This window comes from Vanessa tameamea, chromosome 23 (genome assembly GCF_037043105.1).
Source record: "Vanessa tameamea isolate UH-Manoa-2023 chromosome 23, ilVanTame1 primary haplotype, whole genome shotgun sequence".
Taxonomy (NCBI): domain Eukaryota; kingdom Metazoa; phylum Arthropoda; class Insecta; order Lepidoptera; family Nymphalidae; genus Vanessa; species Vanessa tameamea.
Window position 1 is genome coordinate 3,888,910 of NC_087331.1, and position 121,727 is coordinate 4,010,636.

Here is a 121,727-nt window from a genome sequence, read left to right on the forward strand (position 1 = left end):
CTAAGTCGTTGTTAATTTATTTTATTGCGTCTGCTAATTAATAAATAATATACAGCTTAAGGTCTCCTACGATACCTTCCGTTTTTTGCTTAAGCTTTTACAAATAAATATAAATCGTGTCTTCTTCATCTTAGAGATGTTGGTAAAACTGCCCCGTTGAATACATAACTTTATTAGCCCGACCCAGGATTCAAAGCTAGAACCTCGCTGTCTGCGGTCTAACAAGATAAGATAGAAGACGTTAATACATTCCTTTCCATCCATTAGTAGCTTTAAAGTATATCAGGATAAAATTATTACAGATGTTTTAAAATAAAAATTCAATATACTTGAAAAATAATAATAAAAAAAGTTTCATAATTACTTAGCAGAACTAGTATTACCGTTGTAGCTTATTACAAATTCAACTTGAAAATGTTAATAAAGTAGAAATACTTTAAAATTTAATATTCCATTTATACATCGAAAATATTTATTAAATATCTTAAGGGAAATATTTAAAGATCAATTGAATTTTCTACAGTATCTATTGTGTTTTATTTTATTTCGTAAAAAAATATGGTCACTTTTTATTATATATGTAAGCGGATGAACAAATGGGGCACCTTATGTTAAGTGGTGACCACCGCCCTCAGAGAATGGTGCTATAAGAAATATTAACCATTTCTTACATCGTCAATGCACCAAACTTGGAAACTAAGATGTTATGTACCTTGTTCTCACTCATCCTTCAAAACGGAACTCAACAATACTGACTACAACTGTTTGGCGGTAGAATTGCAGATGAGTACCTACCCGGATCATCAAACTCTATCAACAAGTAAAATATAATGAATTGTTACAATATAAACTAGCTGCAAAAATAAACCCCTCCGAAACTCACACAGCTTTAAATTATCATTAAAAGTTAATTGGACGAATTCAATTATAAATCAAATATAAAATCCGCTTTGAGAACTTCGGACTTGCATTTTATCAATAACAGCTGCGTGGCTGACAATCAATTAGTGTTGTTTATTGAAACTGCAAGAGGGAGGAACGTCGGCAAAGCTTTTATTAAAATTTCGTTCCACGAGGACGTCTCTTGACGCGAAAAATTGTAAAATAATTTCATCTGTTTCTCCCCTTTATTAAAATTTCAGATCTTAACGTGATCAACTCAATAATGACACTCAATTTAGATTTTAATATTTACAGTTAATCGTTAATTTTGTTAAACACAGTATCAAAACATCTTTGTTTTCTTTATAATTGGAAAAGTTGAAATTTTGTCACGGAAGAGATCTGAATTCATTGTTACAAATACAAAATTTACACATTCTTAATAATTTTCATATGAATATGTCACTTTTACCAAAAAAACCTTTTAAACTCCGACAAAAGTTGAAATCTCAGAATGCGAGACCAACTTCCTCCCGGGTACAAAGGGCTCTCCCATAATATATGCCAGATCGGCGATAAGCAACAATGCCTATTTTTCTCCCATTTACCCTAAAGCGCCGTCCATCTTACAAAGATATTTATTACTCCCTTTCTGAGTCTGATTTAGAACTTTCCTCTGCTATCTTAATTTCTGAAAATCGTTTTCAACGCCCTTTTCAGATAATTTGGCCTGGTTTTTGTAATTTTGCCTCAAGGAAAACCAGAGACATGTAAATAATTTTCAGTATTATTGTGTGAATATTCAGATCATTAATTTTGTGATCGCAATAAATCGATGACGTTTTAGTGTTTTTAGATGCACTACTAATTGTAGTGAAAGAGTTTGTCAGGTAGACAAGTGTCTTACAATAATGATTCAATATCAAACAAAGTTTGAATTGATATTAAGCTGAATATTGAAAAGATATTATTATTATAAAATAGAAAGGGAGGGAGTCGTACAGCCTCCAATTATTAGTAAGATTATATTTTATATTAAAAGGAATACAGATACGATTAATAAATAAAAGTGGAAAAACGGAAGAATGAGTTCTAACATTTTATTCATCCTAGTACAAAAGGTTCTGCAGTACTCATCATACGGACACTTTGTTATGTAATTTGTACGCATCTATTTATTTACGTCCTTTATATCTATAGCTGTTATAGGAATTTTAACGCCTACACGCACTCCTAAAATCAACACTATATTCCTTGATCGGTATAAAGATTAATATAATTGACTATATTAATAATAATTGACTATAAATAGCAGGGTTACATTTAATATAACTTGTTTAATATTTGATTCAATTTAATCGAATTACTATTTTAAGTGCTTATGATCACTACCGTCACTAGACATTGGTGCCTTAAGAAAAATTCACCATTCCTTCATATTACCAAATCACAACCAATTTTGGAAATCGTTTTCAATATCGCTGCTTGGCGGTAGAATATATGATGAATGGGTAGTACCTACCCAAAGGGTTCCGTAGCAGCAAGTAACAAGGTATATGTTTATGAAATTAAATGACGTTGATTGAATGAAAGGTAAATTGCGGTTTTCCATTTATGACGTATAAAACAAAACTAGATCTCGTTCAAACCAATTTTGGGTGGAAGTTTGCATGGTAATGTATATCATATATATTTTTTTAATTTTATCATTGTCTTACTTTAGAAGTTGGGAGGGCATACATTTTATCACTTTGGAAGTGTCTCTAGTGCAAACTATTCAGTTTAGAAAAAAATGATATTAGAAACCTCATTATCATTGTTGAAGACCTATCCATAGATCCAACAAGTAAAGGTTCGATGAAAAAATTTTTCTTGTGTTTTTGTTCTAAGTATGGGGAACCCCAAAATTTATTGTAAATATTTTCTTTTTTTTGTTTGAAAATCTTAATGCAGTTAACAAAATACATCTACTTACCAAGTTTCAAGAGTATAGTTCTATATAGTTTCGGAAAAAAGTGGATGTGACGTACGGACGGACAGACAGACAGACAGACGTGACGAATCTATAAGGGTTCCGTTTTTTGCCATTTGGCTACGGAACCCTAATAAAAATGAGTTTAGATTTCGATTTATAATGTTGTATTTTCTCCTGCTCGGAATTCTAAGGTTATTAAATAAATAGACATTTGTATGTTCAAATTTTATATTTTGCATGATACTATTTACTAATTCACTTTTACAATAGGTTTAGTACAAATCTTAGAACTAACTTAACTAAGTAATATCACATATCACCAGCGACGTCAAACATATTTATAGTAATACAAAAAGAACACTTTCGAAAAGTGTTCTAAGTTTTGGCAAGGTTACAATGAATAAACCTACATATTATAATCACATTACTATAAAACTACGTAATAATCTCTACGTCAATAAATAACTTTAAGAAATCAAGTAAAATGTTTAAGCAATGGTAACAATATTATTATTATATTAGTTAAACATTATCGAATTTAATTTGACGATGAATAAAACAAATAGACAAATATAAGTACTGTCCAATAAATAAATTAAAAAAAAACTGAGTGAAATAATAAATACACGTAAAATCTTAAAAATAAATTAATAAAACACATTAAATGATAAGTACAAATTCGTATTTGAATACTTGGTATTAAAAATCTTCAATAATTTAAAAATAAAAAAATCTCGTTATAAAATTATTTATAGCAAACTAAAAGATTTTCAGTACTTACTAATTCATTGAAATTAAATTAAGCGTTACCTACATTACATTACGTTCCAATTACAAAATTAATCAAACAAACAAGCCATAGAACAAAGAAAGCAGGTGATTTTATTACAACTGCTGAAGATGTTGTGTTATTAACATAGACTACGGGCCACCAATGACTAATTGATATAAACTGGCCTTCAGTGGGATTCGGTTTAGGTGTCGTTTCACGTTCTATCATATTATCTGGCATGTAATTACCACAGGTGGGAAAATCGCTTGGAACTGGAGGCATATCCCTATCTTCACCGACCTTAAACACCAAAGCCATACCAATTTCTACGTGAAATTCTATATGACAATGGAACAACCAGTAACCTGGATTATCAGCTTTGAATCTTATAACTGTGTAACCGCCATCGGGTACGGTAACTGTATCTTTGAGTGGAGCATTTTTCAGATTTCTTTTAAGTAGACCTGCTTCATCGAATGCTTTGACTTGATCTATTGTTGTATCGTTAGCTAATCGTCTCATACCAACTACTCTGAAATTATGACCATGTAGATGGAACGGATGGTTTGCGTCAAATGTTACGCCTTCATCGACTATAATAACTTCAACTACAGAATTCTTTCTTACAGATAATACATGAGAACATTCGCAGTAGCCATCTTTGCAGGATTCGTCTATACTGGATGCGTTACAAAAGTTATCTGCCGAGGGACGAGCTATGAGAAGAGGACTTGAAGGCATTTTCATACTGATGTGGTTTAATTGTGGCGTGTAAAGACGGTTGTCTGCATGCGGAACTGTAACAAAGTTAAAACATTTAAAATACAATTTTTAGATTTTTGACGTTAAAATTCGTCATAATTAGGGTTGTTTCTCAAATGTCTCATACTAATTGACCTCAAAAAAAAACAACATTTCATATTTTATGTGAGTTACAATCATCTCAGACTATATCGAAGCCTTTTAAGGCAATAAAATATTTTTAAAAACAGAAAACTGATAGGAGACATCTTGACAAATGTTTAAATCTTTGTTACTTTTGGTCAGGGTATACACTTATAATACACTGGTAATAAATGATAATTATGAGAAACCTACTAACCTTGGTAATACCCGTAATAGGGAGACCGATGGAAATGTGAATTGTTCTTTGCGTAGAAATCGTAAGCCACGTAAAACTGATAGTCGGCTATTTCTTTCAAACTGTCGTCGTATCCCTGGAGAGACTTCATTTCAGCGACGCTTATTGTCTCGTCTTCTTCTTCGCCTTTATTCAATGCGTTTAATTGCTGAAAATTAATATAAACATAATCAGCCTGTAAATTTCCCACTGCTGGGCTAAGGCCTCCTCTCCCGTTGAGGAGAAGGTATGGAGCATATTCCACCACGCTGCTCCAATGCGGGTTGGTGGAATACACATGTGGCAGAATTTCGTTGAAATTAGACACATGCAGGTATCCTCACGATGTTTTCCTTCACCGCCGAGCAAGAGATGAATTATAAACAAATTAAGCACATGTAAATTCAGTGGTGCCTGCCTGGGTTTGAACCCGAAATCATCGGTTAAGATGCACGCGTTCTAACCACTGGGCCATCTCGGATCAATTGGCAAAATTAATATATATTTTAAAATAAGTTAGATTGTTTGATTTTACCTATTTTACTTAAGTAGGCACTTACAAACTTTTATTTTATTTTGGATATACAATGCTGTACGTATATTATGATGTACCTTAAGTATTCCTACTTTATTCGGAGGTCGGACTTTGTACCACCCACTCACCATGTATTCCGCCAAGTAGCAATACTTAGCTTTGTGTTCCAGTTTGAAAGATCACTGTCTCACTGCCAGTATAACTACAGGCACAAGGGATTTAATAACTAGGTTCCAAAGATTTGTGATGCATTGGAGATGTAAGGACTGACAAAAAATTCTGACGTAGCCAATGAATCAATAGATATTTCATAAAAAAAGACCGATATTTTTTTATGTAACACTTGTAGCGTTACTCTAAAATAGAAGACATAACTATGAAAATATACTAATCTAGAAATATCAACATTAGCTACTTCTCTAACTTTTCTAACCACGTATGCAGCGAATCAAAGCTTCCTGTTTCGGACGATAAAATTTCTTTGGAATTTTCTATTATTTAGTATACATTATTAAATAAGTTTTCCTATAAAGACAGATAGTAATCTGATGTTATAGCTGTCTCATTCTAAAGATAAAGGCATGTCTCACGGGATCTATTTTGTCTGTCGTGTCTCCAGTTCCTGTTATAAAGGGAAATCATTTTCAGATCGAACACATCAATACAAAGCATTGTTATTTTTTGATAGAAGCCGAAGGTGCTGCGTGTACTTTAACCGTACCTTGCATCAACAATGCGCTATTAACCTTCGTATCTAAGATGTTATTTGCCTGTAGTTAGACTAGCGCAGAGACTGAAGAAATTCAGAACACAAAAATACTAAGTAGGTATTTAGTCCTATCAGTGATCATATTATATATCCTGTATTATAAAAAAAAATGTCGTTAATTTACATCGTTTGACCAGATACATCATTACTAATAATGTCTATACTTATATTATAAGTACGCAAGGGACTCTGTCTGTTACCTCTTGACACTTAAACCGCTGAACCAATTTAGATGAAATTTGGTATAGAGATAGTTTGCCACTTTTTTTAATTCACCCCTCGAAACGGTAAAATGGGGGTTTTTGTACTATACGTAAAGTTTAACGAATAAGCTAGTAATATATAATATAACATGTATATAAAATCAATATAAGGTTTATATAAGACTTGGTCTACGAGAACTAACATTCCAATTTTATGATACGCTATTTATACGAAATCAAAGTTGAACATTTGTAAATATTTATGACAATTTAAGTCAATTTCAATTTACGACATATTTATGTCACCGATAAAATGGCGGTTCTGAATAACGTAGCAATAAATAAGTTTTATATTTTAAAGTTTTATTAGATTCTTGTCTATGTAATAAAAGAAAATCTTTGAGATTCAATTGCTGTCTGTTTTATATTAATCAGAAATATTTAACTTACTTACTTCGTCTTATTTCATTTATATATCTGCAGACACTGGTCTACATAATATTGCACCTTAACAGACTCATGAATTCGTTTAATGACTTGTCAGCTAACGACGATATTAACATCTTTCATAATAATAAAACTAATTTTGTTAAACATTCCAAAGATGTTATTGTTCGATCTCATACCTTTTAAGTAATATATTTAAGTTTCTTTTTTAAATTTTCTAATTTGTTTTTATATTCCTCAGTACAGTAATTTATCTTTGTTGTCTTAATTTTAATTATTATTTAGTTAGTAAAATTTGATTTTGTATTTTATATAGGTTAGTTTGATTTATAGAAAATATATCAAAAATATTTTTGAAGGTCAATGTTGTTTACACCTTTAAAGATATATCAGTTAGAATGTTACTCACATCAGATATTAATTTTAAGTGCTTAGTGATATGTTGATGGTGTAACTTTTTCAATAAATAAATAAATAAAATATCTTAACTCCCAGATTAGTGGCATTGGTGTGATTTAAGGAATGGTCACTATGTCTTACAGCGTCAATGTCTATGGGCGATGCACTTATTATCAGGTGGCACATTTGCCCATCGGACCACCTATTACGTAAAAAAATATATAGATTCGATGAAAAAAATATATTGTAATTCGTTTTTAAAACAGGCATGTATATGTAGAGCTAATATCACAATTGTATTCGTAATTATTTAATATAGAATAATATTAATATTATCAAATAATTACAAACTATAAATCGAATTAACATAAAATTCAATGAGTAGATTAATTGCAATATATTATACATAAATTAAAGATTAAATATTATAAGTTTTAATTAAATTTTACTTCAGTACTTTTATGTGATTGAAAAATGTATTAGCAATTATACACAGCAGGTAATTAAGTCTAAGAAAACCAATACGAATGCAAACTCATCTTTGCTCTAGAGCGAGTCAAATTTATAGTGGTCGTAACTTGTCTAGACCAGGTTATAAAATATAACTTTTTTATTTCACGTAGATATAAAGAGCAACAGATGCAAAACATATAAAATGTTGATATTGTGTACAATAGTAAAAATTACTTTAAAGATATTTTCTAATGAAAATTGTAAAATACTACTAAACAGAAGTAGGTATTAAGCATTTGGTTTTTATTAACTAGTTGGCTGTTTGTTGGTTTGTTGTCAGGTGTTAGTTTTTAGAAAACCTTCCTTATGAGCCAAGCTTGCTTCGGTTCAGTGGTTTGTCCGTGAATGAGCAACACACAGACAAACGGAGTTACTTTCAAATTTATAATATTAGTAAAGATGATGTATATCAGATTTTTTCCGATAAGTGTTTTGAAACATACTGAAATATATCCGAAAGTACAACTCGTTTTTGAGAAGTGTAAACAGTAAACTTTATTTACAGAAAATATTTAAAGTGCACATTTATTTATTTTTAGGTATTCCTGCCATCTTTTCACGCAGTAGATTTTTTTTAATGTATAATCAAGGCCTTAATGTTAATCACTGTTGTTAAAAAAAAAATTAATTAAATGGAATTAATGTAATTCATACATTGTTTCAAATTATATAGCTTTCTATAGAAGTGAGCGAACTTTGTAAAATCGTACATACCTATACAAATAATTTAAAAATTTCACTGCATTATTTTTTACGAATAACTAATACTTTAGACAATATAAGCATCTTTCTTTTCTTTTCTCATCCTACGAACATTCATTATTTCTGTGTTTTTCACAGAGATGTTCTTCCATGGTTTGATTTTTATATTTTTGCTCCGAATATAAAATTCACAAAACTAAATCAGCTCTTATTACGAACTCGCGTACATCGGCGACTGTTACAATTATTTTAGTATAGTGATGGTGATGGTATCGGCCTATCTCAAAGGTGACCAGCCAACTACGCAGGTCATATAGTAGTGCATAGGTGTGTGCATAAGCTATTTCCTCACTCTTATCCGATGAGAAGGCAAATCCGACATCATCTACAAAATTCGACGTAGGACCAATGGTTTTACATACTTTCCGAGGCACGGAATTATACACACTTCAAACTTCCCAGAGTCCAGTCTGTTATTGAGAATTTTTCTTTAGTATAGTATGTATAATGTTGTGGGGAAGGTCTTGAGCATGGACGTGGATGGATATAGAGGTAGGGAACGACCAAAGAAACGACGGATGGATTGTGTGAAAGACGAGTAATAATGTTACTTGTGAAATTATGTCAGATAGAGAAGTATATAAGAATGCTGCGCCGACCCTAAATAAAATTGGGATAAGGGCAGGAGGATGATGATGAGTATAGTACATATAATACATAATGACATTACTCCTAGATAATACGGATAATCAGAGTAGAAATCCTTCCCAGATTAATTTATAAAACTCTCCTACATCACGCCCTAATACAATGTTAATAGCGAAACAAAACCACTGAACGTTGGCAAAAATAGCCTTTTTTGTTTGGCAAATTTGTGATAACGCTGTTTTCATTTCCTTTCATAGTCCTCGTGAATGGATTTTCAAGCTACATTGCAATTATCTCTTCAACCAAATAATGGCATTAGGCATTTTACATTCAGAGGAAACAGCGAATAATGATCACGCTGTATTTGTATATAATTTTAAAGTTACTTTTCGTTACTAATGTTGAACAATAATTAATAATTTTATAAATCTAATAATATATTGTAGTTAGAGTTTTTTTTTCATTTGATTTAGTTTAAAAAATATGTGTGTCTTTTTTTAATTTACCCTATAATCCTACATGAATTTTTTTTATGCGAAACTATTTATGACAGATTATAGAACAAATATTAGCTGATATTTGTTACAATACAGATATTATTATTATTTTGGTATTTAAAATAATGATCGTTTAATATTTAAAATAACATTAAAAAGTGTAAAGAAAACCGCTCGTATATTTCCGCTGCCGGTATTTCTGTATTCTATCCTTAAACACATAGTCTGGCGGTACGCCAATCTCTACCATCGGATTAGTTTCAAGAAATTATAACAGTATGCTGTTTGAAACTAACATTCTAATTATATATTTGAATACAGATTCTAACTACATAAAATTCATTAATTGAAAATTAATACATTAATTACTTTTATCAATAATAGCAAGGGTTCATTGTTCTTAATAACAATATAATATAAAGAATACATTGGGAGGCTTGAATTGATCGAGACGTTTGCATAGAAAATCGTAGAACAATGAAATGTATTGACGTAATTGTGTTAGTGCAACCACGGAACATACGTGTGTTCGTTTTAAAAACTATATCTGCACACCAAATTGCACATTGAAAAGATCTTATGAAAAATCATATTTCAATAATGTTTTAATTGGTATTGAAGTTAATAATAAGATGTTTGTTTTAGCTTTACTTACCTTACTTACTCTTATGCTATGAACTCACTTCACAAGCAGTAGTAGTAGTTTTAGTAACGTAATGAAAGCAATAAAATATTTTGTTGTCCTCTCTTTAAATAACACAAGATGTATTGATTATATGCAGTAAGTTTTGTAATAAAATTGTAATTGTTCTAAGTTTATTTACATATTTCAAAAACTGTATCAATTTAAATTATTGTGATTGGTACAAGAGGCGAATGAAAAGCCTTAACACATTTTCTACCAGTTAACATTTAGGTAAATCAGACACACAACAGCATCAATACAATCCGCGTCAGTGAATTCGCGTTGTGTAATGCAGTATTTTATATTCTAGAATCTTCTCATAGTTATATAAAATAGCGAAGGAAAAATAATAAACATAAACGCAGATTAAAAAAATATGCGAGAGCATATTTTCTTGGTGCTGGGGCTTTTTGCAAGACCGGCTAGATATGTATGTTTATCGATAGAATATCGGATGATCAGCAGATATTCTACCGATAAACAGCAATGCTCAGTACTGTTATGTTCCAGTTTGAAGGGTGAGTGAGCCAAGGTAACTACAGGCACAAGGGACATAACATCTTAGTTCCCGATGTTGGTGGCGCATTGGCGATGTAAGGAATAATATAAAACAGAGTAAAAAACCTTTAAAATTTTGAAGTCCATGAATAAGGTTGTTAATGTATTTTCTCTACTTACAAGTCCTTCATTGTGTAACTCTTCCCACGTAGGGTCACCAGTCGGTTCAGACTCCATGGCGCCTTCGTAATGCAAAACAGCAACTTGTTTCGCTTTTGTGAATCTAAAGGATAAAAAAATAATATAGATAAATTCATTAAAGTCTTAATATAATATACAAAAATATAAAGAACATAAATTATGGAAGGAATATATAAAAAACAAAAACCTGAGAATAAAATGGAACTAAAATATAAAATGAAAACTTAAAAAATTTCTTATGAAACATTGGAAAATTTTGTCGCAGAAGATATTCAAGAGAGATCTTGCTAAAGTATTTCTGATATTATTTTGGGACCTGTTGCAAAACAGTACGAACAGTAATTTAATCAGTTAAAAGGAGGAGCAAACCATTTTACTGAGCCTACTATTGTGATTGTCACACAATAAGACTTTTTACATTAATATCGTTTTTAAGAGAAATATCGAATAAAAACCAATCAAAATGTAATTTGGTCTGACCGTGAGCAATAAACTTAATTTTTCATTATGATTACACTAAAAAGATTATTAACTAAGCTATAACGTCAAAAACTATTTTTAAGTTGCCAAAGTATCCACTCTTTCGTGTAATAAAATTCAGTAAAAAAACGCCCGACACAAGTGATAGCTTAAACGAATCTAAGTTGAACATGCGTAAGAGACAGGGACGCCAGGCAGATTGGCGCCGTAACGCGTTACGTAACGAAGCGGTTTACCCTCCAATAAGAAGTAATTACTTCAAAAACGCGTCGAAACTTAATTACAGAAAAACATAAAACTTTGTCACCATCCTTAACGGATGTCTTGGAACAAAAGCTCTAAACGACACAATGACAAAAAAAGTATTCTAACCAGCGCCATCTCGACTAGAATATTGCTAAGCAAATAAAAGTACCTTTCATCGCAGTCCATGAGTCCTCTAAAGCGAATCCAATAGTTGTCTATTTCATTATTTGCTTCCAATATAAAGTCGTAGCGCTCACCGGCGTACGTCACAAGGGATGTGGCTGAAACAAAGAGGTATAATTATCATAGAAGCCATTCACATAAGGCAACTGTAAAGACTTTACATTGACAAACAGTTTAATTAACGTTTTCTCTGTAAAGAAAATATTTATCTATGTTCATTTTATTTTCTATTTTATTAATTGTCGTAGTATTTATATTTGTTTCGTTTTAAGAAAATTAATTTTATGTATATAAGTTAGTTTGGTATATTTTAAGTATAATATTGTTTGCACTTTCAAAGACGTCTCGGATAAAATCAATTCGTATGTTACCTATACGTACCTACCTTTTGTTAATTTTAAATGTTCAGTGATAAGATGATGGTGCAACTGTTTCAATAAATGAATTATTCATCATAAAACTAATCAGAAAACGTATGTTCATAACGTGATGTTCATAATCTCATATTTTTTTAGAATTATATGTTATACCAATACAGCCATGTTATGATTTATTTATTTTTTATGATAAAGATAGGCGGACGCGCTAATGGGAAGTGGTCACCCCCGCATGGACAATGACATTGTTAGAAATATTAACCATTCCTCACGTCGTCAATGCGCCACCAACCTTGGGAAATAATATGTTATGTCCCTTGTGCCTGTAGTTACACCGAATCAATCACTCTTTAAACCAGAACACTGGTTGGCTGACTGGAATTACACTGGCTCTTATGGCAATACTGAGTACTGCTGTTTGGCGGTAGAATATTTGATAAGTGGATGGTACCTACCCAGACTTGCAAAAATTACTACCGCCAAGTATGATTTAAATCAAAACTTATATACTCGTGCCTTATGGCCCTTATTAACTTATTGTCAATATTAAATTTCAAATACAATAAATTTAATTTTAATTATTCATAGGAGATTTTTGTGGGTTCAGTCTAATTTTAAATTTTGAAGTTACGAGGTTTCCGCCAAACGGCTTTGTTGATAACGGTTGGACTGAACTCCGGGTAAAGTAAATTGAAATTTATTAAATTGTGGTGGTGACTACTTAATTCATAGTTCTATACATAATTCACTTGACAATTTATACAATATAATTTTCAAACAATTTATTTAATGCTTGTGTTACGATAGAACCTAAAAAAAACTGTATATCTGCGCCCATAGTTTTTCAAATCTCTAGTGTTTTTCAATTGTATTTTATAAAACGTAATGTTAACGGAATAAAATAATTGTAGCCGGTTTAGCTTTAGAATCGTTTTTCGTAGAATAGATCATATTTCATATGTTTTTTATCAAACATTATGGAACCATCTACCGTATGCATATGTACATAGTTAGGCTTTGACATAGACATCTTCGACCCAGATTCAATATATATCTTAGTTTCGGTTCATGTTGTTTATAACTAGTAATTAGATACTCTGTATACATGTATATCCTTTTAGATAAAAATCACAATTCAATTATTGTAAAGAAATAGGACTCCTTCTCGATCTTTGAATTTTCAAAGGGAAACCTCATTCCGATATCGAAAGGCCAAATGAAAGAGTTTTTGTGATTGCTGATTCGTTTCTGTGGATTTCATTTGTAAAGCCTGTCAACGTTTGGATAAGTATAGCAATATAGCGCTATATATCTCATTATATACGTAATACGTTATAATAGATCAAAAATCCAATTTGAGAGAAAAATTGTGGTTGAAATGCAATGTTCTACAAAAATTTCGGAGCGAGCTACATTTTTTAGGAAAAACGAGCGTCTAGTGTGTTGTTAGAATTTTATAAAGTGGTTCAGATAAGATATTTCAGTTCGTGTTGTAGTTCGTTGAAATTCGGCTCGGTTCGTTGTGTTTAAACTGACAAGAAATTTATGAAATGCAGAACACAGAACTACAAAATATTTCTATTTCTAAGAACAATAGCCAATGAGTTGATGACTTCCACGCATTAATATGTATAACCAAGTGTAATTTTATTTAATTTGTTTATAATGTAGTTTGAGTAGTTGCGGGTTGGAAAGGTACCATCCAGTTATTCTACCGCCAACAATCAATACTCAGTACTGTTGTTTTGTGGTTTCCAAAGTAAGTGATCCGGTGTATCTGCAGCGACATAGTTTATAACACCTTATTTGCCAAACTTATCGGCTCATTGGCAATATTAGGTTAGTATTTCATACAGTATAATTTGGCGGTCATAACCGCTAAGCATTAGATGACAAATCTGTACCTACCTACTAATTATAATAAAAAGGCTTATTGTACAAGATACGTAAAGAAAAAATATGTGCCATAGCAGTTATAAAATGAAGGTGATTATTAAATAAAAAAATTAGGTGATACTCATACGTTTTGCTTATATTAATGTAATAGACGATTTAATTGTTCTTTTGTTTATAATCCCGGCTCTAAAAAATGGGCAACAATACGCCACGCGCCATTGAACCACGCTTTTGTTAATTATTAAAATGTAATATGTGACATTGTTTATGATATTTAATTATTTATTTACTAATTGCTTTAATTTTCATCACGAAGATAAACTTAAAAAAATTGTTCACTTGTTTACTTGGTGGTAGGGTTTTGTGCAAGCCCGTCTGGGTAGGTACCACCCTCTCATCATACCGCCGAGCAGCAATACTTAGTATTGTTGCCATCCGATTTGAAGGGTGAGTGAGCTAGTGTAACTACAGGCACGAAGGACATAACATCTTAGCTCCCAAGGTTGATGGCACATTTGAGATGTAGGTAGGTACGAATTCATACAGAAGAACTTATATGCTAAAGAGAGTTAAGAAAAAATATTACATAAGAGGATATTAAATTAAATTCTATGCGGTTTGATGAATATTGGTCTGTACGTATTTGTATGTCATACTGCACCTGCTCGGTTTTTATTTCATAGTCTCCCTTTTTATTTGGTTTTCTGATGAATTATTTAATTAGCCATAAGTCTTACTATAAGTACCACACATTCATTCGTTCTAAGCATTTTTCTGTACTATTTTATTGTAGTATACAAGTTTAAATAAATATAAAATATTGATACAGTTATACATATACAATTATTAAATTAATTCAATTATTTACATATTTAGTCCATTGAAATGTTACAATTTTAGGGCCAAACTGAACATTTCCTAGATAACGCGATTTTATTTGTGGGACATGTAGGGAGGGTCAATACAACCTTAACCCCAAGTTTGTGGGGTTGGCGCCCTTGTCCCCCGCCCGCCATCTTGAAAAAAGAGGTGGAAACATATTTTTAACTATATCTCCGAAACTATTCATTTTACGGAAAATTTGTGAAAACATAATTTGTAGCAAATTATTGTGGCTACAATTATGTTTATATGATTTTTTACCATAAACTTAAAATTTAAAAAGTTATAAGCAAAAAAGTGAGAAAATTTCCTCAAAAAATTTCTATTTTGCTTTTTCTTTTTAATTTAGGACAAAATTAGATCAAAACTAATTTATAGAGCATGTCTTTTTGAAAATTTTGCTCTATAAATCTTTTCATTTTGGTCAATTTTAAACGCTGTTACAGCGCTCCAAAGTCGACCAGGTTCATCAAAGCTCGTGATAACTCAGCCAAAACATCTTGTTTGTAATTGAATATATTTTTAAAATATGTGAACGTAAATTGTAAATTTATACCAATCTTAAACAATGCCGCATAAAATAATCTTAATTAAAGTATAACAAATTATTAAACAATTAATTACAACAATTATTTTATTAATAATGATGTAAATTAAATAGTTTCGGTTCTAATAATTATATGTACACGTAACACCGTGTTGAAGGCGAAGGTTACTCGCTAACAATAGTTTGAAGTATTAAATAGTAACGCTTGTGATGGAAATTCGTCCTAAGTGAGGCCTTATTCGCTTACTCGACATTTGACTGGCGGAAAAGTGATTGTCTTTTCGATAATACCTGCAAAGCTATGTTCGATTATGTATACATTTTCCTTTCATTAAGTAGATATATACTAGACTTAACCCGCAACGTTTGTTATCCATTTAGGACAGATCTGTCAATGTTATGTTTTACATTTAATTCAACTTTGAAATAAACATCAATAAAATAACTCGATTGAATAATCATTGCGAAAACTTCAAATTAGCTCGACTCATTCGAATTATAACGGTTGACAGATGAAAATTATTTACAATGAAAACTTAAATGTGTATTCACAAATAACGATTGAAAATATCTAGTGTGCAGATCATGACAGCGTGGAAATCCGAGACAATAAGTCGTGATGTTATTATGTTTATGGAAATGTATATAATTCACTGTTACTGTTTGGATTTTTAAAATAAAGAAATAAATTTACTTTATTACTTTTGATTTACGTACATCTTCACGCCTGTTTGTAAGTAGCCGTGAAACATTAAATCTTTGTTACGAGTACGTTTTGTGTCTGACTGATAGAGAAGTTAAATATATTTTACCATTTAGTTTTGTCGTTCAATGAAGTATATATGAAATAAATATTATAATGGAATCTGTATCGTGGCAAGAAATCTCGCCGTCCGCAATCGAGGCTAATGTTCAAGCATTTCACAGTACGCTCACGTCTTTCCTTCCTTATAGCCGTGTCCATCCTGAAACTACTAACGATCATAATTTGAAAGTTTCATATCCAACTGGTTAGAATTTATTTCGTGAATATAGTAAAAAAATTTTTTTTTTTTTCAATATTATGCCATTCAATTAAAAATATCTTATTGAACGAAGGCTTTAATCTTTAGGCCTTAGTCAATCAACTTCGCGATACGAAGCGTATATGAATTGAATAATAATATTAATAAACTTTATTGCTACATATATTACAAGAGCTTAATATCAATAAAAATAATATACACAAAGTGATAATGTAACAATTAAAATACATATTTAACATTACTATAGAATGCTTAGAAAGGTTAGCCTTGCGGAACGTACACAGCACAGACTTTCATACAATACTACTGGGTTAGCGCCGAGTTACACATTGAATGACTTGACTTGAGATCAACAAATAATTTAAATTAATATCCTTTCTTCTGTCTCCCTAAAAAAGTTTCACGTTAAACAATGACAGCTTTAAATATTTTCGTAAGCTAGTCGTTATATGAGATAATAATACCGAAACATTAAGATTATGAAACAAATTAGAGCACAACAAATCGACTACCATTATTCCCAAAACGTGAACACCAAGCAAATGTTTGCACAAATAATATCTCCGTCGGTACGACATAATTATGCGATCATGTTTGTTAATAATCAAAATTCGAAGAGGAAAATCAGAGGCGATAAACGAAAATCAACATACACACTAACTATTAAGTTGTTTTTGTCGAGTAAACTTAACTTCAATGGCCAGACCATTAAAACCTTTTTTTAAATAAGGAATGTCACAAAACTTGCATTTAAGACACATTAACACTATTGCGGTAGCGATAGAAAAAGTTTAATTCCAAAGAGGTTTTAAGTATTTTAAAATTGGAACACCTCTAACTATATTAATACTGTAAAAAGACAAATATGTTTGATTACTTCAGCGTATATTTTTTACTTTTTAATTTAATATAGCAAGACAAAGGACATTTGGGATTATAACTTATAGTCATAAAAAAATTTCATGGCTTACTGTTACTTGTTGAGCAAAAGTCTGCAGGATGAAAAATTCCGACGTTAATCTTCATAAGTGCACTTATTACAGTATAAAGTCAGGCAAGAAATCTTATATATACTAAATAAACTATTATTGTTCAAAATATATATTTTTTATTTCTATTTATGTATACGACCTAGATAATGGGCCACCTGTAAAGTCGTCTCCACCGTCCGGACACCTTGGCGCTATAATAAATATTAATCATTCCTTACATCATTAATGTGCCACCAACCCTAGAACTAAGAAGGTAAGTGACTTGTGTGCGTAATTATACTGGTACACTTACCCTCAAATTGGAAAACAACAAGACTTAGTAGTGTTATTTAGAAGTAGAATAAGAGACGAATGAATTGTACCCACTCAGACAGATCAGATCAGAATCAGAAGAAAAAAATAGATTTTAATTGATACTTTTTTTTAAATAAATTTTTGAAGTTGCATTTTTGACTTATTTTGAAAAAATCTAAAAAACGTGATAACTCAAAAATGGTTAACTTTTGCATGATACATATGGGGGTTAAAATTATCGCAAATAGTCACCCCTATCACCTCCTAACGGGAATACGTCGAATTACCAATAACCCTGTATAAATAAACATTCGTAATGATTAATATTTAATTTATCTTATTTTAATTCTTATTAATTGTCAATAAAAAAATATATAACGCTTAGTATTTATTTAAAAAAAGAACGGTATACCAGCCCGGAAGGACTGGAAATTATTACATGAAATCTAATAAAACTGTCGAGTTCACAAATGGAAACTTTTAAAACTTCCAACTCAAGGCGAGCTTTATCGAATAATTTTCCAATCATTACGAATAAATGGCAGAGGTAACTCAATTATAACGCGGCTTTATTAATGATGTAAGACCACAGCGACACGATCTGCTTACAACTTTTGATCGGGTTCAGATTAATGATTTCCAAACAATAACGCTTCTTAAGAAAATGATGTTTTTTTTTTTTTAATTTCGACATTAATTTTCTTTTGGGATGGATTGATTTGAAAACTGTAAGCTAAGTGGATTTAAGCCCTTATGTGTTATTCATTGATGTTTCGGTGTTGCAAGGAATATATTCTTTTCGTCTTTAATGCATCACAAATCTTAGAATTTATGACATTATCACACTCATCCTTCCGACAGGAAACATTTAGTTTTGATGTTAAGAGATTTTATTTTTAAGTGGGTGCCCCCGGACCTAGGACGTCACGTAATCGAGTAAGACTTGTGAAAAACCTTTAGATCTTACAATCTGTTTTGCATAAAGTCAGTCTTTGATGTATGCTCTTTTACAACTGGATGTTAGCAAGCACAAACAAAATGATTCTGATAAAATATTCAACAAAGAACGGTTTCGTATTACATGTTATATAATTAAAATGTATTTAACAAGAGTATTATGATAAGGTTACTTTATGCGAGATGTAACGTATCGTGGCAATAAAGTCGCCATTTTTTGTTTTAAATACAAAACTAAAGATGGCGATTAGGTAAGCGTGAGCACGTGAGCTACCTGTTAGAAATATTAACTATTCCGTACATAGTCAATGCACGATCAACCGTGGGAGCTAAGATGCTCCCTGTGCCTGTAGTAACACTGGCCCAATCTCTTCAAACCGGAACACAACAATACTAATAATACTAAGCATTGCTGTTTGGCTGTAGAATATGTGATGACTGGGTGGTATCTACTTAGACACGCTCGCACAAGGCCCTATCACCACCTAATCTCTCGTTAAAGTAGATATACATACATTAACAGCCCGTAAATTTTCCACTGCTGCGCTAAGACCTCGTCTCCCTTTGAGGAGACGGTTTGGAACACATTCCATCAAGCTGCTCCAATGCGGGTTGGTGGATACTCATATGGCAGAATTTAGTTGAAATTAGACACATGCAGGTTTCCTTACGACGTTTTCCTTCACCGCCGAGGACGAGATGAATTATAAACACAAATTAAGCACATGAAAATTCAATATTACATATCACAATTTCACTTTCAGTCATTTCATGATCGTGTTCTCGGTTTATTTTACTTAGAACCAACTATAAGTATTGGACACCATCACATACATTACTCTGATCCCAATGTAAATAACTAAAGCGCTTTTTTTATGGAAATCAGATGCAACGACGGTACCACAAACACGCAGACCCAAGACAACATAGAAAACTAATGAACTTTTTTCAACATCGACTCGGCCGGGAATCGAACCCGGGACCTCGGAGTGGTGTACCCATGAAAACCGGTGCACATACTACTCGACCACGGAGGTCGTCACCACGACCACAACCACGAGATTTATGAAACGAAAACAATATTATATACAGTTCGTTATCATGATTTAATTTAATATTGAACAAGCGTTAAAGCCGTTGTCTTAAAAATAAATTACAACGCTTTGTTTCCAAAAATAATCTTACCCTTCGAACTTTAATGTATTTGATTGAATATTTATTATTAGAATATGTATGTCGGATATTCGATCAAAAATTTATCAAAGCCTTTATTAAAGTCTTCGGACGACATAGTGTGGGCGTGGGTTTACATACTGAGATAGCGTCAAATACTAAAAATCACAATATATTATGCTGCTAACGACTAGCGAACAAATGTGTTCCTACAGTCATATATAATTCGCCTAGTTCTTAGTACGTTTTTCCTACTGTATTCCTGTTATACTAATTCTTATGTTTTGTTCCGCTTGATTGCGGTAAGGGGATACCGCCTATTGGCGCTGTAAGAAATAATAACCATTCCTTCATCACACCATTGCTCCATCAACCTTGGGAGCTAAGATGTTATGTCCCTTGTGCCTGTAGTTACACAGACTCTCTCTCCCTTCAAACCGGAAAACAAAAATAGCGGTAGAATATCTGATGAGTAGGTGATACCTACACAGAGGAGCTTGCACGAAGCCTGCCAAGTCAATATGTATTTCTTGTATATATTAGAAACAAGCTAAGTTGTTTATTATAATAGGTTTAGTTTAAATAAATTAACTAAATAATTAATAATCACTAAACACTAAGTAGTTCCTTACCAGATAGTTAGGCGAACGTTCATTAAACAAGTGAACTGATGGTGATTCGATTCTTCACTTATCCCCCTTTTTTGAGGTATGGTGACAGCAGTTCCTAGCGCCATGCCCTACTTAATGATCGCCGTCCGTTACAACGGATGGGTTGTTAGGGTTGGTTGAATAAGCGCAACGGATAAGACCCCGTGTCTAAGTAAACTGAGACCCACCCAGACTCTGCAAAACGCCACGTGGTTGCGCATACGCTTCCGGTTATAAAATATAAAGGACGCCTTACAATGTCCGTATTAATAACAAATTGATATATAAAAAAAAATAGTACATAAAACAAATTTAACTTTACATGTTCTTTCAAGTGTATTAGTGTTAACCCATGGCCGAATACCATCCAGACCGGCCGAGGAATCCGAAATCCCAAGACAAATAACGCTCTTCGAAGTCACTTTCCGAAACAATGAAGATGTCATTTGGAATCTACGACTTCTTAGCAGACAGACATTTATATTGCATATGAATATGAAATATCGTTAAAAAGATAAGCCATCTATTGATGTAAAAGATAGCAGATGGATCCTGACGCTTTGGGCTATTGTCGTCCCCAATCCTAGCACAAATAACAAATACTGATATTCCTATTTACCCCTCCAATTTCTTCCCCTCACTCCTTCAAATGCGACATCTATATATCTTTTTTTAAATATAGGTCTTTGGTGAGCTTATTAGTCCAGTCAAATTAGGTAACAATTCGGAACAACCACGGAATGAAAGAGAATATTGTTCTATAGAATGATGAGACAACAAAATCAAAATAAACCTCATTCGAGTAGGCTTTTACAAGCACTTTTGAATCAAAATTTTACATAATTGTTTCAAACGTAAAGCTACCACCGGTTCGGGATGGAGATTCAAGCAGCAAGAAACTTTGAAGTTTCTCTCGGTCAAATCAATTGCAAAGTTAAAGTTCACGACTGAGATACAAAGATACGTCGTGATCTCTTATAAGAAACCAGAACAGATTATGAATGGTATTATGAAATGTAATTCAAATAACCAAGTAACTAGATGGGAGCTCGCTTTAAAACAACATTTCAAAATCAGGAACGCGGCGTTTAGTTAGACAGCTCTAACTCCTACGAATTTACATATTCAAATGCAGGATCAAAGACCGAGTATCCGATGCAGATGTTTGCTGGAAGCTTCCATATAAAAATTACGTAACGATGATTTTTGAATTTAGAATTTAAATTAGGCAGCATTATGGATAGTCAATTTATTTCAATACTAAAATTTAAAATGTTTTCTATTAGTGATTGTATACTCTTTGCTTTCTACGTCATTGTATTTTTAATAAATATTATTTTAACATTTAATCGAAGTCGAAATTTAACCATAATCATTCGTGAAAAATAAAACGTTTGATATTTTACTTCTACTCTCATTTCCATTTTTAATTTTATTGATACCATAAACTTCGTATATATAAAACCTACCAAACCAAATTCTACCAAAGCTACCAAATAAAAAAAAATGTTTACAAACAGGATAGAACGGAGGATTATTATGAATTTGCGAATTTATATATTGGTAATCGTGATCATCCCCTTTTTAGTTAGTCGTTTCTTCAGTCGACCATCAGTTTGAAGCTCGCCTGACGAAATAATAAAAATTAATAAAAGTGTATAACCAACTCTATTATATTCCTAACAAAACAATAATAATAATGGATAATCAAGTGTCAATATTCCAAAGGCTTACGGGCCATCTAGGGATGTAAAAAATAGCAGATGGATCCCGACGCTTTGGGCTATTGTCGCATATAACGAGGTAATGAGAAAGGTACGTAAGTAAGGAAAGGGTACTGAGACTCGAATATCTTACTAACATTATAAATGCGTGAATTTAGATAGATAGATGTTTGTTACTCAATCACGCAACGGATAAACGGATCTGGACGAAATTTGATACAAAGATTATTGGAATAGAAATAGGTTCCTTTTTAATTCGAATAAATGTACCTAACACCTTTACTCTCCTCCTCACCTCAACGCGAGCAAAATCCTGGGCGGGAACTAGTAATATAAAACAAATGCGAGTCTGAATCGCGCACGAAGGGTTCCGTACTGTTATCTGTAAAAACATCAAAAAAATCATGTCCGTTGTATGGTTGCCCCCTTAAATATTTATTTTATTCTGTCTTTTGTGCAAATTTAAAATGCCTAACTATCACGGTTCCAAGATGCAGTCTGGTGACAGACGGACAGACGTACGGACGGACAACGGAGTCTTAGTAATATCGTCCCCGTTACAGGTCCCGTTTTACCCTTAGGGTACGGAACCCTAATAAAACTGGTGATGAATTAATATAGTGTCATGTTTTATTGGTAGAAAACTGCGAATGATTCAAAGCTAGCTTTTTTTCATAACTTATAATTATATTCTAAAATGAAATTAACATTATGTACTCTATATAATTAGGTTTTGTTAATGTTTCATCGTTTATAGCGATTCCGATACTTGTAATCGGTGCCGAGGGAAATTATTAAATTGAATAATTATTTTTCCCGAAGATATTCTGAAATAATACAATTTCACAGGAGCGTGCAAGCCCTCCGAGCTAGGTGCCGCTCATTCATCAAATATTCTACCGTCAAACAGTAATACTTAGTATTCCAGTTTAAAGGATGAGGGGGCCAGTAGAACTATAGGCACAAGGGACGTAACGTTTTAGTTAATTATAAAACTTTCAAAAAAAGACCCGCTGAGTTTCTTTCGCCGGTTCATTTCAGGTCAGGGTATTTTCTTTTCTGAACCGGTGGTAGTGTTTTATTTGACTGTCAATGAGTAAATGGAATGCTTCTATATTTAATAAAGGAATTTGAGTTTGAATTCACAAGATTGGTGGGACCTATTTACATATAATACAACAAAAATATGTCAACCAGATTAACGGTTCAATTATGTCAACCAAATTAACAGTAGCCTTCACAAAATAAAGCTAATATTTACAACCTTCAACAAAGTACGCTTACGAAATCTTGATATCTGCTGTTCCGAGAACACAACCATCTCATAATTTCCATAATTAAAGTCCGCATTGTGAGTACACGCGAAACTCCCAAACCGTAACAAGCACACTGCTGCAATTTGTAATTTTATGAAAATTGTTTCACTAAATTCTCTACCGCGCTAGGCACGCTATCCACAGAAATTTGTAAAGTAATATAATTTTATTTTAATATGAATTTAAACGTAGTACAAAACAACAAAGGAAATTTTATTTATTTTTATTTTACAGAAATATTTTTTTAAGACTAAATGAAATTTGCAATAATAAAGAAAAATATCACACAGACTTGATGTACGTCTTTATGAAAACGATATTTTAACACAGTATGTTGAATATATTATACCCATTAAAAATAACCTATTCGAGGTTGGCTTGTGATACTATAAACCTTTTCTGTTAGATTTTTGATCGATTGATTAAGGATGTAACGCTGTTGACGGTCGAGGCAAATATCAAAGAGCGTCGGTCGGTTGAAATTTGATTAAGAATCGGCTGGCGTTTAATCAAGTATGTTTCATTTAAAATCGGACTATCGATGTTGTTTACTCGGAGTTTATTTATACGTCACCGTGAAATTGTTAGGATCTTTAGTTTATATTAAAATTAGACAACTTGTAAACTGTCGACGAACTGTGAACGGAGCATTGAATTTACACAAAAATATATGTGTTTATCTTTTACGAGTAAATTATAGTAGCCCTTATATTAAATCAAATATATGAAAATCTGCTCGTTATATCTTTACAAATGTGGATTGTCGGTCTTAATACAAATGCATCCGCGTTGCCTACGGTCAGTACTCATCTCTGTTTATTTAAAATGATTACGAAAAAATCTTTCTACATTGATATACATTTCAAATAACAAAATCCCGATCAAATAAATCTCAAACAAACCTTTAAAAATGAGGCTCTCGTTTCTTTATCTTATTTTATAAATAACTATATACAAATTTCCTTATATTATAAATGCAAAACTAACTATGTCTGTCTGTTTGTATTTTAAACCCCCAAGGAAGGACATAGGCTACATTTTATGCCTAATACCTGACCTAAAGCTGCGTGTGATAACCAGTTTTACAAATATATGTGTGTCCTTTAATTATATATAATTATATAATGGTTGTAAAAGATTATTTATAACATAGTAACAAGAGGCATCAATAGAAATCAATTAGTTCTGGTTTATATTTCATTAAATATATGTACTTTGTCATTTAACGAATTAATAATAATATACTGAATGATTACGACCATGACGATAAATATTTTATTTATTTAAATTATTTAAAGGGGTGGTAATACCGATTTAAATTTAATACATTTTTTATAACTCAGAACTACTTACCTGTTAAGGTTATGCATCACAAAATGAGAAATTACTTATAATTAACACTTTACCATGAAATCTCTATGACTGGGTGAAAATAATAAAAAATACTGAAATTGCAAAAAAAACTCAAGAGTCTAGTGCAGGAGATTTTAAAGAGCAAAAATGTGTGTGCAAATGAGTACTAATCTGTCACTCTCATATTTTTTTTATGTTGTAGGTTGGGTTACGAGCAAATGGACCACCTGATGGTAAGTGGCCACCATTGCCTTTAGTCAATGGCGCTGTAAGAAATATTAACCATTCCTTACATTGCCAATGCACCACCAACCTTGGGAACTAATATATTACGTCCCTTGTGCCTGTATTTACACTGACTCACTCACCCTTCAAATCGGAACATAACAATACTGAGTACAGCGGTTTTGCGGTAGAATATCTGATGAGTGTGTGGTACCTACCCAGAAGGGCACAAAGCCCTACCACCAAGGAAGGCTATAATAAGGCTATAAGGCTAGGAATAACTTCTCAAGGGAGACTAGTGCAGGAGATATCAAAGTACCCAAAGCGTAGGTGCGCAAACGAGTATTAATCTCTCATAAGTAGCTGGATCATTAACCCAATAATCAAAGTTACATGCAATCAGAAGCAGAAGATTGTAAAAATAATGAATTAACATAATATTAAATCGCTCCAATTATATATAGGTATTTGCTAAATAATTACCAAATTTTACATTTAAAATCCGTCATGCAAAAATCCTTAACGATATCCTGGAAATTTTAAATTATTCCTTCCGTTATATTCTTAAAAATACAATATAAAACGTTGCGAACTCTTTAAACAGAGAACAACGTACAATTTTTACAGTTGTGAATATATGATAAAAATTTCATACGTTGCAACGCGAACATGACGAAGTGATGTTTACTATACGTGGAAAATAAATCTACTTTGCATTTTATAACGAAACAACAAGGGATTCAATTAATACTGTGCGGTTTTTTTTTCGCATCGCTGTCATATTCGCTGTTTTCCGAAGTAAATTGAAATTATTTAAGACCAAGCCAGAATGGAAGGAAAACATTGCGCCACCGTTTTCCGAGTATTTCAGAAAACTTCTTCCATGTAATTATTTAGGATTCCGTATATGAAATTTTAAATTTCTATGAAAATAAGCCTCATAGTAAATAAAAACGAGATACTTTTTCAAGTTACTTTTATGTAAATGATTAAAGATGATTTTAAATATTGTAAGTATGTATAAGCGTATTTATTCATCAGCTATCCTGGTATTTTTTTTAATCTTGATCTTAAATATCCCAATATCCCGTTTAAGTCTGCTTACCATAAGCATCGAACAAATAGATTACCCCAGCTTGTAAAAGTTATATTTTACCTTAGTCCATGCAACTTAACTCTTGCAACTAAGTTCATACATTTAAACTTGAAATATTGCATTTTTGAACATGATTTGTATCGAAGACATTTGTTTACTAATATCTCCGCCTTGCAGTAAAACCATGTAATAAAACTATTCCTGTGGTCCTCTGCCAAATTTAAAGTAATAATTTTTCGGTAGATAAATTCAGTTACGACAGACGGACGCCAGCTGAGTCGCTAAATAACATTTTCTCTTTTTGGTGCAGAAATTACAACGGGAAAATATAACTAAAATGAAGCATCGTACAAACGGAGCCAGATTTTGTATTCAAGAGGAAATGAAAACAACGAACCGCTCACTTAAGGCTTATCCAGAATTTGTTATAACAATATTAAATTTGGAGTCGCTTTTAAAAATTGCCCATTCTTTAATTTCACAGGAAATCATATTTCGAGAGGTAATATACGTGTATTATTTCGTTTTAAAGTGCCATTATCTTGTTTTCTTTGTGAATTGAATATTCAACTCTGTGGCAAATTTGTGTCTTTTGTGTTATTTTATTTTTCGAACCTTTATGAGGTTTGACAAATGAATTATGATTTAATTTATAGCGTATGGTATTAAATACAAAAAATATTGTTCACAATTCCAGAATAATGTTACTTTTTGGTACATTGTTTGGGATAATTTTCATATAATTTTCAGTTTTACTTCTACTTTTAAAGTTGGAAGTCGGTAGATAGTAGACATTTCGTACATTTCATTAACAATGATCTGATGAAACACCAAAGCTAATTTATTATGTCTTCAAATGGCTTAAATTATGCTAACTCACCTTCAAGCCGAAATACAGAGCAACAAATCTTGTAGAGCATTCATTAATACAGTTTGTTTGATGAAATATTATTCAACAATGACTCTACTTTAAATAAGTTATACCCAAAATCTAAAATTATTTTTAAAACTACTACATAATATGTATATTGTGGTATCAGTATACACTAAGAAAATAATATAATAATTTACTAAAAAAAACTTAAAGTCTTTATCTTAAATTTTCTGTGAATATTTAAATAATGAACACAATCTATTTAGCGATTTTTCTTCAACTTGATACATACGAAAAGCTTGATTTCTTAAAAGTATATTTGAACGGTACAATTTTGAACTGGACTTACCAGTAATAGCTTCCAGTTCGTAGCCATCTGAAGCGATTACAGTGATGTTATGTCCGTCCACTGACATCTCAATAGGGCAGTTAAGGAACTCAGCGTTGATCACCCGGAAACGGTACTTGTAGCCCTGGGAATAAATTCGAATATCCCGTAAAATATTACCAAGAACTTAATAGTAGTTCGAAATGTTCAAGAATTTACTCCAGATAGTCTTTTCAGCTTAGCTGCGGTTTTTCAATTACTATTTGCCTAATCTCTCCTGAACGAGATTTTTTTTTATTTTTATCTTCTATTTCATGTTACGTCATTACTTGAATAACTATTATATTGAAATGGTCAATAATCTATAATAATATTAAAAATGCAAAAGCAGCTCTGTCTGTCTGTTTGTCTAGTACGCTTTAACAGCTGCACCACTGAACCAAATTCGATGTAATTTGGTTTGAAGTAAAGAATAAAGAGACATAATACGATCAGACCTTTTATTAAGTCGCTTTAAGTAAATTTCTAATAAAGGCTATAACTATAAAATTAACGTTAAATATTCTGTATAACTCAGAAATTTAAATTTATGATTTTCGGAAAGATAGCCAGATAATTCTATAAATATTCTGTACCTTCAGCTTATTTTAATCAAACTTTGTTTAATGCTGCACTGCAGCTTTAATAACATCAATTTTAAACAATATGTGGCTTGATAAATTCCCAGCGGTAATTCGAGGCAATTGTAGCTTGTCAAATATACCACGTTATGCAAATTTCGGTATTAGATGTGCATTTGGATACACATAATTGTATAATTTGACACCAAGTTTATACGTTTTCATCTGACTAAAAATTAATATTCAGCCATGCTACATCACAAACACCACATTCACTGGATAGAATAAACTAATTAAATTCTGATATTGCTGAATTAGTTAATATTTCGTGTATTAGTTTTTATATAGGAGAATTAGGTGTATTACACGATAATATGTGAAATTTTATTTAAAATTCAGAGACACTAATAAATTTATAAATCAATTACACAATTACATACATTGATTAATTTACGAAATAATGGTTCAATATTTCTTGTACAAGAAATATTGAACGATTATCCCAAGCAAATGAAAGATTAATGATCTATTACAGTATTAATACCCCTAAGCTGGATATATATGGATCAAAATATAAATATTTTTGCGGCTTTACCCATGTCGAATTATCCCTAACTCACTCCTAATATTATTATGATGTTATAATGAAATAGATTCTCATTATTATTAAACATCTCTGATCTCGTCAAAGTTTGACTGTCTATCTCCTTATCTTTAAACTAATCGAATCCTAATCCTGTTTTAACGCCTCCTCTCCTCTTGGTTATAACATTTGGAGTTTATTCAACCACGCAGCTTTAATGGTAGGTGAACACTGAACATGAGGCTGGTTTTCTTCAACATCGAGCAAGAGTTAAATCATAAAACATTTTAAATAAATTAAATCACAATAGTGCTTGTCCGCGTTTGAACTCATATTTTTTGTAAGAATTTATGTGATGCCATCTCGGTTCGGGTAAACTAAATATATTGTGTTCGTAAATTCTACCAATACAAAATGCTTATCTTTTTGAAATTTGTTTCCAGAAGATCGATGTAACAGATAAAATAGAAAGCCATGTTCGAGAAACTACAAACCTTCTCGTTTTCTTTTTTTCAATAATATTTTATGAAGACAATTGATATAGATCACACTTATCACAGCCTTTTTTTATGGAATATTTTGGTGGGTGAGCATATGGGCCACCTGATGGTAAGTGGTCACCACCGCCCATTGACAATGGCGCTGTAAAAAATATAAACCATTCCTTATATTGCCAATGCGCCAATAACCTTGGGAACTATGATGTCCCTTGTACCTGTATTTACACTGGCTCATTCACCCTTCAAACCGGAACACAACAATACTGAGTACTGTTGTTTGGCGGTAGAATGTCTGATGGAGTGAGTGGTACCTACCCAGACGGGCTTGCACAAAGCCCTACCACCAAGTAAACGTTAATGTAAAAGATTAATCTAAATATAAATTATTATTTGCTATACAGAAGATCATAGTAACTGAATATTTCCAATTTATTAGGGATAATCTCCATAATTTTACCGTTGCCGTTTCTAATGGACTTTTGGCGGTTTTAATTGAAACTTAATTTTAACATACGACCTTTTGGGTAAATTTCGTATTATAATATCATACCTGTTCAACGTTAAACCTTGCAGCTTGCATATACATGGGCTTGACTGTTTCGTTGAAGATCTTGAAGCGACCGACCCCATTGATGAGGAGAGTGGGTGGTTTATTATCACCTTTTGAATGGTGGTGGTCGGTAAACATTCCCACGGAGAGTTCATGGATCCAGTCCGTTACTATCATTACATGTTCTGATCTGAAAATATGAATATATTAATAAACTAACCTTTCCTAGGTTAAGAACATTATTTTTTTTAACTCCATATTATAAGCTTCGCTTAAAGCGTAGATTTTAAAACTGTAATTGTTAATTGTTACACCATTCGAATATTGGGCTATATCCTACATATATTAACTTTAAGGGACATAGCATCATAATAACCGAGGTTAGTGGCACATTAACGATATAAGGAAAAGTTAATATTTCTTACAACGGGTCCACATCTACGGGTGGTGGTGACCAATCACCGTCAAACGGCCCAATTTCCAGTCTGCCTACCAATACCATAAAAAAATGTTTATCTTATGAGGAATATGAAATCAAAACGACATTTGGATGTATTCTGTGATGTCATTCTATCATATTAGCAGAAAAGAGCTATCCGAACTATTTACAATATTAGCTCTAGGAAATAATTACGCTAAAAATTTAAAGAAATAGGTGTATTAACGGCTGCTTCACAGTATATTTATGATAATATCATGTTTATATACTATTAATACTATAGACACTATTAATATAAGAAATAAGAATAAACTTGCAACCCCTACTTTCCGTTTGCATACGGTACAGAGAACGTTTTTGGGCAATGGTATACGTATATATAATAAGATACCGGGAAATGTAACCAATTTACCATTTACGAAATTTAAAAAGTTTATTAAGACTAAATTAATAAATAAGTCTTATTATTCATTAAATGAGTATTTTTTAGAAAAAACGCCTGGATTTAGGGTCCGGTTCCATCAAAAGACACTAATTATTGTAAAAAAACAGCATTGTAAATATGTTTATTTGAAAAGAGCAACTATGCGAGTTTCTTGCAGTTTCTTCTCGCTGGAGGCTGCTTTCCGAAACGGTGGTAGTTTTTTAATATCGACGATTCAAAAACGCATCGTTGCGAAGTTTACTTGAATAAAATTGATTTGATTTATTTGTTAGTATTCTTTGAATATTAATTTATATTTTATTACTACTAAATCAAATGATTCAGATTTTTTATAAACTTTGCAGATTTTACTGATGACAAAATAACAGTTTCAGAAAAATCCGTTTTTAATTATCATCGCCATAAAATGAATAAAGCTAACGAAATTACAAAGAATGTGTGGGTAATGATTAATGAAGAACGTATTTATAAATTTAAAAAAAAACCCGAATATTCGAAAATTCCATATTTGTATAATATCATTGGTATAACGGGATATTTGATTCCTAAGTCGTACGTTGTACGCTATCGAGGCCGACTAATTTGACTTTGATTTAGGTACAACAAAAGCAAATGTATTATGTATATTAGTCTTCAGAGGCAAATCTATTCAAAATTGGTACTATCCGTGTTAATAACGCTCTAGTGAGTAAAAAATATATCTCCTGTCTTCTAATTCTACATTCAGAGATGCTTCTTACCTGTCATAGTCATACATATCTCCATATGGATCCTGAGATTTTGGTTTCCTTATGATAAGAGCACCAGCGGCGCCGTCAGCTCGTTGCATACCAGAATGCGAGTGCCAGAAATGGGTGCCAGAGTGTGTGGCATTAAATTGATACCTATAACAATGAACATTAAATAAATACATCGATTATTATTATCGGCTTTTAGGTTAAGAGTGACGTCATCACTGTTGTCTTTCTTTCAAGTCACTCCTCCCTTTGATGCCATTGGTATGGACATTGGACATGGTAGAGAAAATATCTAAAACATTATTGCTATCGACTTTGCAATAAAATACTTTGAAGAAGTTATTTGGCACACTGCACTACCGCAAGAAGTTGTAGTCGGAAGGAATAAAATCAATCAATCAGCTTTTATTGCTATGATAGAGTATTTAGTAAATTCAAAATGAACTCTCCTTAGCTACGTAATTTTAATTATATTTGGCATTAATTGTTTAAACAGCTATGCAAATAAAATTTCCAAAAAAAAAATAAGGCTGTGCAGGTTGCTTTTAATAAAATTTGGTTACATTTATTTTACTTATATATTTTGACATCAGTTGGTACAAAATAATTTCACTGCGATTCTGATTCTAGAGAAAAATTTTAATATATATGATCTGTATATTACTGTATAAAGAGTAAATTTGTTTGTTTTATGATTAAATCAAATTCCTTTATTAAATATAGAATCATTACACTTACTTATTGCTTGTCAAATTATAAACTGCTACTGGTTTGGAAAAGAAAATAGCCTGACCTAAAAAAATTACGACAAAAACTCAGCGGGTTTGTTGGATTGGATTTATCTGGTTCGTATCTCATGATAAATGCTTTACAATTAACTAATGATAGTAGCAAGCAAGGAGATACGCTATATACCTAAACATTTTAAACTTGGATATATTTTCAAAGTATTTGCTATTTATATTCTTAGTATAGTAGAAAAAGACAAAATCGATCTAAGTGATATTTTGACGTTAGAAAAACCTAAGATATATTAAATCGATACGTTACATTGCTGCAAGCTAAGCTTTCGGTTTCCTATCCTGTTAGGTCTAAAAAACACAACATAATCCGGTACGCCTTGCGTATTGGAAATATTCAGATTATCTCATAATATTTTCTCACCACGTGGAGTATAAAATCATAATGTACAAACTGTCTTGTAAGATTAGAATGTTAATAACCTAATTATCGAACACATTCGGCACCACATCTAATGAAGTGTGTATTATAATCCTATTAGCATTAGGTCTCTTTTGCTTTGAAAAACAATACAACAATACGATAATTCCATTAATTTAAATTATACGTTATAAAAATAATTACCTGAAAGTAGATTCCGGCAAAATTGGGCACTGAGTGACGTATGGCGTACCATCCATATAAGGCGTTCCGCGCTGATGTTGTCCGTGCCAATGAACAGTTGTTCCCTCCGTCATTAGATCATTTTCGACATCAACTATTATTCTATCGTGTTGGCATACCTAAAATGTATTCAAAATATATATAATTGTTGTATGTTTTTTTTTCATAAAGTAGATATTTTGACGATGAAAATTATATTTGCATATAATCAATAATTTTGAATAAGATTCATCGTATTATTTTTTGTCGGTGCTTAACAGGATTTTCCTCGTACAGCATACAAAGTGTAATTGAGAGTGATGATACACACCCTAGTGAGGTTGGAGTACCTGTTTAATTATGCAATACTTCAGTTATGTCTACCTGTATTATACAAGGGCTCCGTTCAATAGCTTATAAGTGGTTTTATGCTGACTTTGCGCGATTTCTATAATATGAGATATTGTCAGTCAATAATATGATAATCTGTCACTTATAAAACAACATATAATAAAGGTAAAAATATTAGTAGCATCAATACTGTCAAGTAAAAGATTTTAACAGTTATTTAATTACTCAAAAGAAGGTTAATGGTCCTGAAAATGATAAAATTTCGGACTCAAACTACTCACGATATTTTCCGCTCTAGTATAAGATGGATCATAACGTTTTTTAAACCGGAAATATTGCAACCCATTTATTCTAACATCATAAAAGCATTGAAAGTATCAAAACAAAACATTGAAATATACTTATTGTATACAAAGCGTTGTGTTCGAAAAAATAACTTATCAAAACGTTAAATAAAGATGACTCAACGATCAATTTAGATACAGTACATACGTTTTTGTGGTGATTAAAAAGCTCTGAGAAAAAAAGTTTAATTTTCCTTAAGATATAAATTAGATGTAATAAAAAAATAATGATTGGAATATTTTATAGCATAAATAAAAATAGATACACCATTAAAAATATCATCAAGAAACGATAAACGAATTACTAACAGTATTTAAAACGGTATATTTACCATGTTTTTTATTTTTATTTGGTGTCTTGTTTTGGTGTTTTTTTTTGCGCAAGACGGCTGGCAGGAGCTGGATGCGAGTTGCCGAAGAAAGACCACAGTGGCGTGCATTTGGAGAGGCCTATGTCCAGCAGTGGACGAATGCGGGCTGATGTGTGTGTGTGTGTGTGTGTGTGTGTGTCTTGTTCACGAGACTGACGTTTGCGGGTAGACTATATCGGACTACCTCCTTTCTCACACTTATATATGGACACTTCTAATGCCGTCAACATCTACCCGCAAACGTCAGTCTCGTGAACAAGCATTCGTAGATAATGTCGAAATATCGAGCTCCACCAAATAAAAATAAAAAACATGGTAAATATCCCGTTTTAAATACTGTTAGTAATAAAAATAACCATGTTAATTTAAAATCTGATAAACGCATTGTTTTGAATAAATCGTAATTGTAATTATTTTCATTAAATGTTTTTGTACACTTATCGGTAAATTTTTAAAAAGACAAACAACTCTTACCTCAATAGCTGGCCCAGGCATTTTTCTGTTAATAACATTCAATGGTCTATTGATACCATCAGCTGGTATGCAATCCAACCTCTTGCAGTCAGTTGCATTATACGGACAATCGTAGCACGCTTTACTCATAGTTTGATACCATTCTAAATTGAAATGATAGTAACAAATCATTGGCTCTTCTCCTTCCATACACTCACGATGACACGGATGATCTCCTCCAACCAATTCGCCTGTCACTTCATCGTATTGCACATGAGCTCGTATATCATTCTTCTTTTGAATTCTCTGATCCAAAAGTTTCATTTTTTCAATATTGTCAACGGTTGTTTCTTTTTCAATTCGTTCCTGTCTTGTTTTCGTTTGATATTTATAATTATTGTTTGAAATATTTAATACTGATGGCAGCATTACTTTAGACGCACTTTCAGGTTTCTTAACTTGTTCAGTATTATCGATAAATTTGACGTTTGATGATTCTGTGCTATCATTGAATCTGTCACCTTTTAATTCTATTGCTGTATCATTATTACGAATTTTCTCATCATTGTAAAGCAAATCATCTGCTTGTATTTGTTCTGTTGTCACTGGTTCTATTTCAAACTGTGTCGTAGTTTCAAATTCTGCTTGAACATTGATTCCCTTAGCATCTGTAACAAACAAATTGATGCATTAAGGAATGTACGATTATATTGCTTAAATAAAATTAGCCATAAGAGGTTTGTATGTAAAAGATCACAATATCGAAACAGATCGTTTTAATATCATAATTCGTGTGTTTGTAAAAAATAACCTTGAGTTATTTGATTTGTTAATTTAAAATAATGAAATGACATCACGCGATTTTTCAAAACGAATTAAAATTCTCATAAAACTATTTATACGACTCCAATATTTATTAAGACTCGTTAATATTATCGTGAATCTGAATAAATTGTACTTATAAATAATTATTTTGTAAATGTTAAGTCGCTTTAAGAACGAAAGAAAATAAAATCGTCAAAAATTAACGCATTTTGCGACATTTTCTCTTCACGAAGCAAATGGATTTTACGTGTTTTTTTAAAAGTTTCTACAAAAAAGTAATACAAATCAGCAGTACATAATAAAGCTAATTTAGAATTAAGGAAAGTATATAATTTTCTACAGAAACAATTATACAATAAAAACCTACATGTCATTGACCTATGACATTTGATAACCTGATGCCCAAGCGATATAAGAATTGAACATAATATTTCATTAAAAAAAAATTATGTCATGGAAAATTTTCTATACCTTTAAGTTAACCTCCAGTATTTTAGATAACGTTTTCTAAGCATCCATTATTAGTATCATCATAAGGACTTGTTTTTTCTGTCAAGAAAGTTAATGAGGAAATAGAGTAAACTTCGTTTTCTCGCACACTTTTGCACTTTTATATGTGCAGTTACTAAGTTGCCTTAAAATTGGCAGTCGCTGCCCAAATCGGTCAGGAGGGCATCATTATATCAGGATGAAAACAATGATAGTTGTTACATCATTCATATAAATATAAAAGAAAAAAATCCTTAAACATAATTGTAAGAAATATGTAGAAAATCTTTACGCTTTAGAAATTAAAATGTTAATAAAGGAAATAACATAAATGAGAATGATTAAAGTAACAATTCTCGCTTCCAGTTTATACCAAACAACTTAATTAATAGTCTATAGCAACAATGGAGTTCACGTTAGTGTTAAGTAAATAGGAGAAGCTATATTTTCATTCCACATTTAGTACAGGAACCCAAAACCGTGATTTATTTGGATAAATAATGTTCTGTACATTTCCGTCCTTACTTTACTGTTATAGAGTAGACGTCATAAATATCAAGAAACTATTTAAAGCAGTATGTTCCATAGACATTAATGTCGCCTATGACTTTATTTACGAAGCCACTTGCCCAAAGAAATCATATTTGTAACCTTTAAGAAGTTCAGAGGGCCAATATACTCGGTATGATATATAACTTCCATTATAAATGGGACGGTTAATACAACTGCCGACCGTCCCAATTTAGTATGCTTATTTGGATGATAGATATTAAAACTTTCCTAGGAAAGTTTATGTTTTCTGTGTTTTCATCATAACATCACACACACATATGTCTTTAATGTATGACTTCGGAATAAATTTTAACGATGTTGACTAAACAAAATGAAACGAATTAAGCAAAAATACTTGATTAGAGTTAGCTGACCAAATCACAGGATCTTATAAGGTTTAAGCTGCTGACGCTTATGTTTATGAATGTGGACTAGATATTCAATACTATCTTGGATTATTCATATAGAATGATGGCAAAATCGACCAAGATGTGAAGAACAGAATTAGCTCAGTGTAGAAGTAATGATGAAAGGTCACACGAATAATAATTTATAAGACTCAAGTTCACTTTTTTTAATGTTTCGTATTAGTATAATTTTTGTTATACAACGTAGACACCTTTATTAACCTTAGAATTATTGTATAAAGAATATTAATAAATTTGTCTTCGTCTTAGATCGATTTGTTAAGCCAGTAAGCTCAAAGATGAAAGACTAACATTTAACTAACACACATAAATATGTATAGATGACTGAAATCTCGTCTAACATAACCTATATCAAACCCAACTCGCTCATATGATGATTTTATATCACTAGAAATGTAAAGATTCCCATGGGAAAAGCGATAGAAATCCACGCGAACAAATTCACAGTTCGATGTATGTAAAAAAATTATAGAAGTTATTTATCATATTGTTTTACATTTGAAAATGAAAATATATTCGACGAATGTAACCGAAAAGAGATTCAGCTTCGTCACACGATTCCATTTTAATTGGCAGCTGTACAAAAGCTAGCTGTTTCATATACATTTCCCTTTAGAATTATCGAAGCTTTGCGGTTAACGTTGGACAGTTAAAGGCCCTGCGGCTATGGATATAAAGGCGAAAATTCTTTAAAATTTTGTAACAATCGCTCTTGTCGGGACAACATAGACCATAAGAGTGCTTTAAAAATGTTATCTGCGTGTTAAGTTTAAAATTGATCTACATTTAGATATACTTCATTTAATCATTTTATGGACTTAAATTTTTAATATAATGTGTTAGCGATTTAGGTCACAAGATCTGCAATCTACTTTCGTTAAATAAATTTAAATTTAATTAAAAAAGTAATTGTCATTTTCGTTTAGTTTATTTAAGCCTGTATTTGTTTAGACTACCTAACTTTATACATTTAATATTGATATCTAGGTTTATTGTTATACCAACAAAACACAAGCTTGTAACTTAATAAGGTCAATATACAATAGTATTAAGAATTACCAAATATTACGAAATACTTAATAAAACATTACAAGTAACTAAATATTAAATAACATTCTAGTTGATCACGTAATAACTAGCAATTTTATCTTTATAAGTAAAACGAAGTAACTGCCTTTTAATTTCTCATTACTGAGCAAATCAGAAAAAAAAACAAAAGATAAAATAACTCTTTATTGAATAAACACCAAACTTTTGAGAAAAAGGTTTGGTGCTCGTTCAATCACACTGCACCGATGCGGATTGGCAAATGATATGTGGCAGATTTCCATCTGGCCCTTGCAGGTATCGTCGTGTTTTCAATTAATTAAACATATTAAAATCTGTAGTGGTTTTTGGTCCAAATCAGTGATTGGCTTAGACACCATCTCGACTCTTATTTTTTTTCTATGGTCTCTTCCATTCCCCTCTGTTCAATGTCATGCCATCGTACGAGTCGCGCTATCGTTTGATTGTCGCCGCAGTCACGTACCACCAATCAAGGTTGTACCGACTTGCTCAACCTAATCGCACCATTCATCTTGCACTTGCTGTTGTGCGAACGAGACTTTCTGATATTTGACAACTTATTTTTTTTATATTAAAATAGTAAGCCGTAGTATTTTTATCGTTATGATTAAACTGTTAGCCAGCTAACTAGACAAATATCTTAGTAGCCATACTTGACACCTAATAAGTCAAGCAGACTGGAAAGGCAAGAATTTTACAGACATTTACCTACCACCTGTTGGTAAATGTTTACCATTTCGCGGCAGATTACCTATTATGTCTATTTTACCTGAAAATACACCAGCTTACTCACTATTCAAATCAGAACAAAGGAATACAAAAGACGTAGGGCCGTTATTTAGTTGTCTTCGCATCTTCACATCTTGCATCGATAATTGTATTAGTTATAATTGCAGTCGTCCGATCAGATTTTACATTTATTTCGTGATATGAATTTCGATGATTGTAAATTTTGAAATTAAATATATTTTATAAAAAAAAATTAAAAAAAAAAACTATAACTATAACAAAAAAGGGATATATAAAAACGTGAATACATTGTCTTAATGTTTCATTATAATGTATAAATATATTTTCTAGTATTCAAATAAAATAAATCAACGTTTCTATAATATTGCATAAATAACTTCAAATTACCACGGAACTATTCTTAAAGAAATTCCTTTGAAAATCTCAATAATTACAAGCTTTCTATCAACTATCAACCCTCTTGCCCTCAAATACTGTAGTGTTTTGTCAATTAATGAAATTTGTTAAGTAAGATGGTACGTTCCGGAGTATTTAGTTGAAATTGGTCCAAGAAACTTTGTCGCGCCTTAACTTCGACCAAGTTAAATAAATTTCGTTCCACGCTGCGCGTCTCGTGGTCGCAAAAGTATTTAAAGTAGGTCGGAATGTGGACAGGAGAATTTTATTCCGGGGTCCTTTTATTGTAAATGTAATATAAGTGAATTGCATTTATTATGTACATTTAACGTTTGGGCTGGAATGCGAGTTAGCACCATTTTGTTTTTGGTAGTAAAGACAAAATTCGTATGAAGGAAATTCTATACTATAACGTTTATCTGCTCGCAGTTTAACAGTGTCTGATAAGTTCCAAAAATATACTTGGGAATAGACTATTGGCCAATGTTGAGATTATCGTATATCTTATTAAGAAAAAAATGTTTTCATAAAAACTCAAATATCAAAACATCATGATCCTTTTACAAGTTTCACAATTCATCGCTCGGTAGACGTACCCTGAAATCCGTAGGAAACCGTGTAGTATTAGTTCGATTGTCTATTATTGTTTCGGATTTATGTGTCTTTGTAACAGTTTAATTAATAGCACCTCACTTATTTACTAAAGGCAGGTACTGGAAGGTGCATTTAAACTGAAACTGACGTTCGATGACGTAATCATTTGGCATTAGAATAAGTTAAATTTTTACATCATACTAGCAACTTCGTCCGCGTGCATTTTTTTTTTTAAATAATTTAATTAAAGGGAATCCTATTTTTACTCACGAAATTACTCGATACCAAATTCCACAAAACTGTTAAGGAATGAAGTTGTGTGTTAAACTATATTATATATTATAAAACTTATGACTTCCTAGATGATAGCGCACCTTGGATCCAATAAAACGATCGTGTCCAGGCAGTTTCTAACAGATTTATGAATAATTTTACTCTAAATAATATTTTTGAAAAAAAAAAGTATAAATAAAAAAGAATAAAATCAACTGAACCCGCTGAGTTTCTTTTTTTCTTAGATCCGAGATGTTTAAAATAAACTTGTTCATCAGAAACAAATGCCCGCTATCCGGAATCCGATATGTCCGGATTTTTTTCTTTAAATATTTTATAAGGCAACCGTAAGTTAAGCCTATTGAACAATAAAAAAACATCAGCTGAGAAACAACAAAGATTCAGTAAGTAACATTTTGAATTTTTAAATCGTCTAACAAAGGAAAACTATTATTATACTATATAATATATATATAAGGCAAAATATACTTTAAAATATAAATTCGTGAAAGCTAAGCTGTGGGCTTAACCACCACACCATACAATTGTCGGGTCGGGTCGAACCCATTTAAAATATTTTATTACGCTTGGGACCAGGATGATGATGCAGCCTTTTGAGCTAGTCACTAGACCAACAACAGTGACTATTGTTGTGTTCCGGGTTGAGGATGAGCCAGTTTAACTACAGGCACAAGGGACATAATAACTTAGTTTCCAGGGTTGGTCGCACATTAGAGATTTAAGGAATTATTTAAATTTTTCACGCCACATATGTCTTTTAAAGTGGTGACCACTTATCATTAGGTGGCCCATTAGTCTGACCGTATAAGTATTTCATATAATAAAATAAATTCGAAACGCGTGCATTTCTCTTTGTTTAAACGAAACGTCTCTAAAAATACATGCTTAGAAATTCTAATATTTTTAAAACAATTTGTTTTTTTAAATAATATAATAACTCATACCAGGTTATACCTACGGGTCATTAGCTTAAAAACAGTAGCAGCCTCGGCACGTTGCAACCCATTTCTAAAAGCGACATGTTCAAACATCTTATGCAACCCATTTGCCAAGCGAAATGAGCAAACTTGCATGATCGATAAGCGAAATTTGAATTTGTGAACGCAAGCGAAGCGAAAGGGAAGCGTTGAACGTTTTTAAACGTTAAAATTTTAAGTTTTACACCATTATACAATATTGTTTTCGTTTTAATTTCATAGAATATTACTTTTTTATAGACAATTCAATATACAAAACATACGATTTTAAATATAAATATCCTATTTTGGAAATAGTTATTTTCAGTAATAGTTTTTCAGCTGCAAAATGACCCAACAAATAAACATTTTATTTATAATATTTCCAACAATAATAACAAATGGTGTAAACAAACATAGTCGCTACAAATTATATTTATGAAGAGTAATTTGAGAACAATTTAAACTAATATTGTGGAAATATTTCACAGCTCGCTTCTTCTCTTAATGAGAAGGATTCTGAGCTTATTCCAAAACACATACACAATATGACAAAATTCCTGCAGAAACTTTGACTTGCATTACTACAAAATGTACGTAAAAAGGAAGTTCCAATTTCAAACTGCAAATATTTACATGTTGCTGTATTATTAATTCTTTTTTGCACTAATTTTATAATGTTGCCAACATTCTCTTACAATTTAATGTATTTACACTAAACTTATTATGATGAGAATCGAGAGAGTTCTACTATCGAACTCACAGACACCAAAATTTCATGACTTATTTTGCATTAGCAACATAAAAATAGTGTTTCAAAATACATTAATTAAAATTGAGTGCAATATTAAATTTAAAAAGAAGAAATGATATGGGGTTATAATAATGAAAGAGGTTTGATATTCCCTTTGTCATCGTTAGCCCACTCTAACTCCAGCGCCACACATTCGACAAAGATCAACAAAGATAATGGAACAGCGCATGAGGCAGGAAACTCCTCGCGAAAGTTTAAATTGTATGCATTTCTTGTCTGTAGATAAAGAGCAAAGATTTATCAATGTCAGCGACTATGCAACTCCAGCTTTATAAATAAGCATAGTTATAAGATTTAAGCATACATTTTTGTATATTTACTCAATGTTAGTATATAATTCTTGTTGACTGATACGATTATCGTGACAGTCTTTTGTGTTTGTAAAAAAAAAGAGCCGACATGGCTCAGTAGGTAGAATACATATATTAACATACTCGCTATACATAACCGTAGCTAAAAAATTGATTCCGATGTGCTTAATTTATGTTTAAAAATCATCCCGTATGGATGTTATTGCCGGGTGAAAGCCTGCCACTTATGGTCTTTACGTACTAGATATTTATACACAATACACAATAATCTATCTTTATAGTATAAAATTTGTTTACACAATTATGGAATGTTAAAATTAACTGATTCACATTTTACTACGTATATTAACAATATAATTCAAGCTTCAATAGCGCAATGGTTTACAGGACGCCTAGCGATGTAAAAAGTCGCAGGATCGATCCTGACCCCTTATACTATTGTCGTACCCACTCCTTACACAAGTGACGAGCTTAAAACAAGGGGGAAATGCACCGCGGAATACAATTATGAAGTAGAAAGTGATAATGTAAATATTTTCAATAATTCTGAGTGAGTTACGAAGTGATTTTTCAACCCAAAACCCGGAAACCCGTGGAACATCGCACTGCCTGTGTCTAAATCATTATATCATTGCGTTCGATTGAACGATATAGAAGTTCATCTTAAGTAGGTTATCTTATTATCTACTGTTATCAGTTTGAGAATTAATTAATCTTAAATATATCTAAAATTATTCATTAATCGTTTATTGTGCTAAGCTATTGGAATCGTAAAAGTAAATAAATAAAATTATAACTATGGAAAATTCACAATGAAGTAATTACATTAAATGAATCAGGTGTTAAGACGGAGGCGTTGACAATCACCTCAGTTTACTGCCCCGTCAGATAATCCTATCATTGTTTTAAAGTTCCACATCCAGTAGATTGGCTAAGCTATTAATATTAATGTTCTCAGTTTTTATTTTTATTTTTGTAATAAACTATTGAACTAACATTTCAAGAGTTTTGTTTTTCAGTCCAGTTCTTGCGTTATTTTTTTATTCATATAGTATGCAGCAGATTGTTTTTTGACGTCAATCGAAAATATAAAGGTAGGCTAGGTTTTTAATACATTGATAATGGTACACTACACATGGTTCAATCCGCGATGACGCACCCCACTATTTTTCACCACCCCAATCGCTACAGTACAAGTGTGCACTGTAAGCTGTTACAGTGTCAAATCTATTGCTACGGTCTGATTATCTATATGGATACACAAACCCTAAGTTAAATGACAGAAAAGATTCATAGTCAACTGGAAATATGCTCTACCAAAATACCCAATTTCAAATCGCTATGATATTTATTTAATGTGAAATACTCTGTATTTTTATTTTCTACTAATATTTATTTTAAATTAAAGTATGAAAACACGCCACGCCAATTCTGTATTAGTAATTTCCTGGGTTTGGTATTTTTTCCGAACCAGAGTAATGGTTAGCTGCATTATTGAAAACTGCATCTTTCGGTCAATTTGGTATAAATTTATCATTTAACCACTCAATGTAAATCACAAAAGATATAGAACATGAATAATATTTAGATCAACTTTCCCGATGTCTCAACACGGCAACACTGCATGCCGTGGACGACTTTAGACTAAAGCTTGAGTTCTACACCCCGCACTTTCCCCTCGTAGAAAATAGAGGGGCGTGTCTTCATGGATTAAAAATAACACGTACAGTATCAATAATAACTATAGTATTAGTATTAATAATTTTATTTCTCCACGATGTATGTGGTGTAACACATTTGTATAAAGATACCTATGAGAACCATAAAATAAACGCTTAAAGCTTTTTAAAAACTCTTTAAATAATACGCGTGCTATAAATTTCTATAGCTTCGTTCTATCACTGTGAATCTTTGTTTAAATCTCAAATTCAAGTTCGTTGAATATTAAATGTACTGCGATTATCAATTCAGGGAGAGACGGATACTGAGGTGTAAACCTTAATTAATATGTTAATTGAGCTGTGGTACTGGGCAAGTTCGAAATCTGTGTAAACGTAAAAGGACACCTGGATTTGGTCTTACTACTTCTAATCTAAATATGAAATGAATTTTGCTACTTTGTCATAGTTTGACCGATTTATATGAAAGTTTACATATTTTTTGGAACGAAGCCCTTTGACGCGGCTTACAGTAGAGTAAACTGCCAGGCGAGCTTTCCCTCTCATTCTATTTATCTCTGTCTCTTTCTTTCATATACGTTTTTATTTATACTATTTTTTTTCATTGCGTCTATTATTTAATATATGTGTAAATATAAAACGAAAGCAACTTCGCTCCAATCAGATGTCCTATGACACTTCTCGTTTTCATTTTCATATCATAGAAAGTTTTATACAGTTCAACTGATTGTGAATGCGTATTCCAATCGAATAAGGAGTAAAGACATTTATATATGGTCTCTGTTATATTATGCACCAAAAATAATTCTTAATTAATATACCATTAATATATGCAGCGCTATCCGTTGAACTAATTAACTAATGCTTTGTTTTTACTACCGAAGTTCCGATAACTAACGAACATTCGAAACGACATTGTTTCGCAAACTCATAATTAATATCACAGATTTATTTAAGCTCTCGACCAATGATGTCGCGTTTATTCGAAGTCTTATGATGTTTATTTACCATTAAACCTCCTCTAACATAAATATCATTCGTTCGTCAATTCTTCTCCAAATCATAATTCATACGAGTAGGCTCTTAGAAGCACTTCTGAATAGTAATTTCACGAGATTTAATTGAAAGCTAACACGATAGTAAGTAGATTCTAACGAGACGAACCGGCGTGAAACTCAGTAGTGTTTTAATTAATTACATTAATATCATTAATTTATATCTTCTGTGTTAAAATGATGTTCATGAATTGTAACCTTTTTTTTATTATATTGTATAAATTAATATGATTTGTGAAAATTTCTCCATACACACATTGGCAAAGTTCCATCTTTAAAACTCAGATTGACGACCAAGTCATGACGGCACTCTTTCTCACCGCTCGTCGTTCCCAATAAAGCTCGTTGTTCTGGTCAAAAATTTCATGAATCAAATTATCTGGGTAGTTTTATTGCGATGGAATAAGAGCTGAGCTCGAATTCACGTAAAGCACAGTTCTTATAAAGTTTGAAAGCTACGAAAATCGACTCAAGTCGAGACTCAGGCGTCGATCAGAGACTTCAAATATCGCTTACATTCGTTCCAGTAAAATTGATGCTAAACTTAACTTTTAAAAGCACATACAGTGCCACGCAGACAGAGACACTTTTATCATATGACGCAGATAATCTTTACATTACATTACATTACATTTTACATTAGCAGCCTGTAAATTTCCCACTGCTGGGCTAAGGCCTCCTCTCCCTTTGAGGAGAAGGCTTGGAGCATATTCCACCACGCTGCTCCAATGCGGGTTGGTGGACTACACAAGTAGCAGAATTTCGTTGAAATTAGACACATGCAGGTTTCCTCACGATGTTTTCCTTGACCGCCGAGCACGAGATGAATTATAAACACAAATTAAGCACATGAAAATTCAGTGGTGCCTGCCTGGGTTTGAACCCGAAATCATCGGTTAAGATGAACGCGGTCTAACCACTGGGCCATCTCGGCTCTCTTTTCTTCTTATATATCTATATCTGTACATGTCTTATAATTATTACTGAGAACTGAGGCTGTTGGAAAAATGTCGAAATAATAACCTTTGGATCATTAACTTGATAAGCTAGACACTTATCCAACAACATCTTACAACTAGAACCCTAAACTCTAAAATAATAAAATAATATCAATGTATGTGCGGACATCATGAGTTATTACTTCTTGAGAAACGAGGTATCGTGACTTGTTCAATTAGCGACGTCATTATAAATACGGCTTAGTTTAAGGAAAACAGTAATTTTTCAATTAAATATTACACAAATTATTTGTCAGTCCCGACTTTGTACAGATGTAATAAAAATCTTAGAATTTGATGATTCGAACTCAAACATGCATATCTACAGAACACTTTTATATTAGTTAAACTATCTCTCTTAACCTTAAATAAAAATATAAAAAAAATAAGAATTTCTGTTTAGCGGTAGAATTTTAATTCGATAGGTACCTATCCAGACAGGCTTGCAAAAGCCACAGAGTAAAATCATATATAACACTTTTTATGAACCTTCTATAAAGATAGCCTACTAACATTTTGTACATAGTTTTTTAACCTTTAATTATAAAGCTCAACATTAAACAAAAAGAAAAAATGCTATGGCTTGATACAGAAATTTTCACGCAACTTTACTTAAGTGAAGGTTTATTGTAGTACCAAAACGAAGATGGATAAAATGTCTCATTTTTGTACAGAACCTAATCCATAATGTTCATGGCTCACGATCGCCGTTATTTATTTAAAGAACGAATTCAAATATCGAATCAAATTATGAATATGTATTTAATAATATCTTTCCTACTAAAACCTACATGGTTAACTGCTATTAAGACTTCCCACTGGCGGGAATTCCCTTGCTCTTATAGGATGAGAGCTTAAGATATTTGCCATGTACGAACAGGTTTTACACATATGGTGATCTATAACTGCGTGACTAACATATTCGGAATGGAAGTTTTAAATTTAAAAATAGCAACATACCTTTTGAAATATTCGTACCTTCTACAAACTTGTTTTCTTAAAAAACGTAGGTATGTGAATATTTGTTGTTTTATGAAATTGTAAGCAAGAAAAATAACACGAAGATAAACATATATATATATATATATATATATATATATATATATATATATATATATGTGTGTGTGTGTATATAATTGCAATTTAAAATTAAATGCATATAACTTTAATATAATAATTGCGCCTGTAAATTTATTATGAGCAATATTGAATATTTACTAATTATTTTATACGGTAATTATTAAAATGAAAACATTATTTCTTTTCAATATTTTTGGAATCATTTGTTAATTATGTATACGATCAAAAATACAGATTTCAGATCTCATTTAAAAGAAGTGTGGGTGAACCCTTATTTATTCAGCACAAAGACGGAAAGGATAGCTCGTTATAATGATACAGATCACCAATAACATTATAATAATTTACCAATACTTTAAAAAAATCTAAAATTTGAAAATAGAATATTCTTTTTAATTACTCATTTTTAAATTTTCTGTATTCTGATCTCCTAAAAAATGCCAAATAGTTTGCTGAACAAACTGTTACATTATTATTCTTCCTCGCTATAAATTCTCATGTTAATGTCAAAATGAGAGTAAAGTTCTTTCAACCGAATAATATAAATTAAATTAATACGATCTTAGTTATAATTTTCACTTATTACAGAAGATTTCCCAATCGTTCTCTTCAAAAAACATGTACTTAAAACTACCAAGACTTAAATAGCAAAGTTACGCTACGCTAAATAAACTTCGTGAAATTAAATCGTTATGTAACTAAATATTTATACTTACAAGCTGTAATAGCCAAAGCCAGGAGCCAGACGATGTTGTAAACGCTCTTTTGATGCATTGTGCTGAATTCTGAAATAACACAAATTATATTAGAAAAAATGATCATTTATAGCAACGATATATATTTTACAAATAGAATATGAAATTCTAATGACTAAGATGCGTTTCTTCCAGACAGCGCTACAGGTTTAAGAAAGGCAATATATTGTGATAATTATCGCCTGCGGCTTTGTTCGCGTTTTAAGTGTTAGTCACCAGGTGTTAAGCAAAAGCCTATGTCCTTTGAGCTCAAACTTATTTAAAAAATTCATGAAACTCGGTTTAGTGGTTTAATACACATCGAGTAAAGGCGGTGCAAGACTTATTTAATCATATTTTTTTTTATAAATAACTTGCCATCTAAAATTATTCGCCAAGGAAATCATGTTGCAATAAAAAACCTAAACAAACCGCTGTCACAGTTTAATGTGACGTATTATTTTCCGTTGAATGACCCCAGTACTTATTCTGGAGAACGTTTAATATTAAATATTATTATGCAATATTTTAAAAAATCTTAAAAATTTGAATATTTTATATGATATCGGTAGGCGGACTGGTAAGTGGACCACCTGATGATATGTAGTAACCACTGCCCATAGATATTGGCGCTGTAAGAAATATTAACCATTCCTTACATCGCCAATGCGCCACCAACCTTGTGAACTAAATTTTATGTCCCTTATGCCTATAGTTAAACTAGCTCACTCGCCCTTCAAACCGGAATACAGCAATACTGAGAACTGCTGTTTGACAGTCGAATATCTGATAAGTGAGTGGTGCCTACCCAGGCGGGCTTTGTTTATTTAGTAAAACTACATATATCCTAATATAAATTAAATGATATATATATTTGCTCTTTCTAATATATAATCTTTCAAACATCGTTCGATTTTAAATATCATTTATACGTACATTATATTTTTTACGTTAATATAAGATAAATTTTAATAAAAGTTTAAAAAAAAAAAATATTCATGTAATACTTTATGCAAAAATTATAGTTTTTCTTAATCTGAATCGTTTTTATAACAGCATAGCTAATTGAACAAGTCACGCATAGCTTGTTGCTCGAGAATTAATAACTCATGGTGTCCACAGATGCAATACAACCCGGACGTTTAAAACAATGCACTAGACATTTATTATCACAACACAATAAAATAAATGCAATCGTATCAATTTCCATAAATTACCGTCAAAATAATATAAAAAGGCAATCAATTTGCTATAATAAAATCATAACATAAACCGATTACGACATTTAAAAAGCCTTAAATGGTAATGCAGTGATTATAATTTTAAGACATAAAAACATATATTTTTTTGAAAGTTTTAAAATCGTTCTAACTCGTTCGTAAATACATCGTAAATATTTTACAGAATAAGACTGTATCGCGTATTACGTCAAAGCGTATGTGTGTCAATGACGCTCGCCGACATTACCGTTTTGAACTATGCGATCAGCTGATTTACTGCACGTCTAACTTATCTTTTACTAACATTATTGAAGAATGTAAAAATGTATAATTAGTTCTCTGTGCACGACGTTTCATTTTCAAACCTTTTAATATACAGAAAAACGGTTTTGACCGTTGTAGGTGGGGCAGGTGTTAGGTAGCCCATGACCTTTTATACCCCTGATATTGTTTCTGCAAGTAGTCAAGACAACAAAACGTAACACACAAACAAATAAACGAACTAACTTTCGCATTTATAATATCAGTCAAGATAGACCATATAGCTGCGACTTAAAACAAAATAAATATGTTCAAAGCAATTCCTCTTCTCCATAAAAAAATAAATATCTATGCCACTTTCATTGTGATCAGTCAAACTGTGTCAAATTTTAGTAATGTTTAATAAACATCCATATTATGAATTCTTGATATTTAACTCAGTACAAGCAACTTATTAGATATCCTACCAGCAAACAACACTGCTCAGTATTGCTGTGTTCTGGTTTGAAGGTTCAGTGAGCCCATGTAACTACAGACACAAGGGAAATATCGTGTTAGGTCCCGAGGTTCATAACGCATTGGTGAAATAAGGATTGGTTAGCATTTATCACAACGCTAATGTCTATGAGCGTTAGTGACCACTCGATGGTAAGTAGTGGTGTGGCCCATTTGACCATCCCACCTATATAAATTATGAAATTAAATTGTATGTAAGATAATTTATTGATGTACGTTTATTATTGTGTGGTGGGTTTTTGTATGTAATCAAATGTAATCATGGAATTTTACATTTAAAAAAAACTTGTATGTCAAGGTCAATTTGAACAAATATCCTAATGAACTTTAAAAATTTAAACGATTTTGCGTCATAATATACAACATATGATACACATAGCTATATTTTATGTATGAAGGTATCCGGTCCAAATGATTTAAATAGTAAGTACCATAAAAATTATGTATATCCCTTCACCATGGAGCTCGTTATAAAAGACTATGCTTTTAAATTTGTTCGTTTAACATTTGGTAGCTTCCATACCGTAAAAAAACTATACATAGATCCACCGTCTGATCCCATCATAATTGACTTCATGCCAATCTATCTGGGTAGGTATTACGAACTCATAATTAATTTTACTGCCAACAGCAACATTATGTACGATTTTGTTCTGATTTAAAAGTTGAGTACAATGTATACCATCTTAGATCCCTTGGTTGGAGTAAAGAATGCTTAGCATTATTTTCTTACATGCCCAATGTTTACAGGTGATGTTGGGCATTTACTAAAAGATGCCCATTTGTCCGACAACCTGTCACCGACTGGCTTCACGGGACATCGATAGTTCCTCGAAACGGATACTTGAAAAACGTTTTATTAGGAGCTGTTTTGTGAAACATAGAATCCTCTCTTTCTATTATCATTGATTTTATATCCTATAGAAAAAGACAGCAACATTTGACTCATCGACCCCTAAACCACAATTGGTAAAGCTGGTTAATATTTTAAAAATAGTTTGCATTTTAGATTCTTACGTAGAGATTGATATAAAACAATGAATGAACGAATACATATTATAAAGACCATCCGGCCAATGTTTGGCCATGACGTCTAATCTCAAGGACTAATCAACTACGCTGGAGATAACATATACGCACTATAATTATTATTGTGCGGATAAAACACGATCGATGATAAATCTGCCGTATGATTACGAGTGCTTCTATTGTTTCGATAACTTCCTAATTCTTACTGAACTTTCTTTTTTTAAAAAGCCCTATATGGGGTTTCTTCCCTAGCACACAGAAGCAGACCAACTAAAATCATCTAAGCAGGCAATAGTATGTAATATTTACAATGCAGAAATTAAATATTCAAAGTAAGTATTGATATTTCAAGTCCGTGACTGAAATGTTGAAAGAGCACTTGAAGATTATTTATTGAGGAAGATAATTATGTAGCAAAGACGATGATGACATATTATTTAAATTTATATAAATATATATATCAAGCTTATTTATTTAAATGAATTAAAATATTCTCTTTTACGAGTGGGTGCTTGTAGGTGCTATAAAGTAGACGTATCGGGCTAGGGCTTTCTATTTATCAAGAAGCTTTGGAGTTTTTGCGCTGTTCCATGCCGTTTGGTGATACTTGTGGTACATTTCTATCCAATACAAACATACTGCCATACGACTACGTCTTTCACCATTGAACAAGAAATCAATTATACATTTCTGACTAAACAGATGAAAATTGATGCTTGACCGGAGTCTTAATCATAGTTTTTGTTAAGATTCACATTGTTGTGTGTTATGTATTTAAAACTGGATTTTAAAATAATATAAATGACGGCTATATTATTACAGTCAATGTCAAAAGCCGAAATCAAATTAATGGAATAGAAATATATTTAAGATTTAGTGATTCAGTTCTCACACATGCCCCTTCCGTATATTCTCTGCTCTAATGACAGTCGGCTATACTTATCCTTATAAAGGATGAGACATACCAATTAAAGTTGCACAACAAGTTGATTGATTGAGAAACAAGGGTTCAAGCGGATCAGAGGTCATCTTCGTTTACCGTTGCCATGCATAGACATGATTGTGCTAAAAACTATTATGGATTTATTTTTATCGCTAACTGATCCGCGCGATTTTTCCAACATTAAGAGGTCCCTGTTCAGGCTCCGTCTTGTTTAAGTGCTCCTGCTCCGCCCCTGTGAGCTGTAGCATTTAAATAACCTAAAACCTTCGTCAAGACGATAATATATAATAAACATGAATTTAAATAGTTACTAGATAGAACAGTACTAATATTCTTGATTTCCATTGAATAAATTTGTATTGGGATTTTTTTTAGAGAATAAAAACAAATCACAATGATGTATGTGCTATAAAACAAAAAACAGAGAGCTTAAAAAGAAAATTGACAGTTTAATATAAGCTAGATTAAGACTTGTTTGCCAAGTTTCAAAACCTGGGACGTTAGCGGGACGAAGTAAGCATCTTTTTTTTAAACGCTCTTGTTTGAGTGTTGCTTTTTGTAGTAACTTAGTTTAACGTAGGACATGTCGATGTGCAATAAAATAAAATTTACTTTTACTTCAGAGCCAAACTAAAATTGACCAATCAGATTTACATTGCTAATAGACATGCCAATTTATCCGTGAAATTGGAAACAATCAAACACTCTATTCCTCCATTCAACATCGGAGTTTCCGCATCAATTATAGAAAGGCCTTCGTAATTTTAACCTTGAATAAAATTATGACGACTTATGATGGATTTCTATTTGGGATGATTGCCAAGGCGATTTTATACAGAGGAAGGAAAAAATTACGTACGCTCCACCACCCGCAGACAATCAACGAACAGCATACATACATGCTTTGAAGTTGTAGTTGGGTTGCCTAGCAAATTTGCAACATCAAAATTGATGATTTTTAAATAATGATTTTTTGTATAACAAAAAATATAAATATTTTTTTGTTGCGTTAATACCATTTTTTAATAAATGCACCAAGCACACACATGGGGGTACAGAGTGACCGTTGGAAGGAAGGTGCCGTTTGCCGTCACGGTATAGGTATAATGACGGTTATACACCTCAAAAAAACATTTGGGATGAGATGGCTAATAAAATCAAACACACCATACAATTAACACTCGTTGACTTTAACTATACCTTGCAGTATATAAATTTTGTTTTTAACTGACATAACTTTGTATTTAAAATTTGGGAAAAGTGTATCTATTGAGTTTCTATCATGTGGTAGCTTTACGTTTACAATTTTGTAAGATGACGATTTAAGTGCTTACTTTAATAAAGTATATTTTTATTTTATTATATTAAAAAGGCATTGGCACTATTGCACATAGCAACAATTTTTTCTGTTATCCAAAAATCGATTAAAACTATTTCCAGTGACGTCACTTCTTCAAACAATACAAATCCATACAACAAATATACGAATTGGTGAGTCCCACGACAATATTTGTTCAAATTAATTCCTACATTTCAACACTACATAGTAACATTCCTACAAATAGAACATTACATTACATTTCATTAGCAGCCTGTAAATTTCCCACTGCTGGGCTAAGGCCTCCTCTCCCTTTGAGGAGAAGGTTTGGAGCATATTCCACTACGCTGCTCCAATGCCGGTTGGTGGAATACACATGTGGCAGAATTTCGTTGAAATTAGACACATGCAGCTTTCCTCACGGTGTTTTCCTTCACCACCGAGCACGAGATGAATTATAAAACACATTAAGCACATGAAAATTCAGTGATGCCTGCCTGGGTTTGAACCCGAAATCATCGGTTAAGATGCACGCGTTCTAACCACTGGGCCATCTCGGCTCTTATATAATGCTTTATCGGACAAATCTAGTATACGCTAATTTATAAACGTTTAAAATAATGAGCGATTATTAACAAATTAAGAAGAACAAATCTTTAAATTACCATCATTAGATATAATATTATGGATACATTACATATACAACAAGTCACCCCGACTTTTTTTCGAACTCTAGAACTACCAACTGGGTTTTCATACCGTTTTAGTTAATGGACGCAATAATTATGAGCCTTACTAATCTTTATTTAAAATATTTATGAAGACTAAATTAATATATATAAATCTTATTATACATTAAAATAATACTTTTTAGAAAAAAAAAAGTGAAACGATAGAATCGCACATCATGTGTCTCCAAAATTGTAAATAATATATTCTGCCCAGTAGACTAATCTCTGATGAGAGTAGCCTGCCCGTGCCTGTACTCGTGGCGGATTATAGTAAGGTGAATATAGTCAGATATTATAATATATTGTATAATAGATACCTATTCTATATATTAACACTAAGCATTCATCAGAATAACACAGGCTATAATTCATAAAGATATTGCGTGAATAATACCTGACAACCAACTCCTAAAACGCGAGCGAAGTCGAAGGCGAAAACTAGTAACATTATTATGCAACAAAAGCGAATACAGGGACGAAAGCGATTGCTCGTTCCCTGTAATTGGAAAAGAAGCGTCTTTTTTAAATATGTTAAAAGTGTTGTCGTTTTAACGATTAATTACTGAAGTATTAATAAATTCTTAATGACTATACACACTACTTTCTTATAAGATTCTTAAAAAGAAGATCTGCAGGACAACTTTGCCTGTTCTTTATTTAAATCTATTTTATCTGAAGTGACGATCGAAAAGTACAATTTTGATTTTGTTGCTACACAGAAAAAAAATCATCTTGGAAAAATGTAGCGTTAGTGTTGCCAATGGTAAAAAATCAATGTGTGATCATAATAAAGTGTCTGCACTAATTGTAATATTTTGCAGAGTTAATTGTCTATGACCAATTAAAGATACAATTCGTGTAGGTTATACGGTAACTCCATAACTGTATCGAAGTCAGTGATTTGATGCATAATAATTTGCAAGAAATATCAATAAATTTTTCACTCTGTCGACGAGTAACGGCAAATCAGTCAACGGTCGGTCGATACGCTCACAAACTGGATTTGTATTAATATTATGTGCGTGACATCACTTCCGTGGACGTACATAAAATATTTGTTTTAGTTTTGACTTCCTAGAAAAATATCATTGTTTTTATTTATTTAAAAAAGGAATGCAAATGGGCAGACGGTTATACGTGGTCAATATTACTGTAGAAATATCAACAGGACCTTTCGTCGTTATTGCCTCGCCGACTATAACATTTGAAATGTTGCCGTCCTGACAAAAAAAACAAGAAGATCGACGAAAATTTAACTAAACATAAACGCTCCCGTTCCCCTCCCGCGTTCCCACACTGCTTTAAATTAAAGTAAATGAAGTACATGAAAACTCATTAGTGCTTGCCCAGATCAAACCTGGGCAACCCGCAATACCCAATTAAAATTCACGCGCCTATCCACTAAGCAATCCCAGCTCACTTTAAAATGAAATGTAAATAAACACGAATGTCAAATTTTAATCCGATTCCAATTGGATGAATATATTTTGAAACATTAATTGATTCGAGTAGAATAATAAATATACTGTGTGACGTACCCCTTTAAACTCCTAGCATCAATATTTGAAACGCGACTATTCGATTGATGAAAATAAGATAACATAACTGGCTGGATTTGCAGGTTTTGTAATTTTTTCGTTCTCTTGACCAAGTGTATGTGTAAACATATGAGAACTATCTATTGTCTCACTCTGATAAACCGATGGGATCCAACATGACTGATTGGAATTCAGACGCACGACCAAATCGGTAAATCTTCTCTCCAAGGCCTAATAAACCTTCAGAGGCAGTTACTGAGTATATGTCGACTGATAAACTCAATCTTCAAACTTTAAAGTTTCTATCGGCCTAACCTGGACTTTGGACCCGAGAAGAAACTCAAGACCAATGACCTTATATCTAGCCACGAGATCAATGAGGCAGTCACTATCACTGACCAAGTAAAAACCTGTAAATGTTCTAAAGGTGGCCTAAGGCCTACTTTCTGTTTTAGGAGAAATTTTGGAGCTTGTTCCACCAACCTGCTTCAATGAGTTCTGTTAGATTGCCGGTTTCCTCACGGTTTCATCGAACACTAGACGAATTGTAAACATTAATTAAGCACAATTTTTCCAGTGGTCTTGGCTTGTCTGGGCTTGGAACTGCGGTCATCAATCACGTGTTCTAACCTAGCCACCCTCCTCCACTGGCCTCTAACTAACAGCTACATACTATCTTACTTGTATTTAGACCTTAATGGTCTTCATTTCATCATCAATCCAGCGGTAATACTTGGTATTGTTGTGTTCCTGTGAATAGTGAGGCAGTGTATAGGCACAAGGGATATAAAATCTCAATGCCAATGCCTTTAAAAGGTGGTGATCGCTTACCATCAGGTGGTCCATGTGCACATCCAACTACATATATCATAAAAAAAATCACAATAGAATACTTCAATACACTTTCACTTTATCTAAAACAATAAAACTGTCGCCATTTAAACGCATAAAAACCGCACGAAATTGAATTTTTCATTTAAAAACTTATGAAAACAAAACTGGCACTACTCTAAAAGTTAATTATTAAATTTTTATTAAAAACCGCCAACTTATATGGCTTTACTCGACTAGATATAAAAAGGACGATAGTTTAACTATATCGTTGTTTCGAAACCGATTAAATGATGACGTGGACTTAATTATTTGCAAATTATGATAATTAAAAGAATATTCATGAGTTTAAATAAGTAATTTGTCGAATCGATCAAGTTTTTTAATACTTCGTATCCAAAACACATTATATACGAGTATATACGATTTTACTTATTTATAAGATGTCTAAATCTATATTATAATGCAAAGCAATTTGAAAACCTACGAATCGAAAATCAAAATACCCTTTTTTCTAGAAGGTTCTTACAAGCACTTTTGCGTCGTCATTTTACAGGATTATGTTAAATACTATCTACTCGGCCGAGCTTGACACGGATAAAAAATTATATATTATATAAATATAATATATATATATAAAATTCCGCGGACATTTTTAACTTTGCCGTTTCATAAATTCAAATCATTTGTAAAAGATACATTGGTAAAGAAGGTTTATTATTCAATACAAGATTATATAGATGATAAAAAGCGTGGAGTTATTACTTGTTGACTTCCAGGCAGGATATATAACATACATATGTATATAATTGTATTTAACTAACATGACTGTATTTTTAGATGTTGAAAAAGAGTAAACTGCTCAGTAGTTAACTACTGAGTTACTTGTCGGTAGAATCTACATTCCGAACCGGTGGTAGCTTTACTTAATATATGTTAAATGTCGATTCAAAAGTACTTGTAAAAGCCTACTTGAATAAAGTATATTTTGATTTGATTTGATTGAAGAACAAACATACAACGAAAAATTGTTGTTTTTTACAGCAAGGAAATTCTCAAACAATCCTCGCCTTTTCTCTACTATAATATACATATATGGTACATGATACATATAAACACTCTATTTATTGATGAAAACCGCATTAAAATCCGTTGCGTGGTTAAAACCCAGGCAGGCACCACTGAATTTTCATGTGCTTAATTTGTGTTCATAATTAATCTCGCGCTCGGCGGTGAAGGAAACATCGCGAGGAAACCTGCATGTGTCTAATTTCAACGAAATTCTGCCACACGTGTATTCCACCAACCTGCATTGGAGTAGCGTAGTGGTATATGCTCAAAACCTGCTCCTCAAAACCTTTGAGGAGCAGGTTTTGAGGCCTGCTGGGCTAAGGCCTCTTCTAGGGAGAAGAGGTGGGAAATTTACAGGCTGTTAATGTAATTTAATGTAATGTAACTAATAGATTACACTACTCCAAGTACAGATACATATTTATGTACAAATACATAAATATGTCTATTTTAATAAACGAATTATGAAAATCGAAGTGTGTGTAAGAGATTTATTTTATTTAGAAAGTAAAATCTAATTAATAGGTCTTACATACAAACTATTAAAAAAAAATGGTATACAGACACGATCTATTTTAAATGATACATTATATAGATTATAAAGTAATTATGGCAACATTAGAATATTAATTAAGTTAATATAGGTAACATTGTTAAATGAAACAGGTCGTAAATTTTCTTATCAAAAAATTTTACATATTGTATGCAATAGTAACAATTACCTTCACAATTCGCCTCGGGGTTTTGCCGCGTTTGAGGATCACTTTCTTTAATATTCTGTTTCTGTTTTCATTCATTTTTATATTCCCATTTAGATACTTGAGAATTGAATATAAATAATTCCCTCCTTGTCATGAGAATTCCATTTATGAAGTATTTTTGTAGTATTTTGTAACCAATTCTATTTTTTTTTTTTTTGATAATTATATTTTTGTCATCTGTCGTAAACTCTTAACCTATGTTCATACGCTGTATAACTTTATCGCTGTTAAGTGATTCTGTTAGCTACGCACGGTGAGTTCTTGATGTTTTTATAAATATTTTTTTCAAATTCAACCTGGAGTTTGAAAGTAGGTTAACGTTCGACTATTAGATTACGTACCATAAGTAGATTTTATTTCTCTAGAAAAAAGCAAAGACATACCTTTTCTATTCTGTTTTTCAAACGACTTTTTTGTTTGGTAGCAATTTTTATATCTTAGTGTACCTAATGTGCCAGAATAACTATCGCAATTTTTGGGTTTCATATCAGTGTCACTTCGTGTTACCAATAAATGAACGTTGGAAATACAAGTAGAAAAAATGTTCCAAGCATACAAATTCAAATGTTATATTTGCTCAAATTTTCAACAATAAATAAATATTGGACATCATCACATACATTACTCTGGTCCCAATTTAAGTAGCTAAAGCACTTGTGTTATGGAAAATCAGAAGTAACGACGGTACCACAAACACCCAGACCCAAGTCAACATAGAAAACTAGTGAACTTTTCCTAGATCGACTCGGCTGGGAATCTAACCAGGGACCTCACAGTGGCGTACCAATGAAAACCGGTGTACTACTCGACCACGTAGGTCGTCTAAATGATTGTATTTAAACCACATGGCGAATATTTTCGTTTAGATAACGAAAAAACATATTCCTAATACGCTTACAAAATGATCATACATTTACAATGTATTATATATTTCACGATCTGTGATGAACGATTCTTAGAACAATTTGTAAGATCTCCATTCAACGGAATAGTACGTTCAGAATGGCTGTTAACTCACACGAATTTATCATTAACTATATCTCATAAAATATATAAAACAAGAATAAATCTAATACGCCTATTTACTACGGGGGAATAAAATAGACGTGAAAGTCAAGACGACAATCGAATTAGAGGGTTATACAAACAATAAGGAAAGACGAGAAACGACATTTTCCTTCCGTCATACGTGTATGATATAATCGAGATTTTTATTTATTAATAACAAGTCGTAAATAACCAACCAATGGACAAAAGCGTCTTCGGTTAAGAGTAAGGCTTTGAGGTGAAATAAATGATGTGATTACTTTGTTTTATTAAATTTAAATTGACATTGAAATATTAAATTGACAATATTAAATCATAAAGACGAGAACTCTCCTTCCTTTAAATGACTAAGGCTGGTACATTTTTCGGCCAGAGAATTAGATTCAGGCTAAAAGAGGTGCTTGGATTCTTAGACCATTCCACGCGTTTTTTTGTACAGCCATTTGTAACTTCAGATTTATACGAACGTAATTCATCAATGTAAATCAACTCTTATGACAGAATACATAAATTAATTTAAAAAAATAAGCGTTTACTAAGTAGTAACGTGGATTTGCACCACGATGTTTGGGAAGTTCCACGTTCTACTTACAAGAGACTATGGCTTTTGTTGTTACAATGATCTCATTACTGTATTTTGTTTTAAAACACATAAAATAACGAAATCCATAAAAACAGATCGTGCATTACGTATACAGCCATTAAGTCAGTTTTGGCCCTTAGCTTAATCACGTAGTGTTAGGAAATATCGACTCAAGGCTAACAACTACATAATATCGGCGTGCGTTACCAAATATAATCTAATTTGTACATTTTTTTTGCTATCTTTATTCTTACATTCGTCATTTGTATATATATACTTATGAGGATACATTTATTATATAAATAACTGAAAAAACTCCCAAGCTAATATATGTATGTAAAACTTGTACCAGATGCAACGCGTTTCGGAGAATGAGTTAGTATTTAATACTATTATATAAGTAACCTGCACTTCGTAGTTTGCTTTATTTGACGTGACGATGGTATTTTTGTAGGCGAAGGCTAACCTGGGTAACCTATTGGTAAGTGCACTGCCTATAGATTGGACTCACCACTGGGTCAATTAGACTCTGACCCATTGGGTCAAAACACAGTGACACGGTAGCTGCTAGCTACCGTTCAGGACAAGCCCGGGCAAGAAGGTATACCTCGAGGCCCGTACCCGGCTTACCTATTGCCAAGTAAGAAGAACTCCAATCAATGCCCTTAGAAATTGATGTCGTCAAAATAATAACTATTCCTTACATCGCCTATGTGCTGCAAACCTTAGGAATTAAGATATCATACCACTTGTGCCTGTAGTTACACTGGCTCAGCCTTCAAATCGGAACACAACAATACTAGGTATACCTACCACCAAGTAAATATTAATTATTTATCTTTAGCTCGCACTATAATTTGAGAACGACTTTACCGATTTGAATCATCTTTTTTTTATTTTTATAATACTTGATAAATTTCTAGAGAAAAATGTGCAGAAAATTAGACATTTTCAGAAAACTTTGCATTAATAACGTGTTAGCAGTTTACGGGGTTCGAATTGGATGTTCATAGCAAAGACGGACGTCTGGCGGGTCAAATAGTAGGTGTTAATATAGATTATATCTAAACTAAAAAATTAAGTCAACTGTCGGCTGCACTGACTGCACCAATCTGTAGATCGAATGACGCATTGTATACATGAAACCTTTTTGTTTTCTATTACACAATATTAGGGAATATAATTAACGCGGTATGCTTGTAACTGGACTAACGATTTCACTAAATGTTGACCAACGTGGAGTTAAATGTTGCATAATGCGAAATCTGTTAAGCATACAATCACATGTGTGCAATCGTGTCCTGTACAAGTGATTGCACGTAGCATTTGAACACAAACATAATTAAATACATTTTATTTACTTTTACTATTTATAAGTAATTTACTTGGTAGTTGAGGACTTCAGTGAGTTAGCTAGTGTACAAGAGATAATATCTTAGTTCCAAAGGTTGGTGACGGGTTGGTTATATGAGTAATGATTAATATTCCTTACCAATGTTATCAAATTAACCAAATTAAATCCTTACCTCACCCATATAGGGTGATAGGCGATACCAACAGTCGGCCCATTTTCCAGAGTGCCTACTTACTTCTTCATAAAGAAATACTACTTTATATATATAAACTAACTTAAGTAACGTAACGAGTAAGAATTTTAGAACTAAAATATCAAATTTAAAATTTAAAAATGTTTCTGAAATATATGCAATACCTGATCAGCTACTTTTGGATACAGTGTTCATATTTAAATAGATTTATCTTATCTAGCTTTGGCTTGATTAGTTTTGTTAAAATCTATTTTACTTTTTGCCTTGAAGTAAAAGTGTCAGGTATAGTTTTTATATTAAACATAAGTTATTTAAACTGAGGGTTGGAGTACGGATGGAGTTTCACAGGTGTTCGTCCTGCGTGTCAGCGCAGAGAATTCACCGCGCACGTACCTAATACTCCAAATGTTTGAACCTGTTCGGATTGCGAACGGGCGCGCACGTGATCAATCGCATTATGCTGGCGGATCTGCGTGCACAGCGCGGTGCCCCATCTCGGGACGAGTACTAAGGGCGGTAAGATCCCTATTCTTGATATTTATTTAAAAATTTGTTTAACAATCCTTATTAGCAAAAACTGTCATTGGTCAACAATATCAAATCTAAATTCAAGGCTTGTGTGGTTACGGCTATTATAAATAAACATTATGTCCTCCTGAGCGATTTCGGTCGCGGCAATCTCAAAGGAGACTACCTAATTACGCAGAACATCTTATAGTGTATAATGTTTATTCCATCACCCTCAAAATACAATGGGACGGCAAATCTGACGAAAGAAAAAAGTTGAGGCGCAGGACCAACGGCTTTACTTGCTTTCTGAGTCAAAAATGTCGGTTCACTTCCAAGTTCCATACTCCGGGCTGCTTTTGAGATTTTTTTGTCAGAGAAGCCCAATAAATTCAGCCCGATCTGAGGTTTGAACTCAGGACTTCGAGAATTGCGGCCGTATATAACCGTGCAGCCACCAAACCAACTAGGCATAGAAAGATATCATTAACAATATCATATTCACAAAACTTTTATCAAGTATAAGAAAGTTAAAAACCCCAGGCTCTAGTTATGAAGTATTCCAACTAGTTCTGGAGTTATATAGTCTATGGTAATTACTATTTCATTGCCCTAATATTCTTGACTTACACGATGGCTAATTGTTTATTGTATGAACACCAGTTGAATTTAAACTACTTGAAGTTATGTATAGCACAAATTTTATTACCGGAGTTAAGCTTACTTCGAAACTTCGAACTGAGTGAAATGTTTATTATGAAATATGATTTTATAATATATACGCCTTCAAGGAAGATAACTGGCACTTAACAACAGAATAAAGAAGTAAAAAAACATTACCACAGATAAAATATTAATCCTGAACTATCGATTGTTGTGCTGCCTAGAAATAAAAACATGCAAACATCATCACATCAAATTACAAAACTCAATCAAAAAAAATAAAAATACGCTATAACATAAACCATAACATCTGTGAAGATTTGGCTGTATCATTTATAATCTAAATTATTTTCTAAAGGTCGTAAAACATTATATTATGTCTTCTTGACTGATATCGGTCATAGCGGCAAATCTAAAGAGAGACTAGCCAACATATTTCAGAAGACATATTTCAGAGGTGCTTTTTATTACTCGCCTCATACTCTGATAGGAATAGATAAATCCGACACGACCACAATGAGTTCAAGCGGAGGACCAACGGCTTTACGTGTTTTTCGAGGCACGGTAGTGTACTTCCAATTTCCAGTCTACGACCTGTCATTGAGAATTATTAGACAGAAAAACCCAATATCCCTTCATCGGCCCGATCTGGGTTTTGAACTCAGAACCTCAAAATCCGTGGGCTTATATCTAGCCACTAGATCAAGGAGGCATTTTGTTATGTATGTATATCTTAACTGAAAGCAAGCCCAGGCAGCTTTGCTGAGTTCTAAAATGCCTATGGACTTATTTATAGTGTCATCTCAAGGTCGAAAGTAAAGATTGAAATCTTGTCACATGTGTAAACCACTACCATTTAATAGACGACTGAGCAGCGCATCGTATCCACCAATAACGATTAAAGAGGCTCTCAACGATAAGTTACCGAAAATTTTTAATGTCACATTGCTCTTCGTCAACCAGGTTACCTGGTGAAATTGGTTGTGTTGAGCAAAGTGGAGCTAAAAGACGCCGTGGCCGAACACCTTACCGCTGGTATAACCAGGTAATCACTCTTACTGGCCTCACAATAACCACTGCGGTAAAGAAATATCATAACTAATGCAAAGCAGAATTTTCAAAGACACATTCAGTTCTAAAGAGAACAACCATGAACAAGATTTGTATCAAATTTTCAGTATCAAATCTGATAGTGATTGTAACCACGATAATTTTTTATACATGCATGCAACACGAGCATGTCCTTTGATGCCCTTTCATATTAACCAGTAAATGTCCCACTGCTGAACAAGAACATTATTTCTCATTACGGAGATTGCTTGGATCCTATAACACTAAGTTGTGTACGGAGAATTGTTTGTTAATATTACCAAATAAAAACGATTATTTAATAAAAAACTTTGTAAATGTTTATAGAACCTTGCCGATTTTATTGTCTTTGATGTATGATAATTATTGTGAGCAAACTTAAAGAACATTTTTAAATAAATATTATGAAATTTAATAAGGTATTGTTAACACAGATGTTAAATTAACGTCTAACGAATTCGCGTGTAAAACAAATTTAAACCAAATAACACTATTTACGCGTATTACTATGATCATTACAGTCTATACATTTGTCTTATTTGTCTGTTTGTATGTACAAGGTTTATATTTTCGACGACATTAAAAGCTCTCCGTAATATATGTCCGCTTTGTTCCAAACAAAACCTAAAAAAAATCTTTGTGTTCCAAATTTAAAAGATAAATTTTTAAATGAAATAATTTGGACCTCCAACTTGGACAATCCATGAGTGTCGAGACCGCCAAACAGTCAGTTAATTTCCAGGTAAGTACGTGTGTAAAAAATAATTAGAACAATACCTCTTTTTACACTTAGTTGAAAATTATATTTTAATGTCAAAGTTCAAGGATAAAGCATCGGGCAAACGTTGCATAATCTACTTCAAACGAAACACGTGATTAGAAAGGTAACCAGTAGAATTTATACTACAACTAGTTATTAGCTACGATGCTCCTATGCCCTTTCTAGCGTATACTATTAAGATCTCGGGCATTGTAGTGTACCGGCATGAAGGGTGAGTGAGCTAGTGTAACTACAGGCCCATGTGACATAACATATTAGTTCTCAAGGTAGGTGGCGCATTAACTTCGTTCCAACAAACGGCAAGTGCAATCTTAAAACAAGAGATCTATAATGCTAAGTATATTGACATGACAGGTACATACATACGTAAAGATTGATCATCATTTTAAAGGTTAAATATATATTTTTTATATATATTAATACAATTAAATTATTTTTTTGTTAATGGCTATTGAATAGAACAATAGTTCAAAGTAACATACTATGGTGTAAAGATTTAAGTTTAATTCTTAGACTTCTGAACACACAAGCAAATGTTAAAACTTACGTATTTATCTACTTAATAATAGTACATCGTAACTACGGACATGAGCCTCTGACAGCATTTGAATTTTACGCCCGAATAATATTAATTAGAGTTACGTATTAATACACGTGCATATATCTTAAAGCAAGCCGGTAAATACTCCTGCAAACCCACCGGTGTTGCACATGTCCATGGTCTGTGATAGTCACTTTCCATCGGGTGTGCTTCCTGATCGTTTCCCATTACACAATAATACTAATTATATAAATATATTATATAACACTATTTGTAATCTGTGGCGCCTGTTATGATCGAAGACAATTTTGTGTAAGTTTCTGTGTGTCTGCAAAGACCCCCCCCCCCCTGTCAAGTGCATGACGCTATGACGCTGCGTGAGCTATAGACATACTGCTTATACAGAGGGGTGAGTGCAAAACACTTCCAAAACGAATTGTTTCCACTTGTGGCAGAAGGTATCGTTAATTCATGAGGTTTTCGATTTTAAGGATTGAAATGTTGTTATGTAATATTTTATATATTTATTTAAGTCTCCAATGTAACTAATTATTAACTTAATTGTATGACTTTTGTAATTTGTACTGTAATATTTCTTCAAAGTAAATAACGAATCCTATGTATAATTACTATATTTTATAAAATTATATGAAATTCACGCTTGTCACATAAAGTATCACAATAGTCTTGATTTAAATAAGTCGAAACCGTGAATCGAATATTAAAACAATAATTAAATTATTACAACATTAAAATTCATTGCACAGTATAACAAAAACAAAAAAAAAATGTAATATTCATTAGAAGTATACTATGACACAAATTTCATTATTACATATATAACAATAAAAATAATTATCATTATAATTTATGATATTATGTAATGCCTTTATATATATTATTATTTTATCTAAAGGATCAAGATTAGTTATGCGATCAATACAGTTGACATGCAGTAGTGTGCGTGAACGACGTACACAACACGTACCGCGTTGAATAAACCGAAACTTGATGTAGTAAAGTTTAAGTAAGGCCTATTAAACTATACCAATACAAGAACATGGAATTCAGGCTTGTCGCGTCAATAGTCTAAAGTGACCATTAGTTAAACTGCGAAGTACTGCTACTTATACATACATATGACAATTTTTTACACTAAAACATTGTCCGTAACGCACTGTATCTCCTGGTCTATAATTAATATGTATATTCGTTTACTATATATTTCAGTTAGGCATATCTATACATATAATAAAATTGGAGTGTTTATTTGTAATATTAAAATAACCGCTTTTTACTAAATGTATGTACACGGTACGTATACCAAAATCACTTTGTCTGTATGCTTGTCTGTTTGTTCCAGCTAATCTCTGGAACGGCTGGACCGATTTGGACACGACTTTCACTCGCATATATCTGATATAATAAGGAGTAACTTTTGTCTGTATGTCTGTTTGTTCCAGCTAATCTCTGGAACGGCTGGACCGATTTGGACACGGCTTTCACTGGCATATATCTGATACGATAAGGAGTAACTTAGGCTAAAACAATAACTTTTTTGTTAAATTCAAACGCGCACGAAGTCGCGTGCACGTCTAGTTACAAATAAAACGTCTCCTTATTATTTGATATACGAGTATACTTACTATAAAACCTACATTTATAAAAATAATATATTTCTATATGTATTGTATACATATTACAAACGGGGAAATAAATTGAAAATGCATATACGGTTAATTGGCTCACGTGTGAATTAAGGAAACTGTAATTAAATAACTACACTGCACTACACTGTTCTCTAAGAATTCACTCCGTAGGTATAACATTTATGAAATGTTGAAAGTCGGATTACGGTGCTATGCAATTTCGATACTTATATACTTTGAATGCTTTAATCATTATTACCGATATCGCTTGACACAGTTATTAATAATAATCCAAAGACCCGGCTTTTTAAATGACACAAAGATGTAACTCGTAAAATATGTGATATAGTTGTAACTAAGTCGAATTAATCAAATTTTTATTTATATAAAAAATACTCACAAGTCGATTTCCTTTGGTATTATTTACAAACTTTTTAGAAAATATAATTATGTAATATACGTTTAATTATATAATAAAATAACATAATACTTACATACCTACTATAATACAAAAACATAAATTATAAATTTAATTAGAATGTACCAATTACTTAAACTGCTATAATATTCCGCATATACAACTCTTAATAAAAAGCGGCCAAGTGCCAATGCCAATGTATAATATTCTTTAGAAGAATCTGTATAAAAAATTACAATACAAGAAAAAATATATTTTAATTCTGTTATTCGTTTAGTCGTTTATTCGTTTACAGCTTGTAAAGCGACAACTATTTAGTTCGTAATAACTAATAGTCTCCCCCAGTCGAAATTGATCCATAGATAAAGTATTTTTTGAAATATTGAAGAATATATCTTTGGAAAACAATTTTTTTCCAACTTTTTGAATATTTATTTCATGCGGAATATTTATTTTTCGATGTTTTTTTCTTCTCTTTTTTCAAATTATTTCATATTTGATAACACTAAAACAAGTCGGACGGCAAAAAAAATCATGTCTGTTGTATGGGAGCTCCACTTATAAATATTTATTTTATCATGTTTCATTGGTTCATGAGCTACATGATTGCCTGGTGACAGACGGACAGACGGACGGATTGCGGAGTCTTAGTAATAGGGTTCCGTTTCACCCTTTGGGTATGAAACCCTAATAAGGCAATTGGTTGACAAACAGAGGAAAAAAAGGTAAAAACAAAACTGAATAGTTTTATTTTAAACTATTATCAATACATATAATCAAAATAATATTGAAATAACCGGTTTTTACTTAATTTATACTCAGTACATATACCAAAATAACATGTTTTCCAATTTTTGTCTGTCTGCCTATCTGTTTGCTGCGGCTAATCTCTTGAACGGCCGGACCGATTTTGACGGGACTTTCACTGGCAGATAGCTCATGTAATAAGAAGTAACTTAAGCTACTTTTATTTTAGAATCACAATCAGTCACGATGCAATGTTCAAATATTGTCCAGTACTGCGCACAGCACTCACGCATGCCACTACTCCAACGTCACTTCGGGTGCTCCCTACCAACGATTTAATATCACAAAAACTGCCTACAGAATTAATAAGAGAACTGTAACTAAGTTAACGTGCACGAAGTCGCGGGCACAGCTAGTTTTATATAAGTATATATATGAATTGATTATGAACGAGAATTGGAACCTAAAAACTATGAATGAAGTATTGAAACTTATTATAAACAAGTATCAAATTGTACATTATCACATTTAATATATTTACATTACATAAGAAATTGTGTTACCAATTTTTTGATCTATAATAATAATTATCCACGACCTTTCCGACTATTAAATACATTGAATCACATAGCTAATCAAGTTTTGGTTTTTATTTAGCAATCATAACAAGATAATAGACAAAAATCTTCCATCATAAGCGTGACGTCATAGTCTATGGTCAAGCCGCGTCCTTGAAATGCCCAAAATATTAAGAAACGTTGCCCTAAGAGTATAGCTTATGTAACGTGAGCTTCAAATAATTTACACATATCCTTTTTTTTGGAAATATAAATATCTCTTCAACCCTATATATGTTAGTTGGTGTTTTAAAATCGCCTTAAAGGTACGAAATAATCTTAATGATAACTTATTTAGTTTTAAGTAACATTATATAAACTGTTTTACAGATAAACTGTGATATATAAATGATATACTTTTTCTAATTCCAATATATTTTTAATACTTTTTTTTACGCTAAATGTGAAATGGAAAGTGACTACCACCGCCCATGGACATCTGCAACTGCAGGTGCGTGCCTTTAAGAAATGAGTACAATCTTTTCTTGAAAGTTCCCAAGTCGCATCGGTTCGGAAAAACCGCCGGCGAAAGCTGGTTCAAGTGATTGGTTGTGCGAGGCAGAAAATGACTTAAAAATCGTGTTGATGTTGGATTTATTCAAATAAAATTCGAAAATATTAAAGAATATTATGAACGTAGGAAACAATTAGCGCAATAATAATAATATTATGAATAATATTTAATCGCGACTTCAATTTATAAGTCTTGTAACAAAAATATCTTCGCTAGTCTTCAATATATTTTAAGAAAAAATTATTATAGGCTTACTTTCGCTGAATTATCACACAATATAATAATATGCAATATTCAGTCAGCCAAAAGTTCACAATCGGTGTCCGTAAGCCTCCCACGTCCAATGAGTCACAGGGGAAAACCCTCAGTTCAAGTAGACAATAATAAAATACATCACGTACCGATAAAAACATTACATTTATTTGATAATTTAATTAAACCCGGTTTGTATCTCTATGCGGATACGAATTCAGCGAAAAAAAACACATACAAAAAAATTGTTTCATACGCACATGAAGAAATTACGAGTCTTATATTTCGATGTATTACTATTATTTCCCTTAAATTAATTATTGTAATGTTTATGAACTTAGTCATAATTGTAAGCGTAAGGGAAACCAATTAACGCAACCACGGATCAATCATTTAAACAAATAAACAACTTTGATATTGAATTGAAATAATTGGTCGAGATCATGAATCCATATTCGTGAAAAATACCGTTTTTTTTTTATTTTTTAGTATATGTTGGTGGGCAAATGGTTCATATGCCTAGACGCCACTCATAGAATAAGAAATACAGACATTCTTTACATAGCTAGTGCGGCACCAACCTTGGGAACTAAGATATTATGGCCTATGTTCTCATATTTTATCTCTTGTGCTTTTAGTTACACTAGCTCACTAACCCGACCGGAACACAACAAAAATACTCTTTGGCGGTAGAATATAAAATGAGTATGTGGTACCCAGATAGACTTACATATCTTCGTGTAAAACAAGTCCTACAACTTACAACTCAGTGTATACTTTCAATACAATAATTTCAACGACTTAAAGATGAACAAATAATACGATTGCCAGCCAGACTTTTTGTTATACAGCATAATACTATTCTTAATATATATTTTTCATAACATTATTCTTTAACCTTTAACGTTGAGCTAATTGGTTTTAATACAGTAATTACCACTTGACCTCCACAAACCATTACAGACGAACTCTACGACGCTTTATAATTAAGCTTACAATATCATTAAATAGAATTTATTGTTTCTATTACTTTTTATTCATGCCTTTAAGAACGTTAAGGACGAACACACTTGTAAGAACAAGCAACTCGAAAGCGTTAGGACATTCCCATTGACGTCACAATAAGAACTAAAATATTTTGAACACGATCGATTTTTACTTCGGTCAAGACATATTTGTGTAACATTTATGAAAATCTTGTCTGCAATGAATATATATGTATGTATACTATAAATGTGAATGTTGGTATTGACGGGAGTTTGTTATTAAATGAAGCCTGAATGGATCTGGAGGAAATTTGGCACAGAGATAAATTATAGTCTGGAATAACATCAAAATTTAAGAACTTCCAAACTATGATACTCAATTTCAAGTTCTTAGGTGATGAATTTTCAAAAAAGTCTTTAGTAACTTTCCTTAATATTACCCATTTCCACATTTCTAACACACGAATACGAATTTCCATACGCACTTTTATTTCAAATTATTATTTTAAGTTGTTTTGTGCAAATTGACGTCCCTAATAAACAAGTTCGCCCCTCGCCTCTGTCATCGTTTAATATCATAATGTAATCATAAATACTTAATTGTAATTATTAAAGTATATTATGTGTGGCTATAAATTAGCGCCAAAATGTGCTCTCATTAAACCGATATCAAAACACTTAAATAAATCAAAAGCTAATCATTTTACTACAATTTGAATTTGCATAAATTTCTGTAACTCATTATTAAATGATATATTCCCACGACCACAGACTGCACAACCTTGGATTTAGAACGTATTCACGTCAATCCATCTCCTATATAATGACAGGTTTTTTTTTTAATTAATAAATATATTAAGTGAGGTAGCCCAGTGGAAAGAATACGATTGGGGATATTGCGCAAATCTATACCTTTGTGTTTTCATATAGCTTAATTTGTTTTTATAATTACCGAAAAGAAACCTGCATTTATTGGATGGAATTTTGCAAGAAGCACTTAAAATATTTATTTACCAAGCATGCATATAGAATATAGAATTCGCTCAAATACACATGTGTGACCGTTTTAAGTGGTAGTGCCACACTGCATACCTTCGGGTTGCAGCCGAATGGGCCGGCACGCCCGGGGAAGTACCACTCTCTCACTTAAAACCGGCGTAAAGTAGTAGCTATGCTACCGCGTTTCGTCTGGTATGTGAGAGTCCCGGAGGCCCGATGCCCCCCCCCCTAACATAATGGTTTGTGCAGGGTACCATCAGCGACTGCGGTGGAGAATCCCTCTCTGGGCATCCATGCTCAGGACGTACACCATCTGAGCAGGGATGCCCAGGCTGCCCTCCGAATTCTGGGGGGGGGCAATTTTGCACTCGCCACTGTTCGGGGCAAGCGGAGCAGGCATTATAAGGCAACCCCTATCACCCTCACTGTGGACTTCTGCAACATAAGGGGACTCAAATCCAACTTGAACGCCGTTCACTTTCACCTTGAGACGACGAAGCCGGCCTTGCTGTTTCTTACCGAGACCCAAATATCCTCTCCTGCCGATACGACTTTTCTTTCCTACCCCTGGTATAAATTGGAACATTTCCTTTATACCACGAGCTGGGGTGTGCGTTTACGTCAGAGATGATATCTGCTCTCGACGCCTCGGCAGCCTTGAAGGGCAGGACCTATCGATTATCGAGCTGCGTGTACATTGCGACGACCATCCGCGAGCACGTCCAAATAGCTACTGATTCCGTGCTGCAGCAGATCCCATCCGCAGAGATCGTAATTCTTGGCGATTTTAATGCCCACCATGCCGAATAGCTTAGATCACGCACTACCGATCATACGGGTAGATCTGTTCTCGACTTCGCTTTGGCATATGATTTGACACAACTGGTCACCTCGCCAACGCGAATACCAGACGTGGAGGATCATACACCTTCCCTGTTGGACCTTCTGCTGACTTCCCATCCGGATAGCGATCAGATTATCGTCGATCCCCCTTTGGGCTCGTCGGACCACTGTCTCATTCGGAGTACAGTGCCGGCCGCGCGGTACTCACGACCTCATTTCGTGGGCTGCCGCAGCGTGTGGCACTACAAGTCAGCAGATTGGGATGGGATGCGGTCCTTCTTTGCATCCTACCCATGGGGGCAGGTTTGTTTCTCGCCGGATGATCCGAGCGTTATTGCTGACTCTGTTGCCGATGTGGTGCTTCAGGGTATGGAACTGTTCATTCCATATTCTGCTGTGCCCATTGGTGGCAAGTCCCAGCCCTGGTTTGGTCGTTTCTGCAAAACGGCCTCACGCCGAAAATGGAAACGTTACCATGACTAGGCCAACGCATCGGCGTCTCGTGATGTAAAGACCAGCGCATTCAGAAAGGAATAGAACTCTGCCTCTAGGTCCTTCAAAAACGTGATTGCTAAGGCGAAGACTCCACATTGGCAGAATTGGCGAGAGACTGGTGCGTTTCCTTTCAGGAACACGTGCGTTTTGATCTCTCGCTAAAGCTGTCTTAGGGAACTTCTGTCAGCCTTCCTTTCCATCTCTGCACATGGACGGTGAGTCATTGGCCCATACCGCGAAGGAGAAAGCTGATCTATTAGGCTCTCTCTTCGCGGCGAACTCGACTCTGGATGTCCGAGGAAAGTCACCACCAACAATCCCGCGGTGTGATACCACAATACCGGAGGTTAAATTCCGGCAAAGCGCAGTTCGTAAAGCACTTCTTTCCTTGGATATTCATAAGTCGAGTGGACCCGATGGCATCCCTCCAATCGTGCTACGGACTTGTGCTCCCGAGTTGGCGCCGGTCTTAACGCGTCTTCTCCGGCAATCCTATGCATTCGGCGTCGTCCCGAACTCCTGGAAGACTGCTTTGGTGCATCCGATCCCTAAAAAGGGCAACCATTCAGACCCGTCCAACTATAGGCCTATAGCCATCACCTCCTTGTTCTCCAAGGTAATGGAGTCCATTATAAACTGCCAGCTCCTGCGGTACCTAGAGGAGTACCAGCTGATTAGCGACCACCAGTACGGTTTCCGTCGGGGTCGCTCAGCCGGTGATCTTCTAGTTTACCTTACTCATAGATGGGTGGAAGCAGTTGAGAGCAAGGGGGAGGCATTAGCAGCCAGCTTGGACATAGCGAAGGTCTTCGATCGTGTGTGGCACAAAGCACTTCTTTCGAAGCTTCCTTCCTATGAGCTTCCCGGGAAATTATGCAATTGGATTATCAACTTTTTGGCAGATCGGAGCATCAAGGTCATTGTCGACGGTGCATGCTCCGACCAAAAATTCGTCAATGTTGGTGTTCCACAAGGCTGCGTTCTATCACCCACTCTGTTTCTTCTGCATATCAATGACTTTTTGCAAATCAGTAACATTCACTGCTATGCAGACGACAGTACCGTCGACACCTCATACACCGGCCGTGCTAATATTTCTCGGGAAAACGTCGAAGAAAACCGGAACGAACTTGTGTCTGATATCGAGTCTTCGTTAAACAAAGTCTCGAATTGGGGCCGGCTTAATAGTCTACTTCAACTCCAAAAAGACGCAAGTTTGCGCGTTACCGCCAAAAAAATACCATTCGTCGTATCTCGTCGTCGTAGATGTCCGAAAATCCACAACAGTGCGATTTTTAAGACATTTTCTGCCTCGCACAACCACTCTGTGGAACCAGCTTTGGCCGACAAAGAGCGTACTCCTTCCTAAAAGGCCGGCAACGCACCTGGCACCCCCCTGGTGTTGCAGATGTCCATGGGCGGTGGTAATCACTTTCCATCAGGTGACCCTCCTGGTCGTTTGCCCCTATATAACATAAAAAAAAAGCTTTGTCGTGGTTCGATCCCTGAGCACGCATTACAAAGCATAAGTAGGTACTTGAAGCACTCAATTTGAATTCGAGAAACCATAAATACTTGAAAATAATTTATATTAAAGATAATATTTTTAAATAAATTACGATAGTAAATTTAATAATTAAATTCCGATTTATTTTTATTTATCTTGTTTATGATATGGACATTTTATTTTTTTATGCAACTTAACTGTGGACGTGGACTTGGACAAAATTTCGTTATTTTTTTATTGTTTCAAACAGTATTATTAGAGATTAGATCGTAGAAGAAGTTTAAGTTTTTATTTCATTTTTTTTTTTAATTTATAAACTTTCAAATTTGGATAATATTAAAATGATCATACTATGTTTTAACTTTACCTAGATTAGGTAGATAAATTTGCAAGAACATAATTTTGTTAAATTGATTTTATTTTTACTGTTAATTTTTAAGTCGGTGTTAGCCAGAGCAATGTTCATGTAAATCTATTTAAATATGAGCAGCGACTGCAGAAGTGATTAATTAAGTATTGAAAACATTTAAATAACAATAGTGGTGCAATAAGAATTTTATGCTTTTTTCGCAGTGCTCACACAAACACATAAAATAAAATCATGATATCCTGTATATTAATTCAGTGTCACCCATGTACATTAAAAATAAAAACTTTCCTCGATCTAAATAAGTATTAAATCAAAATCAAAATATTCTTTATTCAAGTAAGGATCATAAAAGCACTTTTGACATATTATAGTGTTGAATTAAACCTAAGCCGCCGCTTTTTAAAATAGATTTTACCAAGAAGAACTCAGTTGTTACTCTTTACCACGAATTTAATTAAATTTTATTATAGTTTTTAATTTAAGTGTACATAAAGACAAGTTGAACAAGAATCTTTGTTAAAGATTTCGTTTTTTAAGTTTCTTGTTAACACTTTATATAATATCATCAATCATCCCGATGACATGATTTACTTTCACGGTTTTGTGAAATATATTCTATGTATCAAATTAAAAATAATTAAAAGCCTCAATAGCTTAAACCGAAATTAGACCAGACCTTTTAGTCTATTACAGTACCAACTCCTAGCGATTGATTAGAAGGGAAAATGGAATATAAGTAATTTCTGTTAAAAAATCAAACAAATTAAACAATCAAAAAATATATATTATCAAACAATCAACATATACTTTATACATGTATTAAGCTTTAGCAAGTGATTTTGATTCGTAATTTTACAGAATCGTATAAGTATTGTAAGGCTACTTTTTAAAAAATATATCGGTTAATATTTATAACAGAAAAAAATGTCTACAATTATTTTTATTAAACCTAAAATTTCGTTTCTATTGCAAACCCCAAAAAGAGTTTTTTGCTTTTTACAAATACATAAAATATAAATTATTTTTACTATAAAAAATAAAGCGTGGAAAGAATCTCAAAAACTTATTTACAAAATAAACGTTTTTTTTACACCTTAAGGGTATATTAATAATATTATTGCTTTATAGATTAGTTGAAAAAAAAGATAAACAAAATAAAGATTCGAGCAAATACTATGAACGCAATAATATTAGATATGCGCCAAGCGGTCTGTTATTATGTATGTGCGTCTTGTTCTACGTAACATAGTTATAATATATGAATAGCAATCAAAATGTAAATTAATCACATTCGTAAAAAGTGAGAGTAGATTTTGTTTATACCGGTTTCGTAGGTAATAGAATTCAAAGCAATCCATCATTCACTCCGTAATAATAATAAAATTATTTATTATTAATACATGCTTGAAAATTGATAACATGAAAAACCGCTAAAATCGTAAAATATTTTAAAATAAAATAAAAAAATACTCACATGTCAATTGCAAAAAAAAAACTAAATATCCTTTGAATAATCCAATTTTTTCATTTCAATAAACACAACCACAAACAATAGTAATAATTAAAAAATCACGAATCAACATTAAAAAAATATTAATTTAAATTTCGAACGCCGGCGTTCGAAACACGTTCGCCCGCGAACGGTGTATATGGTTGGTGGACGGTAAATGACCATAGCACTATATATCACCTGTTGAACGCATCTTAGCGTACAGTGTTCAAACAAAAAACTCTTTCGAACCTTGCACGGGAAAATAAACTCAATATTATTTCATTAAAGTTTCTTTTTCCGTGAACAAATTGTATCGGTTGGTAATTCTAAGTCACAGTCATAGATAATACAGTAACATTAAGGTCATGTCAAACTAGCATTTTGACACACAGTCCTAATACGTTAATAGGATAATTTTGCTAAAATAATGTTGATAAGGAGTGCTAGTAGTGTCAAGTACTACTCGATACTATCATTAATTTTTTTTACGTAATACATAATTAATCTGTTAAAAATATTCCTTGGAATATTTTGTTTTTTTATAGAATTGTAGATTAGAATTGTCTTCGTTATATTTCGTTACGAATAAAAATTATTTTTAATAGATAATAAATAAAATATAATTATAAATCTCTACTAATATTATAAATGTGAAAGTAAAACTGTCTGTTATTCGTTCACGACGAAACCACTGAACCGAATTTGGTAAATTTTGGGATCAAGCAAGCTTGGACCCCAAGGAAGGACATATCTAAGCTACTCTTATACCTAAAATCAGCGACCCCCTGACCAACACGCGGTCGAAGCTGCGACCGAAAACTAATATTATATAAATTTAATTTAAATAATTAATTCGCTAGCCTAAATAAATTAATAGTAGAAATAAAGCGTCAATCTAAAATATTATTGAATGTATTTACGACAAATATAGTTTTATTATTATTTTTTTTTTTAATCTTTATTAAGTTGGTGTAACACTGGTGTGTTAGCTGGAGTACATGAATTTAAAAATAGAACGCCTACTCGCCAAAAGACTCAATATTACAGATGCTCAAAAATTATTATCCGTAGATAAACGTATGAATTTATTTAATCAAATTATATTTTCACATCTGAAGATTATTAACCTCACTTCATATTCTAAAGTTGAATGGAAGATCTTTCTTTTGGGATTATTTTACCTTTGTACTATTAACTAAAAATAGCATTAAGACCCTCTTTGCGCGTTCGTTTTTCATCTCTTATATGTAAGTACAATAAAGAGATTAAATTAGCTTATGTCTTATACATAATAAATACTTTATAAAGCGGGTAGGGAAATTGGCAAATCTTAAGCATTATTTACATCGTCAATGCGCCACCAACCGGAACTAAGTTGCTTTGATTGCAAATTATTGCTTTTTGGCGGTAGTATAATACGTAACGAGTGGGTAGTATCTACCCAGACGGTCTGACGCTAAGCAAAGTGTGATTATATTTTTTAAGTGAGTGAATATAATTGCATACATTATATATGTAAAGTCTTCTGAATCGTTTCCGGCGAAATAAGATTCCACTTCTGTCACGTGATTAAGTCAAAGAGGAGAGGCTGTGTCACAGTCTCCTCTTAAGGAGATAATGGAGCTTAATACCTACATCAGGCTGACCCGCTGATTGGTGGATTGGTGACAAAATCGTTCAACACTTGCAAAGAGCACGAGATTAAGCCTAACCGCAATAAGACATGAAGTTCAAACTCAGTTGCATAAAGTATAAATTCAAATCATTTGTATAAATACATTAATAAGAAAACCGTATTAATTAATACAAGATTATATAGATGATTAAAAAAAATGTGGAGCTAATACTTGTTGACTTCCAGGCAGAATATATTATATACATTTGTAATTGTCTTTAACGTTGGTAACTGCTGAATATCTTGCCAGTTCTTCTCGGTAGAATCTACATTCCGAACCGGTGGTAGCTTCACTTAATATTGTTTGTTAAATTATGATTCAAAAGTGCTTGTAAAAGCCTACTTGAATAAAGTAGATTTTGATTTTTGAGTGGTATTGGCCTGGATTTGAACCAGCTACTAGGTCAGTTGCTATCCACTAAGTTGGGAGTGTTAAATTTACGTTTTGTTTATTACTCGTGGTGAAGTGCTAGAAATCCCGTATAGCAACTATCTTTATTGCAAATACAAAATAAGGAAAGATCAAAGGGCGGTCAAATCGTTGTAACAGTGATAATACGATCTCTTTGCTGTTAATATGTATACTGGCTACTCGTCCCGGCTTCACATGGCCAGAATGTCGGTACATAAAACTCTATTGTCTAATATGCACGCCAATAAAGTCGGCATGATTTTTTCCGACATCTTCAAGAATCATCGTCATTTTTACTCAAAACATTTAATGAATTACGTAGCTGAATCTTGAATTACTTCGTCCATTGTTGAACATAATATGAAAAACCGTTCAACAGCTTTTGATTTTATCACCTTAAGACAGACAAAGAATATATACTAATTCGTATAACATTAAGTTAAGGAAAACAAAACTAAAATCCAGCGTCAAATTTCATTATAGTTTATTTATGCAAAGTCGCAATCAACAATTAGTGTTAAGAATAAATAAGATGGCGGCAAATGTTGTTCTAAGTTTACCCGTAATATTATTGTTTTTTATTGCAGCCAGCACTTAAAACATACCATAAACACTTTTATGTTTTTTCAAACAAATAAATAGCGATAATTCAAATTTCGAACTAAAATATTATTTATGCTACGTGAGCATGAATAATATTTTCGTTATGACACGTCATAAAAAAGTATTTTTCTAGATTTGGAGGGAATGATGATCATTGTCATATCTATACCACAGTCTGTAAACTCAGACTAGTAAAAAAAAAAACAAATAAAATTAAACAGCCGGATTAAACGTTCTAGAAGTTTCTGGTGACCTTAGAACTTTTCTTTTTGCTTGACATCCAATTTAACGCATTTATTAAAAGATTGTCTTTTAAGTTTATTTTTAGAAATAATTATTAAGCAAACCTCCAAAACCTATTTGATATGGTATCTCATAATGGTTCCTTTTTTAATTGGAACCGGATGTACCGTCGTGTAAGATAGTGGAATTCGGTTACTTGAAAAAAAAACAGAGTTTTTTTATAGGTTCTGTACACGCACGCACAACAATTTACGTCCAATTATTATTTATTGGAAAATATTTAATTTATTTTAAAAACTTGTCTTAATAAACAAACTAATAACAGATCTGAGTACAATATTACATCTGATATCAGATTATTAAGACAATTTTTACGAACTAATAAATATTCTATAATCTTATTTCGAATATTTGTTTTTGTTCTATTTGCTGTTGAAATACTTGGATTATTAGTGCAAAATGCTCCATTAAAAGTATAACACCTAGTCTTATTGCCTCAACTGGTGAAAGGAGGGCTAGTTCGTTTTATGCCCAGAGGATCGGAATTGCGATTCAACGAGGAAATGCTGCTAGCTTTCTTGCCAGCACTCCATGCGGTCATAATTTATACAGTAACAATTTTTATTTCATACTCATATATATTCAAGGACTTCATGTTTTTACATTCTTCTTATGTAAATAACTATCACATTACATATTTATGTACAAATATATAATAACAAGCTGCTACAACTGCTTTACCGACTTCGCTCGGCTTTATTACAGATTTTGTCATACACGATTTTTGCGAAACTTTAACTCTTTACGCAGCGCGCGCAACGGAAGCTCCCTAAAGGAATAATCACCCTATGTTTTGCAACATTTTTCATTGATACTCCACTCCTATTGATCGTATCGTGATGGTATACAGTCTGTAACCTTCTTCGAAAAATGGCCATCTAACATTGAACCTGGACTTAAATTGAACCAGTAGTTCCTGAGATAAGCGCATCCAATAAAATAAACAAACTCTTAAGCTTTATCATACCAGTATAGACTTCTATAGATAATAATATATCAATAATAAACATATTATTTCTTTAGAATAAAACAAGCGCACTCCACTGTAAACCCTTTATTTATTTGTGCCTACCAGCTTGTATGATTTAATGCCGCGACATATAAATTTGTTAAGATCAGTATAACTATATAAAAGTTACATACTAAGTATAAATTATGATGAATCTGGTCATATCGTTACTTGGTGGTAGGGTTTTGTGCAAGCCCGTCTGGCTAGTACCACCCACTCATCAGATATTCTACCGCCAAACAACAGTACCCAGTATTGTTGTGTTTCGGTTTGAAGGTTGAGTGAGCTAATATAACTACAGGCAACAAGGGACATAATATCTTAGTTCCCAAGGTCCGTGGGGCATTGGCGATATAATAATTAATATTTCTTACAGCGCTATTGTCTATGGGCGGTGATGACCATTAACCATCAGTAGCCCATGCACAACAAAAAAAAAGGTTAGCTCCAAAGGTTGGTGGCACTTTGGCAATGTAATCCATTGATTAACCATTGTTAATATTTCTTACAGCACCAATGTCTATGGGCAGTGTTGACCACGTACTATCAGGAAATATTTTTGCCCTTTACCTACCGTTATTAAAAATATATTATATATGCTTATATCACTGAAGTATTTATTCCTGCATGCTACACTGGTTTAGTTCTGACACTAAACGACGCTAATACAAATAATTATTGGTGATAGAATAACTGCAGTGTGGGAGGAACTGAGACATGTCTGGCTTACTAACTCTTCTGAATAGGATCCTTAAGCCTTGTTAGTGCTTAACTTTAGTATACATTTCGCATTTAGTCGGGTAATAAATATTTCCAATGAAATTGATAGGGATTTTCTCAAAACTATTTTTGCAACGAATGAATTGTTTTTAATTTAGTCGTCATTTTATAAATTAACGGCCTATATTTATATAAAGGATCTATATAAAAGATGAGCAGTTGATTTATTCCATCTTCTTCTTTCGAATGTCAAATCGATTGTGTAAGAAAGAGAGAAATCTAAACACTCGCTTAACAACATTTAATTAGGAGATGATAAAAAGAATTACAATTGTCTATTATACCTAAACAACAATACAAATTACTCTCAATATAGACTGCAATATCATTTTCGAATATTTCAGCGCAAGTGGATGGTTTTGACGAATTAGATTGCACAACGCGAGTGTAGTTGATAGATAGCACCACGCGTAACGAAACCTTATAGCGAACATCAAAATTGTAGTATAATTTTGAATTTCGAAAGATGAAGGAAAACCGTAGACACGTCAAGAATGACAGTGATTTGTTTAGCTTTAAATATGATAATAATTATTATTATTATTCATTTTTTTTTTTGGTAATAATTTAGTTTTTCAGTGAGTGAACAATTTAAGAGATTAAATTTTGATCTGAACGGATTTTATGTTCACGTGACCTACTTCACTCCAACGAATCGTTAGTAATGCGAAGTTCCGGTCATCAGCCCAGTATTTGATGTTGGCACATTGGCGATGTAAAGAATGGTGAAGTTTTCTTACAGCACCAATGTCTTAAGGTGACCACTTAACATCAGATGACCCATTTACCCGTCCGTCTATGTCCGTCGGACACTGGTTCAATCAGACTTGGACATTCGACAAAATACATTGAATTTTGGCGGTAGAATTACTGATAGATGGCCTTTACACAAATAGACGAGATTACACAACACACAACTATCGTTGTAGAGTTTTGTCGTCGACTGTGTTAGCACAAGTATGCTTATTTGATTTTACAAATTGATGTCAAAAATCGCTAATAGATGTTTCACATAAAAAAAAAATATTTACATGAATAACTATATCTATTGTTTAATGGCTTAGTAATTAACGATCCACGATCTAACGACTGCTACAATTCTCATATAATATTAAATTGTATATATGATATTTCGTTGTTGCGTAAATATACATATATTTCATACGAATGCAGTATTCCTCGTTAAAGAAACTATCACGACCGACCGAACAGAGATAAAGCGTAGGACCAATGGCCAGCCACTAAGATTTTCTATTTAGAAAATAACTTTTAGGTGTCGAGACCTAGGAATCAAACCCATCACTTTGGTACTGGTTTTCTTATAGAGTAAGCACTAGCTTAGTTTGAGTTAGGAATCAGTCAGAAAATTAATTAAAAATAATATTATAAATAGTAAAACAACTAAGCTATGTTAAATAAATTGGTACGTCGTAAAACTTAATTGTAAACCGTGCGAAAACCAGGCAACGTTAAAATTAATAAAAAATATAATTACAAGATTTAGATTTAAATTTTAATTTAATTTTCAAAGCCATGATTATAAATATTAAATCTGCGACAGGCTTCAATTTTCAATTAAAATATGCACATTTTAAATCTTTTTAAGGGGCAAAAACATATAAAACTCTTCTTTTAGTTTAAGCAAACTGTAAAAACACAATCCTATTCAAGCTGGCTGAAAATAAATACAGAAGCCAATGTTTTTATAATAAAAAAATTAACAATTCAGATTCTTAATTCAAATTCAACAAAAGGATGAATAATAGGATATGTCTCAATCACAGTGAAGGTTGCGGCCTTAGGTATTGATGACGTTAAACGAACGTTTATTTGACGGAACTAAGATCACGGATACCAAGATCCTTGACGTTTATACGACAAATACTAGTTAAGTACCCCTAGTGCTATGTTAATACAATATGTAATTACAACTATTATGATACGTTCCTGATTTTATCCCGCCCTGACTCCGATACTCCTCACAAAAATCTTATTTATATCAGTTATTATATGTTTCCGTCTATATTAAACAACTTCGATCAAACCGCGACTGGTCAGTTATGTTAGTATAATACACGAATGGCAGAATGGCAACGATTACGTTTCTTCTTTTTTTTGGCTTTTATTTTTGCCAAAAAGGCACAGATTATTTCGCCAATATCACGTGCGGATTACGTTTCTATTCCATAAGTGACAATTTGTTAGTAGAATTAGCATCCCCTAGGTGCTGCATGTTCACCGTAACGCCAACGTGATATTGTTCGTTGTAAACTTACACTAAAAAGATTCGTATAACTTATTACTATTAGGATTACATCAGTAATTAGTAACGTGAACAACAGAATTTATTCAAATAACGAATGACCTAAATAACTTGATTACAGATTAAATAACAATTCAAGAAATCATTCCCGAGTAATCTATTTACTTTCTAAATGTTGGCTTGTTAGTTACGTTTTCATTTAATTCTACCTCCGAGATATAAATCAAATCAAATTCCTTGATTGAATATTGAAGCATTACTTAATTATTGTCAAATTTAAAACTACCACCAGATCGGAAATAACAGTCTGACCTGAGAGGAATCGGCGAAAGAAACAGCGACAAAATACAATACAGGTAGTATTATTCCAATGACAAGAAAAATAAAGAGAGACAAAAAACTTTGACCTTGGATTGAAATGATATTATTGGTCGAGAGCTATACCCTGTTCAAGTTAGCTCGATCTTATTGACAGACGGGCTAGTGATGAGAAACAGAAAATATAACATATATAACAGTCGATGGAACGATGGAATGCGTAATTCAAATTAGAATTCAATTTTTTTTTTACTTATTTTTCTAAAAAGAGTTATACCAGATAAAGATACCCCAATCACTAGCCAAAGAGACCCCAACCAAAAGGACCACGTTCGTAACAATAACTTAACAATGATCTTTAATAAGGATTTTTGTAATTGATATTTGCAGTTACTGCCTGTTATTCGCGTCCCTACCGTCCGACCGGTGTAACATTCTACAAACGTCTATTATTTTCTGTGTTTCTATTTAAATTTAACTTTGAAGCAATGATATATAACAGAAAAAGTCTTGAAATTTTCGGGTAACGCTTGAATCTTTAGGAACTTATGTATTATACATATTTTTTTAAATTATTTTTTAAATTTTTAAAATAATTAAATTAAGAAAATAATATGTTCGTCATTGGAAAGTATGTCGATCGGAAAAATTTACATCTGTCAAAAAGATCAAGCTATCTTGTACAGGGTATAAGTGGAACAGAGTTGTATTATAAATAAATATATATTGATCAAGAACTGTTGGACAAATCGCAGGGAACATATAAATCTAAGTCAATTTTCTCTTTAACCCCTGAGCCTTTGAAATACGAGTAAGCTTTACTTGTAAGTAAATTGATGTGAAAGATTAATGATACAATTAATTGTTACATAACTTTGTGAAACAACCGCCGAATAATTTAAATACATAAGCCAATAGCGTTGTCTATTCATTTACTTAAGTTATATATACATTTAAATATGTTATATAGTTATATAGAAGTATAGGATACATTAATATAAGAAAAAAGAAGAAGAAAGAAAAAAGATACCCGAGAAATTATCTTTATTATGTAAAAAATAAATTAAATTTATTATCCTATATAGCCTCACATATCACTTATTGATTACCTCACAGGATAAATAATAATTCAATTGTATTTGATTACGGTAACTGAATAGATTTGAAAAAGACTAACTACTGAGTTTTTTGTCGGCAGATTCAACATTCAGAACCGGTGGTAACTTTAATTTTAATTTAATCTTGTTAAAATGACGTTTTAAAAGAGTTTATTTGAATAAAGTATATTTTGATTTGACAGGCAGATAGACTGACGATTTTGTCTTAAAATACTTAAGAAGTATATTTATAACAAATTGTTCTTAGTACGCCCTTGTTACTTTTAATGTTTATTTATCAAATGCATAATATAACAGTTTTACACACAAAGGATAATTTTACCTATAAGATTTATTCACTCAGGAAGGCGCGCCCCTCCACGTCAAATTGTTTTATCGGTGAACAAGTATAAGTGTGCGAGTGTGTTGACGCTCGTTCTTAAAAAATCTCTTAGTGTGCGTGAGATGAAGTGTAACGACAGCAACAAAAATACTAATTATATTATATTTATTTTATTAGAAAATAATTTATTGAACATAGAGGTGCGCGCCTTCGTGAATGAATAGATCTATAATATGCTGATTTATTAATTTATTCTCCAGCGATCTAAAACTGCAACGCAAATATCGACTCCAACGTTCTGGCTTATCAAAGTTATTTATTAATTGGTAATTTTAAGCTTTATTTAACTGTGCATGTTTACATATTTACAAAATCTGTCTGAGAGGTGTCAAAGATGAACGAATGTTGCTGTCACAATACATGAAAATGGAATTCTCAAATCGATGCTATATCTCAATCAAAACATTAAGTAAAAAAAAATTGTTAAATACGTACAAAATACTGAAAATATAAACAGTAAATTTATAAAAATAATATTAACATTTTTTTGTATTTTGTTCGCTAACAAATTTCATACAAACGTATTAAAAAAAAATACAAAACATTTCTATGTTTAAATTACCTATTGAATAAAAAGCTGTGAAAACATTTCCATTATAAATATTTATTTAAAAATAAAACGCTGACATAAAAGACCAATCAAATCGAAACATAGTTACAAAAAACACGTTTATGTATCTAACAAAATGTTAACGAAAACGAATGTTCGAAATTTAAAATATTAAAACGCCCGTGAAATTTATGCTTACCTAAATATAATTCTGTGTCGAATATTCTCACGGGATTAAATATACCGAAACGGGCGGGTAATTAAAATTCTCTTTAAGATTTAAACAGAAAATCGTCGCTCTGTCGCAACTTTTGGCGCCAACATTAATGCGTATGTTACAGGATATGCTAGTCTAAAGGCGTTTGTACAATATTGAGAATTAATTAAAAAAAAAATCATTTGTTTTAGTCCGTTATTCGATTCTTTAAACATAGTTTTTTTTTATTGCGGATTTTGTTTGATTATCTACGATTGTTTTTTTTTTTTAATAATATACGTAGGTAGGCAAACGGGCAAATATGCCGCCTGATGGTAAGTTGTAATCACCGCCCATAGACATTGGCGCTATAAGAAATATTAAGCAACACCGCCAATGCGCCACCAACCTTGGGAACTAAGATGACCCTCGGACCTGGAGGTACACTCGCTCACTCACCTTTACACCGAAACACAACAATATTAATATTATTACCAGATCGACTTGCCACCACCTAGCTAGTAGTTTCGTTGATTTTATGAGTTCGTATTTATATGACTTCGTATTAAAGTATTAAGAGAGATACCATATTTCATAAAAATAAATAAAAATTTGTGTAACTCACCCAAGACGATTTTTAGTAAGAAAATAACATTTTGATAAATATAGATTTTTACAACAGTCTGAAACGACCTTAACTTCTTAACAATATGCAAATTTTAAAGTTGCGGCTTAACCGTAATAAAAAGAGCTTAAACTATTATGAAACACATTTACTTGTAGAATAACACGCATTACAAAATTAAATATGGTGACAATAATCATTTATATACTTGCATATGTAACACACGAATATTTACTTATCATTTTACTCAGTAAATGTTGCCAGTGCTATTAAATAAATTATATATGTGTACAATCGAACTCTATTCCACGCACGGCTTCGGTCGCATGTCAAGGTGATATTTTTAGGTGTAGCCTATGTTTAAATATCATCAAAATTCGTCCAGGTGTTTTTGCGTAGTTGAATAAAAAATTTCCAAACGTACAGTATTAGTAGAAAATAATGATCACCTAACGGAAATTAGGGCTACGGCCAATGATAGAGTCTAATCAACCACTAACGAGATTATAATTTATATTATGACATTATTCTGCACAAGCTTGTGCACAAATAAATTATAATAAAAAAAATATATTTTCAAAAAGCCAGCTATTATATGTCCGTCTCAATTTGATATAAAAACATCATTGCAATATGTAGGTGGTACAATGCTATAAATATATGCATAGTTGTATGTATATAAGGCATTAAAAAAATGCAGGTAATATTTGGTCCCTTGTGTTTACAAACCTTCGTAACGACTGGTACTTATAATAAAAAAAAAAAGTTTTTAAATTAAATTTATAATGATAATTAGTTGCCTATTAAAAATAAGATTTAATAACAATAATACCAAAAATCAATGTTTATCTCAGACGCACTTAGTGATGTTGATAACGCTTATCTCAAAAATTATTATGGATTTCCCGAATGAGTTTCATTGTATTCGCGACGTCTTAATATTCTACAATTTAAATTATATTATGCAAATATCACTAAATATTGTACAATAAAATCCTAATGCCTATTCTGGACAATTCCTGCACACTCGCAAAATTAAAGGTATTAATAATGAGGGTGTTAATAACATAGGCCGTAACTGTACCGACTTTTAATGTAACTAGAATGGGATTGATTAAGGGTATTCCCGTGGACTGGACGATGGAAAAACATGCAACGTCACTCGAGCTTCCCACTGGATGTGGTGAAGTCATGAAAATTAGACGCCTGAATAGAAAAACAATTACTGACAGTGTAACATGGGTTCCTACCCCATCTGTTGTATTTTAATTTAAGAGTCAAATGCTTCCTTCAAAAGTGTATTCCTACCATATTTCCCTTCCAGTAGAAACTTACAAACTTCCCACAATCCTTCCAATCTCTACCTAGGTGTTTTAAGTACTCCAAATCCCACACAGGTGAGTCTTGTAATGTAAGTAAGGATATCCTTCTGCCTAATCTGTGAAAAAAATTATCAAAAACTACCAAAAGTATTTTCATACAGTTTTCACTATAATGATTGTTCAATTTGTCGAAAAAATATTCCGACCAATAGATACGTGTATTATGATATAAATATAGACGTATATTACGATATAATATATACATTTTATGTAGAACATTACTCGACGCGTATGAAGGTAAGTGTGCTAGTTAGTTTATATTATACAAATAATTCACGCTTGTCACGCCAATAATCCACTCGACACTGCGAAGCGCATACTTATATAATAATATTATATACTTAAACCTCCTCTGAAACGCGATGCATCTTCTGGTTTACGTTATATGTATATTAGTCTTGTAGTATTTTTAGTTAAACGTTACAAATATAATGGAAATAAAAGAAAATTATGTTCAAAATGAATGAAACAAATGAATGATCAATGATTCCGATAAAGAATTTTCATGTGGTTAATTTGTATTTACCTTTAATTCGTTTTGTGTACAGAGCTTACGGAAATCACCGTTAACTTGCTGTTATTCCAAGTACCCGATTACACAGGATTACTAATGTTCTTGTGGGACAATGTTTACGTTTTTACATCAGGATTCATTCAAAAATATTCTAAACGTTAAAATATTTATTGTAAAATTTAAAATTATTGTTAAAATAATAAATTGTGCCAAATGGCAAATTATTTCGCCAATGTCGCGTGCGATGGAGAAGACACGACGGAAATTGGTCGATACGGTCAAAATTACAGGCTCACTTTAATTTTGAAGGCATAATAGTTTATATAAGTGTATTAAATAAAGATTTGACTTTGCTGTATCGGATTAGAATCTGACACAATTTTATAAACTAGCCCTCATTCAAGCAGCGTGGTGGAATGAATTCCAAATCTACTCCTCAAATAGAAGCGAAAGCCTTAACGCAACAATGATACAGGTTGTTACATTTTACCTACTTTTCATTAAACTTTATTCAAAATTAATATCACATCAACATTAACAATAATTAAATCCTAGCATACCACATATACTTTATTGAATATGTGCTAAAATGAATTCAAATAATAGCTTTGAATTTCCAACGACGTAGCTGTCAGTTCTTCAACGTTGATATGCATTGTTGAAAATTTGATGATATTGAGGAAATGACGTGATTAATATTTTAAATTCGAAAACAACACGTTGACAAGCACACTTCATTCAATTGATAACTGATTAATTGATTGTGTGTGTATAGAATATTCTAATGTAAGTGGTGCTTATGTCAAAACGTATCTACGTACTAAATATTGTAGCGCCGAATTTCCGTATCCATAAAGTTATCCGTTCTTGGGCACTGTTTTCGCTTCTATAATAAATGCCCTCAAATAATTTTGCCAATGAATAAATTAAAATCTCACGTGAAATAAAATATTATTTAAATAAGGCGTTTTTTTTTCGATAAAATATTACATAGATATTAGTTTACTCAGAGTTGGCACTCGTTGATTTTCAGACAAGATAATATATTAAATAATAAATCCTATCGTATTTAATTGACTTCTATTGATTTTCTTCACGATTGTTCCCAATCGAATCTACATTCCTAACCGGTATTAGCGTTACATTAAATTCAATACAGTACCATGACTGTTTCCTTGTTCTAGTGGCTAATAAAGCTGCAGATCCCGAGGTCTTAGTTTCAAAGATCTATTCAGGCCGAAAAAAGTGTCGAAATACTCTCAGTCTCACTTCCGAGCCTCGGAAAGCACGTACGTATTGGTTATGAGAGTATGCTGTAGCGCGCTATGATATATCCGGCGTATTTGGCTGGTTTCCCTTATAGCTTGCCAAAACCAGCGTAATAATTATGATTCATAAGCCATTGAGTCATTTTTGAAAAAGGAACTGTGATTTTATAATTAAATTAAAATAAAAACTGTAATTCCCAAATACCCACAGTAAGATGATCAATAAAATCGACTTATTGATACAGAAAAGGAAAAACCAACACTTATCAACCGTCTAATTATAGTTTATGTAATTTGGAAACATATAAAAATGGAGAGGAAAATCTATGACAGTTTATGATTATTCATAGATTGATAAATGTTTTATATTTATAAATTTTACACCACAGACATAAGGAAATTCCGAAGTAGCTATAATCTCAGATTACAAACAAAAGTGTGATACGTTATAGTGAAGCCAAAAAAGCAAATACAAATTCAAGCACGTATGTAAATTCGCAATAATATGTGTAGTAATTAACAGTTTGTCAATACTATACGTCGTATTAATAAAATTAAAGTGACAGAACTTCTGGCGTATTAAACAAAAAGTCCATCATTTCGCGCTACCGGGAATTTGCATTCTCTTCTGAATTTTGTATTTGCTTTTGTTGTTTCACTACAATGTAACGCGGAGACCATCTGCCATACGTTTTATGATCTAAGTTTTTTTTAAATTATATACTTGGTAAACGAGCTCATCGTGAAAGTGACTACCACCACCCATGGACATCTGCAACACCGGGAGGCTTGTCAGCCTTTTAGAAAGGTGTAGGCTCTTTTCTTGAAGGTTCCCAAGTAATATTGGTTCCGAAAAACGGCCCGTGAAAACTGATTCCACAGGATGGTTGTGTGAGGCAGAAAGTGCCTTAAAAATCGGGCTATTAGTACGAGTACCATTATGAGTACTGCGGATTTTCCATAGTAACCACCTCTGAATAGGAATATCATCTAGTCAACCTTATTAGAAATTAATAACAACAAGAGTGCAGCAAAATTATACATACCTAGAAATAACGTTGTTGCGTATGGTTTGATCGGCAACTTCTCATCCAGTGACCTTGAACCTTGTTAATCGATTGATTATCGATTAACTTTTTCAACAAGCTAGCTAACAAAACAATTTACCAGCTTAAATTTGAATTCATCCATTAAAATCCGATACACAAGTACCTAAATATACTTATGTAAATATATCGTAATGTCAGAATAGGTCATTAGAGCACGTGATTTATAATGTATCCAAAAGTTGCGGGTTCAAATCAAATAAATTAATAGCTCTTTGATTCGAAATATTTCAAGCATACCCTGTAAAAATGTATTATTCTGGATTTTAAGAAGATTACAATCATCATCCTGACATGAGCAAATGATTTGGGAAACTTTCTTTTTATGCAAATTTGAAGCGTCGTTAAACGAAAAACGCTGAGTATCGATTCGAAATCGAAAATATAATCGTTATGAAACAACAGCAACTCGTATATCGAAAACATAAATCACTTTGTAAATTATATTATCGCCGTATATATTTCATTATAACTAACCTACGCAAGTATCTCAACGTTATTTTATAACAATCATGATATAAATTAAAAAATAATCAATTAAAATATGTAGTTATACGCACAACTATTTTATGTTAGCCGTGCACGTGCCGGGTTGTTTGTTTATAAGTATACAAAAATAGCATATAAACTTGTTATAAAAATATTCAATTGGAAGATTATTTGATTTTGTAATATTTTCTAGAATGACTTGGCAAATAGCAATAGCTTGATATATGCGATAATATCGTTGAGAATTATAACGAGTTAGAGTTAGTCAGTTAAGAGTTTATTTGTTTGAACGGAATATTCTCAGATTGCTTCTAAACAATTTCAAAAATAATTTTATTTTGGATAGGACACATATTGAGTTTTTTTAGATTATATATAATCACACTACGATCCTCGGAAAAGGAGTCGAAACGTTACCAGAAGACGCACCTATAAAATTATTGTAGCGATCTCTCAACGGGAGCCTGCATTGTAACAGTTCAGATTATCACTTTAAATAAGTGCAAAGAACTGAGCATTACAGTGCGCAAATTGTAACGATACAATTTTTAACATTACATAAATCAAAGAGAAGAACTCAGCTTTACGGGGCGTAGCCTCGCATAATTTCGCCAATTTGAAATAAATTTTGCCAGCGATATCAATTTCACATAAATAACGTTATCAAATCAACTTGACCGCTTTGTCGTACATTGTAAAATAAAATCAACCGGCTCGACATTTGTTACATTACAGACGAAAGCCCGTCAGTCAGTGAGGCCGAACTGTAACGTGCTGGTAAAGGATCAGCCTTAAAGCGTAAATAGTTGTCATGTTTGAGAAATGTACAATTAGTAACATCGTTGTGGAGTCAAATGCTACTAAATAAGATTGTTTGTTAGAATATCAGAAAATAATAGACACATATTTGTGAATGTTTTCCTCACAACAATCACATGTTATACATTTAGTATATAGATAAACCATCATTAGAAAATACCTCAAAGCCACTCACATAAATGCGAATAAATGAATGAAGTATTAATGCATCAACTCTTAATGGAATATCTAAGACCATTTGGACGGATAAGCATTATCCTATCTTCTCGAAATTCTTACTATGTGATCAACACAGTAAAGTAAACCTGTCAAATTTAAATGCTTTATCAAATCACAGGATTAAAAATTGTACTTACAGCATTTAAGAGTCTTCATTCGAGGAGAAGAAAGGAGAAAGAAACAAATCGAGAATTAAAATTAGGAGAATCCCTTAATAAAATGAACGTGTCTAGGTCTTCTTGTAAAACGTATAAATTTAAATTTACTGGTGACTGTTATGATCGACACAAGATCGTATTCTGAACTTACTAATGCATAATATTTTTTTAAATAAATCCATAAAGGTATATAACGTATACACATTTAATGTTTTAAAATAATAAAACAAGTAAATATATTATTATAATACAAAAAAGAACCGGCGGTTATCCCCTTTTAAATGGTTTTTTCAATGTATTACCTGATGTCAGGTAATTTCCAAATGATATCATTGAAGCTAATGAGACTTAAGACGACATATTAATCATAATTGTGTTCGGATTTACCTATGAATATTGTAATGTCTGTCTTCTTCTTTCAAAACAAATAAGTTAATAGAATTATCTTATATATTAAAAGCGTAAGCCGATTTTTGTCCCAGTGACTATGGGATGATAGTTGCATATAAAAAATCAGTTATGGTCTCATTTTGAAGAGCTCCAGCCGTAGTTGTAAAGAAAATTAAAGATGATTCTTGATTGCAATTTACTAAAATGTTACAATTTAAAAAATCATTCATTTTAGAGAGCGGAAAAAAGTTACTGGCAGGTTAGAGAGCGGTGCTAAGGCTGTGTAAAAAAAATTAAAAACGTAAACAAAAATAAAGTAAATTGTTACCGACAAACTCCTATTCTAACTGACCTAATGTATTCTATTTGACATTAAAAATTTAATTTAAATAATGTTTCATAAATTTGGCGAAAAATGTAGATGAGTGACTCGCAGTTTACAATGAAACGAAATCAAAACAAAACCTGTCATAAGTTTCGAAATTCCTAAAAAATATTTTGAATAAACATGAAATTTCGCGGAAGAGCCACTATTTTCAAATTATGTATGATATTGTTAATGAACCGCTATATTGTATATCATTTGACGTCTTATTTACGTCTCCTGTTTGATATTTTATCTTATGACTTGTACGAATGTTGTAAGATTCCAGATTCTAAAATTTGGTCGGAATAACAAAGTGGATTGAGTTACGTAAATCTGCTGTTCCTACATCTGATCCCGTAGCTAAGCTTAATTTTAATATCATCATGACATTACGGAACTTCAACGAATGAACGCAGCCTAACTTATTAATAACGTCACTTCTCTATAAAGCTTTTTCCATAAACATTTCAAAGTAGCTAAAGTTATTCAAGTCATAATTAGTTTTTTCACATTTCACAGAAAACGATGATTTTATTCGATTTCAATTCGATATAAATATTCGATCGGGATTGTTTGGTATAAAAAAAAATAATTCCTCACGTGAGAAAAGAAACTTTAATATGCATGCATGTAATTTCGTGTAACATAGACACTTCAGTTTCTCGTTATGGATTTCCTTCGTCTAGACGAAATCCTGGGTGTTAAGTCAGGTCATACTTTCTATAGAATAATTGTCATCGGAACCGATCCATCGTTAATTTTCAACTCTATTGATTAAAGATAAGATGTGGTTTTAATTAGCTTGTAAGATTTGACTTAAACACGCACGTTATATAAAAGCTTGTACAATACTCGATCAATACATATAAAACTTATGTCAGAAAACGCAACGCGTTACGGAGAAGGTATATAATATTAGTACGAGCATATAATTATCTGACTGCGATTCGCAGTTTCTCCCGTTTGATATGTTATAAATACAATAGTTAACGTCGCAGATCACTTTCTGATATAATACGATCGTGTTTCGAATGTATTCTGTGAAATAATTTTTATAACCATTAAGTTATATATCAACTCCGATCAATAAAGTCATCGAAATCTTGTAAAATACAAACGGCGACATTGTTATATCGTCACGTAATACTAGGCTATAATATCGTCCAAATAAGGTGTTGTTTTGCTTAACAATTATAATTTTAAATTGGCAATACGGATCACGGTTTAATTGGAACAAATAAGCGAGTATAACCGCATTCGCTTGTCAGAACAATGACTTACGAGAGGCGATGATGTCACTAATCACGTGTATTGTTATAAGATTATTTGTTTTCCATCATATTGTAAAAAAATTAACACTTAACAAAAATATGAACACTTTAAGTGTAAATCAAAAGCGGTTATAATCGTCTAAACATCCTTTCAATGAAATTGAAGCGAGTAAATTCGATACAATAAAAGTCATTTTTCATCGTCGATTGATTCAATTAGTCTTTTTTGTAATATTATTGAGAAATATTGTTTTAGAGCCGCGATGGCTCAGTTAGAATTTTGAATCTTATCCAAAGATAAGGCTAAAACAGAGGCAAGCGTCAATGAATTTTCATATGTTTAATTGTATTTATAATTCATATAGGTGGTAGAATTTCGCAAGCCTATCTGAGTTCGTAAGATATTCTGCCGTCAAACAGCAATACTCAGGATCATTGTGTTCCGGGCTGAAGAGATTGAGCCAGTATATCTACAGGAACAAAGCAAAACATCTTAAGTTCTCAAGTTTGGCAAAGTGACGATGTAAGGTAAGATTAATATAAAATCGTAAAGTGTAAGAAACACTGTGTATTTAAGACACTGTTAAATTAAAATATAAAAATTAATTTTTCGATATTAAGACGAACTAATTAATAATTTTATACCAACATTAATCGGTTTTCTGTTTATCAACTAAATATTAATTGGTGCCAATATTATCAAAATGTTTCTTAATACACACGTGTATTTCAAAGTAATGTATAAATATTAAAATTATGAACACAAAATAAATTTATACTAACAACTTTTATTTGTAAAAAGTTATTGCGAAGTTTATGAGAAATGAAAAATTAGAAGAAAAAAATAATATTGCTTATTGAGCGTAACTTTTTTTCCTTTGCCTTTAAAATAAGCACTTAAGAGAAATATACTCTGTCTGGACGCTTGTGATTTGGCTGAATTGTAATTATGATTTATAAACATTTTGAGGAAGTTTTAAAAAATTCAACAAACCAAATGAAATTAAATTACGTAATATTGTGGTAAAGGTCAGTTGTACTACTGTAGGGTACTATATTTATAACATGGGTTTTTGGTCATGCATGTTGATTACTGTGTGGTATACCTAAAATATTCATAAATATATTCAGGTATGAGTTATTGTGACCAGAGATTAGTAATTGGCGTTTGATTATATTATTTTTGTAATAAAATAATGCTCAACAACAATTATTTTAATACAAAAATAATTTATATAAATTATATATTATTGATTAAAGATAAAAATAGACTAGCATAATTACGAATAACATAAACATAAAAAAATCCATTGAATTCAAAGTGACGCGTGCATATAGGAAAATTGACATTTCGTAAAAAAAATATGTACATAGGATAAGGGCATAATTAAACTAATAGAATTGGAAAAAAACATAAAGCCTTATACTATATATAAACTGGTCCTTCGATCTCTGTGCCGTCTTAAAGGTTTGCCTTAGGTATTTACTTTGTAGGTACTTTGTGTACCAGAAGCAGGAAGAAATATGGAGAACGTATAGATCTATTACTTAGGAAGGCGTATATATTATTATAGACGTGCATTAGTACAAGTGAGTGACGAAGTGACTTACAAGATTTCTTAGTGTGCGTAAGATGACTTAAAGTATATACAGCTAAAAATTCAAATTACATTAAATTTGTTAACTTAAATTCATTAAAAAAATGTGAAAGGGGCGAGCCTTCGTGCTTCTATGTCTGATTACAAACGTGTACACTATTAATATCCTAGCCAGTTGGTTACTTCTCGGTAGAATTTCACCGTTACAAACACCATATCATTCCAAACCAGCTGAATTTCAAACTTATTAAATGGAAATAATTAAAAGTTTTTCTGAGAGTTTTTTAGATATTTTTTTTAGAATTCGTACAATAATTTGTAATCCCTATATTATATTTTGTTCATTAATCATTGTTACCGAAAACAATCATAATTTTAACGTATTAATATAAAATGTTATACTTACAAAGAAATAAAATTACGTTATAAATTTTTCAAAACACTTTAAAGTCGATTTACTAATACGTAATTAGCGTTAAACTGTACGCCTGTTAAGACGGAACGTACAAATTAACTCATTAACAGCATCTCATTGTCGTTAAAACTTATAGTATATTTACATGTAAGTCACGTAGAAACTTAAATATTTTTAATAATATTTATTATTTCTTTAAATAAGTATTTCTTAAAGTATTTATTATTTCTTTATTATAAAGTCGGTGTAACTCAACGTCATATTTCTCGAATATGAGGATGATAAGTAAGATACAGTTTCACTTTAAATTTCATCAACAATATTGTAAATTAAAACTGCTACTTTTATATAAGTAATGTTATATTTTAAAATAAATTGTATAACGTCATCGGAAGAGACTAGCGTTTGAGACACATGCTCGGCCTAGTTCAGGCGCTTGTACTCATAGAATAAGTACATACAAATTGTAATATTATTCCTAGGTTAGTTTTGGTTTTGGTCCCTAATAAATAAATCTTCATCGTGGTTTTTTCAGGTAGACTGACAAAAAAAGCTTTTTAAATATCCCGCTGGCCCCGAAATCGGCCAGGAGGATATTATCATAATAATAATCAATAAGCTAATGAATATATATATACAGCAGAATATATTTTTAGGATTCGAATTGACGAGTTCTAAATTTGAAAATTTGGACTTTATATGCTGATTTTACAATAGTGATTGGGCATTAGTTTATTCTTAAGGAGGAGGACGGAGTAAATTCAACAGTATTATTATGTACTTGTATCTGTATTGATGGTAACATTATTTATGACAGATGCAGTTCTTCTCACGATGTTTCTTTTTGCAACATATATGCTACATATAATATTCTATTCAAAGCCATCTTGGCTTTTATAACCTAACATATAATTTTAAGTGCTTTATTTATCGTCAATTGTTGTATGGTGAATAGTTTTGAAAATAAAATCTCGAATCTCTTTTGTCAACACTAAAGAAGCTTTTGAGGTCCGAGTTATTTTTCCGAACAAGGAAGGGCATTTTTCTGTATTGATACGTTATATATATACATATATAGAAATACAAGTTACTTAATTTGTCATTTTTTGTAAATATTTATCAATATACATATTACTTACTATTATAATTGTCATTAATTCCAAAAATCACATCCAAAAATCAACTATAATTATTTCCAGACTTTACAATTTTAACTTACCAATCTTTCTCAAATAAAACAAATACCAAATCGGGCTTCAATTCATCATGATGATGATGAATCTTTATATTAAATATAAAGATTACTAAGATTAAAAAAGCAAGTATACGAATCGGCTTAGCCATTTTCAAAATATGTTCTTACCAACGAAAGTTTGTGTGTTTAATTGTCTGTTATCCAAAACACTTGAAACCTTCAAAATTTTCCCGAATGGAAAATTTATTCGTTGATAATTATGGGATTGAAAATAAATCATATTTTTGTTATTCTTTTAAGAAAAGCTACCTTTTATTTAGTAATATCTAACTGTAATGATCAAAATTACTGGTAATTATCGAAAACATAGTCTCCATACGTAAATAAAAATTCAGAATAGAATCCAATTAATTTAATTGGACATTTGGAATATGTCTATATTATTACTGAAGAGGATATTAAGGAGAAATTTTCAGTAATCCTGAGCCAGCTGTTCCGTCTAATAGATAAATGAACATTTCATCGGTCCCAAGATGTTCAGTACAAGTGCCCTTAACAATTCACATTGAACCTAACCATCAGGTCCGGTGCGAGTCGGCGTATTATCCGCTCACCTATCACGTCTACTGGCTACGTATTCAATTGCACAAATTGACCGTTAATCTGAACAATCATCTCGTCAATCTCCTTTATTCCCACGCTCGAGATTTAGTGTGGGTCGATTGATAATATAGAATTCTTTAATAAGAGAATTTTGAACTAACAGCGTACAGTAAGGTGTTCTTTTTTTAAACAAGCAACGACATTAATGCGTTATGTCTATTTAATGATCAGAGATCATTTAACACGTTGCTTTATTCATTTTTTTTTTAATAGAAATTACTATTTCCGCTACTAATACTAATTGAAATATTAGTAGTAGAAATATATGTGATAAAAAGCTTGAAGCTCATACTTGTTGACTTCCAGGCAGGATATATTACTTACATATAACAAGACATTGTATTTTTGAATACTGAAAAAGAGTAACTACTGAGCTTCTTGTCGGTTCTTCTCGGTAGAATCTGCATTCCGAACCGGTGGTAGCTTCATTTAATATAATAGTTTGTTAAATGACGATTCAAAAGTGCTTGTAAAAGCCAACTTGAATAAAGTATATTTTGATTTTTCTTTACTTATTTCGGTGATCACAAACTTTATGACGTTTATGTGGTAACCTTTACCGTTGTGATTAACTTCTTAGAAATTTAGAACTGTAATTACACTGACTCCCATTTCGAAACGGAACACAGCATTATTATTGCTGCTTCACATGAAAACTTAACCAGTAAGTGGGAGCTATCCACCTAGACAAGCTTGCATCTAGAAATGTACTTGGAAGACTATATCGGAAGCTACATAAATGTCGATAATGGGCGTATGATTGATTTATCATTTTCTTTCATCAATAATTTAACATTTTTTATGATATAAGTTAGACGAGCATATCGGCCATCTGATGGTAAGTGGTCACCACTACCCGTAGACAATGGAGCTGTAAGAAATATTAGCCATTCCTTACGTTTCCGATGCGTCAACAACTTTGGGAACTAAGATGTTATGACCCTTGTGTATGTAGTTACACTAACTTACTTACCCTTCAAATCGGAACATAACAATACTGAGTACTGCTATTTGGCGGTAGAATCTAATGAGTGGTGGTACCCAGACAGGCTTGCACAAAGCCCTACCAGCAAGTAAATTAATTTCAAGGAATAACACCAAGCATTATGCAACACAACCGTTATACAACGTTTAAACTATATCTACTAGCGAAATACCTCTGACTGAATCATCGCGAGATCTCATAAACAAGATTCGATTGATTTGAGATTTAGCGTAGTTACTATTCTCGCGACGTAGGCGCTCACTAAGAAAGATTTTTTGAAGATTTCAACTTTTAAGAGGCTAAATGGGAGGTGTAACTTTGTATGGATTTTACCCATATGAGCCGTCATATGGGTAAAATCCATACAAAAAGAGTAGAAAAAAAAAGTTCAAGACATACAAATTCATATTTACAATAATTATTGATTGATTTTATTTCGTATTTCGACCACTGTGCGGATTAGGAAACTTAATCGAACCTCTGAGAATAGCTTATATACAAACTGTCACTTCATCGTCCCATTAGTCATACAACACCGTTGTGACGTCACTAGGAACACAACATATCTGCCGGTATTCATTATTGTATAGACATTTATTGCCGTTTTCCGCCCGCTTCTGTGTGAATAAATTGACTTCAGTAATTACTGATTATATTCAAAACATAAACCTCTGTCAAAATTTAATATGAATCAATCAAAGTCAGTATGACAGAGTACCATAATAAGAAGTTCGTTAAGTTTCTTAACATCCACCTGAAGTACTAAAGCTATTCAGCTATTATAATAAACGAATAAATAGTTTATTGACTTATGACTAGTGGTCGTGTGGTTTTTGGATGAATGGAAGAAAACCTCTTTTCAACCTGTGGGTAAGCCGTCCCGATGGAACAACCTACTAATGGAATCGACGACTACAGTATAGAACCTATTATCTTCTGTAGTCTTTGTGCAAGTAAGGGATTATTCTTTTCTATTCTATAAAAAGACCACCTAGATGTTCGAAAATCCACATCAGCGCGATTTTTAAGGCATTTTCTGCCTTGCACAACCACTCCGTGTGCTTTCGCCGACAGTTTTTCCGAACCGATACCACTTGGGAACCTTCAAGGAAAGAGTATACACATTTCTTAAAGACTGGTAACGCATCTGCAAGCCTCCCGGTGCTGCATATGTCCATGGACGATAATATATAGTAATACTTTCCATCAGGTGAGCCTCCTGTTCGTTTGCCTATATCATAGAAAAAATACTTTGTTCTTAAGCATCAATAATAATCTTAATAGAATACTACTTGGTAGGGCTTTGTGCAAGCCCGTCTGCGTAGGTACCACCCACTCATCAGATATTCTACCGCTCATTATTGTTGTGTTCCGGTTTGAAGATTGAGTGAGCCAGTGTAACTACAGGCACAAGGGACGTAACATCTTAGTTCCCAAGGTTGGTGGCGCATTGGTGATGTAAGGAATGGTTAATATTTCTTACAACGCCCTTGTCTACGGGCGGTGGTGGCCACTTACGATTTTATATCGATATCATAAAAAAAAATCAAATATTGACTTATATTTTATCTCCTGCTGATAAATAATTTATACGTAGCTAATGGTTCTCTGGCGCCAGAAATTTGACAAAACTTTACATCGTTTAATACGAAAACCATTACTCTAATCTATTAATACTCCGTCTTATTTTTTCAACAGGTGACTTAAATACTGATTCATATTTCGGCAGAGAATCGAAATAATTTCCAAAAGTCAAAAAGGTTACAACTGCCATTATTAATCACTTCCACGCAGTTATGATTTATTTATTTCTTAGTATCAATTTCATCCTGTACTATAAAATATAAATTCTTCCATCGTAATAATACGTCATAGAGAAAGAAAATTTTTATTGTTACAAAGTACGCAGCTTATATTTCATGTATATCAATGATGATATTGTCGTCTTGACCGATTACGGTATCGGCGACCGATCTCAAGGGAGACCAGCTGACTACGTAGGACATATACATATATATTATATATGTATGTATATATATCTCATTGATTATGTTTAATTTCTATTTTTAATACTTAATGCTATTACCAAATTGTACTTCTATCAATATTGATATATATGTTATGATTTCCACATATGTGGTTGATCAATGTTTATTATTTCGTTATATATTGTATTGAGAGAGCCGAGATGGCCCAGTGGTTAGAACGCGTACAACTTAACCGATGATTACGGGTTCAAATCCGGGCAAGCACAACTGAATTTTCATGTGCTTTATTTGGGTTAATAATTCATCTCGTGTTCGGCGGTGAAAGAAAACATCGTGAGGAAACCTTAATTTTATGCCACATGGTGCCCTCTCTATTCCCTCCGTACCATAACCCGATGCGAAGGCAAATCTGATACGACCGGAAAGAGCCCAGACCAACGACTTTACGTGATTTCCGGAATTATTCACACCTCAAACTTGCAGACAGAACAGACGGCAGAATTTTTCGACTCAAAAACCCACTTCATTTTTATCAGCTTGATCCGGTGTTTCAACCCAGAACCTCGGCTGTGAATCGGTTGTCTTATATCAATTAGTCAATAGATCAACGAGGCGGACACATATTTCAATATTGTGTGGTAGAAGAAGCCAGCTCAGGATAGCTGAGTCAAAACAAAGCACTGGTTTTAAGTCGGTCCCTTAACTTAAAATGATTATTGTATATCATTTTGTACAAAATCTCAACATCAGAAAAAGTATAGCTCTATAACAGACTTCAGTTATCTGATTACGTGTGGTGACCCGTCTCATAAATTAAGACTAGTTGAAATTAAAACCAAACCTGAATTACCCACTGGAAAGCTAGTCGTAAAGCCAACCTAACGTAAATTCTGCCTGTGTGTATCTTCTGACTGGCAAAATATTATCACGCGGTCGTTAGAATAGGTAGTTAATGAAATTAACCATCCAAGCACGTACAAACCATAGACAGTATTATATAACCTAAAAAAATACTAGTATATTTACTTTAATTAATAAAAGCCAACTAATATATTACAATAATATACTTTGTTCAATGAACAAGTTATCATTCAATGATTTATGCTGCGTCAAAATAATGGTCGTGTAATTTTATTGCAACAATGCGCGAACGCAATGTATACTAATATAAATAAACATTAGTTTTTATATCTTAGATATGAAAGTGACTTAAGCTATATTGAGATATATTATTATATAAATATAATCATTTAATTTATGCGTATAATGTTACTCAATATCAGACTTCAATGGTGTTACTAAGACCGGACCGGAACAGGAATAAAAATCTATTTGCTTTACAATATTAGTGTACATTTGTAGAACATAGATGAAGTTTGTCGTTGTTTGTTGACGATTGATAGACAGAAATCAAACTAATAGTATAAATTGTTATTCCTGTATCCGGTCTCCCATACATAAAATGTTGCAATACTTACAAAGGATATTACGTCATATTCGGAATAGAATTTTTTCCCAAAAGGTTCTTCCACAAACAAGTAATGTCACGACACATTCATACATCGATAAAACGTTCTTGAATGAACTATGTCGGGGTATCTTAAGGCCGGTACGTCGACCTTAGGGTCTCTTATATTAAGTAATGCTCCTTACCTGTATCAATTTTGGTGGCATTGTATACCAATCGCAAATTCAATTGGTCCATTGTAAACGGCTGTTACAGCATACGATGAAGGTTACGGTAGATCTTGTAGTATAATAGATCGTATTGACACGCGAAATAGACCTAAGTACTTTAGTGTAATAACTCATTTTGTATTTCAAATGCGAAAAGTCAAAAGCCGCCTTACGGTGATACGCTATTTTGATTTGTATATCCCATAAATATTATAATTATTTTAGTCAATATCGTATATACATTTTAAAAATTTCACGATCGCGTTTTTTTGCGGTGAGGTTCGAGTTTGTTCTTACAGAACAGCTAAAGGTGGTAAGTCACCTCAGGCTATGCTTTAATTATTTGATAATATTAATATTGCCGCCCTAAGATGAGTCATCCTAAGAATTTACAAAGCCTTTCCAATATATGTTATACTTTACTCAAGCGCGTCTGGGTATGTTCCAACCAATCACCATATCTTCTACCGCCAAACAGCCATACTTCGTATTGTTGTGTTCCGGTTTTAAGGGCGAATGAGTCAGTGTAACTAAGCACAAGGGACACAACGTCTCAGTTCCCAAGGTTGGTGGCGCATTGGCGATGTAAAGATTGGTTGAAATTTCTTACGTCACTAATGTCTATGGGCAGAGGTGACCATTTATCATCAGGTGATCCCCCGTCGGCCAAACAGTTGGCATAAAAAAATAGATCAAAAGTCATTTAATGGTTTATTTTGTAAAGTAAATTACAATCTTAATGGTCATCAATTAAATACTAAGTATAACGTGACTACGGAGAGCCTATATAACCAAATGAAAAGAATATGTGGATTTACAAAAGACCGCGGGCGAAAATTGAGACAAGCACCATTAAGCTTTGATGTGCTTAATTTGTGTTTATAATTAATTCATTACGCGTTCAAACCTGAAAAAAATATCATTACAGAATAAAATTTTACCACTTGTGTTTCCGAGGCTAATAAAGCTAATAAGGGAATAAATTTGTAATTTCTTTCTTCTGGCTTTATGTTATACAATAGTATAACAAAATTAGTTTATGTGGTAAAATTTATGAATGTTGTGTACATTATTAATTGATATACAGTGACATATCAGTGAATGTTCGGAAGTCTATGTTTTTCTTATTTTGTGTGAAATATGTATTTACATAATTATATTATATTTCTGGAGCCGCTCTGGAAGCCCTCACATGAGCAGTTCTTGCCAAAAAAAATTAACAACAATATTCATATTATTATTGATTAGAAATTAAAAATAAACATTATAAAATAATATTTTAAATGTATCCTAAATAATTTATTTCATTACATTATTAAATATTGTAATTGAATTGGTAAGAAATAAAAAGGGGTTTTTTTAATTAATTTATTTTTATTTTATTTATGTATATTATTAATGTACCTAGTTATATAAATAAATAACTAGTTCAGGTATACAATCAGCGTGAATGACAAAATATCCCATAACATAAACATAAATATCCCATTCGCATTTTCTACTATTTAATAAGAGTAAATAATACCTGCGTAGTTTTATAATACTTTTTTCACACGTTCAAGCCCGCATCATGAACTGTTGTAGACACGTCAAATCAAAGGTAATTTATTTAATGTTTTTCTTTTTTTTTATTTTGTTTTGCAATACATTTTTAGCTTTAAAACGATTTAGGTGAATCATTATTGATATAATTTTTATAGCCTTATTTGCGCATTATACACAAAGAAAAAAGATAATTAAAAGTATATGAAAGAAAGACAGACGGAAGGGAAGTTTACAGTATATATTAATATATATATATATATATATATATATATTATTTTTTTTTATTTAAAATAGGCAGACTGGAAAATTGACTACAAATAATCTAAGGGACATTAAAATCTAAATATTTTGTATAATAACATCATTTACTATTTATTTTGTAATTTATTTTAAGTTTAATGTACGATTGTATGTTATATGGCTCCAAACAAAAAAGATTGTCAATGTAGCGTAGGCACTAGTTCTTGCATATAAAAAATTGCATTTAAAAATGGTTTTACTGTAAATTTACGAATACGCGTGACTTCTAAGCCTACTTCTATAATAATATTATAAGTATACTAAAACCTTCTCTGAACCGCGATGCATCTTCATATATAAGTTTTATGTATGTTTACTGCTTTGTTAGTAAAGCGCAAGTCAAAGCTGCAGATCCTGAGGTCCGGTCTCGAAACCTTAAGTCAGGCCGTTAAAAAGTTATTTTATGAAATATTCACAAAGTAACCTAGAGTCAGAAAGATAGAACTGCCTCTCCTGTGACACTCCCATACCTCGGAAAATACGTAAAGCCAGTGGTCCTGCCTCTTGGTCTTATGGGTTATGCGAGTGGAATACTGTATTGTCATATTTTATCCTGGACAGACAACTCGCATCAACTTTTACAGACACAGTGCAGCATTATATTTATTTATGTGTACATTTTAGTCTTTTGCACTATCATATCAAACAATGCTTCAACTTCAGTCAGGAGGTAACTACTAATGCAAGTCTCAAGATTTGTTGTAACAAATCGTGCAAATAGCATACGCCTAAAAACCTAAAAGATATTTATTTACAATTATTAAATCTATGAACTAGATTTTTAGGTAAGTATTTTTTGCATAAGGATTCATTTAGAAAGGATTTTACAAAAAAAACCCTCTGAGTTTTGTAAGCCTTCTTTGGGTGAAAAGGTTTAGAGAATCGTTAATTGGACATCGTTCATTCAGGTAACTCACTCTTTGAAAGTATTTATTATCGAATCCAAATGAAAAAAATGTGTATGCATAAAGTTTATATGATAAAATAACTGACGCCAAAACTAATTAAAAGTAACAATTTACTGACATACCTATATATAGTATAAAAAGAGAATATAATAATTCAAATATCGAATTTCAAAATGCAACTGTCAAAAATGACTTTTACGAAAAGGCTCGCTTTTAAAGTTTCCGTTTTGCATTATACTTTCTGAGATGGCTCATTGATTAGCGTTTATCTTAATCGATTATTGGAGGTTCAAATGCAAGTATCTAAAGTAAGAGGGCAAGTATCTGAATCTTTATGTGTGTTTATAATTCTGCTCGTAGAAACATCGTGAGGAATCTTGGATGTGTTTAATTGCAATGAAACTCTGCCACTGTATCCACTAACCCACTTAGGAGTAGCGTGGTAAAATTAGCTCCTAACCTCCTCAAAGGTGGAGCAGCTATGAGCCCAACAGTCTGTTACTCAACTTTATTTTATTATACTTATTGTTTTTTTGGCATTCCTTACATTGTAATTTATAATTATTATTGATGAAATTAAACGTATATATTATAATTATTTATATATTTGCTCAGATTTTATTTATGTTAACTATCTTAAAAACCATTAACTAAAACACGTTTGCATCTCATGTAAACATCAAAGCGCCAACGATTCCTTATGCGTAACAAAGGTAAATCTCATAAACAAACCGCTTTTGTTTTTATTAATTCCGGTTGTTTAATTGCTTATGGTCCTAAAAGCATCAATTGACTGAATACTAGACCCAACCTAAAAAAATTAAGATTAATTAATTCTAAGAATCACACTAAAGAAGGTGTTACACAATGTTTTTATATAGATTTTCATAAATGGCAACTTTTTTGTATTAAATAGGCTGGATAGCCTACTTGCATTCGTAAAAATAATATAAACATATCGTATCTTTGTATATTATAAACATTGCCTTAGTTAATCTATTCTTAATAATATAATTAGGTCATTCGGTAAACTTAATGTTTCGGTTTTGAAATATTCTAGAACAATCGATGCGTGATTATGACCGAAAAAAAAAAAAAAAGGTAAATATACATTGAATATTCTAATATATTATTAATATGTCTATAATTGAACTTCTCAAAGACTCCGTTCGTCCGAAGAAGAATCCGTTGTCCAGAAGTGAGAAATTTCCACTTTTATTGCAGTAAATGCTGATCAATGTGATATGACATAATTTGACTTTAATGTGCATTGTCATTGGTCGGTGACAGAAATGACGCTATATACGACCAATCAGCGTTAACTATTAAGTGCCTCACTTTGCTAATATTTTCCAAAACTGACGGCTACTCAATTATTCTAGTTATATAACATCTGACTCACCTGAATATACAATGAGGAAACAACAAGAAGATATAAGAATCACGTTTTTTTTATTATATAGGTAGGTGGATGAGCAAATGGGCCACCAGTAGGTAAGTGGTCATCACCGCCCATAGACATTGGCGCGGTAAGAAATGTTAACTATTCCTTACATCATCAATGCACCACGAACCTGGGGAAGGTGTTATGTCCGTTTTGCCTGTTACACTGGCTCAGTCACCCTTCAAACCGGACCATAAAATACTAAGTATTGCTGTGTGGCGGTAGACTATCTAGTGAGTAGTTGGTACCAAAACAGACACCCGTCTTCATTTACAAAACCATGCTACCAAGCAAACTTACTAATGATAAACAGTTTTTTTGTGATTCATAGTAGGGAGATCGGCAAGCATATCCGCTAGTTTATTCATTTTCAATGTAAAATGTACTACATTGTTTTTTGAAAGGCATAAATCATAACATAGTAATCAAAAACATAATCTACTTTATCCGTACTGTCATAGGAGTCATTTCCGAAGGATATAATTATTTTTTAATGGGCAATCTGGTAGCCGGAAGTCTCTCATACATCAGTCTGTGAGAAAGGAGAAAGTAGAAAGAATACATACCCAAAACATCACGATTTAATTAAAGGTTAAGCTACCATTAGCCATTACGATATCCTCATAATCTAGTACCGAGAAGAATCGGCAAGAAACTCGTCACAACGCTTATCAGTTTTATAACTATCCAAGCTTTATAAACTACCGAAGATTTACTGTAATCTTGTTGACGTGCGTTCTGACTCACTTGGCAAGTTCCATTGAAACATGTGTAACTTTATTAAGGATTTGAGTTAAATAATAATTGCTTTTTTTTTTTTTTATTAAACTTGTATACTGATTGTTTTGTTAATCTCGTATTTTAACATTATTATATAAAGTCAGATAAAACCTGTAAGTGTACCTCCAGTGTTATTCTTCAATACGGATGGGTAGATAGACACGTGCCAAATATTCATCCGACACATTCAGTTTAACGGTCACGTAATTATTTGATAAACTATTAATATTCATAAACATGAAATAATGATAATCTAGTAATATTTTGCCCGGTGTTCATACCAACCATTTTCGGTTAAGATTTTTGTGTTCTAAACACTAGGCCACCCAGGTTATGGAACTGACAACGCGTGCGGTTGCGTATGAGAGATTGTTACACTAAACTTAGTTATTTGTACAAAAAGATTTAGGTTTTGATTAAGCAATTTCGTTATTTTCTCCAGGCTTGCATACCGACTATCGATGCTATTAAATCATTATGATAAGTGTCATTTTTTTTTGGATTTTTAACGCAAAGATTTTATTGTTTTTTTTTTAAATGTTTTCACTAGTGAAAATTAACTAATAAGTGCAGTTATACATTAGGCTTTAACTTTTCTTTATCTATATTTTTTAAATTCAAATTAACTCTGTAATATTGTGTATTTATAAATAAAAAACAACTATTCTATTATTTATATCACAAATTGTATTCAGACAATATTTATGATTGGTCTTTGAAAACTTCAATAAATTTATTTACAACGATTATATGGTGTTTGTACAAAGTATTTTACATAAACATACCAAGTATTTTTGATTATATGTAAAGAGTACATTGACAAGAAACAGGGAACATGCATTCAGAAAGTCCCGGCTGTGGTTACTGGTCAATGAACTGTCACGATACAGTATGTTTGTAAGAATAAATAAAAATACTGAAATAATTAAAATTTAAAACAAGAATTACTAAAAAGTTTATATATCGAACGTAATGGAAATTGGTATAATTAGTGTATATAGGTATTCTATTATAACTAACTGAAACACACTTGATAAAAAAAAATGTTAGATACATTTACTTAAAACAATAAACGAATACCAATATTTAAGAACGTATCATCAGAACAATGATAATATTTTTGTAACTGCTATTTGTAATATAATCTAGTATCTTATGGCAAGTAGATTTTATATAAAAAATTATTTAAAATAAAAAATTCGAATATCGAATATTTTTTTATATCATATTAAAATACTATTGAAACCATATTAAGAACGTCATTTGAATTATGAATAATTGATATATAATTCCATTAATAATTTAATCATCAAAATGATCATTAAATGCAAAATAATATAATTCAAAGAATCAAAGGCTGTATAGTGCAAAGTCCACGTGCTGTAATTAATAAAAAATAAAATAATAATTAATATCTCTTTGTAAATTTTCCGTATACAAATACTAAACTTAGTGTTTATACAGTGATCGATAAAAAACGTTTAATTTATCTGTCTAAATATTTTAAATACATACTTACTGACTTCACTGTTTTATAATATATTTAGATAAACAAATATACGCAATGGCACATGACTTTGAGATATTGTTTGTGATAAGAACATCTCGGAAATATTAGCATATCTGTATATGGAATGATAACGACCGTAAGAGGTTTGGAAGTAATACCTAATAAAGATAATGTTGGTATCACTTTCACAGATAACATTTTACAGTGTTCCAAAATATTCCAAATTATTCGAAATTTTGATATGAACATCGTTATATCAAAGAAAGCATGCAATGATTTTATTGAAAAATATTTACTAGGTTGTAAATTTTAATACCTTTGCATAGACTGAGAACAAAAAAAAAATTACAAAAATAAATAAATATAATAAAAATTAAAATTATCTTATTTGCCGCCTCCGAAGCAATTAAATGACATATTTAAGGATGAAATCGACATCTATCAATCGACGGCAACAAATAATTAAATTAATGTTAGCAAAGATTATTTAAAAGATCTTACCTTATCAATCGTTGTGTGGTAGTCACTGTTGATATGTGAATTTCTTAAGGAAAATATATTAACAAAATTAATAACTACGGGTCGCAAAGTTCACACGTAGCTATAGACTATCGAGAAACGTAACTTTTTCTTAAAAATTTTCATCTTCCTCTTTACGAACGGATCCACTGTGACTGTTTTAATTTCAAAAAAAGAATTCGTCAATTACGCATTAAAAACTCTTTATATAAAACACTATAAATCAATTCGACGCTGATTACCAGAAAAGCCATTTGCGTTGTGACCGATTCGAAACTTTCGCGGTTTTATTTTGAAAATAGAATGCCCCGACGTCCACCGTCACGGCGGCGCGGTTAAAGGAAATACGACTGTAGGTATATTATTTATTTCTATTGAAAGATTAGCCTTTTATTGCCGGAATGGTGCGTAAGTCTTGCCCACGCTCTCGGTCCGCGACGCGACTGAATGCGATCCTTTTCGTCGTCAAATATTCTCCTTAATAATTTAAGACCGGTGTACATGATATAGGGCTTTGTATATGGATCTCGGTGTCACTTAACGTGTAGGTATACACGCGTCGAGACACTTACAGAGATGATACAACAATTACTTTATCTATTTACTAAATTAGTTCTAAAACAAATTGACTTTGTTGATTATTTTTATTACCCTTGTCATTTAATTGTTAAAGAATAATGATAAGTTTAAGTTAATCAGCTTTTAAACAATATAAAATCCATTGTATACTTGCCTGAGTAACACAATGCAAATTCGTCTGTAATTCTTCTGATAAAAAAATTACATGCTTGTCCATACGCTCTAGGAAATAATTATTTAATTTACAGTCGAGGTCAAAATTATTAACTATCTTATGCCCGCTGTGAATTCAAAAGAATTTTCGAAGGAGTATCCATGAATCTTTGAAAAGGATAAAAAAAACGTATTTCAACTATAAAAGAAATACGTCAAAGAAAGGTTTTACATGTACATTCATAGCACCAACTTCGGATATTTAGCGGATTCGGTGTAAATTAAATATGAATTAAAACTAATACAGTTTAAAGCATTGAAATCAATCGAGCTCATTTTGTGAAATAAAACACGTCGAAAATAGAACCTATTTTCAATTAATTTAAAATGGCAGCCACTACGCCCCTAAACAGAAGAGTTAAATAAAAGTATTGAATTATCGAATGGTATTGAGTTCAACGACGAGATGCCGGCTCATGTTACGACAACAACAATCACTAACGTTAAAACATTGAAGGATTTCAATCTCATTATAAAATCCGAAAGAATATCGAAAGAAATAGATAAAAAATTAAGGTGAATTAACAGCTCCATACAATATCCCGATATACGATTTATATGTACGTGGCTCAATAATTTTATTGTACACTTAGTACGCCTACATCTTAGTCTTTGTTCTGTACCCATTATAGTAGAAATTTGTTCGGTCAGCATCTCATTCCTAAGATGCTTAGCGAATTTATAAAAATGTGCATTTAAAAATAGATTCTATTTCATGGTCAATAAAAACTAAAATTGCTTTCGTGTCACGTTATTAGTATAAATCGATCGTCTGGACGGAACACTTACATTCTATGTGTTAGATGTAGACATCATTGATCCCAATGTATTAGGATCCCATGCGTGCTAGAGCACGTGTAACGTCAAAGGTTTTAATAATTGAAACAGTTGAACTACTTACTCATATATGCCCTATAAAAAGTATGTAACGTGATAATATTATAACACTCAAAAACCTCAATAATATTATATATACAAAAATCTATTGACGTCATTGATGACGTTTATTTTGTAAAGTCTTACTAAAAAACTGCTTAACCAATATTCATATAAACTTTTACCAGAAGATTCAGCGCGTTTTGGACAAGATTTTTTAAGTAGCTGTGCTTTACTGTTTGACCCATAAATTAAAACTATTGGCGTGACAAACGTTTATTCTATGTTGTAACGTATCGTGATGTATCTTAAGAACATAGATCGGGTGATGAATTAATTTATGTGTCGTTAGTTTAATCATTATCCAACTCAGCGGCTATTTGTTCCATTAAAGATCGTTCCCAATTACACCGGCAGAAGCAAATGTATGTACCTGAAAAAATGGCCAAACGTCCGTTTCAACAAAAACATATTTTTTTATTGAAACGGATACATACATATTTTTTGTTGAGGCGTATACCAAAATCGTGTTGCATAGTGATTGTATGGATTCATCATATTCAACACATTTAAATATACTTAATTGCCTAGTATTATAACACCTCAATCTCAAATAATGACTATAAATTCAAACCCGTCAAGAATCTCTGACTTTCGATGTGCTTGATTAGTTATTATAAATCATCTCGGATAAAAATCTGCGAACTGTGTTTCCAAAAACTCACATGGCATCGTGGTGGAAAGTTCCAAATCTTCCCAAAAGGAGAGAAGACCTTAGGCCAGCAGTGATACATATGTACAGAATTATGAAACTTTTACTTTTGCATATATCTTTGTTTATTAAATACTTAAGGTACATTCTTTTCCCTACCATTTATTATGTAAGACTCTCTACTATTTGTCTGGTCTCATCTTTTTGTACCTTTTTTTATTAATATATTCTTCCTTACTTACAGACAGTATCGGAAAAGGTAATTTCACTCTAGCAAATTTTATACAATGATGTCTATATGACCAATGTCGGCCATTCTCAACGGAGACTAACCAACTGCATAGGAAATATTATAGTACACAAGTGTGTGAATAAACACAGGTGCACATACTATTTACTTCCATAGTTCTATAGGTTGGTAATCCACTCCGAGTGAACTGAAATCAGACGCAAGAATAAGGATTATAGTACTCTTCACAGGAATGGAAATAAAAAATATAAATAACCCAACCTCTTTAGTATGCGTCCTTATTCTGTAAAAAGGGACATACAAACTTAATCAAATAACGGTATTACCCCACAATATCGTGTTTATAAAATATTTGTGTAAATCCCTATTGTGATTGAGACACTCACTATGGCTAGGGTACAGTCCCTAGATTAGTATGAATAAAAAAGTACGTGCAACTTCGAAAAGATGTTCTAAGTATACGTAACGTTCTTTTAAGAGACCTGTTGATCATGCGCATGATCGCTTTCAGGTTTATTGGGAAAATAAAGAAAACAAAGAAGACAAAACAAACAATATCTTCTGCGATGGTTAGTACTTGTTTGGAATTGTCGCGACAATGTAGATATATGAAAAAATATTCAAAATCTTCACTACAAGTATACGACAATTCCTCCGATGATTCGTGGAACTATTTTGCTGGAAAGATCGTTATCCGCGAACAAATGAAACGCGTATTCGCAATTTCAAAATCTGGCCTGAAATTTTAGATTTACCACGATGACATCTGACCTGCAGCCCAGCTACTGGTATATGGCAAGAATGTTGAATTCATAATTTAAAAAAAATCTATGTTATTTGCAATGGCAGACCAGTTAAGGGAATACAAAAATAACATTTGCAATTGTTCGTTATTGTGACTAAACTTATTATATTAATCTTATATTTTATTTATTTTCAATCAAGACCGAGTGGACCCCTGTCGTTTGTTTAAAACTATAACCCCGATATTTGCGAATCTTTTTCGGAATGCATACCTCACGAATTCCGGAGAACACAATACAGAATTAATTTCAGCTAAATCAATTGCATTATGGAATCTTTCAAATAATAAATGGTACGATAAAATTACCATTCATTTATTTAAAAAGCTGCTAAATATATTCTACTGTATTTAGCAAATTTAAATTTTAGTGATAAAACTCGCTCGATATGCACAAAGTTTGAACTGCGCAACACATGTAAACAAAATTGCTAGAAAAGCTTGTTCAGGATAACGACTGTAAAAAAGTTATACGATTTTCAACTGGAACGAACAAAACCAAACAAACGTATTTCTAAACTGTCCGTTTCAATAGAAAAGTGTACGAAACAAAACATGAAAAGGATAAAATGTTTGAAAATTATGTTGAACGTAATACAACTCACCTGTTTCTTCCTATTAAATTTATTATTTTATCTGACTTTTTTATACAATGATTAATTTCATACAATTTTACTGCTGTGTTAGACTGCTGAGAACTGCAGCCAGGATAGCTTCGTGCTACCGTACGCACCAGTGAAGAATGTGGGGCAACGATATCATCTTCACCCCCAGAGGAGAGCTCCACCGAGCCATGAGCGAGGACGGCCACTGCAGTAGTTTAAGTGGATAGGAATCCCACATAACCCGACTCCTCTATCCCAGGAAACCGGGTACCATTCTGAAGGTTTCCATTGCATGAAAAAAGTAGCTAGATCCAAATCTCATTTCGTGACGGTAAAAGTTATTGGTTATCATCATTATTTTATACAAATTATATTGAAAAGAACTATATCGCCATTATTGATAAATAGCTAGGGTGCTATTTAGGAAACAAATTCGAAACTCGGCGTTGCTTTGTGTAGCTATATTTGTGTTATAAAGGTACAAAGTAGCCCGTTAAACGCGCTAGTCTCAGGAACTGCTAGTATTTTTTAATAATAATGTTTACTTTAATCCATTTATTTAAGGAATGGATCAGTAACGATAAATTTCAATAGGTACTCGTAATTTTTATATGAAATAGATGTAGCTATTCCTTATGCAAGTTGGGAATTACCGCAGCGCACTGCAACCATTAGTGAGCTGACTGTACTATTCATTTAATGGATAGTTTATAAATCTTGCAAATCACGAAGTTCTGATTCGGACTATAATAAGTAATTCGGTTTTTCTTTCCAGAAGTGGCTTCTCAGTAGTGGTTCAGGGTTCAGTTTTACCGTAAACCACATTAATCGTAGTTCATACGCCTGAAAACTTCCGATCATTTCGAATTTACCATCTGATTGGATTGAAATGATAAATATTTCTGATCTCACTTACGTAATTGCCGACTTTTATATTTCTACCTTTGTCTTTGAATAGATAAAAAAAAATCTTCGTCCTTAAATAAATAACCTATATAGATAATAAAATAAGTCGTGACTACAAAAATTTTATTATTTCAGTCATTATCTTACGTTACATAAGAAGAAACGATTTTTCCACACAATCATATCATATTTACTAAAATAGAAATAATTACTACAGTACACTTTTGCTCATTTTATACGTGACTAATCTTACACCATCTGTGATGAAAAAACAAAAGTTCATCCGGTTTACTGGAAGTCTTTTTGTTTTTGAACTCGTTAAGTTACGACCTGGACGTTTAATATGCGAGTTTATTTTTAAGTTGTTAATGTTATGTTATATATAATATTATTTCAATCTTGTCTTGAAGATTGTTGAGGATCAATTTAACATTTGAGGCAATTACAGAGACTATATTTGGTCTCCATATCACATCTTTGATACCTTAAATACTCCTCTCCATCAACCACTTAGTAAACTGCAAAACACCTTTGCTGAAGTGACAAGACCATCTTTGTGAATCTTAGTTATAATAGGTAGGATAGCAAGTAGAAACTTAGAGGCAACCCGTGCACTTACTTGGAGCAAAGCTAGTGGCGTTTACATTGCGAAATACGTTACTAATAATGAAAATAATTACAGAAATATATTGAACAGTATACATAAAGAATACCAAAGTATAATTCTATTATTTAGCCTAAAACCTAAGTACATCACTCACATATTAACTTATTTAATTGTACTAGCCGTCGATGCTTAAAAGTACGCTAGTTTGTAGCTATTTATTTAAAAAAAAAAAAATCGGATATAGTTGCAAACAAAGTATGCAAACAATCATGACTTTCCTCTTCCTCTAAGAGGTAGAAGTATATATATAAGGTAAAGAAGGCGAGGAATTGCCATTTATAATAAATTTTATTGCCACAAAATCTTTCCCGGTGTTTGCTCGTATTTTATCTCGCAAGTGTACGTTAATAACCATAAGATTCATACAGAGAGCCCTCTTCACCCCAAATTAGTATACAATGTAATATTTATTAAAAAATATTAGATAAGACCTTTTTACTTTTACTCGCGTGTGATTGGCACGTACGTCAAATTACACGTATATTATAAAAATCCGAACATTATACATGTTTTTCTTATAACAGTAAATTGAAATACAATACAGTTTTATCTCTCTAAATATAAATAAAATTTAAAAGAATCACCGAAGAGAATGATCTTTAAAGTTTGACAACAAAGTTAAAAATATATTAACGTTCAGTAAATCTAGTTTGTAAAAGAAATTTCGACGCATTAATACCTTTTTACTCGAGTGTGAAATATCAGTTTACAAACTTCAGTTTAGTAGCCATTATACCGGAATTCAATAGAGGAAATGACACATAAACTGCGACAAATAGGTTAAAACGTCATCGTTGCTGTAGTAATTTGAAAGCCCTTCAAAAAAGGAAAGCCGTTTCATAGACTCTTGTCTCCTTTACTGAATTTCGGTGACTATGGCTATTCTCAAGAGGCGAGCTCGCTTCTTGTGTGTGAGAGAAATATTACCTTTACCAAATCAAAATATACTTAATCAAGTTGGCTTTTAAAAGCGCTTTTGAACTGTCATTTAACAAACAATATTAAGTGAAGCTACCACCGGTTCGGAATGTAGATTCTATCGAGAAGAACCGGCAAGATACTCAGTAGTTACTCTTTTTCAACATTTAAAAATACAGACATATTAATTAAATACAATTATATGTCTGTAATATATCCTGCCTGGAAGTCAATAAGTATTAACTCCACGCTTTGTTATTTCTTTACTAATGTATTTTTTACAAATGATTTGAATTTATGAAATGACAAAGTTAAAAATGTCTGCCGACCGACGTGCTACCGACATATATACTACAGTCACTACTGTCACGTCGAGACGGCAATCGTGGTAAGGTATACTCTCTAAACGCCTGCCCTCTTAGACCAACAAAATAGCAATCAAATACGACAAGAGAACAGGTACACAGAACAGTATGATGCATATATTTATAGTAATGTGTTTAAGGAAAGTAACATTACCATTTTTTTAACTCTAGCGTGCTATTGAAAACTGATTTTCAGAAAAACTCCAATAAGATTTTTTTATCAATTTTGACGCCTTATGATCAACAGCTGAATATCTACAACTTAAAGGATATAGTAACGTAGCACTAGCAACTATTAAAACTCAATAAAGTTTTCTAAGACACCACTAATATTTAAATTCCATGCTCTCAATTGCAAATTGATAAGATTTTCCGAGACTTTGGTACAATAGTCCAATACTCTAAAAATTCATTACGTCTTACACAATATTTATTCAATTATATAAGAAAAGATTTAACGAAACTTAAATATTTAAGATATATATGAGTGATATAATAGAAAGTGCATCTGTATATGTGTGTGTGTTCATGTACACTACGTACTAAAAATATTGTGCAGTATATTTTTAAATGTTTTACACGTAGTCTCAGAAAACGTTCAAAATTATTCAATTATAAAATTCAAAAGAATCGTTAAAGAGCGTTTGTGTGCTAAAGGATATTACAACACTAATGACTTTTTAGTTGACTGCACACCTTGGGAATGAAATGATCGCCTCCAGGCTGTTTCAAATAACTAAAATATAATAATTATTGTACATGTAACATGGAAAAAAAAAAAATCCCGCTGAGTTTCTTTCGCCGGTTCTTCTCAGGTCCGAGGTGTTAAATTCCGAACCGGTGGTAGATTTTTGACTATCAATAAGCAAGTGTAAACACTTTTATATGAAGATTCTATATTGAATAAAGATTTTTGACTTTGACTTTGAGTCTGATTATTATGTCTGTGTTTATGAACAAAATAAATTCACTTACATTAATTTCTAAATCCTTGAAGCATGTTCTGTATTTGATATAATTTTTATCCTTTTTTCAATATTTCTTTCACTGAACTACACAATAACACACACATTAACACAGAACCTACTGTTACCGTATTTGTGATGCTTAAACATCTTGTTATCTTATCACATCACGTAATCGACATCTTGCTACGGTTAACTACATTTTTGCTCCGGTTATACTTGGCACAGACAAACATTTGAGAATAATAAATGAATTTAATTTTATGTAAAATTAATGAATTAAATTGTATTCGATGAACATACCTTTGGTGATTGGTGAAAGAGTAACCGGATTTTCGGTAAAATCTACATTAGAAACTGGTCGTACCTTTACATTTAATGCAATTCTGTAAAACGATGACGAAAATGCTTTTAATAAATGTTATTTTTATTTTTATTTAAATACATATAAAGCAGAATTAGAAATTATTTTTCAAATTAAATTATAAAATATAGTAATATAAAAATAATATCCTAAATTCAGATAAGTAAAATCAATACGCCATATGTCCAAGTCTCCAAGCTCCAAATCGAAGCATACAATAATAAATTTAAACTACAAATAAAAAAAAAGTGTATCACTTAAGTATATATAACTAATACTTTAAAACTAATCAAATATATTATTTGCAATTAATTTCGAGAACACCTACAAGTAGATACGCCATATTAAGCAGATCAGCATTAGGTCATAATTTATATACGAATAACAAGATAAAATACATATATTGTTCTAGTTTTCGCCTACGGCTTCGCTCGCATTTAGGGCATTAATTGTCAGATGTTAAGCATAAGTACCTTTAGTAGTCCTTCCTTGAACTTCAAGCTTCGTACCAATTTCCATAAAATTCGATTCAGTGGTTTGACCGTGAAAGAGCAACAGACCGACACAGTTACTTTCGCATTTTTAATATTAGTATAGAAAGCTCTAAATGTAATCTAGCAAATACTAAATTACATTTAGAGCTTAGTTTCACCTGGAAAAACTAATTTACATTATAATTTTTGTACATCAAATCAAAATACTCTTTATTGTTTTTTTTGTCATTTGTGGCAAACGAGCAGAAGGCTCACCTGATGGAAAGTAACTACCACTGCCCATGGACATATGCACACGTGAAAAATTCGGTAGAAGATGCAGAGTGATCCAACATCTCTACGCAAAGCCAAAGGATCAAGCAGATCAGAAAGGGCTTGATCGTCGATAATTCGAGCTTATGTATTTGTTTATTGTACAACAATAAACAAATTCTCATTCAAGACAAATATACAAGAGGCGGTCTAATCGCTAAAACAGCTATCTCTTCTCAGCGACCTAAAGGTAGAGGAAAGAAACAGAGGTAAAAGGAGGAAGGGGTTGTACATAGTCCAAATAAACATAATAATAAAAACATTACAATGAAATAATACAATAATTAAAATATATTCATGTACAGTAATTAATATATAGATACACATGCATACACATATGTATGTTTATAATTTGATATAATGTATATATATCTAAAGCTTTTGTGTTCGAAATTAAGATAAGATTAATTTTAAATGTGAATTTCCTATCTTTTAATCTAACAGCCACTCAGTGTATAGGCCCTGTTAAAAATGTTTAGACCATTTATCTTTCGACAGAATTGAAATATCTACCACCTGCTGTGTTGTATTCAGGATAGATTAATATTAAAAAAATACAGTAAGTGAAAGGACAAAAAGGAAATCCTTGGTGAAACCAAATACCTAATAAAAAAATGATATTCAAGATTTTATCCTCCTGAGCGATTTCCGCCACGCTGATATTCTCAAGAGAGAGTAGCCAACTGTGCAGGACATATCACACACAAATCATGTGCAAACATAATCTGATCACGATCAGAAAAATCTCAGGCGCAGGACCAACGGCTTTACGTACTTTCTGAAAAAGTAATTAGGGCACGAATTCCAATAATATTACAATTCTGTATTTTAATTTTATGATTTTGTCGAAAATTTAAAAATTTTGTCGAAAACGAAAAGAAAAGTAGAACTACTAAAGGTTGGTTGAAATATGTGCCAGTGATAACTTACGGAACAGAGACGTGATCGTTACTAAGCGCCTCACAATGGAGAGGGATATATGCTCGGTGTTTCGTTACAAGACCGAATCAAAAATAATGAAATCCACAGAGCCAACCAAAATTACTGATAGCCCGAAGAATAACCGAACTGAAGTGACAATAGGTGGGGGCATAGCTCATAAAACCGACAGCCGTTGGGGCAGAAAAGTGGCGACCACAAAACGAAAAACGCTGCGTAGACTGACGATCTGGTGAGTTTCGCGGAAAGCTACTGGATGCGGGTTGCGCTAGATCTGATGTTGTGGAAATCTTTGGGGGCCTATGTCCAGTAGTTCTAGTAGCTGAAATAATGAAATGATGGGTGAAATAACTCATACACCTGAATTCGAAATCTTTCAAAAATGGCATCGGACCTGTTTTGAACATATATGAATCGTAATCCGGTATCTTTGATGATTAAAGTGACAGATGTGAGAGAAAGATCAGATCTGTGATAAGAATGTCGAGATGGCTACGTGAGGTAATCAAGATGGAATACATAATGGTTTTGAAGTCAACTCTTCAAAGATTGAGTGAGATAGTGTACAGGCACAACGCAAAGGGACAAGAACATATTAGTTCCGAAAGTTAAAGAGCCATTGGTGGAAAATCAAATAATCGGTAACAACTTACTGCGTCCACAACTGCTCATTGAAATTTGCGAAATGTTTTACTACTAATTGTCAAAAATCAAAATATACTAAATTTAAATTGAAATTCAACATTGATAATAAATAAAATAGTCATTGTCTTGAAATAATAAAAGACATTTGTTTATCGTTAACGATGATTGAAAATAAAATCACGAACAAATAATATAATTTGGAACGATAAAAAAGATTTCGATTGTATTATTTCTAAAGGACATTTTTTTTTATTAAAAAGGATCGAAAGCTTACATTTTTTTATTTTACTTGTTGTATGAATGAGCCTTAAGGCAGTCAATACGAGTCTTTAATTTTGACAATTGTTCCATTTTCATTTCTAATTAAAAGTTAGGTTTAAGGACTGTGATAGACTTATTACTTATCCCATCAATGTGTTTGTTTATGGAGTGAATTGTTAAGCAATGTTTTGTCTTCTTCTTTTTGAATGAAAATCAATATAAATAGAAAGAGACACATCAGTGTTTAACAAAACACCTTTACTTATAACATCGGTAAGGTGACGGGAAAGTGGGAGTTCAACTCTGCCAATGGATATTAGCGCCGTATGAAATTTTAACCATTTCTGATATACCAACGTGCCATAAACCTTAGGAACTTAGATACCTGTTTCGTCCATTGTGCAAGTAATTGCGCTGGCTCACTCGCTGGCATAAATCGGAACACAACAATATTAAGTATTGCTACTTGGCGATAAATATACTGTGAGCGAATGGTACCACAATGCTGCACAAAGTCCTGCCATCAAATAAATAAAAGATTATAAGTAAGACTGTACATAATTTTTTTTAATTTATTTTGAAATATAAATATCAACCTAATTTGAATAAAAAAAAGAACAAAATTAAATTATGTTTGGTCCCTTGCCTTAATTAAAAAGACTCTTATGGAAGACTTTTTAACGACGGCTCACGGTAACATCTACTGACAAAGCTAATAAGTATCTTCCTGCTTATAATGTTATCTCATTCTTGGAGACATTTATTTAGTACATAAGCTAGATACAGAGAGTCAGAATTCAGAATGGTCTTATTACATTTGTATAAAAAGATATAATATAATTATTATGCATTTTAAATATGTTGAAATCAAATATTATGGTCGAAAGAAGCTCAAAGTGTCTATTATTAAGATCATATTTAACGTGAAATAATGCTAGCTAAATTCTATACAAAATACAAAAAAAAAATTACTCATATAAATGTATACTACAAACTTACGGTAGTAGTAACGTATTGCTACATCAATTTTTGAAGAATCCATTCCTCCAAAAAGCTTAATGTTTTATCAACGGTCCATTTTTTCTGGTATATAATATGATACTAGGTGAACCTGCACCCGCGCAAAATTTATAAAACTTTATCTATATCGCGTGACGAGGTAACAGACAGAGTTACATTCGTATATATAATATTAGTACAGCTTATGTTTGTTATGAGGCGCAGTCTTACTAAAAACAAAAAATAATATTTAAACCACTGAGCGTAAATATCCTCTTGTCCGAGTTCATGTCACTTTATACGACGGCGGTAAATAGGAGTACATTCGAATATGTTTTAAAACGTTCATATCACAAATGAAAATTCAGAAAAGCGTAAATACAATACGGTTTCGATATTAAAAAATTTCGATTGTACTATTTTATAGTCAAAAATAATCGAGAAATAAAAAGTACTAAAGGGAAATGCCAACGTTTTCCCCGGCTTTTCATAACTGTGAGATTAAAATAATCCCGGCAATGTCTGCAAATATTATAAATATTTATACACATAGTTTATCAATCCACTGTTAACGCTTTACGCATGAACAAATCATATCCAATCTGGAACAATATGACAAAGTAACTTTGTAGTACAGAAAATCTTTTTGAGATACTTTTCCAATAATGCTATGTAGCACTCACTCAGCACAAATTATTCTTACTTTATCGTTGTGTTCCGATTTAGGAGGCGAGTCAGCCAATGTTACAGAGTAACTACAGGCACAAGGATCATAACATCTTCCCAAGTTTGGAGACGCATTGACGATGTGAGAGATTGTTAATATTTGCCTTTGATGATGATGATTACCCAAAACCAGGCCTATTTGCCAGTCTACCTATTTAAAATTAAGAAAATAAGTCTTATAAATTAATATACTTTTTAGAATAACATAAAATTTCCACGTGAATCCCAATCGAAGATCGTTGTCTGGATTTCAGAT

General features: G+C 32.2%; 1 protein-coding gene across 4 annotated transcripts; it reads right to left on the minus strand.

Annotated features, from left to right (window-relative positions):
• Positions 1-3,067: 3,067 nt before the first annotated feature.
• Positions 3,068-116,763, minus strand: LOC113401933 (uncharacterized). 4 transcript variants are annotated; one of them, XM_026642012.2, is made up of 12 exons: positions 109,116-109,398; positions 108,856-109,028; positions 47,246-47,314; positions 34,262-34,908; positions 32,704-32,861; positions 31,342-31,485; positions 29,718-29,907; positions 27,486-27,609; positions 11,742-11,853; positions 10,826-10,928; positions 4,732-4,918; positions 3,068-4,426 (listed from the first exon to the last, which is right to left on the minus strand). In XM_026642012.2, the coding sequence occupies exons 3-12, from the start codon at positions 47,301-47,303 to the stop codon at positions 3,678-3,680; spliced, it is 2,472 nt and encodes an 823-aa protein (XP_026497797.2). In that variant the 5' UTR covers positions 47,304-47,314; positions 108,856-109,028; positions 109,116-109,398; the 3' UTR covers positions 3,068-3,677. The 4 variants fall into 4 exon arrangements, with proteins under 4 accessions (XP_026497797.2, XP_064074675.1, XP_026497796.2 ...); XM_064218605.1 differs by lacking the exons at positions 108,856-109,028; positions 109,116-109,398 and adding an exon at positions 116,742-116,763; XM_026642011.2 differs by having other exon boundaries at positions 108,856-109,398.
• Positions 116,764-121,727: the final 4,964 nt, after the last annotated feature.

Excerpts from the sequence above, each read along its gene's own strand:
- LOC113401933 (XM_064218605.1), bottom strand. The coding sequence starts at position 47,303 with ATGCATCAAAAGAGCGTTTACAACATCGTCTGGCTCCTGGCTTTGGCT. Across the intron at positions 11,854-27,485 it reads CGAACTGGAAGCTATTACTG|CCACATCCCTTGTGACGTAC; the intron begins GTAAGTCCAGTT and ends TCTTTGTTTCAG. Across the intron at positions 10,929-11,741 it reads CTCATGGACTGCGATGAAAG|ATTCACAAAAGCGAAACAAG; the intron begins GTACTTTTATTT and ends TTTATCCTTTAG.